Consider the following 121,896-nt stretch of genomic DNA (forward strand, 5'->3'; position numbering starts at 1 on the left):
TATAGAGATATGTTTTATTTCGAATGTTTAACTGCTGGATACAAGATGCCCATTCTCAGTGTATGTGTACTGGAGGTTTCACATCACATCTGTGTCAGTGGCATACTGGACCATGATTGGCTCCAAACTATTTGTGATGTCATAAATCATACTTGTATGTAAAAGGCTTAAAATCAGATTTAAGGCGAGCTCAAAGAAACTTTCCTCATTCAGCAGATGAATGTGAAAACAGCCTTTAGTGTAAAACTTCTGCACAGAGAAGCTCAATCATCCATCTGATATAACGAGAATGAAACCACATTTTTGAGTGGAAGGGGACTTTACGTTTCTTTAAATGTCCTCAGTACCACATGTATCTACCTCCTCCAACATCTACTGAAATGACATGATTCTAATTTATAGTTTTACTGCTCCAGAGACGTTTTGTGCGAGCATTTTGTAATATTGTGATTTTGAGCACACAAATAGCTATTATATTTATGATGGTGGATACTATTCTATTTTATTTATTTTTCTGTGCCATTTCACCAAAATAAATGCAAAATGTTCACAAAATACAGCCTTACATCTTTGGAAACTTTGGAACATTTTCATGTTTTATGAAATTATTGATTTATTTGTCAGAAAAGTCATTAGAGATTAGTTTCTATGAATTTTTTTACAGCTGAATCCGACTGACCTCAGCTGAACTGGAAGGACCTGAAGTCCCAGTGAGCTAAAGAGAAGCAGTGTTTCTTAGAGGGTGCTGTCGGAGAGTAGAAGTGGATGAAAACAGGAAAGAGAAAGACAGAATGAGGCTGCAGAGAGGTCAAGCAGACAAACAGAGGCAGCTGCTAAGCCAACAGCTGCTGCCGGTCACGCTTCTTTACTCTGAGAGGGCCTGTTCACTCCTGACTGTGTGAGTGTGTGTGCAAAGAAACAGCAGCGATGGAAAGTAGAGAGAAAACATTCACCCAGCTTTGTTAACATTCAGTGGACTGTCCTATTAACCTCCTAGCCCCCTGCTCTGCACAGGCCAACTGAGACTAAAACACACTGTAGCAAGTCCTGAGGATGTGACAGATCGAGGATTTCATTTTATTTTTGGCTGAAATGTTTCTTTTCTAGGATACTCTGCTTGTTCTAGTGTTAACACTATAAGAGCTGGATGAGAGCAGTAAATGAGTGCATATGTTTATAGTCATACAAGCAGCAAGGCTTTACAGGTGGAAATGTTGGTCGTCAATCGGTCAGCGTACCACTTCAGCCCAGAATCAAATATCTCAACAATTATTGGATGGATTGCTATGAAACATGAAACATTCACGATCTCCAGAGGATGAATACTAACGTTCTTAAACCTTTCTTCTATTTCCACCAGCAGATGAAAGTTTTCAATTATTCATTGACATCGATTTACATATATGGTCATTTATGGTTCCCTTATGGTGACTGTCTTTGTGATCCCTCACCTCTGTTTTACCAGCAGGTCGACACTTTTGATCCAAGAGCGAAATGGCTTCACAACTATTGGATAGATTGCCATTAAAATTTGGGACACGTGTTTATGATCTTTCACCAACAGGTCAAAATGTTAATATCTCTAATACTTGAATGTTAATGGCTAAATACCAACAAAACTATTGCTCTGTCTCAGCTGGATTTTGTGTTAAGTTCTAATTAACAAATGTTAGCACCCCAAAATGCTAAATCAAGGTGGATGCAACACATCAGCGTGTTAACACTGCCATTGTGAGCATGTTAACGTAGCATTTGGCTCAAAGCACTAAAATATAACCATAAAGAGCTGCTAGCGTGGCTCTAGTGTGAAATGCCTTTTATTGCATTACTTTTCATTCATCTGGCAGATGCTTTTGTCTTAAACATCTTAAGGTAATAGAAGTTAAATGCTTGTATTTTGACAGTTCTTAGATGGTTCTTAGATGGCACTAACATTCAAGATCTTCAGTGGATTAATACTTATGACTATGTTGATCCTCTACCGTTTTTTTATCTAGTCCAACCAGCTGGTTGACATTTTGCATTCAGATTTAAACTTTAATCTCTTAAGTGATCCCTTAATGCCATCATCAACATTTCAATGTGTCCCAAACGTTTCTCCAGGACTGATGCCAGCTCATGGAACTATGTTTAATTTAAGATTAATGTTGTCTGTCTTGTTCAGACTATTTTAATAAGGACAAACAATCAGACAAGCACTGATAGTCACTCAATCAACTGGATGAAATCAAGTTTCTGGGACCATTTTTGCATGCAAATTTTCTAGCTGGATCCAAAGTTTGTGTTATTGTCAGAAGTTTTTCATTATCATGTCCATAACATTTTAAAAATATTATATTTACCTTTCAGATTCCACTAAATAATATGTGTTTTGTGATCTTTCCCACCTTGTATCAGTGTTTGCTGTGCACACATATTCTCACTAATCAGTACAAACACATAGAAATGAACATCATTTGAGTGAAGGATACTGCAGTCCATAAATAGTTGATTCAAATGAACTTGAGCCTGATCTGATCCACACCCTGCCCAGGAAACCAACCTGTAATGTGAAGCTTTTCATCTGCAAATGTGTGGGCGACAAGCATTTCTGCAACACCCAAACTGTATGCAATGATTAGCCCAGCGTTGTGCTTTACACAAATTCCCTTCCAATAATAAAAGGAGTGAATGAGAGAGGTCACTGCAGGTAATAATTAGCCAAAATCAGAGTAGATAATTCATTATGAAAGTGAAGCGAGTTTCAATGTCAATGTGAAACTTGTGTGTGAACAATGCAGCAGCAGCTGTTTGCACAGCATCTGATTGTCACTATGAAGCAGCCGAAGCAATGCGTGTGAGACAATGTGCAGCCACTCGTGTCTCGAACACCACAAAAAAAAAAGTCTGAGCAAGTTTCAGGGTTTTTGAACTATGAGTCACATTTCCCCATGATGAAATAAACCAGCTGAATAAGAACAACAACAGGATGTGGGGTGAGGGGAAGGCTTAATGCACGGGCCAATAACTGGGAGGCCCGCTAGTTTAAAATAAAGGAAACTAAAGACAACATGCAGCGACCGAAATATCATATTGTTTGCTCTGCATACTCTGCAGGCGGAAATGTTAAAAAAACATCCTCAGCTTATTGTGAAATGATCTCCGCCTGCAGAGAGCAAAAACATGGTACTGAAAAACGACATCAGGTGTAAGTTAGATAAGTTTATCATCCTCAACATTAAAAAACCACAACCCCTGGCACCCACCCATCCTTGGAAACCACAATGTTATGCTCTGTGTTTCACCGCCCTTGTCGGAGTGTTGAGACCTTGTATTACAGGAGGTTTTGACAGTTTTCTGTGAGAGTCAACGGGTCAGAGCAAACACGGGTTTAAAAGGTGACACCCAGACTGGAGCTTTGTGTGAGGGCGGCTTTGATCGGACCAGAGCTGCCTGGAGGATCACAGGGCGGTGGGGTTGCAGGGTGTGGGGGTGAGGTGTTCACACAGGACAGGCTGGGGTGAAATAGTGAAGGGAAGGGTGAGGCAGGTTTTACACAAACTGCACAGTGTTGTTGCACTTTGACAAACAGTCAGAATAGATTTGTGAAGAACAGATTTACACTAAAGTAAAGTTGGATGACATGATAAATACTGTGAGAAGGTAGAAATGTGTCACAGATTTAGCCTAAATGTTTAATGCATGGTATCCTGGTTATATGAGGCTTTTGTGAGCAGTGTTGCAAATTAATCAACCTGACTATTTTATGGATAAACTGTATTTACAGGATTTCTTTGAACCAATCTGATGAAGTGATGATCAATCTAATGAAAACCTACTTATCATATATCACACTATACCACAATGAAAGATTGTTCTCTTTATCACCCACTCCTAATCTACACTGTATTCTTATATACTGTATATGTGCAAGAAATGTATTTCTTTATAAAGAAAAACAGGAGGGCAAATAGCTGAATGAACTAGAATAAACGATCACAAGTGTTTGCAAATTTCACAAAATCAAATTTAGTGTATTTTAAGAGCAAAAAAAGACTAATCCCCATTTTAAGTGCAAGAGACAAAACCAGACTGTCAGACTGGTCTGTCTAACTGGTTTGACATCTCACTGGAATACATGCAAAACTGCAACTGTAACCTTTTTTAAAGCAAGTATCTTTAAAGCTTATCAGATTTTCATTTCAGATGTAATGATGTGACCAGAAAACATATACCAGAGCAAGCAACTGAAATAAAAACACTATTTCAGTACTACATTTCTGGTAACTCAGACTCAGTTTTTGCTCAATTTCAAGTGTTTCACACTTTCTTTGCTGAATTGTTGAACCCTACAGCTCCTAATTGGATGAGTCCACTTGTAAAAACCCGGCTCATTATTCTTTTTGGAGACATGCCAAGAACTCATCTACATTTTAAAACCCGAAAAACTGTTAAAAGCGGAGAGGGAAGCTGGTCTTGAAAGGCTCTTGCAAGTGTTGCATTATGTATGCCTCGTCTAAAAGGTGCGAGGCCCCTCAGACCTCAGTAACTCTCTGTTGCTCAGAAGAGGTGCCAGCTTGATGTGGGCAATGCAGACCAATTGACAAGTACATGTAAAGATCACTGAAACAAAATGTGTCAGGGTTTTATTTATATCATTTTGCATGTTCTCCATCTCTGCAGCCTTTTCCTTTTTACTGTCTGTGGGTTTTTGTTAGCATCTGTATACTTTTGATCTTTACCGTCCTGGCTGCCAACATTTATTTCCAGGTTTTAGAAGTATCTTCAGTTAAGTCCTGGTTGCTCAAGACATGACACAGACACTTGTTTCTGCTCGAAACAGTTGGCTGTAAATTATGCAAACAAATGCTCGCCCTCCCTTTCCCATACCCTCATGGCCGCTGGGAAACTGCCTGATTTCAAACTTTGGTTAAGAGCCAGAGGGGAGGGAGTTGCGGTTCTATAACCTCCACTCCTCTCTATCCAAGTGTTCACGTGTTTTTACGGCACGCGGCTCAGATTTTTTTTCCCTCTGCCTGTCAGAGCATGTCAGGCAAACGGCAGGCTGCCAGGTGCTGCCCCTCAAACTGAGACCCTCCCACTGCAGAGAGGAATGTGTGTGTTAGCGTGTGACTGAATGAGTGTGTATGCATGGGCACGTGCTGCAGCAGAGAGGCCACTCCCAAAGCAGCGTGAGAGGGAAAATTTGAAAAAACAGGAACCGCTCTGTGTGTAGGAAAACCAGAGTCCCAGCCATGCACAGCAGACGACCAAACAATACTGTGTCTGTGATACTCTATTTAGTCTAGACCTACATGTGGTTCTTTATTTACCTTTTTGTGTGTGATTCCCTTTTGAGGAAGAAAATATTTACTTTAAGAGAGCATCTGTACTAAGTCGAAAGTTGGATATTAAACCCCAGAACACACAAATAACAAAGAGAACTGTGCTGGGAGTGCAAACAAAGCCCAGATAGACCTCTAACTAAATCACATACTTAGATAAAGATGAAAAAAAGACCAAACTCAGACAAAAGCCTTTTTTAAATATGCTCAGAAAGATTTTCAGGAAGAAAAAATCTGAACAAAACATGAAAAGTAGTTCTATAAGTTAACAGCTGTGTTATATGTGATTAAAAACTGACTATAGTGAAGATTTGATGATTGAAAATGTACTTCTAGTTCTGTTTGAGGAGCTGAAGATCAGATGACCATTTGGTTTGAGTAAAAGTGAATCAGAAAGTTAGTTTCAAAACAGGAAATGAAGAAATGATCTGGGAACATTTGTCCACGAGTTGAATCTGAGAACAATGAACAGCACAGATTGTTAGAAGCTGAGTTTCCTGACAAAGACTTTTTGAAGTTAAAAGTAAAGTAAGTTACTTTCATATTTCTTGTTTGTGGCTTTTCTTCTGAACTTTTGACTCTTGACAGATTTTTTCTCCCAAAAATCAGCGACATTACGGATCAGTCCAACTACACTGATGAAGATACTTTGTGCAATCAGGAGTCAGTGAGTTTATGTTCTGCCATCATGTAAGTATTTTAACCACTAATTTAGAAAGAAATAATTTTGGCGTGCTTATTTTTGTAGACTTATTTTAACACCTTGTCAAGCTTGCAGTTATTCTCAACTGTTTGCTGACAATGCCTTTAGAGGCCTGATGGCAAGTTTATGAAGAATAACTCTGAATAAAACCTGAAACATCGACCGATATAAATGACCTGTTTATGCTAGTGAATGGTAAAATTGAGACTTCAACCATTTATGAATCATTTAGTGCCATCACTGACTGGTGTAGAAGTATTTCCATTAACTCATGCAGACAAGGCTAAAGATCTCATTATAATATTTGAGCACAAAGCCTTTCGAAGGCATTTCTAAAAACATCACATGGTTAGAAAAGCCCAGGTTCTACTTTATCAAATTATCTAGGTGCTTCCTGCTGCTATACTGGAGATAAATCAATGCACAGGGCTGACAGATGTTCAAAAACCATCAAGCATTAAAAACATCTCTGGTCTCATCCGTCTCGCTTTTCTACTTTTTGGATCATATTGCATTTTAAAAATCCTGATTTTTCACCAATTTTTAGAATTTAATTTCATTAATATTCCTTAAAGTAAGGTACTGAAAAAACACTTTAGGTATCGTATCAATTGTCCAAGAAAACACAATATTAAAAGACAGGATATAAAAATCTACAGTCACATTTAAACGCACATCGGATCTTTATTTCAGTTCCCCCCACGAGCCTGTAGAAAAATGCATAACCACCCCGTTCATTATAAAACAGACATCATTAAGTTCTGTGGAGGGGGAAGACATTTTTATCTTTGAAAAAAATGAAGGGATTCAAAAGCAAAACAAAAGAAACAAGGTATTTTTTTATCCTTCAAAATGAAAAAAAAAAAAAATCCTCATTAGCTGACCTGCAGCATTAGAAAAAAATCTCACTGCAAAGTTGACAGGTAGTTTTGTTTGCTTTGGCATCTTCTGATCAAAAAAACAAAAACAAAAACAACAAAAGTATTGCAACTGATCAGGAAGAAGAAAAGAAAAAAAAAAAAAACTCACATCAATCCCACACTTTTACAAGATGTCTTTAAAATATCACATTTACAAATTTGGGCCGCCTGGATAAAGGCATGCTTTGAACAATTCACAACATCTAAACAGGGGTCAACTCAGTTAAAATCATACAAACGCAGTATTTAAAAAAAAAAAAAAGAAAAAAAAAAAGAAAAAAGAAAAAGCACCTCACTATTTCAATTCAAGGTATTTAAATTAAGTGCTGAAATAAAATAAAAAAACAAAATAATAAAAAATAAAAACAAAGCATCTAGTGAGGAGACTGAAAGACAAACTTCAGACATGGCAGTGTGGATTGACGATGATCTGTTGCAACATAGGCAGTGATTTGTGCCGCATAATAATAATAATAATAATAATAATTATAATAATAATAACAACAAAAAAAGGTCAAACAGGCAGTAGGTCCAAGTGGTTTTAAAAACGATCGTATTGCTTCAGATCTGTTCACTGCACGTCATCAATAGTCAAGGTTTCATCATTTCACGTCTTTCCCTCATTTTTAAAAAATTTGAATAAATAACCAACTTTGCTATAGTTAAATGAATGGTGGTGGGGGGGGGGGGGGGACTATTAAAAAAATACAAAAAGACAACCCTATTGCTGACAAAGTCCCAGAAAGTATTTCCTCGTTGGCGGGGCGAGGCCTCAGGCTCTGTGAGGAGGAGGCAGTGTGTGTGTCTGTGTGTTTTTAGAGGCAGATTGAGGGGGGAGTGGGGGGAAGAAGCTCACAGCTTCTTCAGACGGCTGTACATGTCTCTCTTGCTGCGCTCCCCGGCCCAGGTGCGACTCTTGAGGCGGAACTTCCTCAGATCCTCCTTGAAGTCCTCGTGGTGCATGGGCCGGTAGTCCTGAGGTTCACATTGTGCCTGCACGGAGGGGGGAGGGAGGGAGACCAGTTCAAAGTACTGAAGAGCCATATTCAAAAAAGTTTCCTTCAACTATTATTATGGAGGGAAAATTGTTAACTAAATGTCTGATAATGAAAGGTGACTTGAGGCCGAACTTTTTAGGTTTATCAGCTTTCGACAGCATGACATGTGACAGAAAGCTCTGAAAAAGCTGGTAAATAGACTTTGAGTTGAGATTTTGCCGTGCGTACTGATTCCAAAGTCAACTTCCATGTTTGTTTAACAGAGACGCTGAGCACTGAAACACGGTCAGAGAAATAACCGAAATGTAAACACACGGTTTTCCATGCACTCAAAAGAGGCGTCTCCCACCTGCCTCTAGCACCCAGACGACATTCTCCGTGACAGCAGCCACATCACGTGCATGTTTACAGGCAGGTGATACACAGAGCAGAGTGATTGGTTAACTATGTGCTCTGAGGAAAGCGGGGGGGGGGGGGCTCTATCAGTTTAACAACTAAAAACAGGAAGCGTTCATTTTCAGGTTGTGGTAGGCAACGCCTAGTGGGGTCTGCTTCTTGATAAGCACCAAAATGATTGTTAATTATATGTCTGTACAGGAATAACACTGCATGTGGTACAATGTCCTGTATTTTTTCATATCGCAGTATTTATCAGGATTAGGGTCAATGTCTGTATTTTCAAATGTGTTGCAGCTTTAAAAGAAATGAATGCCTTCTAAGCTGACACATAATTTTAATGGCCTTGAAGGTTTTAATGGAGATCAGTAGTTCACAGAAGAGAATCTATGATAGATAACCCTAACCCTATTAAACAATAGTATTTGAATTTACATACTTCATTTGTGCTGATTCTACATTAAAATATCCATTATTACAAGCTTCAGTCTTAAGAAAGAAAAAGCAATTAAATCAAAGCAAATTGCGCAATTAATTTGTTTGTTTTTTTTAAAATTGATTGACAGCTTTAATAATAACACTTTAATGAAATGTATTAGAATGCAAGTTTCAGGGGAAACAAGCAAAGGGAGAGAGCCAACTATTTAGTAATCTAAAAGCTAAACTTATGAGACAGATGTGTCTAATTTAGCTCAGCAGGTGACACCGACTGATCACAGCGTATATTAGTTTTATGAGCAGCAAATCGCAGTGACGTGGAGGAATACGAATTGAGCTTTTACAAGTGGGAACGTTTTACCCAACAGAGTTTGGAGAAGTTAATTAAAAGGCTAACGCGCTCCGTCACGGCACTGCAGTCAAAAAGATATATCTGGTGATTCTTTACATGTCTTTAAATATCAGCTAATGTGGAAAGTGGTGGGGAAAAACAAACCGACCTGGAAATGAGGAAAGAACTCTTTGTATCCGCCCTTCAGGATGTAGAGCTCGGGGTAGTGGAGCACGGGATACTCGTTCATGGCGCGGTCTCTCTCCCGAACAAAGCGGCACATTCGAGGGCCGCGCTCCGACGAGAACTCGCAGTGGAAGACGATGACGACCCGCTTCTCTGGGCAGGACGGCGTGATGGGGGTCTTGAGGAGGAAGTCCTGCACCTGATCCTCCTGGTGCAGGTTCAGAGCGCTCTGAGATGACAACAAGACAATATTAAATAAACGGTTTAGATGCTTGGATGTTACAATGACATTTAAAAAATATGGTGGAATAAAACTGCCTAAAGGAAATAATTTTAAAAAAAGCACTTTTAATGGTGCAAGCAGTGGCTTAAAATGTCAAAGAAAAGCTTCGTATCGTGCCATGTTATAATTATCATCACAGGAGGTGGCGGACATGTTGGCAGATGTTTGCTCACCTTGATGTGTCCTCCCTCAAACTCGTAGGGGTAGCGGCAGTCGATGACAATGACTCGCTCAACTAGATGATTAAACTGTCCAGTCAGAGCTGCCTGCATCTGAGGACCACAGAGAAAAAAATGTTACACACCGAATAAAAACTAATTACAGCCGTAAAAAACAACTGCTGATATTTTTGGGTAAATCTCACAAAAACAGCTAACAGCAGCAGAGAGTCTCTACTCACCACGTCTGGGGTAATGTACTTGAGGTCTTGATGTTTGCCTTCCACTGTTGGGAGTACAAAAGGCTAAAAAGAAGGAGAAAATAAAAGGAAATTGGGTTAGAATAGTTATTTCACATAATTGTGTAAGAAACAGCCATAACACTCTTCAGTCTTCCTCACCTTGGTGAAATCTCCTATTAGCTCACTAGAAGCGTCCTCGCCATCCAGCAGCTTCTCAATCTCAGTCTGACAGAAGGACTTGGACCTCTGGAGCAGCGAGCAGCTCTGCATGGAGACAAGCAAAAAAAGGACTTAGGAGGCAGCCAAGGAGAAAATGCAGTACAAAACGAGATGGTCTGTAAAGCCAGTGATAACAGCCAGTCGGCCTCAGCGGGCGTTTTTACACATGCCATTTCTCTCCACTTCCATCAAGGACGGGACAGATGGCCAGCATCTGTTTCTTTTTTTGTTCTTTTTTTTTTTTTTAAACCCTGCAGCTCTATTTTATTCTACCGACAGGTTTCTCACTGTGACCAAATTGATGACTTTCTGCGTTCTCAAAAAACAATCACATAACTCCAAACACCAGTCACATCCCAAGTATGGAACAGTTGCCAAAACTTAGAGAACATATGGGACCGCCGATTAAAATGAGCCATAATGTTAAATAATGTAAAAAGGCATTATGTTTAACACAGTACACGACCCCAATAAACAAATTACTACTTACTATCATATCAAGAGGTTCTTTTACCCAACTTAAAGCAATAGTATCACTATTGGTGAAATGGGTTTGCTTGCCTTCTTTTTGACAGAGAGGAGAGATTGGCACCATTTTCATGTCTGTATGACTAAAAGCAGGGGGACATTCAGCCTGGATCTGTCCAACGCTTTAAATATCCACCTACCGCACTACTACTTTTCTGATACCTATATTTCTAATTGTTTTGCACCACAGTATTAAGACAAATACTTGTATGTGCAAACCTACTTGGCTATAAACTTGCGTCAGAGTTTTCTCTCACCTCACCCAGCTAGGAATACATAGTGGGCTACAGTTACAAACACTGATTAACTCCTCTCTTCATACACTGAAAAAGTGTGAGAAAGATGAAAAGATGGCACTACTTTCTCTCTATTTGTAATATTGAACCTTTCCTACACTCCCGTTGGCCTCATTCATTAAAATTACACGAGGTAAGTCAGGTATGTCACTGCTCTGGTGTTCCAGGCCAGTAAAGGACTCACCGTCCGCGGGGATTCGGGATCTTGTTCCATGGTGGTGACCTGCGTCCCTGCCAGGCTGCGTCGTCTCTTCACCCTGATTGGCGTGTTTTCGTCTCCGGAGCGGTCGTGGCGCTTCACGGCGTGGCGGGACACGGGACTGGGCATGGAGGGCGAGCGGAACAGGTTCCGTGGCCGGCAGCGGATGACCGGCTGATGACGTGAGAGAAACATCCGTTTGAGCACCACATTCACTTTTTCGTTGGCGTTCAAGTTTAGTCATGAACAATCAGAATGTGATCGATGTCTGTGGAGAAACTTACAGAGTCTTCTCCTATGCTGTCGGACACCAGCGGGGCGTGGAGCAAGCTGGCCATTCCCATCGGCATCTCGGTGTCGTTCTGAAAGTGACAAATAATCCGTTATAGTACAGTATTTGGTGAGCTTATAGTAAATTTCATAAGTGATGGAATCAGTTTTAACAAAATACGCTTCATTAAAAAGGATGTCTCACCTCCATGTTGTCATCGAGTACCTCCAGGAAGCCGTCATCTTCGTCGTCTAGAGAGTTGGTGACAGAGGAGCGTCGTAGGAACACAGGGCTGGAGTCATAAAACTCGAACACTGGAGGAGGTGAAGACAGCTGTACAGGAGGGAAAAAATAAAAATATATGAGGGCTGTAATCAGGTCACAACCTTGTGTGCTTTACAACAGGGTTCTCTTCATAAATCAATCAGCGCTGACGAGACCTGCCTCAACCCATGTGGTCAAACTAGTCAATCTAATTTTGAATTTATACACCATGCTACAAAGCATGAAGCGTGGCTGCTTGTCTGTACCGTGCAGCCTTTAAAGACTGGTTAATCAATCAACAACTTTTGTATATTTACTGATTCCTCTGATGTTGACGTACCATGAGGGCTGGTGCAGAGCTGGGACGGCGGGCAAATGCGTCCTTTGACTGTCCACTGGTAAAGGAGCGCACACGAGTCCGCGACACCGGCTTGGTTGGTTTCTTGAATTCAAAACCCTCCTGAAAGAAAAAAAAAAAAAAAAAAAAAGTAAATCAATGCTCAATTTTGAGGAAGCATTTCATAAAACCCAATTATTTTGATTTAAAGCCATAAAAAAAGCCTTATATCATAAGTCAATGACAGAATTTTTATGCAAATGTTCATCACCATCATGACTTCAGAAAAAGATATTTTGTTGTGGTTTATCCCTTTTTAAAACCTGAAACACTGCAAAATAATACAATCTTAAGATTGACTGCCATTTAAGATGAAATGCCAAAAGATGCAATGCTGTCGCTATGGGAACAAATCAGCTCTCTAAGCCTGCATCACTACCAGGTTCTATAATAGCTTCTCCATCAAACCAAGTAACCTTCAGTCTTAATAATATAGGTTCAAATGAAAATGTGAGTCAAACACTTCCTAGTTGTTCTCATTGCTGTTTTCTACCAGAGACACAAACTGCATCACTGACCTCCGGCAGGTTCTCCTTGTTGTCACGCTGGGATGAGGAGGAGGCGCTCATTTGGGAGGGTGCCTGGCCAAATATTCCGTAACGATGAGTTTCTGATTCCTGTCCCTTGAGAGACGGGCTGACACAAAGGAGGTGGAGCTGTGGAGGAACAACAAGGAGTCGGTCAGCGGGGGCTCGGCAACTGTAAACAAGCTGTCCTATGTCGAGTTTTTTTTAACATTGGAGGTTTTGAACTGATATGAAAAACTGCAGGACAAACCATAATCTTATCACCCAACCCAGCTAGACATCTGAGGTTATTTTTACTTTATTTTGACACTTTCGAGAGACCCACACAGTCCTCCATTCTCCTGTCCCTTTGGGTGTTTTGATCTTTTAAAAAAAAGTGTTTGGATGCTTGACAGCCAAATTTAGGACTACACCAGGTCACATTATCTATCAGCTCTGAACATAAGTGCAAATTTAAAATAAGGAGCGCACAAGACAAATATAACAAATCTACTTACTGGTAATGAGTTGATTCTTCGGATTGGCAACTTCCTATAATTGGTAGAAAGGGAGAGGGAGGAATTGTTGTCAATACAAAATCCAATTAACAGGCAGACAGGGTGGTTTCAGTTTGATAAGTAGTATAGTCCCTGGAGAGCAATAACGTCCAAAGCAAAGGGGGTGGGGTGGGTAACAACCAGGCACCGGTTAATGATTTTAGGTTATTAACTGGGAAGCAACTTACTCGTTGACAACTCTGCTTGACTGTTGAATGGCCCTTTCGAATCTGTAAAGTGAAGAGAGAGAAAAAAATTCAACATTAGAGAGGAAAAAACTTGAAATAAACTGGCCAGTGAAAGAAAAGGAACGCGACTTTATAATAAAAATCTACTGTGGAGACAGGCTGGAAGGTTTCATAGTCAGGTCGTAACACTGTGCTCATAAACTACAAGACAAAGAACCTGTGGCTCTATTGAGAAAGCAGGAGGAACGGTTGGGACTGGAGGAAGTTGGGTGAATGCATACAGGCAAGAGGTAGTCTCTGCATTGGAGTAATGCCCACCTGTATGCTAAACAAGTGGAGTTGAGAGCTTTAGAGTGCAGCAGAGGAGGGGGGAAGGAGGGCAGGAGATGGGATGCAGAGATCAGCTAATCTACCATATGCCTGCTGGAGCCCGATGCCGCCAACCCCTTTTCTGCAAGGGACCCTTTGTCTGTAATGGGGGGGGAGCGTGTCCCATTCAATGCAGACCGCAGAAAGGGAGGGCGGTTGTCCTCTGTGGGTGCCCTCATTTCAATAACTCTGACGCAGAAAAAAACTCTACCCCCCCTTGTTCCTATTGAAATAACACTGCATAGGAAGAGTGTGCCAAAAAACCAGAGGGGGTGGGATATCATTAAAACCCCAAGCGCGGGTCACGTCCCCCGTCCCCCCCAACCTGGAAAACTCCTAGCAACCGAACAGCTGTAAAAAAAAAAAAAAAAAAAAAGGAGGTGAATGAAGTCTTGGTGACCAAATGCTGCTGTAAAGGAACTCGCACATCAGACAGCGGCAGATGTCTACAGAGGCTCACCCAAATGAGGATTACACAAAGGGCCACCCAAGATTAGGCAGCTGATGATATGCTGACAAACTGGTCGAGATAACACTGTTAAGCACAAATGACTACATCAGGTTTCCTTTTGACCTGCATTCGGGTTTCGAACAGATGTGAAACCTGTCATTGTACCCACAGGAACTGATACAAACAAATTTCCCCTGGGTGTTTTTATCTTATCCACGTGTCGAGGACTACTTTCTAGAAAAGTTATTAAAATTGCCGAAAAACTGTATAAATGGAGTAACGCCATTAAAAAAGGGAACCAGACCACCATGTCTTTTTCACTTAATAAAACAAAGAAAGTTAAGCTTACGTGGCATCTATCAGCTAATCTGATTAGTTTAAAGGAGAAGGGAAAAAAGAGTGAAGCTGTCATCTTAAAGCCAACGGTAGAAACCATAATCCTACATATGAGGAATGGTGCTTGGCTCAGCTGAGCTCAAGCTCAGGGTGGAGGGGTGGTGGTGGTGGGGTGGTGTGCTGTGGTGGTGGGGTAGGGGGGTGTAGGGGTAGACAGCAGGGGCACAGCTCACAGGCTGATTGATTAGAACAGACATGATGAAGACAGTGCAACTTACGTGTCCTCAATTTCAACGGCATCCATGGGGCTTGGGAGATCCATGCCGAGGCCTGAAGGAAGAAAGGTTTAATTACAGATCAATACAGGCACCAGGTGGTCCAGCACAAGGGAAACCGGCACAGACGACCAGCTGAACGCTTGGGTATTTGAGCGGTGGCTGGTGAATTTGCTCAACTGTAAAATTTAGATTTGATTACAGCTGTGACAATTAGATGCTCAATTGATTCTTTGCCAAACTATTAAATTGATCACCAACTATTTTGATAATCGTTTTGGATCAGTTTTATGAATAAAAATGTTCTCATAAAATAGATTTCAGCTTCTCAAATATGGTTATTGTCTGGTTTCTTTAGTTCTTTATGATAGTAAACTTGATATCTTTGGGTGGTGGCCTGTTGGTTGGGACAAAAGAAGAATTTTAAAGATGTCATGTCAGACTTTGGGAAACCTTGATCAATTTTCTGGACCAAACTACTATTTGATTAATTGAAAAGCAATCAATATATTAATCAATTGGTTGCACGCCTAGATTTGAGTTGTGCACAAGAGGCCACCTCAATATGTAAAAAGGAAAAAAGGATCATATGGTGTTGAGAAAATAAATAAATACATAACTTAGGGAATATCCATTCGGGTTTTAAGGAAGTGCAATTCCCTTAAACCCAAGGTGACATTTTCAAATTACTTATAATGTCCAAACAACAGTCAAAAACTCTCATATTCAAGTAGAAATCACATAAAGACAGAAACCCCCACAACTGAGAAGCTAAGACTTATGTTATGTTAATTTTTCCCCCAGGTATAAATACCAGATTAGTGGTTGATTAACAAACCAACAATTAACAGTACCCATAATCTCATGACTACACATGAGGTTAAGGTGCTTGACCATAAAATCAGGTGCCAGATGCAGTATTTATACACACTAGGCCCTCAGGCATCAATTATAATCAATTAGCACAAACAATAGCTTGTATGGATCCTCACCAGCATCAGATGAGACGTCAGAGGCAAAGGAGGGAATCTTCTCAAGGGGTGCATGCTTTCTCCTTTTTGGTGTATCACATTGGCTGAGTGGAGAAAAAGATAAACAGTGATGTAAACACTACAGCAGACTTTGCAATGCTAGATAAGAGTTGTGAGGTTTAGTCTGTGGTTTGAAAAAAACAACACACACACACACACACACACACACACACACAGCAGCAGCGACTTTCATATTAAGTAAAAGGAAAAAGAGGCACATTAAACTTATAACAATACCTTCCGAGTCCAGCTAAATTGTTCATGTCCAGAGCCAGGTTGGTGACAGGGGACAGCACAGTGGCGGGTCCAGGGGAGAACAGATCCCTGCAGTGCGGGGTCTTTGTGCTCAACTCGGGCAAGCAGAGCGAGGAAAGCCCGGGGATCCCATCGGGCCTCCTTTTCAAAACGCCAATATCAGGACTAGTGCTGCCAAAAACATCAACCGACTCCATTTTTCTTTATCTTTTTGTTTGTTTGTCCAAATGTGGTTAAATCCTGACGCAGAAGTTGTTGATTAGTGGAAGTTTTTTGGGGGTTGGAGGAGAAAGAGAGAGCTAATTAGCAAGACGGTCCAAACATCAAGCTAACCCAAAACATTTCCACACGTACGATCCCGAAACAACGTCTGGAAGTGTAAAAAAATAATAATTTTAAGATTGAGTCTTGCTACTAAAGCCACATAGTTGATGGTTGTTGGTTGTGTCAGAGAGCTGCAGCACAGCGTCCTCCCTCTCTGACAGCCCCCTGGTTTCTGAGAAATAGACACTGATGCTGCTAGTATTTATGTTCAAACTAGCTGCTCAGACGCGGCAATCTCTCAGCCAATCAGCGCCGTTGTTACATCCAGCCGACCAATCAGAGCGCGGAACGGGGCTACCCCTGTTGTTTTGTCACCGGATGGAGAGGACGTGACACGATCCTTTAAATTTTCATCTCTCTTCTTACATAGCTTTTTGTCCTCAGCTGTGGGGGGAAAATATATACTTTATTTGAGTGAAAAATACTGAATTAGAAAGTTAAAGTCGTTTAAAACACAAGTGCGGTAAAAGTGCATATATTTGCAGCTACTGGTACTTAAAGTGTTACATTTAAAGGGCTAGTTTTGCTCCAAATAAGGCTGTGAATGTGCTTCCTTGCATGCCACAGACAAAGAAACTGCTCATTTGTCTAAACTTAGGTCCAGATATAAAGTAACTTATAAGTAAAACTCCTTGCATTTAAAACACCAGTGCAGTAAAAGTGCATATATTTGCAGCAAAATGTACTTAAAGTATTCATTTAAAGGGCTAGTTTTGCTCAAAATAAGGCTGTGGTTTCCTTGCATGCCACAGACAAAGAAACTGCTCATTTGTCTTAACTAAGGTTCAGATATAAAGTACCTTATAACATTGTCCATATAATATGTATTCACCTTTCTACTCGCATATCTTTTGTCCTCAGCAGTGGTGGGAAAATATTACACTGTATGCTTAACTGTAATTATCTTATCCTTGTGTATCTTTCTGTTGATTGTTGTGTGTAAGTACATTGAGAGCCATTAGAAACCAGAGTGAAATTCCTCATTTACATGTGCCAACATACTTGGCCAATGAGGCTGATTTTAAGCTGATAGATAGATAGATAGATAGATAGATAGATAGATAGATAGATAGATAGATAGATAGATAGATAGATAGATAGATAGATAGATAGATAGATAGATAGATAGATAGATAGTTTCAGTGAGAATGTGCTGTCTCTCAGCTTTGATGAAGCACATTGTGACACGACTGTGTGTGAGTAAGAAATGGCAGCCCTGCTAAGATGCCTCCCACACAAAGTGACTCAGACAAAAGAAATCTTTTCTTTTCTTTAACTGATGTAATACGGGTGAATGAGTATGAAGAACAGCACTTCATTTTTGTCATTTCTTCATCTCTGTCTCACCAATTCACACACTCCTCTCCCTTCTGAAATCACATTTAATTCATAATTAGGCCTGTGTGTAAGCTGTGGATTACAGTGAGGACATTGACAGAAAATCTAACTTCGTGAACTGACGGGCAAACTCTAATGAATGCAGCTTGCTTTTCCTGTAGATACGTGTGGTTCGAGATGTGTGTGGTTTTGTTTGAGTTGGAGTGGGTTTTGAGGTGGTTTTAGTTATGTTTTCCTTGATGTCACTTCTTGTGTGGTTAAAAATATGTCTGTACATTTCAGAAATCAATGAAAGCAGAATTAAAACAATCCCTCGCCCATGTTTTTTCTTAAAAGAAGAAAGAAATACCTTCAAAACAGCTTCTTCTGACACCCATTCATTTGAAGCATGGGACATATGGTACTGGATTTTAAATAGTATACTTTGTATTTGTGAAACTAGGTTTTATATTGGTTCTTGTGCCTATTGGTCTCAACAAATACTTTTTATTTTGTTTGTGTCTAATGTCATTTGAATCTGTTAATTCTTTGATCATACATTTGGAAAATCTGAGTGATAATGTCTGCAGTTTCACATGGAAATTACTCAATGTGGCCCTGCTGTCTGGCAGAGTCACCTACATGCTATTATTTCAGGACTCCATTTTGGAAGTTTCTATCACTAGCTGACTCTACAAACATGGACCAAAACTCATGTTTTTACATTCAAACACAACATCAATAACAAACAGACACATACCTGCCTGTAACTAGTTCAACCACACTGCTGAGGCTGTCCAACTGACAAAACCAGACAGAAGTTACCCATAAATACACCTCAATATTCTGCCTGAGGTTTATTTGAGGTCTTTGTTTTTGGGCTCTGTAACGTTTCCTCAAGTCTCAGTTTGTTTAAGTTTTAAATTCTTCCACAAGAAGTTCAGGTTTTGGCAAAGACTCAGGATTGCATTCATCATGCTATGTGCACAAGTTATGTGTGACTAAGGATCTGTTTACTTATTAAGCAGGCAGCACCCATTTTAGCACAACAACAGTGCTTTAGTATTCCAACGATGGTGGCTGTAAGCTGGTGGGTTTGGGTGCTGGATGTGACCTTTGGGTTGCAGAATAACCACTGTTCATTGGAACAGTCTTTGTTCGGTTAAGTATCTGTGTGATTGGCATCACGAATGTAAATGAACTTTAATGAACTTCCCAGGAGAGGTACAAGCACAGGCCCGTGACTCCAGGTTCCCCACCCCACATCTGAAAAGAAGAGACAAAAGGAAGGAGAAAGACAGCGACTCACCCCAAATAAAACCACCTCAAACCTCCTGACACCTTCTGTTCCCACCAAAACCTGCGCTGGCTCCCCACTGCTAACCGATACGCTTACACAAGCTCACACTAACTGCCAAAAACTCACAAATGACAAGGGAGCAAGGTTTTCAATTTACTGATGTACTGAAGCTACTGATGCTGCCACACAAAACAAGAACGCAAGATTATTTAGTCACTTAAACAACACTATAACTCTCTTTAATGGCCTGGCTCTGGTATTTCTCCATTCACTCACTTATCTTGGTTGTATCATCATTGTTATATTGTAAATTTTAAACGCCTTATCATATCTTTGCAAACATTTTTCACAGAGGTCATTTTGGGATCATTATCTGAGATCATAACACCTACAGAATATCTTCTCTCTGTCCCTGTAAAGATAAATGTAAGGACAGAGAAATGTTTTGTGACCCAACTACTTAAAATAATCTGCAAAGGTTCATCAAATTGGGTAATTTTGTTGAAAATGCTGTAAATGATGTGGTAAATTAGTCCCTTTATACCTGTCTTTGCTCATAACTTATACTAGCCTATTGTTATCTGTTATTTTTAGTACGGTTTTATCTATTGCTTGATGTCCATTTTGCTTTGTCTCCGACTTTTTATGCTGCTGAATGTGTCTAAGAGTTATTCATCACTTGTAACGCCTGGTTTGACTAAACTAAGTGATCGTATCCACTGACAAATTGGCTAAACCAGTGGGCTTGAATGTTAAATCAAAGAAGAACATGTTCTGAAAGCGATCATAACTTTAAATAGATTTGTGGTTCAGAGTCGGTGTGTATGTGAAACTAATGGCTGCCTGGAACTTCAACAGAAAATGCACTCAACAATCAATCTAAAACTGTAAGGTATGCTTTTGAAGTATACGTAATCTGTTATTAAAGAGCTGAAACTTGCAAACATGCAGGTCTGGTCCTGTAAAATGAATGTGAACAATAGTTTTCCGAAACAGCACAATGGCTTTGAAACAGCTTCAGAAACAGGAACAGAATCAATGTCGACCTTTAAGCTTTTGTAAATGCTGCTATGGGTTAGGGTTAGGGTTGTGGATAAAGTTTTTTTATTGTATTGTACTGTATTATTCTCCCGCCAAATCTTATCACTATTTATTTCACAACGTGACTCACTTAAACATACAGTGAGTGGCTATCTGCAGAGTGTTAGTTATGCTGGACTGTGGTAACCGATAACTGGGATACCCATATATGATTCTTTCCCTCTAATGCCCTCAATACTCCACAATCTGCACCGTTTGCAAAACCTTTGTTTACAGCTATGGGTTGGGAGTGTAGCTACAAGGCAGGGAGGGTTTTACACACACAGTCACACACACACACACACACGCACGCACGCACACACACACACACACACACACACACACACACACACATACTATCCTAGTCATGTAGGTGTAAAGCTCCATTCACAAGGTGACCTTTGTTGAATGACAAATGCAGTTTTACTAAAGAAGCTTTGTGCAGATGTTTGGTGAAAAACTAGATCTGATCATTCACGTGAAGTCAGAAATGACGCATATTTAGGGTCCTTTGCATATTTTATTCTCGTGGTAAAACCTCTGAAGCTGCATTTAGACCCTCATGTGACCACCGACAGAAAACCGAAACCAAGACTAGTAGAATTCACCTCAGATAAGCAGACATTTAGAAAAACTACATTGACTTTATATTAAATACATTTAAAGTGTGAATAAAATGCGTTTTTCCATTGAAGTTTCTGCAGCTCCGCACAGCAAAGAGGTGGAATAAGTATTCAGATCCAGTACTTTTAAAAAATATATATAATCAATTACAAAAGTGCACCACATACAGTAGATGTGCAATTGTTTATACATAATAGTATTCATACATCTAACATTTACATAGTTTATTGTGAATGAGAAACCAAGGACATAAAAATGAATAAATGAAAATGGCAAGTGAAGAGAAGATGGTAATATATTAAGAAGGAAAAATACAGAAAGAAACAGACCTTAGCAATGGCACTTAAGTAAAACCACAATGTGAAAATACACAAGTAGAAGTCAAACATTAAAAATATTACTTCAGTAAAAGCACAAACAAGTATTATCAGCAAAATGTACTTAAAGTATCAGAACTAAAACACTACTTATAAAGGCATAATGGCTCATGTCAGTTATATGACTGTATGTTAAATGTTTGAACATTATTATGGACGAATTTGATCAGCATTTAAACATGTAGCTGATTGGAAGGGGGTGATTAAACTAGCCTTTATACTGTTGGGCCGCTCATACAATACATTACAGATCATAAAATGACTGCATGTTTTGAATGTAAAAATGTAATTTGTAAAGTAATGAGTATACCTTTCAGTGGGGTTAAAAGTATGATATTTTCCTCTGAAATGCAGTTGAGTAGAAGTAGCATAAAACTGTACTTCCCACTATTGTGTCAGTAAAGGGATCTTCTCATCGACACTGGACTGACAGGCAGGGTTTGCGGTTGCTGATGGGAGAATGATCGATGAGCGGTTAATTGGACACTTACTGGAGCATTTGCATTTGTGTTATCTGGAAATGTATTGTTGCAGCAGCATTAACATTGACGCTAGTTCAAACAGGTCATTAGCACAGTTTTTCAGTCAGTGGCAGCAACATTACTAAGCGCCCAGACTGTCACCTGGACAGAAGAGACACTGCCGCAAACTGTTGACACCACAGTTTGGCTAATTAACATCGGATGCCGCTGAAGAAGAAAAATGTCTCTGAACTTCATTCCTAAGATGCTTGTAATGATATGTTTTCCCTGTGGCATGGCAGCTATTTATGGTTTTGTTTCTGCCAGAGCTGCAAATGAACCATTTCAGCCCTGGACTAACAATTTTACTATCAAAAACAACGCTGACAGTCACATTTGCAGCAGTTTTTGCAAGAAAGCTAAACCTTATTTTCCCAACACAGATCCATCCCTGCATGTAATCACAAAATAAACACATAAAACCACAAACTTTCACATAATAATCAACCTTCAGGCCATAAAAGCAGCATTATTTCAGCTCTTTGACCTTTATGGTGTCACATAATCAAGTGAGTGAGTGAATATACTATTTTATGATTCATAAATCACCTTTCAACCCCAGATAAGTGCTTCAAGATGAAGACTAGCAAAAATAACAATGAGATATAGTGAGAAAAAATGGCTGATTTAGACAGTGAAGTTTCAAAATACCATTAAAATAGTGCTGCAGTGTATTCAGTTCGGACTTACTACTACGGCTGCATTCTTGTCACTGGTCGTTGGATTTTAAAGGAATAGTTTGACATTTTGGGAAACATGCTTATTTGCTTTCTTGTGGAGAGTTTGATGAGAAAGTGATACGACTCTCATATCTGTCTGTGCTACAGCTAGCAAAAGCTTAGCTTAGCTTAGGTTAGCATGAAGACTGGAAACAGGGGAAACATCTAGCCTGACTGTATCCAAAGTTAAAAGTACAAATGACCAAGTTGTGTCTTGTTTGTTTAACTCGTACACAAACAGAATTGGGAAGTTCTGGTTTTACAGGCAGGTTTTCTGCTGGAGCTGTTTCTCAATGTGATCATTTTCAGACCAGACATGAGAAGTATTCAGTGTCAGCTGGTTTTATCCTTCTTATCAACATAGAAAACCTCAGAAGCTGCATTGAAACACTCATGTGACTCCAGCTGTACGAAACCAAGACCAGTGAAATTCATCTCAGGCAAGCAGATGTTATCTTAAGACAGAGACCTCTGAGAAGTATTGGCTTTATATTAAATAGATTTAAAACTTTAATTGCACGTTTTTCAGATGGAGTTTCTGCAGCTCTGATTAGCACAGGGATGGAAGTATGTACATCCATTACTTTTTAAAATACTGCATAGCCTATGCTTAAATGAGTGCATAGCATATAGTTACACGCCTACATAAGATAGTAATCATACTTCTGGCATGTAAATATTTGACTATGAATGAAACTATGAAGCTGCATTTAAAGCTGCTTAGCATGTGACTCTCCATAAAAACTCAACTTGATAATAAACAAAACAAGATTTAACCTGTTGATTAGTGCAAAGTTAGAGGTGCTGATAGGCTTATTTCTTAACTTAGAACAAAGTCATGCGAGCTGCTTCCTCTTGTTTCCAGTCTTTATGCTAAGTTAAGATAAGCAGCAGTTGGCTGCTGAGAGCGAATAAGTGTATTTCACAAAATGTTGAATGTTTATATAATATACAGTGAAAAAAAGGGACCTTAAACGGATGCTTCATGCAGGATTTAGTTTTCTTATTAGCAGAAATTCCTTAAAACAAGATTACTGGTTTCCTGCTTGTAGACTTTTCAGATAAGATTTTTTTTTTTCAGATAAGCAGTTGCAAACTGATCCAATGCAGACATGTTGCCAAAACAAGGAGTTTCTTTCATTGATAGTAAACCGCAGGAAGATTTGGGCCACTGCTGCATAATAATGACAGTCTTTTATACTATACTTAAAAAAAAATCCAATTTAAGTATTGTAATTATCAGAGATTTAGTTCAGGATCTGTTTTTTTCAGTTTTGGGTCTAGACACCAGTTGTGATTGAGACTGGAGAAAAAACATACAAAAGAAACAGTGAGGATACTTATGGAGTAATGTGGCTTGACCGTACTTCACGTGGAGAAATGTTTAAATTTTAAAATGGAAGTAGTATTTGCTTTGCACATGACATACTCTGGCTAAACTCAACTTTTCACATTTGAAAACACAGAGAGAGTTTTATACAATTCACCCTCAAGTGATTACTGTTCATTTCATACACAACCACACTGACTCCACTACCAACACATCTTCACAGTCCTTTACTCCATAGAGGAACGGAGGGTATGTATGCATGGAGACGGTCAGTCATCCACTACTTAGCCCCTCCACCTCCCTGGTGTTCATCCATACTATTGTTCCCTCTGATTGTCTCTACTAGTGTCAATGCAAACTCTCCCTTGGTCAACTCTCCACCGGTCAACCAACCCCCTCACCTCCAGGCTCAGGTCGAGGAAGGAGTAAACATCTGCTCCTGCAAGGAGGCCCCCGGCAGCCGACAGATGGACAGCAACACAGAAGGAGAGAGCTCGAGCCTCTGGCCAGGAATTCTGGAGGGAAAGGCAGACAAAAGATGAGGAGGGGACGAAGACGGGAGGCTGTGGTGGCTGTATGTGGGGGGTTAAATAAAGGAAGGAGGAAGAGGAGGAGGGGAAGGATGTTTTATAGAGTGAAGTGACACGTCCTAACAAGGCTGTGAGCGTGCTTTAATATGATTCGGTGAGGAATAGAGAGAAGGTGAAGAGGAAGATGATCATTCAGAAGAATCAATAATTGGACAAGTTATCAAAAAAATGTTTTGGCACCAACCAAGTATCAAAAACGGAAAGTTGGCGATAAATGCTTTTTCTTCTTTACTTATTCTTAAATCAGACAATATATGACTTAAAACATAATTTTGCCACTTACAGGCTATTTTACTTAGACAAAGGTTTTGTGCTTGTGTGTAGACATTTGTCTCTTTTATCAAATGGAAAAAATGGATTTGCAGAGATACATATATAAATATTTCTCAAAGTAAGGACTCAAAAAAGCATATTTTCAGTATTAGTAAAACTCAATTGGCACAAGCATTGAAAAATTCCAGTATTTTCAGCCTTAAAAACATAAAATAATTGACAATTTGCACAAGATGTGTGTTACATGCTATAATCAATTAACAATCTATGGAAGTATGGAAGAGGAAATCCCTGAAACCAGAAAACAATAGCTATTATGTAAGCAGATGCATAGACTGAGATAAACAAAAGCCTATTTTAAACAATGAGTACAGTAAAAATGATGAAGCAATAAAAGTCAAATCAAATATAATGTAAACAAATATGGGCTCATGTGGCTGTGAGTGTTTCATCATTCTGAATGTGCAGAAGTGTGTAAATACAACCAAACAAAAAACAGTAAACTAATAACTAAGAAATCAAATATAGCTTTTAAATACACAATCAATTATATTTACTGTTTTAAAAAGCATTATAAAGCACTTGATCTGTTATAGAGCCAACATATTGATTTATACTCCACAAGAACTGATCACTTATTGCTGAAATCTACCTTCATTAGTGTGAGGAGGTGTCACTTTACAAACTGGTCAAACACCTCATCACCCTACATGTGTAAAGTAAAGTAAAACCTCCGCTCTGCTCACTGTGCCAACGTGAGTCAGATTTGGTGCATTTGTGTCGAGCAGCTTGTAAAAATGTCTGTCTGTTGAATCGCTACTCTGAATTGAGAAGAAAGAAAAGAAGAAGAAGAAAAAAAACAGCCTCATTGGGAATTTGTTTGTAAAAGCAGTCAGCTGTTTAAAGCCTTTAATTAGCAGATCTTAATCTATGCAGACTGTGTGCCGAGGGCTCAAACACTGAGAGATGAAGGAAGATCACCATCATCATCAACTGTAGTTACAGCTTTATTATAGGGAGTTCCTGTTTCTCACACATTCAGCAGTTTTTTCTGTGTAGATTTGAGTAGATATAGACAGGGAGGATGAATAGTTTGTCTTTCTAAATACTTTTAACAACTTTTATGTATATTTATGTAGATTTTCTGTTGTGTTGAGTTGAGTTTTCTCGCAGCATGTTACTGTGCCCAGCCTCTCACTCAGAGAAGGACAAATGAAAAGACAACCACCCCTGAAGGTACAGCTGCCGATTTGTATCGATCATTAGCTTGTGCAACACCCAATGCCTACTGCTCCACCCAGTGTGACTCTTTAACCAGCAAAGACTGAGAAAATACATGGAAACCTGCAATAAAATCCTATAAATGCATGAAAGGCAGCAGAAATCTCTCTTATTGAGGCTTTGTTTATTTGTCTGCTTGTCATATTTTGTCTTGTAAGTATAAAAATCTATAAACGTTTTTCAAGTAAAAGAAGTAAAGTAAGCAACACCAGAAAAAAAATCAGGTTCTAACGTTCACAGAAAAACAATTTACTGTCACTTTATAATATTTATCTTACAAAAACACATTTTTTCAGACAATACCATGAAAAATAAAGAAATACAAATAATAAAACTTTCACTTATTTTTTAGTGATTTAAAGTGAAAATGTTTCTGAAGCTCAGGGTCAGTTCTTTCACACTTTGTTTCTTGTCACTTAAAAAAAACAGACAAAAAATATATTTTGGTTACATTTTTCATTAATTTAAGACCTACAAAAAACCTGTGATTCATTTGTGAGAAAATGAAGCATTTTGTCCATGATGGGAAGTCTTTCAAACATGCTGACATCATATTTTACATTTTGACTGATGTATTTTCTTTAGGGATGTACTTAAATGTCTCACAAACTCACTTTTAATAGACTATTATACCTGCCAGCTTTTCTTATGTTAATGATATTTATGTCTGCATCTCGCTGATGAACTCAGAGAAAAGACTGATATCCTTTCCAGGAATAAAACCTCTGGCCTTATGTCAGAGAGACTGCCCCTTTGTGTGACTGTTAATGTGAGTGACGGGCACGTGTGTGTGTGTGCGTCTGTGTGTGTTTGTGTATGCACGCGTGTTATCTTGAATATTGCATAGAAAGCAGTTGGCAGCAGTTGGGCAGCCCATCTGTCAGCAGCAGTGTTGGGGCCTCATTTGAAAAGGATCAGACAGAGTTATTAATCATGGATGAGGTCAGGGATTAAAAGTTAATAAGTTCAACTATTATCAAAGGTGACGTTATTAAATGTTCATAAACTTAACACTTAGCAGCACCTGACTATAATGTCCCAACTGATGGGGAATGATTTATTTAATACTGTATTAATTGGGTGCAATGTAATTCTTGCCTGCAGGGGTTTAACTTCCTGTTCAAGGGACATTTAGGTAATGTGTTTTGATTTTCTAAGAGCTTTAGTCAATTTGTGCAAGAGTCTCAGAGCGAAGCGTTGTGAAGGTCAGAGAACGCCTCTTCATCTGAGTATTAAGACTCATTTATTACCGAGTTACTTAAAATAAAAATATGACCTCATCATTATGTTTTAAAGGATGGGGTTCACAATTTTTCAAGTCTGTCCTGAAACAACAATCTGGTGCCAAAATGAAGACTTGCTGTAATCATTCTTCCTGTTCATTCTGCCCATTAGAGGATCCCTTCATGATGCATTTTCATTCTTGTCACTGGTCCTTGGATTTTAAAGGAATAAAATGTGACATTTACAATCCTGTGTAAACATGTACTTAAAAGTTTATCTAAAGCTAATATGAGGCTTCAGCTGTCTGCGTTAGTCAAATTGAGTAGATATCTTCCACAGTTACAGTCTTTTCAGAAAAACAAACAAACAAAATCCCTCTTTGGTTAATATAAAACTTCATCTGTTCAAATTAGTTAAATCAAGTCAAAATCTTTCAAAGTTACACTCGGTTTAGTGCCAAGTTCTCTCTTTTTGTTTCAATCCTTCTTCTGCAGTTTAACAGGAAAACACTGTTTTTGGTGATATGTGATACAGTTGTGTGATAGCAGCAGCAGTCCAGAGCTCCGTTTATTTATTTAATTATAGTGTGGCGCCACCTGCTGAAAAACTGTGGGACTGCAGGTTGAGGAGACACAATTTTAAGACTACAACAAGTTGTGGACTACAAAAATGGAGGTAGCCCAAATACTTTGCCTTAACAAAATGAGATACTACCACCACCACTATTACTACTACTACTACTACTACTACTACTACTACTACTATCACTACTACTACTACTGCTATTACTATTACTACCACTACTACCACTACTACCACTACTACTATTACTACTAATACTACTACTACTACTACTACTACTACTACTTTATATAACCTTTCATACATGAAATGCAGCTCAAAATACTTCAAATGAATTGCATGAAAACATTAAAGGCCAAATCAAAGACTGCAAACAAGCAATAAAACAGAAGAAAATTAGGTAACAATGAATAAATAAATAAATAAATAAATAAATAAATAAATAAATAAATAAATAAATAAATAAATAAATAAATAAATAAATAAAACAAATTGAAATATTGAGATTCAATAAAGCAGGCAATACAAATTTAAGTCTCCTCAAAAGCAAGATTTAAAGGTACTGTAAGATGTTTTGGTCTGTAATAAGAGGCTCCAAATTTCCATGATCATAATCATAGTCAGTGATGGTAAAAATTTAAAAATAAAAATTTTAACATAAATTAGATTGGTGTACATAAAAGTAAATTCATTATAAGCAGAATAAATTGTTGTATAAGTGTAGTTTAATATCAGACCAAAGTGGCATCGATACAGTGATTTAATAAGCAAGTCTCTGTAGAAATGTAAGACTATAAAACTATATAACACGTTTTAAGATAAAGGTCTATAATATAATGTAATGTTCTGTTACATGCATTTTAAAGAAGATAAAGACACAGATTTAATTCAATTTTCAACACATTTCTCTGTCAACTATTTCAGGAGTGATGCAACATGACATGACAGGTTGACCAAAACAGGGCTGGATGGCGTTTTAATGTAATTATGTATTATGACCACATGGGTGCAGTGTTGGTGCTGTTCTGAGTGTTTACACCAGAGTGTCCAAACTATTCCATAAAGGGCTATACAGTATGTGGCTGCAGCTTTTCATTCCAACCAAGCAGGAGCACACCAGGCTTCACTCATTTAAAAGTGAAAATAGTACTCTTGATTGGTTGGAACAAAAATTGATCTTGTGTTATTAAAATGTGTTTTTCATAAACAATATAATTATCTCCAATGAAATAAAGTCAGATTAATCTAATGACCCATATAAAAAGGATACTTGCTGTATGCTGTTTACAGGGTTATATATTCCACTTATCCCCTTCTTGACAGTTCACATCCAGAGGGTGGATTTAATAACAGTTAAAATCAAATATCTGTTATTATAAATTCAGTGATTGGTCTCTTTTGCTTTGGTCTGTTTGTCACAGAAAAAAAGCACCTACTATAAGACCTCTAAGAAAACTTATATTATTATATAAATCTGGTAATGAGGAAATAACCAACATTTTCATTTTTCACAGACTGGATCAGTTTTCTGAGATTGTTTCTGTTTTCTACAAATGACTAAATCAAGCAGAACCATTTAAAATACTGATGAAGACAAATGGAGACAGAAAATGGGTTTCCAACAAAATAAAGAATGGTGGAATTTTAGAGAAAGTTAGAGCAGTGATTCTCAAACCTTTTCTGTCAGCTTATTTTAACCAGATAGGCTACCAATATTGGGGGAAATAGTAACAAAAAAGGCCCACGTGAAAAAAAGAACATTATCATGGACTGCATGTGTCTTTTCATGCATGTTTCTCATCAGTTTATGTCGTGCAAATGCAAAAATGAACGTTTAACTTTGCCCAAACTACCACAAAAGACACACAGCTCCATGTTATACTGACAGTGAACTTATAGGCAAGTGACAGCTTCTCATATTTTAGATCTGAGTGACATGTTTGCTTCATGAGTATCACTAGTATCACTACGTTTTTCTTCCCTGTCAAAAGTCTCTCCATCTTGTACCTCTCAATTAAAAATACATCTTTCTAACCTGAATTTATAGCATCAGATAGTAATCGTTTCTTTATTGTTCCTAAATCAATCAGCCACAGGTGTAATTAATAGCATTAATATTAGTTACAGCTGTGTTTGATAAGACCAAGAGTGTCTGCTGTAAAAGAGGTTTAAGAAAATTCTATTGATGTTTAGTTTATTAGTCCAACATCTTGCTGAATGTTGGTGTGTAGTTTGAGGTGTTTCTGTTTTGGTAAAGTGAAAAACAATTGAGCATCTCCAGATTAAAACATGTCTATATGAACGGGTGTTGGTGAGCTTTCTCGTCACCTGTCCTGCCTCTCCCTCTCTCCTCCACTAGATGTCAGCAGATGTTCAGCAGCTCTCTCTCTCTCTCTCTCTCTCTCTCTCTCTCTCTCTCTCTCTCTCTCTCTCTCTCTCTCTCTCTCTCTCTCTCTCTCTCTCTCTCTCTCTCTCTCTCTCTCTCTCTCTCTCTCTCTCTCTCTCTCTCTACCTGTCAGCCTGTGTGTGGTCTTGTTTGAAGTGCTCAGTCTGCTCTTGTAAAAACACTAAATTAGCTACTGTGTCCATCTCTCTTTGCATAAGTTAAAAGACAGGGAAGTGAGGTGTAATGTGCCTTTAGGTGGGCTGTCTGCGCTAATTATTGTCCATCACAGCCCACAAAGTCATATCTGTCTTTGTTAGGGCTTTCTCCAAGGAGACCGCTGCTTTGATCTGCTGCTGGAGGCTGGGATTGTCTTCTGCTCAGCTCAGAGTTACACGGACACAAACAAGAGATTACAGCTAAAGTGGGATGACTGTAAACCTCCGTCACTGGGGATACATCACTCAAAACAGTGAGCCTCTCAACCTCAGGTTTATCTATTCAAAAAAGAAAACTCTACATATAAAAACAATGCATTAGATTTAAATAGAAACTGGAAAACCATTAAGAGACAAGATCATTTGAGTTTAACTTGGTAAATCTGCATTTTCCCACAAATTTACAAGATAAACGTCATCTGGAAAGACTGCCTACATATCAGAGATTCAAGCATCACATTAAAAAAATGTTTCACAAGGAATTTAATTGTTTTAAAAAGTCAAATTAGATTTTTTTCATGTCTCTCAAGTCCTGTTTTGTTGTGTTAGTTGAGCCATTTTGGCCATGTCTCCCATGTTAAACAGAGATAATGTATCTCAGTACAATTTCTAGGTGTATTAAGGTGGAATTAATTAATCAAAGTAACAACTTAAAGGCACAATTTATATGAAAACAACAAAACTCTGAAAGGCGGGTGTGTTACGTATGTTTTCTAATGCTGTTAAAGGTTTGTCTGCAGTTGTAATGCCTCTATATTTTCAGCCATGGAGAAACACACAAAGTTCTTATTTCTCATATCTTCAGCTATACTGTATGTAATTAGTGTGATTAAAATAATTACACACTGGGTCTTTAAAGGTGTTACACAAAACAACTTGCAGACATGTTTTTGTATAATTTCTCTGATTTTGGAGCAGTGACTGTATGCATGAACAAGGTCTTCCAGGAAAGGAAGTTTCGTGTGAAAGTGTCAGAAACACTCGAGGTGATACAGAAACAGAGCAGAGAGTCTTTGAAGTCACAAGAAAATTAAATAGTTTGTCCACTTAAAGGACAGGTTCACAAAATCTGTCTTAAAAATACAGTCAGGAGCCCAAATGAAAACATTGAAACAGGTTTTTCTTGCTGTAATTATTCTCCTGTTCATACTGTGCATCATAAGATCCCTTCACAATACTTACAATGTAATTGACAGGGGTCAAAATGTATTTAAAGGTTTATCTGAAGATAATATGAAGTTGTGGAACTTGGCCCCCGTCACTTACATTGAAAGTGTATCTGAAGGTACCTGACTGTTGTCGAAAAAATCATAAAACTATCCTTTAAAATAAAAAAAAATATATATATTTTCAGTATAAATAATAGCCTGTGTCATTAGGGCAGTAAGTGAATCGGTAAATACCTGCCCCAAATTTAGTAGATGATAGTATAAAATATGAAAATTGTCCAGTGCTTCTTTCATGAAACGGCCCAGATGGATTTCCAAAACTGAGATTCGGAGGCTCCATATTTTTTGTAAACATGAGATCTTCCTGGTTACGGCAAAACCACACAGAGTGTGATGTAATGAGGCAAGAAATGGAGAGAGGGGCAGCTAGCAGGTGCTGGTGTCCTAATGGAGTCACTGAGGTTAAAAGAACAACAACTACAGATAATAAACCTCCTTGACACTTTCTGGTAACAAGTTTCAACATGACCATCGCCTCAGCTCTCTCTTCTCCGTTCCAGCTGACCAGAGAGAAGTCAACATATCATGGCCTTGAAATGGTGAATCCGAGCTGGTAAAACTGCATGCTGGGACACAAAGAGATGATCAGTGTTTGTAGGTCTGTGAATACCAACCTGTAACACAGATTAATAGTACAGCCTGGACTTTTCTACAAGTGTCACATCTCAATTTCAGTTTTGCCGATGAGGACAGAAATTGTTTTTTTTATCACCTGCAGATGAGAGCCGAGCACATGACCAGGACCAGGAAGGCCAAATTATCTTGTATATGATACTGTCAACCATTTTTTTTTAGCTTTGAACCCATAAGTCTATTCTGTTTTATGTTTTTGATGTTAAATGTCAGCTGGTGCTATTTTTTTTTTGTTCTCATGAGGGTTCATTGCTTGTTGCTGTACACAGGGCTGTGGTCATATTCTCTTATTATTTCTGTGAATTCAGGAGTTTTAGAATCTACAATTAAAAACATTACACATGGTTTGTATTTAATCAGCTGATTCCAGTGTTTTTAGACATTTCTCTACTCTCAAACCACTAAAATTACTATATGAAAGGATTTTCCCACCAGAATTGCAGCATTGGCAATGTAAAGAAAGTTTTGGAATAGCATTAAAATCTATATGTTGGAAAATAAAATTGAAAGAAAGTGTGAATGCACAGTTGAATGACTAAAACATGAAAAATCTAAATAATTCCAGACTTTTTTGGGGTATCTGCTGAGGATTTGCATGAGCTCAGCATCTGGCTCAACATCTGCTACGCCGATGTTAGGAAATAGAGCTAAAGGTAGTGTAGTCAGAAGGACACAACAAACGTTTCATATAATAAAATAATTAAAAACGACACTATAATAATTTGATGCCCTTTATCGTGAATGATGTAATGACATTTTAGGCTTTCCACTTCACTTTTTCTCTGTACTGTTGGTGTATTTGTGCTTTATGTTCAGACCAGTCTCTACATTTTGCTGTAGGGGGGTCAAGACACAAAAAGTGGGACGGAGGGTAAAATTTAGTGGGTAGATTCCACACAAACTGCAAGTGTACAACAGGTACAGAGACATATTTTCATTTTCTGTAATGTGACAACCCTCCTGTTGAAAATTACTCAGACTACAAGAGTCACAGTCATCCAGAAGAAACTACTACCTCCGTTCCTGACTTAAAAACATCCATTAAATCCTCATTATCAGCCAGACAGGGGCTGAGAACAACAGTCAGGTTGAATATGCAGGTTTGTCATCGTTTTCCTATAAAAGGCCTGAGGAGGTGTGTGGGGGGTCGAGGAAGTGTGGCAGTAATATAAGCAAACAGAGAATGTGAAGAGAGGAAATGGCCTGTCCTAATAATCACAGCCCAGGAGCAGCAGTGCATTCAGCTCGCAGCGCCGGGGTGCTCGGCCGCTTTCTCTGTCTCCTTTCAATGCAACGGAGCCCCGCAAGCAGCGGTTTATGGGCAAGCCCTGACACCCACAGGAAGTGTAAACAGAGGTCAAGTGTTAAAGTCCAACCCGCCAATTCTCACCTCCATTAAAGGGGGTGTCTCCACAGACTCCTCAAAGCACCTGGGAACCTCCCCCCCCCCCCCCCTTGTATAAAGCAGCTTCACTGACCAACAAAATCATGAAATGTCAACATCATATATGTAATTTCTGCATTTATCAAAAAACTGTTGCCCGATATACTTGAGTTTCTTTTCAAATCTGATATTTACCATGTAAAAAAACAGCTGAAAACTGATCATTGGCTTTTTCTGACCACATATTAACAGTTGGAGTATGACAATGACCATATTTTAGATAAAACTGCATTATGAACTCCTGCATAAGCTTCCCAATTAATTCATTAATACTTGTGAGCCAAAAATGTAAATGCATGTGCAAAAGAAAGACATAAAACAGTGAAAGAAAGCCAAAGTTTACAAGAACACTATCCTACATATTATATCCTATTATATTGCAACAACATGCACAAGTATTCTGTTATTTTTTGGTGTTCTTATGCACATAACAAACCATTGCGTTTGCACTATCCACACTCCCACTACTACCTAAGGGCTTTTTTGCACTACAAACTGCATCACATTTGTTTTCCACATATTGTGAAACCTTGCAGGTTTACATACAGTATATTCACTACTTGTGTGTAACTGTACAGTCCTTATAAACCAAAAATTGTCCTTTTTTATTTCTTCTTTAGTGCTACTTTTATATACTTTGTTCAATTTTGTAGCCACATTGATAGTTTATTCTATTCTAATTTAAAATATTACAGTATTTTTAAATACCTCTAACACAGATTGTGTGCACACTGAATTATGGCTTCTGAACTTTATTATTAAAGCAATATGTGACAGTTTTGGAAATATGTTTACAAGCTAGATTTAGATGAGAAGATTGCTACAACATTCATGTCTGTACAGTAAGCAGCTGGTTAGCTTAGCTTAGCATAAACACAGGAAGCAGGGGGATAAAGCTAGCATGAACCATCATCTCATCTAACTCTCAGCAGGAAAACTACATAAGTATATTCCCCAAAAGGTCAACCTGTATTTTGACCCCACTGGATCTGAATCAGGCAAAAGGGCTGAAATGTTGCTCGTTCCATCAAACAAAGTGTGGTTGGTATCATGCAGTATTTGGATACTCATTTCTTTTATTTAATTTGCTATCCTGCACTACCTTTCTGTATCTAAATGTCCAATAATCCATCATAGGAGAGACAGTCTATCAAAATCTGTCTCGAAAATGAAGCTAGCCTGTAAAGATTTTTAAATACTAGATTTTTGATGGCAGAAATCAGCTGATAAACTTGATTATATTCTGTAAAAATCCGGCCGTTACTGCTGGTCGTGGTGGTGTGGTGGTCTGTATTTAGTGTCAGACAGCTCGAATACACTCGTGCTCTGTTCCCAGGACGGGACAGTCAACAGATACTGTTCAGAGAGAAAGTTAATCCCTCATTAAGTTGGTAATGACCTGAACAGTCATTTCTATGAATGGATGCAGGACTTTCTGTGCCTAAGTAGTAACCTATTAGGCCAGAGGAGAGCAGCTCGTACAGTAGCAATTCACGGCACTGGTGTCGATGCTAATGGCTGCTTAGCTGGAGAATCGAACCACAGTGACTAGAGGTCCTCCCTTCTGCCACGTGCAAATGAAAAACACACAACATCTGCATAGTGACATGCAAAAGAGACAGTTTTAATGCTGGAATTAGTCATTTCATTTCACATTTTAACCATTTAGTTGACACTGTTAACTGATGACTTTCTACATCTTTCTTTAGCAACCAAAATAAAGGGGTAGTCCAGCGTTTAATCACAAATTATATACATATTAAAGCAGCACTTTGTCAATGCAACCAGATATAAATATACAAAAACCCAGAATAGGAAGAAAAATGCCACAGGTGGTTATTTAGAGTGAATTCATAAAGTATTCAGACCCTCTCACTTTCCAAATTTTGTTAAGTTGCAGACTGAAGCACACAATTTGCACTCAAAAGTCTTCTTGGCTATGAAGCAACAAGCTTTGCACAACTGGATTTTGGGGGTTTTCTGCCCTTCCCTACAGATCCTCTCATGATCTGTCAGTTTGGGTGAGAACCGTCAGTGGACAGTTGGTCAGGGCTTTGGCTGAACCACTGCAGGACATTCACAGTGTTGTCTTTGGCTTAGATTCATTGATCTGTTGGAAGGTGAACCGTCAGCCTTATCTGAGGTCCTTAGCACTCTGGAGCAGGTCTTCATTAAGGACATTTTTGCACTTTGCTCTTCTCAGATTTTCCTCAACCCTAATCATTCCCCCATCCCCCCCTAACCCCAACCCTAACCCTAACCCTAAACCCAACCCTAACCCACAGCACCACCATGCTTAACCGTTGGGATGCTACTAGGCAGGTGATGAGCAGTGCCTGGTTTTCTCCAGACATGACACTTAAAATTGAGGCCAAACAGTTCAAACTTGTTTTCATCAGAACAATGAATCTTGTTTTTCACAGTCTGGACCTTTAGGTGCTTTTTTAAATTCAAATTTCAAGAAGGCTTACAGTGCAGGAGTGTTGCAGTCATGGTTTTCCTTCTGGAAGTTTTCACCTGATTGCTCAGTTTGGCAGCCAGCTTTAGAAATTTAAAAATGATTAGGCCCAGTGATCTCTTGGTGACCTTTAATATGTGTTTTGTAGCCATCTCCTGATCTGTGCCTCCACACAATCTGAGCTCTGCAGGCAGTTCCTTCAAGCTTCTTTTTTTGCTTTGATGTGCACTGTCAGCTGTGAGGCCTTATATTGACAGGTGTGTGCTTTCCCAAATCATGTCCAATCAATTGAATTTACCACAGGTGGATTTCAATCAAGGTGTAGAAACACTTAAAAAATCATGAAATGAGAAATGAGAAGCACCTGAGCTAAATTTCAAGTGTCATAGCAAAGTGTCTGAATACTCAATTTTTGCTTTTTAATAAATTTGCAAAATAAATTCTAAAATCCAGTTTATTATCATTGGGGAGTAAACAATTGTTAAAACTATTATTATCTATCAAAATCATTGATGATTCATTTTCTGTTGATTGACTTTGTTGCAGCTCTGCTGGAGCAAAAGTCACCAAAAGTCAAACAATTTAAACCTGATGTGGCCTTCTTTAGTGGATGAATATGTTCAGTTGTCATGGAGATGGATGTCAAGCCTTCACAAAAATGAGGACCTGAGACTCGATGTAGACTTGAAAGGTTTCAAATCTTTTGTACATGAGACCCATTAAAGAGAGAAGTCTGTAGCTACAGTTTTGTTCTGGTCTCAGCTTTGTAAAAACACTGTAAATACAACTTTGAATGAGGAAAGGTTAGAATGCTGTCACATTGTAATGGTCAACATTCAAAGACGTGAAAGACTTGCAAATGGTTTGCAGTTTGCTCGCCTTAAGAATTTGAGACTTGTATCGGACATGTCTGGAAAAACATGACAGCATGATTTCTTTTTAAAATGACATGCTGTATTTTGTGTATCTGTGATATAAAAACAGTGTAACAAAGTAAAATGTTATCATAATATATCATATAATATAATATTATAGGGCCATGATGAAACGTTACAACTGGACATAAAGTGTACTGTACATTATTTGCATGTTAAGACATGTTTTTGGATTGTTTTAGTACATGTGTGTACATGCTGAGTGAGTTATCAAGCAGGGAATGCTCCATCACCCCTACATTTGATCTCAGCACCCCTAAAAATAAATACATTATAATTGTTTGGGTTTTTTTTCTAGAAATGATTGTATACAACTTTAATTATTTTGTGAGCCTGTCTGTTAGAGATGGGACAAACACTTATGCTACAGGTTCAAATGGTTTTATTTTAACAGGTTTAATGTACTTTAGATAATTCTGTCATTAATATATAATCTTTCCCTCAGGGTTCATTAACTATATTAGAGTCCTCTCTGTAGAAATCTGTGATTGTTTATTCTGAACCATTATTATTATTATACACTATAGTAGACCACTCTACTATGTATTAATATTTCTTGTTGTAATTTACGTTATCGAATGAAATGAGTAATTTAGCAGGGGGTTTGAACATTTGCAGGTTATTGTATGTCATATTCTCATTGGGAGCTGAGCCCCCCTAAAGGTCTGATCCTAGAATCGCCTCTGTTCAAGGTAGGAGGAAGTGGATTTATGGCAGAGCTGCTGAACTGGATTACATTAGATTGCACAGGTGTTCCTTATAAAGTGCTCGCTGACTGTATGCAGATAACATTTCATTTACAGTTAGTGCACCTTGCTTGCTTTCAATGTATATTTTTGAGTATAGTGGCTACCTAACCTGTTTCAAGAAAATCAAAGAAATATATAGTGAGAAGAGAAATGCTGAGGGTGTTTCAGGAGTAACTTCAGGTCCCATTGGGCTGATGATGCTGCTGAAATAAGACACATGTAGTGGCCCACAGCAGCACCTGGATGTGTATTGGAGCCAGACAGACCGTACCTGGCCTTTTTACTGGACTCCCATTCATAGTCAAGGTGAGGGCCAAGGCCCAGCAGGTCCCTGTAATGACCCCTCAGTCCCAGCAGCAAGGTGACAGAGGCAGGCCGTTCTGGATCGTTCTGTAAATGGCTTCATAAACTCATTAGCGATGTATGTGCGTGGACAGGAAAGGCTGAGATTACAGTGCCTGTTAAATGTGTCGGGCAGGTGAGAAAACTATCCCCTTTCACCTCAATAATAATAATGATGACAGTGTTTCTTCATGCTTTTGTTTCATTCAATCATGTGTGAACTGAGCTACAACAGTTTCTCCTCTGTGTCGCTCTCATTTCTCCTAGTTGTCACTTCTCTGTCATATGCAATAACTATGGGAATATTTGTAGCATGCACTGTTTGGTGATCATGACTTTTATCTTTATAATGTAACAATAAATTAGTTTTTAATCTACTTTCAACTGTTGGGGTGGCACCTTGCTCCTGAGAAGATCCACACATCTAACATTTCACATTTTAAATATGAGAATGTGAACAAAGCTTAATTGCAAAGAGCTTAGAAACTACATCCTGGGGAAAAATTAGACTGCATCATCGACAAACTGTGAAATTATAATAAAAAAGGTGGATTATTTTCTTATTTGATAGTTGCATTTCATCAAGACATTAAATTACATCTCTTAGAGCTGCTAAAAGCTCATCTTCTCTTTTCATCATTATACTTTTTAGGGTTTAACTGAGATGTTGAAATACGTCTGTATCCTTTAATATGAAAAAGGTATAAGATTGCTTTTGTTTAATACTACGGTGGGTAAAAGAACACAATCTTGAGTTAGTAAGAACGCACAAACTAGCAGTCAATTTAAGTTACAAAATTATCATTTATGTGGTTATATAACTGTACTTTGGTTTGTGCAGGAAGTTACTTTAGGAAAAGTCACTTTGGGATATTTGACACACTAAAATGTCAAAGTTATGCACAATAAATACCAAGAGGTGACAAACATAATGAGCTGGATGCATGCACCCCACCGCAGATACTGAATGAATTAAAGTGCTGCTGGAGAGTTTCAAGCTTTTTAGTGAGAGGCTCATTTAAGCACGATGGCCCATCGAGCTATTAGGGAGCAGCACTTTGGCCCCTTTCTCCTCTCAGGCTATGACTATGAAAAGAGGACACTCTCTGGGACAATGGTCCGTGTATTCCTTGTCTGGCTCCAATACACAAGGAGGACATGATGCCTTCTCTCCTGCAGCATCAGGGGGAAAAAGAGATGCAGCTATTGGAGGTTTCATTCCCAATATCATGAAAAAAGTGATTAAAGGAGAAAGGGTTGCAGGAAAAATGACTGATGGAGGCTGAAAATGTGCTTTTCATCTTCAACCTTTCAAATCTGATGTGAAAAATCACACAAGCTTTAAAAGTTTGAGATAATTTCTCTAGTTTTGATTATTTCTCCAATTTAAAATATTCAGAAACATGTAGAATATCTTGAAACACTCACACAGCAATGTTATTAAGTGAACATGTATTTGGATCAGAAACTCTCTCTCTGTTCAAAAGGCTTTCAAGACTCAGTGCGAATTAAATGACTTGTCAAGACAGAGATTTTCTGCAGTGCACGCCAGTAAACACCGGCCATGGGGTGGGTGGTCCGGTCGTAGAGGCATCACAAGAGTCGTCCTTATTGTTCAGGCCACGTCGAGAAAGTCTGTGTTTGCCCTCTTCATTAGACATTCTAGTGTCAGCTAAACAGAATAAATAAAACGCTCTGAGGTCAAAGGGAATGAGCGTTTCGCCTCGATGTTTAAATGTGTTTTAACAGTTACTTAAGGCTCGGGGAGACGCTCTCTGCCACTTCCAAATGATGGAAATGAGCCTGGAAAGTTTGCAGAGCTGGCAATAATCCAAGTTGAAAGAGATGATGCCTTTGTCTGCGGGTAGTGTAAGAAAGAAAATCACTTCCTTCAAAGGAGCCGCGCAGCGCTTCATCTTTCAACCTCTAATGAGAAGCCAATAAAAGGAGAGAAAAAAAAATAGTTTGAGGTTATTATTTCCTGTGCAAAATACATGTCAGATTTTCCAGTATCGATGAAAATATAATAGAAACTTCAGATGCATGACTGTTAACAGGTTACAACCAATGCGTAAATGTTTAAAGTTTAAATCAAGTGTCAGAGTTGGTGAGCTTTCCTAAAATGAGACTTTTCTTTCATTTCCATCACAACCCCCCTTTTTTATTTTTACACAATAAATGTATCCACAGTCAGATTTAAGGCTTTAGACTAACTAGTCCCTGCTTGTTTTTTAAGGAATCAACCAGAGGCCTTTCCCAGTCACAGCTACTACATTCAAAGGATGGCTAAACCTGTGGATTAACGCAGTGACTGAGATTAGTGGAGTTGCAGTTGGTAAAACCAGCAGCATCGCTCTGTCACAGCACCCAACCTGCTGAATTTGACGCCTCAATTAAGCAGGGCAGTTATTCAATTTTAAGAGCGACACCGCTGCTGTTAAAAGACACACTTTGGAAACAGAGCGCATTCATTTTATACAGGAAAAACATTATGGACTGTTTACATACAGGAGTGATTCTTTATTCACAAGTAGTTGAGATAAATGCAAATTAAAGCATTGGATATACCTAAATTGTACAAAATGTTTAGGGGAAAAAAGGATAAAAGCAGACACAAAGGAGTAAAGCTACATCTACACCTACACAGTAGAGTCTCTGTAAACTGTAGCTTGAAGTCGGCCTCCAATTGTGAAGCTACTTGTCACGCTGCTTAAAGCATCTGTCGACCAGCCAGGACTTAAAGGGTCCAAATAAGATGATTTGGTAACATCAAGGCTTTCCCAGCGGTAATGATTACATTTGGACTTAAGATCCATGCAAGAATTTGTAGCCCAGTAAATCTCCAAGTTCCCTGCCCCCACGACTCTTCAAAAGCCTTGTCATTCAAAGGGTTAGGATGTTTGACAATCCCAGCTTGTACTACTCCACCAATTAATTGGATACGTTGTCGGGATGTTCGTTTCTCTCATCTGCTACTTAGAAAGACAAAAGATCTATGGGGGGCTGTTGACACCTCTGTGTCCGACCGGAGTATAAATGAGGAGGCTCCGCAGAGGACCAGCATTCACGTCTCTGCTGCACTTGGAGCAACAACTTGATTTCCGCAAACCTTCGGCATTTTCTTCTTCTTCTTTTTTTAAAACCTTTGAGAGAATGCAGTTACCAAACAGACCAGTTGGAGCTTATGGATACTCTGTGCGCAATTACGCACCAGCGTCGCTGTATCCACAGTACCAGGGAAGCCCGTGCTCATCCTTAACGAAGCCTCCCAGTGGAAAATCTTTCACTATTGATGCTTTGCTCGCCAAGCCGGAGGACACAACCAGCGGCCGGACGAGTCCTATTCAGTGCGGAATGAAATATCAACCAGCAGCACAGGTCCTCCCTCTCACCGGGCACATGAGCTTACCGATAGCACCAGCACCTTACGTCTACTCACCAAACATGTTGCACTCAGCTGTCCACACACAACCTGGATACTCTGTCTACTGTTGCCCGCCTTTCACCTACCAGTCATCTTGCCGTGGAGCATTTTACGCACAAGGTAAATTGAGTTATGGTCTTTATTTGGTGGAACTATCGTTGCAAGATGTGTCCAAATGTCAGAAAGTATTCCGTAGTCATATGACAATGTGATTAAATGTTTTATTTTTTTCTTTGCAGCTTCAATGTCCAAAGTCAATGCAGGCCTGCATTCGTTCAAAACCAAAGGTGGCAAGTCTAAACGGATGCGCACCAGCTTCACCAGCGAGCAGCTGTCCCGGCTGGAGAAGGAGTTTGCACGGCAGCAGTACATGGTGGGATCAGAGAGGTTCCTCCTTGCATCTGCTCTACAGCTGACAGAAGCTCAGGTAAATAGTAACATATATAATGAAAACTTGAATTTTAAGCTTTTGAAATGTAGCTTCGAAAACCTGAAGCCTTGAAATATGCTGCAATATATCTAATGTGCATCTTATTCGCTTTCTCCAGGTCAAAGTCTGGTTCCAGAACCGACGCATCAAGTGGCGCAAACAGAGTCTGGAGCAGCAGCAGGCCAAGCTGGCCAAACTGGGCCTGGCTGCTCCTCCTAAAAGCCCCGGATCTCAAGGCAACAGAGATGAATGCGATGAGGATGAAGAGTTCTCCGACTCATCAGATGTGGATATCGACGTGTCTGATGACTCCACTGACCACTGTTGATCACAGCACCACTGGACTTTTTAAAAAGACATTTTGTACATACTGCTGAGAAAGGAGGCCTAATGTCTCCAACTATGAATATTTAATAGATGTATAGTTATATATTTAATTTCCTACATTTATTGCTCTTTGAAGAGTTCACTTCATGTGTTCAGTTTTTGTACAATTGAATGAAAATTTCAGAAATATATTTTATGACATTAATGGCAAACGTGTCCTGTTTCCTTTCTCTTCCGCCACTGAGTGTTAGAAATAAGAAGAAACATAAAAGTGTTAGTGGCAGGTGTGTAGGAACATCAACTAATTGGGAAAAGAACAAAACTAAAGAATCCTGCATCCTGTCCATCACTTGAAATCACCTTACATTAAAGTTTTAACGTGATAGAAAGTCTGTAAGGGATTCTTTGGGGTTTTTTTTCTAAACAGAAGAAATTCTGAATGTAAAATTTGCACAGCTGACCCAATAAAACATTTAAAAGAAAAACAGATATCACAGTTTTACATCCACACATCAGAAGCGCACACTTCTTATTTTGCCCATTGTTAGATAACTACATCTAAATTTCAAGAAAATGCTCAGAAATTAGGTGAAAAGTTAAATTCTCAAAACAAAAAACAACCCACTGAACATCCAAATGAGACTTTTACAACTGATTATAACTGAACATTAGCCTAATGATAAATGTGCACAAAGAAAACCTGCCTCCTCTCTACGAAATCGTCGTCATAATCATCATCATGCCCTTTGACCTCCGTTTAATGCTCCTCTCATCCCATTCTGTGCCCAGTCTGAAGATGATGGAGACACAGCAAAGACATTTCCTCCAGGGTTTGATCAGTTTATGCTTGAAGTCTCTGGTTCCCCTCTGATTAAGCTAAGCAAATAAATAACCAGCTCAGGGATTAGCTGGGATATCTGTAACCCAGGGTGGTAGGGGTCAGTCTGTCTCAGGGCTAGAGAGTTAGGTCTCACTGTTTAATCTGTTTAAATGGTCAATACGCCTGTTCTCACTGATTCTCAATGGACAGGGCTCCCATATGCCCACCCACCGCCAGCAGGTGTCCTGTCTCTGCTCTATTGAAAGTCCACGTCTTTCCTTCCAGGCGGAAAGGGACCCATGCTGTCTGCTGAACCTGCCTGGCAGACATGAGGGATAAAACAGGAGAGAGGACAACATGTATAAAGGATTGGGATGTAGCAAATGAGTCCATCAGAGCAGCTAATTGGGGTGGTCAACCTGAAAGTCCTGTCCTGCGGTTTACTCCATCAGGTTAAACAAAGAAGGGCTGATGGGAACACAGAGCGGAGGTTTCCATCTCTTTAAATCCTCAAATCTTTTTATATTCAGCTGCTTTACTAGAGTGTATAATATGAAATGTAAAAATACACCATTACAGGTAAAAGTCCTGCATTCAAAGTCTTATTTAAGTAGAAGTGCAAACGTATTACCAACAAAATATACTTCAGTAGTGTTAATCATGCAGAAGAAATGGTTGTGTGAGTGTTGAGCAGCAAAGTATCAGCTGTCACATTAATGTAGTACTTCTTTAGCAAAGTGGAGTAAAATATTATGTATAGAGAAAAAGGAAAGACTAAAAGTATACGTGGCTCAAAAACAGCACTTGAGTAAATGTACTTGTGTTTGATTTTCACTCCTTTTCGGACTCCATTAACTACTTTATCCATAATAAGATGTAACACAAGACTTGATAATGACTCAAGATGTAAATGCTGATAATCAGTGCTGACATGAGGGAGAAAATAGACCTTCTCAACAAATAACTGCAATACAGACAGGCGACAAATCAAATGAAAACATTAATAAATGAGTGGAAAACATAACAAATAATAAAACCTTCTATATTAAGTCCAACGGGTCACTGAATGAGTAGCTGAAACTGTTGTAAATCGTAGTGTGAGGCCTTCACAGCGACAAGATCTCAACACAAACCGCTCTCCACCATTATCATCAAAACAGCAAATGAGAGGAATATCTTTTGGATGAATGATATAAAGTAGGGGAGACTATGGTGAGGATGATTGAAGCTGTTGTGGAGGCTGGTGGTGCATCTTACTGAGACACTTTGCTGTTTTATCCTTCGATTTGTCATTCATATAAAGATTTAGAAATACATAAATATATATATTGCTCTGTCTCATGACAATCAGTGCTACATTAGATTCACTGAGAAGAGTTAAGAAGGTAAACAGACGTTATGAATAATACTGACAATCCATCTCATTCGGCCACACTTACAGGTGGATTTTAAATGTCAACACAAGCAACAAACGCTGTTAAAAGTCACAAGTTGAAATGGCAAACCAAGCTAACTTTTTTAAGTGTAAAGTGAAAAACTAAACCACACCAGAAAGGCCTGATCCACTCTTTCTCTTCCTATTTCTACACCTGTATGTTTTCCTAACTCATCACATCAAATGCACTCTGCATAGACTCTCATCATGTTGACTAAAATCAGATCAGAAACTGAGCAGTAAGATGTAAAGCAAGAGGTGATTGTGGTCATATCATATAAGATTTGATAAATTAATTCACTCTAACACTCTTTCCTCTTGCTGCTTCTCTGTTAGTGTGGATAGAAATGAACTTTCTTTGCTCACTGCTGCTAAAATGAACTCGTAAAAGTGTAAAGAAACTCCAAAGCATTGGTCAGAAGACAGCTGATGACAGAATCAAAGAGAAAAGTTTAATAAACAGTATCAGAGTTGATCTCTTTCTCTTGTCCGACACCCCCCGCCTGCTCTCCCCTGGTGCCTCTGCTCACTGCTGCTGAAGGAGCAGAATTTGTGTAAAAACCCCAGAGAGCCGTTTCTGATGTGATCAGCCGGGAATCAGAGCTCCCCCCTCCTCTCCTCTCTCCACAGCCCAACGTAATCCCATTGAGGGACAGAAGGCAGCGGCCAGAGGCCTGGGAAAACCTGGAGAGTCCTGGAGAGGGGAGGGGGGGCGGGGGTCACCGGGCTCATCGTCCCAATTAGCACAGGGCACCTTAACGGCTGGAAACAGGCCAACGCTGGCTGGGTTCCTTAAAGCTCTCCTCAGGGTCTGATGTGAAGCTCTTTATGAAAGGAAACTGTTACATCTTCATTTGCCTCTTGACTTGTTGCTCTTATTAACTCGTATTCCTCACGAATCTCATCAGTTTACACAACTTAAACACAGCAATGTGTTGTTGAAGCAGAGACCATAGGCGGATTGTAGTGTGTCTTTACTGTATTGTGCTCTATTTTCTCTTATCTTGATTCATTTTGTCACTAAAATGTGCTTTAATTGTGGCCAAACACTAAAATATAACTGACAAACTGATTTTTAGTGCAGGCACATTAACTCATTGCCAATGAGTCATCTGCCAAATGTGTGAAAATGGTGGTAAATGCATAATTATAATCTTCCCAAAATAAAGGTGCCATATTGAAAATGCTTGTTTTATCTGAACTAAACCAAATATATTCAGTTTATTGTCATATATGATGAATAAAAGCAACAAATCCTCATGTTTTGCTTGAAAAATGATAAATAATGAATTGATTACAGATAATAGATACATTTTCTGTTAATCGACTCATTATTTAATTTATAATAATAGTTTCAGCTCTAATGTGTGTGTGTAGATTACAATCAAGTCCAAGCTAATAAATGATCAATGGATGCTGAACACTCATTATCAATATCATCAGGCTTCTTATAAGTGTCTCTATTACAGAGTCGTGTCTTTAATTAAATACTAATAAACTTGCCTCAGCTCCAAGTCTCTGTTCCTCCTACATTTAAATGCTTGTTGGTCATATGACTGAGAGGAGAGGAGTCTCTGGTCCTCACCGTCAGATTGTAATGCAGTTCTGAGGAGGTGTGAAAGTTCTCATGGAGAGCAATGACCTCCTGCTCTCCAATAGCAGAGTGCACTTCATTTGACCAACGCTCGTTTTAGGGTCGGCGATTGTAAAAAAAATAAATAAATCCTCCCTTTGCATTTTATTTGCAGAGGCCAGAGCCCCTCTACTCCATCTAATAGTCATTAGCTTTCATTACAAGCGTTTGAAGTAGGAGCTGGCCTTTGTGCGGCCGTGAAAGAGCCGCATTTCAGATGCACAATGACTTCTGACACGGGCTCAGACAAGAAGAGCTCTCCCGAAGTGAAGTGCTCATCCTCATGTTTGGAGAACAGACTCGGTCTTTAAACAAGGAAAACGTAGGAAATAGCAGTTCCTGTTCACAAGGCTGGCTATTCAACGAGAGAGGACACCATGAAAGTCCGAATATAACGAGCTGACTCACCAGGAATGAACCGGTTCCCCAAATTTACGCGTAATTCATCCACGATGCGTCTTTTAGGCAAAACACCCTGTCCGAAATGACCATTTACCATCCTTACACTATTGTATCCCCAAAATAATCACTAAATTAAGGTAGTTCTTGCTTTATGCTATTTTAACAATATTTTCCTCTTTTTATAGAATGACGTATTTGGCTCATAATGGATATAATATGGCTGTAATAGTGGTATACACTTTAAATTCGATCTTTTATAAAGGTTTAGTACCATAAAATAGTTAAAAATCGATTTTTACTCATAAAAACTGCTTGTAACTGGTGTATTTTATTCTCTGGGCCTTGTTAAAATGTGGATGTTTGTTTATGCTGAGGAGCTGCAGCCGGTGGAGGAGCGCAGCCCGTACAGGTGTCTAAACGACCCCACTTCTCACGCAGGTGGCACAAACGCAGCGATGTGCTACTTTTCCCATCTCGTTATAATGGGGTGAAATTTTCCAAGTATTTAACTGGGATAGATTAGCTGAACACACAACGCTAATGCGAAACAAAATGGCCAATTAGTTTATTAATGAATGCAGGAGGCGAGAGAGAGAGAGAGAGAGAGAGAGAGAGAGAGAGAGAGAGAGAGAGAGAGAGAGAGAGAGAGAGAGAGAGAAGTTGCAGAGTCAGCGAGAGTGTGATTTCATCTGATGGTTTTTAATCAGCATTATGAAGACCAGGATTATATCTACAGGCCAATAAATCAATAATGTAGTGTTAGAGTAGAGTTAGTAATGTCCTGCTGATCTGTGTCAAAGGTTATAATGCACCTGGTAAAAAACGTGGTCTAATAATCCCTTTTAAATAACAAACGACTAAATCTTGTATAATTATTTCATGGTTAAAAAGTTTGTGTTAACTGATAAAAGCAGGAAAAAGAAAAACTAAAAGCAAGACAAACATGTTTTAGGTGTTTAATAAATTAAAGTGAATTTAGATGAACTGGTTTAATGAGGCCTCACTCCTTTAACAGCTAGTGGATAGCTTTTAATGCAGCCTTTATATTACTTCTTAATGATAATGAAGTTCACAACAACGTCTCAGTTTGTTGCAGATTTTACATAGTTAGGCACTGAGATTGATATCTGCAGGAAAACATGCAGGTTATGAAGATATTCTAAATTGACTGGCTTAATTTTGTATGGAAACTATAAATTGTGGTATCATATCTTAAGGCAAGAGACAGTTTAGTTGTTTTGCTTTAGTTTTTAAAGTTAGAATCAGGATATATTTTTGTCTTTTTAAGAAAAATAACATGACATGCATTTATTTTGGATTGTGCAAACTTAGTTTTTGTCTAATCAGAGTAATAATAACGATCCTTCTTTTTATTTAGACACAGCTGAGGCTCCTCGTGGTCCTACATGGCCCCAAACTGTAACCAGTGAGGTCAAAGGCTCCCAGTGATTTAAACATGCTGTACCTCAGTTCAACCACTAGATGGCAGCATTGATCTAAAAAAAACAAAAAAAACAATGAACATTGTGGCTGCAGGAGAAGATTTTCCTCCTATTTTCTGAACAAAAGCTACAAACCTCTGCTACTCTTTTCTTAAACAGCCAGCAATGAAACCAAAAGTCAACGTTTTAGCCAATTTTTAAGGTCATTGAGAACATTTCTATTACACAGAAAGGTTGTCATGTCTAAGCTGTACCATAAAATAAACAGATGGTATAAGACTGTAAACATCATTATACATATAAATATCCAGAGACTAAATAAAAGTACAATTTGGAGGTAATTTTACTTATTTTTCAGAGGTAAATGTATTTTTTTACATTTTTATTCATGCTAATAATACAAAAATATAATCAACAAATATATTATGTTGTATTATTATAAGACTGTATTGACCCCAAGAAGAAATTCACAAGCTCCGCAGAACGCGATGATCACTTTATAATGAAAGTGATGTAATGCACCAGAAATATATTATACTGATACATTATTCTGAATAAGTACTTTTACTATTTCACAGCTGAGCCTTTTGTACTTTTACATACATTTTTTTTTACTTGTAACAGTATTTGTGCACTGTATTTTCACAGTTACAGTGTTCATCATGAAGCAGAACATCTGCATAAATCATTGTATCTCAACCTTCAGTCACCTTTATTAGACAGTACCAGCAGAGGGCAGCACCTGTATTAAACTCAACCATCTGCCTTCTTTTCTTCTTGATTGCAGTTTTCCTTTTCTCCCCCAAAAACATTGTTGATATTTGAAGTGGACATATTGCAGAATGTCTCTGAAAATACTTATTACATTTATATGAATGTGCAAATACTGTGGGACAATTGTGTGGTTGAGGAGAAACTTAGATTATATCTCTAATTAACAATAATTGATAAGGAAGCTAAAATTAATTTAAGACTTTTTTACATTTGACTTCAATATGAGAAGATATAAGTCTGTAGAAAAATCATACTTTAAATCAGCTGATTAACAGACTGTGACTGTTTAAGTTGTCGTTTTTCTTTTTCTTTTGGTATTTGTTTTAAAATATGGACCCAAAACTCCCTCTCATGAACTACTGACTTAATTAATTTAATTCTTACAAATTACAACTACACCTCTTTTCTACAATGTGTGAAAATGAACAGTTTTACATGTCAACCATCTCCAAGGATCAAGTGAAACATTTAGGGAACATAATAACCCTGAAATGTGTAATATATGTCTATGCCAGTGTTCTCAGTGCTATTTCACATTAAACTAATCAAATTATTCTTAATTATTGGGTTAAATCAAATGGTTATAAGACTGAATTGAAATATTTTCCTCATTCTTTTCCATTAATTTCTAGTTTCCTCACACAAAGATGTTACAGTGTGTTTAAACATGCAGCAGTTTGGGAAGGTTGAGACTTCAGAGAAACTCAGTCAATACGTTTATTAATTACTTTATCATAAAACAGTGACTGTTATGTTTGAGTGAAAATAAAAAGGAAGGTAGATGTCACTTATACTTTGTCAAAAATGTATCTCTTTTGTAGTTGATTTAATTGTGTAACCTGTGTAACCTGCACTCTCCCTGCAGTAACCCAACAATTAATATATAATCTGAGGACATTATAACAACCAGTGTGCACCACATAGGTACAACATTAAATCATAATTACAACATATTATATTTCTTCTACAGGAATGTTCAAGGAAAGTCAATGATATCATTAATTATATAACACCAAAGGACGTGCACTGAGAGTCCACATGAATTTTTAAAGAGTATAAAACTGTATTAAATATAGAAGAAGTTAAATCTAGTAAAGAAGCTGCTTTGGTTCTTGGTGTAAGTGAGTCTCCCTCCGGAGCCTCGGGGGGATAAAATCAACCCCAGGTACGGAACAACGCTAGACTGCTCTGCTTTGTTTTTGTTAATGCGCAGCGATTTGGCCAACTATTAACCAGCAGCGATGAGGGTCAGTGCGTAAAAGGCCTGCAGGGTTTCATCATTAAACTCAACTGCGTTTTCAAGCGGCTCGGTCAGCCATCAAAGTTCCTGCTGCTGCTGCACTCTGAGTTACAGACGGTTTAAATAGAAAATCCTAGAGATTGGTCATTTTTTTTTATTATTCTCCACACACACACACACACACACACACACACACACACACACACACACACACACACACACACACACACACACACACACACACACACACACACACGTGATTTAACTAAACAAACAAACAAGTATTGTGAGGCAAATAACTGCAAAATGCAACAGTTCGTTTTTGGCTGTTTGGACACATGAACAAGCATTTTGAATGGATTACAAATGATTTATAGGCCTGCTATCAACCGTGGCTGCCATGAGTCACATTGTACAACTAAGGGAAACATTTCCAGGGAAACTGCACTAAACGGTTCAGGGATCAGAAACACTCTGACACAAATAAATGTAGATTTTTATCTGTCCGAACAATTCTTACAACAAGTGGTGACTGTGTTGGAAAGATAATTACAATCAGAGGAGGGGAAAAAATGTGCAGATTTTTTTTGGACATCGACCCATTTCCAGTACTGACTGCAGTGTTTAGAAGCCTTTAGCTCTAAACGCCTAATCAACAACTTGTTTTACTTCATAATTTCCATCGGTAATGATTTTCTAATGCAACCTTTCCGCAAACGAGCGCATTAAGAAGATAATTATTAACTTGGTTAGTGCACCAAGCTGGAAGCGCAGCGCCGAGGGAGAAAAGAAAAGGGGTCGTGGAGCTCCAATGACAATTATAAAGCTGCTTCTTAAGCTGCTGGGTTTCTCCTTAAGGACTGCATGCTGTGGGAAAGTGTTTTCATAGAGGACAAACTGAGAAAAAGTATAGGCATGGAGTGATGTGACTTATTTAGCTGATTACAAGATGACCACGTGTATTTAAATCCGAGTCAGCTGCCACCATTACTCCTTTATCCTCCACTTGATCGAAACTATAAATGTGGTGATAATAATAATTTCTTTAATAGCTAAATGGCATGTTGTGATGGAGAGTGAAAAGACAACAAGCATCCTGTGAACTTTGGACACGTTTCAAAAGAAGGATCTTCTGTTGCATTTAAGTTAATGATCATTTTCTCTATTTTTAAGGGTAACATAAATGCATTTTTATTATTATTTGATAACATACCTCCTTATTAGCAGTTTTCACATGAAGGTCAAAAGTTTCGTTATTTATTTTTTCTTTAAAGAAATAAAAGAAGTCAAACAAAAACACATGATGCACAATATGAAAGCGCCAAAAAACATCCATATCTGCACAATAAAGAAAAAAAAGGCAAAATTCAGAGGAAAAATTCCTGATGCGGATTTAGAAGAAACAATTATTATTATTATTGCCAAAATGTTAATGGTTTACATGATGATTTCTAACATTAACATGCAAATTATAACTGATAATAAAGAACTGAGCGCGCGCACAAATGAAGCGACTTTTACGCAAATCATCCTTCATTCTAGTTTTTTTTTTTTTGATGCGTTATCTATGATGTATTTAAAGGCAATTCCACCAAAAATGAGCCTTGTGATGATAATAATTTAAATCAATGTGATAGGAATGAAGGAGAAGGTATAAAGGGTTTTAAAACAGGCCATCAGGCAGCCAATTGCGTAAAAAAAAAATCCAATGTTTTCTATTGAGACACATTTTCATGAATTAGTGCAGTTAGTTGGAGATATTTTGACTCTTCCAGAGAATTCCTAAGACGACTGCACTGAAACAAGTTTCTCACCCCCACCGGCAGCTTGTTTTCTCTTTAGAAAAAATAAAAAAAAACCCTGAGATATTAAGGTTGAATACGACACACAATGACCCTTTAATTGGAGCACACATGGTTTCTCAGCGTGCTTCTGTAACTAAGCTGCCCGGTCGTGTGTGATCTATGGAGCAGGTACTTGAAGGAGACTAATTGGCAGGTGCTCTGGTCCAATCAGCTCTCTCCCTGCGCAGCGTCAAGCCACATGGAAGGTTGGAGACACTTTACTTGGCGCGCAGGAACCCTCCGAGTGCGCACAGACTCCATGGATCAGGGCAATTTGCAGCTCTGTTGAGTTTTGTATAGCAGCATCTCCACAGAGCAAGCTTGTGTATAGGCAACCCCCCTCCCCACCCCTTCCTCTCTCCATCCATACCCCTCCATATTTGATCACCATGCATCTCTAAAGGAGTTGATCTTCTCCAGCAAGTGGAAGGACAAAAAAAAGACTGATCCCTCTTTCTCTTCGTATTGACTTCTGTTTCAATTTGAAGAGATGATGTTTTCGTCTGCAGGGAAGCGGTGCTTCACGATAGAGTCTCTGGTCGCCAAAGAGAATCCTCTAAACGTGGAGGATCCCATCCGTCCGACGGCTTTAAGCTACTCCAACCCGGCGACAGATGCCTTAATGAACAGCTACCAGGTACCGCAGGCCAGGTCCCTCTACCAGAGCCCGGATCTAGTGTTCCCAGAGACGGTAAACCACCCTTCCCTCACCGTGGCTCCTCACCAGCTCGGAGGATCCCACCTTCAACATCCGCACTTCTTCGGGACGCAACACCGAGATCCGCTCAACTTCTACCCGTGGGTTCTCAGGAACAGGTTTTTCGGACACAGATTTCAAGGTGAGTGAAGAAGCAGTGATTATAGAGCATTAATATTTAATGAAACTGACTTTTAATTCACTTAAGATCTTCTCATAGAGACCTCAGAGCATTTGGATGTGTGCTCTTATTAAGACAAGAATAACCTGCGTAAAAATTAAGCGTATTTTGCACACATAATGATGAATAAACTAGATTTAAGTGCACTGATTTACTGCATAACCACATGCATAATGTGTGTGCATGATTCTAGATAATTAAAAAAGCATGCTCCAGTCTTTCCTCATTTTAATAACAACACTTCTCGTTCATATCATTTCTAAACAAAATGTGCACACTGATAATATATTTTTCAGCTTGAACAATACATTACAGCCACAGATAGCATGAACAACAAGGCCACCGACAGTTTGCAGCAGACTGCTCTCATATTTCCACTCTCATTCGCCCTGCAGCTACACTCTCAGAGCTACAGCCAGGAAAAGATAACCACTGCTTTCCTTTCCATACAACACAACTCGCCTTAGGTTAGACTACAGTCACCGTTCATTTCATTCAAAAGGAAAATCCTGCACAACAGCAACCAAGGCTTTAGATGCAAAACAGATCCAAATCCATGATAATCATTTCAGTATAATAGGAACAAAAAAAAAATCCAACACAGGTATTAACAGAGGAGGATTTGAACACAGCCTGCAGTGATTTATTTAGACAGGAAGAAAAGCTTAAATGGCCAAATCTCAGCGCTATTGTGCATGGACTAGTGGCCTATACATACATATCTAATACGTATTATTGCATATTTCTACTGTTTGAGACAAACTGTACGTTCATTTATATTTATTATTATTATTTATTGCATTACTAAAAGTCTGGATTTTTTTTTTTTTTACAATAATGTCAGAATGATGATAATTCACAAAATGCTCCTTAATTATTGCTTATTTTCACATTGTGCGTTTAATGTCTCCTAATTCCAATATAATGAATTAATATCCTACAATAACCTCTCATTAATGTTGTAGTATACTCTCTTACAGGAAACCAAAATACGAAATCAAATATAAAAATAAAAAGTCACTAAAAGAGAAAGTAAATAAGTTATATTAAAAAATAAAAACCACAGAAATCTTCAGGAATAATTTACCATTAAATATCTCTCTCCTCTCCACACAACACATATTCACATCCTCACCTTTAACACCTTCCTGACAAAATATTATGAAATTGATCTGGGTGAAAACGTATCTGTTTATTAAATTAATTCACTGTGGAATATATTTAAAAAAAATAAGTCGTTCAAACAATAAACAGTCAAATCACTTTGTCTTTATTTATTTGCAATATTCTCCAGCACTTACAGTTATTTATATTACTTTATAAATATAAGGAGTGTATTATAGTCTATTTGCATTTTCTCCACCGCTGGAAATCTATTTTACGCACGGAGGTCATAAATGAATATGGCTGAATTTATTTAAAGGCCCGGCCAATTTACACAAATAATAACCATATAAAAAAAATAAAGAATATTTTTGTTTTGTTACTCTGAACTATAGTTACAAAATGTTATCAGAATAATACTGTTAAAGGTTTTTTTTCTATTTAGCCTTATGTGCATTAAATTAAACATGAGAGCAGTAAAACATCTGAACGCCTTTATTTGTGCAGGAAATGAGCTGAAATGAGCCAAAATATACAAAATTTAAATCTTTTATTTTTGTGTAGTTTTATAGCCTATAAAGAGCGTACCGGATTAAATCTAACATGTAGGCTATTTATTAAAATTCAAAACTCACCATTTAGAAATGTCACATGCAATAACATTCACTTAAACAGATGTTGCCACGTTCACTTGTTTTATGAATAATATGACCATAATATAGTGTGATTATATTTGTTTTCCTCTCTATAGCCTAAAAACCTACAGAAAACAGTCTCAGCTCTCTAAAAGCGTCATTGTGGATCAATCACACTTATTAATGTCTGATGAGTTAGGCTATTTATGAATGACGACTAACTATTAGACGATAGTATAAAGGGTCAGAATATCAACAGTATAGGTTAAAATGCATGAATGCAAACTATTAATAAATAAATAAGAAAAGCAGCAGTAAAAATGAACTTTTAATGAGACCTTTTACTTTTGTTAACACCGCTGATAGAGCGTCAATTCAGCTGCTGATGAATTGCGTTTAACGTCACTTAACAGCTAAATTAAGACTAAAATTAAGGGCGAAGTGAAGCTAAATTATAAGATTATTATTCTTGTTGATGATGATGATTAATAATAATAATAATAATAATAATAATAATAATGGTAGTTAATTATGTTTTCTAACGATTATTATGAGTTTTGCTGGACATTACCACAGAAAACATCCTTTTGGTCTTTAAGCGCAGTTTCACACTTTACATTAGAAAAGGCCTTTTAACACTTTTCACACTTTTTCTGATTATTAATGAGTAATAACGCACTGACAGCCTTTATCCATACTGCACCACATACTGCAGATGTAGGCTTTAAAATAACATTACCTTGCAGTCCAAACTGACGGTCACTTTTTAAATCTTTTCATATATGCAGGTAACGATGTTTCCCAGGACAGTTTGCTCCTTCACGGTCCTTTCGCCAGGAAACCCAAACGCATCCGCACCGCTTTCTCTCCGTCTCAGCTGCTCCGGCTGGAAAGAGCCTTCGAGAAGAATCACTATGTGGTCGGAGCCGAGAGGAAGCAGCTGGCCAACAGCTTGAGTCTATCTGAAACACAGGTAGGTTGAGCTAACATTATACTTCACATGCTGTTTTTTTCCTCGTGGCTGTTTATTAATTGTTTAAAATAGAATCAAAATCATAATATCGCGATAACTCAAGCAAACGTATCAATTAGTGTTTGTAAGCTCAGTTAAAACCATAAACGGTGCCAATGTTTCAACTTAGAGGAAATCAGCCAAATCTCTCTTATCATTTCTCATCATAAAAACAACAAATATGGCTACTGTACATTTACAGAAAAAACAATCTTTATTTGACATAGGCTTATTCAGAGAAAGTGAAGTTAAATATATTCAAATAAAGTAGGCTATAGATAAACCCTGACTTCTCTAATGTCAATAATAATATGATCACAATGTTTATTTTATTTAAAATAGCAACATTAATTACAGCAGGCTTAACAATTTTTTACTATAAACACTGTTGACATCTGTTGGATTTTCAATTGTTTATGCAGTTGTTACAAAGACTACAGTTATTTGATTTACAGTTTAATTATTAAAACATCTTTTAGGGTGCATTGTAAAGTTACTGACAAAGAAAATAATAAACTAACAGTGTCAAATTATTATGCATACACTATACTAAAAATACTGCCAATACATGCTTTGAATGCAAATAAAATTCCATTAAATTGTGCACTTTTACAGATACATCTTTTATATAAATTAAATTAATCTGAAGAATCCCTTCCCTCCAAGCGCCACAGACATAGCTGCAGTTCAATCTGTCAAAACCTCTTTTAAAAAGGTGTTTAATTCATGCAAGCTATAGGATGAAGGAGTGTAAATATTATTGATGCTTAAGTTTAATGAGTCAACACTATCTGGGTGTCAATTAGGCCTAATAGGCAATATAAAGAGATATATTCTGAGTCAGCGGTTTATGGATAAATGCTACCTGCAGGTCAAAGTTTGTGCAAGGCAAAAGTAAAGGCTTGCAATTAAGCACCAATTGCAATATGCAAATTGTAACAGCAGTGAATTGAATATTAATGAACTTGCACAAAGTGACAGTACAGTAGGTGAAGGAGTGGTCAAACTAAATTTTGCACTAAAAAGCAGGGAAATTGGATTCAAATGGTCATCAAAATGTGAGATCAAACACTGCTGCAACCTTCTCTGTGGCTTGTAAATGAACTTTTGTTAAGTAACTAACAAACACAGATTTTAAAAACATGCTTTATCTCTGCTATTTGAGAGTGTAAACAAGTTTTTGTGATGTAAAATTAAGCCCCAAAGTTCCAAAGTGATGTGCGAGAGAGGCTAAAGGTGATATTATAAAGCAGAGTGCTCCTGTTACTATGTGAAAAATGCACCGTGGACACATATATAGGTTAGCCAGCCAAGCTCATATTCCAAGGTTATAACAGCAGCACTATAGCAAGCGAGGAAGCTATTTAAGCGCGTTGACATGCATTAATGTCACACACGGTCATGAACAGATGATGAAGAGATGTTTTGAACCATTTCTTTGCTATTTTAAGTTTTGAAATGATGATTTTGAGAGCATTTGATTTACTAAATGTGATGTAGATTCGAAGAAAGGGGATGATGCATCAATGGAGGGGTCAGAAAACGAGAGACTGGGGTTGTTAAATATTATGATGGCCATACTGATTGGGAGCTTATAATGCAATAGTAAAAAAATAAAGTTATGGAGTATATTGGACTATTTTGAGAGGAAATGTTACCAAAACAAACTACAGCATAAAGTGAGAATGTAAAAGTCATTTTTCAACATACTGTCACAATAAGCAGGGAAATCCCAGTTGTAAGAATAACATTAATTATGAGCCCATTCCATTTCGGTGAATCAGCACGTACACTTAGCCAAGCCCTGGCACTAAATCACATCCATTGTTTATGTTATTAGTTACACCTGTGTTTGACAAGTCAAAACGTCCACCTTAGAGCCAACTCCAGCTCTAAACAGGATGTTGTTCTCACTTGGATCTCAGACTTGAACCTTTAACTTCACTTTGAGCTTCTCAAGAAATGACACAGCAGTCTGATAAGTTGTCATTTATTAAACTGATTTATTCCCCCCCCCCTCAGGTGAAGGTGTGGTTCCAAAACAGACGGACCAAGTACAAGAGACAGAAGCTGGAGGAGGAAGGACCTGACAGCCAGCAGAAGAAGAAGGGCAACCACCACATCAACAGATGGCGCCTTGCCACCAAGCAGTCCAGCTCCGAGGACATTGACGTGACCTCAGAGGACTAAAAAAAACCTCCCGACAATGCTGATTCCCCCCCACCCCACCCATCCCCGCGTCCCCCTTCTGACGCATGAGAGGACCAACACTATTTATTATGTAATATTGTTAAGTATAATTAGACACATTAGAGGAAGACACAAGGACTAAACTATGTGATCACCACACATCTCTCTTCATCGAGGTGCTATACTCAGTGACACTGTGGGGAAAAAAAACAAAAACTAAAAATCTTATTTAATGACATCCATCCTGAATGTCTCTGGATGAGGAGAGAGATCCGTCCATCATTTATTGATCTTTGGTGTCTGACAACCAAAGATGAAGAGAAACAACGTCAACCTCTATCATAGTGTTTTTTTCTTTTCTTTTTTTAATTGTACATAAGCCATTTAAAAAGGTTGTTTTTGAAAGAGGCTATTTGTTTCATTAAAAGCTGTTTTTACCACCTGCTTAGGTCATTAACACTTCATTGCTCACCCCACCCACTCCGCCAACTGTGTGCCACGTTAATTTAAATTTCTCCTCGACGACGAGCATGTGTTGTTGCACACTTTCGAATCCGAACAGTGAATCAGAGAAAAACAGGCTGGTGAGTGCCCAGAAGAACAAAACAGGAAACTAACCATGTGTTAGAGGAGATCCAAATTTGTCACCCTCTGCATGATTTTTATTTTTATTTTTATTTTTACTCGGTGACTTGACAGCCATTACGGCGCCCCTGTTCTCTGTTTTGCTTCCCGACGAAGCTCCTCCACAGAAAGAGGATTCACGGCTAGCTGTGCATGACTGTGGGACAGATGAGAAGCTGCAGAGACCTCTGGTGTTAGGGGCGAGTTGTGCCACATAATGAAAGGAAGTTTGCAGCTATGTGCTTCTCCTGCTATGCCACATTTTTCATCGTGGGCTGATGGATGAAGTCAAGGCCTGATGTTCTTCTCCATTTGCTGAATGTTTGCAGATTTCATTAAAAGCACCGTGTGTAGTATAAAACATATATAAGAACATAATTTTCAAGCAGAACGTGTAATTACATAAAAAAAAAAGATGTTTTAGAAATAAAAAACAAAACTATTTCTCTGTGATGGGAAATGTTTTTGTGTATTTCGGGTTGTGCTTTGTACATCATGTCCACCGGGCTCGAGAATCTGCAGGATTTCATTCCAACGAGCTGTTACAGCAGCAGATTCTCCTCATTTGTTCCTCCTCTCCAGCTTGAGGTGCATGCACAAATCAGTGTGAAACATGCTGCTGTAGTGTTTGATTAGACTGAAAACCTGCAGACGCTGAGGCCCCCCCATTGCTCATGAACACTTAACACTTCAACCAAAGAAGGATTTTCCATTTTCAGGTTGCTTTATGTTACAGCTATATTTAAAAAAAAGAAAAATCCTCCTACAAAAAAGGAAAAAATACATGTCAAAATGAATTTGACCAGCACACACATGTATTTGAAAACCTCTCAGGGGGGTTTTGGCCCCCTGATCGGGAACCACTAAGGTGTCAGGAATGTTGCAGGACAGTCGCACAGGTGTCAGGTGTGTTACCTGTCGGCCGGTATTTCCTCTGAATTCCAGCAGAAGGGGGACACAGGAATAATTCCCCATCCAGGGGGTGCAACCTCTGAAAAAGAAAAAAGAAAAAAGAGAGAAAGTAGTTACTATTGTGCTGCAGTCCTTTCACCAACCGCCTCAGTAATCACCTGTCAAAAGAAACGGAAGGAATCTCCGCCTAATGACCCCGAGGCTTTAGAGATGAGCCCTGACGTCTGACCCTGATGTCTTGTTTTGTAAGCTAAGAGGCAGAGGGACTGCAAAGAATAGGAGGGGGGGAGGCGGAAAAGTCAAATACACTGCAGTATTCTCACCTTTTTACAAAGAGCACAGGCGCACAAAACGTCAGACATCTGCAGTTGTAAAAGGGGCCACATCGGCTTGTTTTGAATTTCAGGATATCCTACACTCACTGCAGGTGCAAATACATAGTAAAAAAAAAAAAAGGGATTCAGCATTCCTCATGATTTAAATAAACAACATCAAAAGGTGTATTTTTAACCAATACACTACCTCTACAGTCAACTCCTTGATGAGCAGGTGCGGTTTAGGCCAATCACATCTAGGTCAGGTGAAAGGTCAGCTCGATTAACCGGAGCTGCACCTCTTACTTGTCTGTTTAAAAAAATTGATCCCTGCTGCTGCAAAGGTGTCACAAAACTGAACCGAAACACAACGACTGGTTAAATCATTATTATTTGGTTACTTGTTTTCTGTGGTATGATTCTCTTTGTTTCCTCTAAGGCTAGCACTACACACTACACAGGCTTTATTGTTGGTTATAAAATAGCATGTTGAGCTGAGTGATAAATCATGCAGTGAAGTCACAGCTGTCACATTGCATCAGTTTCAGTCAAGCGGCAGAATTACAAATCACAACCTAATTAATGATATGAAAGATTGTCATTTAAAAACACTTTTGAATATGACTGTCACAACAATTTCTAAATAATTCAGCTCACTGTGGATCATTTGTAATATTTGAGCACAATTCAAAACTTCACATATATGTATATTATTGATTTATAGAGCACTAGATACCCGATTATATTTCTTCTACCAAAATATACAAAATATTGAAATCAATTGGTTTAAACTAAATTATTTGTTCAAAGCATAGGACAGAAAAGACAAATAAAGCATCCATCATTTAAAAACATGATACAACTGGTGTTTATTGGGATTAAAACTGGACTCATTATGCATACATATGTTATGAATAAGCTAATTATTGCCATTGTAAAGGGAAATGTCTCAAGTACATTTAAAAGTGATTCATTATTCCCACAGATGGAAACATTTCTGGTGTGCTTTATGCGATCGAGCATCATCGTGTTTTATGAATGAGCTTTTGTTTTTATTTGTTTCAGCCACAACTTTCACCCAACATCCTCCACTGAACCTGCGTGTGGCTTCTTGTCAAATCACACCAAATCGCAGCCTACCGTGCTGCGTTACCGCGGCGACCGTGCAAACATACTAATCACACAGATCACAACAAAAGATAATTCATGTGGATAAAAAAAAATGTGTATAAATCAAGTGCAAATACAAACAGAAAGACAGAGCAGGATTCTTTATGTAGTGCTTCCAGAAGATGAACAAAATACAACTTACTCCAGGTTAAAAGTATCCTTGCTAAATTTATTTATATTCTTTTTTCACAAATATATTTCATTTTTTTTGGGATTATATTGTAAACGATGAATCTTTTCATTTGGCACCAAACTTGAAAAAAACACATAACATCGACTCAACTTTGATTCCAACTAGAAGCAGCCAATAGCAGCATATACTGTACGGGGATTTGAAGCTAATCAATTATGGTAATTTTTAAAAAAAAAAGTCATAATACAACGCTGAATGGAATTTCTCATTTTATCAGGAAGTATAACAAAGTCAAGCAGTGTATCTTAAGTGCAAAGTTACTGTTAGTTTAAATATAAGGATTAGTTTAACAAGCTCTTAAAATATAGTAAAGTGATAATTCCTTCATTTGTTAAATTAGTGGTTCCAGTATAGGGGTTAGGACCCCTACAACCAGAGGTAAACTTAATGGGCTGCATGATGATTGCCCAGGTAGGAAATATTCAATTGTTGTAAAGAAAAAGATTTTTTTTTTAAAACAAAAACAAAAAAAAACTACAATCTTTGCTTCTTTTCTTGTGACATAACAAAGAGAGAGGAAATCACTCTTTCATGGAAATGCTCACAACCTACATTATAGACATGACATTAGGTAACAAGGAGATATTGCTTCATATTAATGTCACAAGCAAAACGGAAAACCCTGAATTAAAGGTGCAGTGTGTAGAATTTATATCATCAGGAGGAACAGATTTGGCAGAAATTGAATATAATATTCATAAATGTTTTAATTATTGTAGAAATCACCTGAAAATAAGAAAAATTAGACTTTATATCTACTTAAGGAGCAGATCCTCTTCCGCATACACCACCATGTTGCACCGCCATGTTTCTACTGTAGCCCTGAAGGGACAAAACAAACACCGATTCTAGAGAGGGGCCTTACGCATTTTTTCACAAGTTTCGCTGCTGCCATAGTTTCCCCTAAATGCTTGGAAGAGGAGGGGGATGGGAGGTGTTTTCAGTTGGTTGCAATCTGTTATCTCACCACTAGATGCCACTAAATCCTACACACTGCTCCTTTAAATTATCAACATTCACTAAAATATATGTTAGTAATTTATCCCAATTTCATTCACAGTATTTATACATGGAGTTCAGACAACAACTACAATCATTTAGACCTAAAAACACAGTTTAGGCCTTTTATTGGTCTCAAATGTTGGTCCTGATTTGAAATAGATCCCCAGAAATCCTACGTAAACTCACAGTGCATTAATTCATTTTTATAAAAAAAGTGAGAGAGGCTTGATCCGAGAGGGACAGATGCAATATGAATAGACCCGAGGATAATTAGCCCCAGTTCGAAATGTGTTTGACCTGGACAGACCAACACCACAGTCAAAGTCATAGAAAATTATTTTGTTCACATGCTTCAAAAATTAATTTAGAGAAATAATTGAAAGTCCTGTTTTCACCAAAAATAAAAGATTCTGCAGCCAACTGGATGACAGATTGAAGATAATCTAACCAATATTTAACATCATTGAATCAAACTCTAAAAAAGTAATTGTCATTTAACCTTTTCTAAAATATATTCTCCCGCGGTGATAATGACGTACCACATGATCAGAGCTAATGATGAGTACCTTCAGATCCATTCAACGTGTGTATTTACTACTACTACATTTACCATAATCCATTTTCTCTGGCAGCTTCACAGGGCTTGAACCGAGATGAGCAGCAGGTCACATCTTCATGTGTCGGGCAGTAGAGATCATTTAAAGCCCTTTATTGTATGTCACAATCTTACAATCTGTTGCCATGGCGATCTCCGGCTCTAGCTGATTCACGCTGATCTGTGAGAAATCAAAGCAGAACAAACAGGTCAATAATAGCAAATAGAAATATTGGCACCAGCTGACAGATATAGCACATTTACATACAGTACGTGCATGCCGAAGCCTACATGCATACATAATTAATTACATTAACCGACACTTAAAGATTTGAAGCTGTTTCATTTGTAACTAAATAATTGTTAAAGGCTGTAAATGTTCTGTATTTACCGCTAATGTGTAAAAAGAGCCAATTTGGCAGATTAAAGTCTAATTTGAGGTTTGCATCTCCTAATATTTGAACCAGAGACAGATGGCTGTCGGAGTTGGAGGCAGAATCCTAATCAGACATCTTGGTAGGTGTGAAATGGGGAAGTGGGACAAATTGCTCCAGGGGAGCGGGGCATTCATGTTTCTTTTTGGGGAGTTTTTTTTTTTTCATCTGCTATCCTTGCAAAAGTGCAAAAGGGAGATGTGAGAGAAAAACAGACCCCTCCATGGAACGGGAGGCAGCTTTTCACAGGACTGTTGGCGGCACATATGTCTGAAGTTTTCCGCCATATGGCTGTCTGAGCTATTTCCAGTGGTAATTAAATCCTAAACATTTTAAAGCCAGAACTGGTTGGCTTGTGTCAGAAAGTCACTTGGCAGAGAGGAGACAAAGAGAGCGAGAGAGAGAGATGGAGTGAAAAACAAAATCATGCCACAGACACTTAATGAGTAGAACGACAAATACCGAGGCGAGAAGGCTAAAGTTAGATCTCAGCCTGCTAGCCTGGATAGCAGCAATGAATGAAGGCGATAGAGGCTCTGGGCAGCTCCTAACAGGGCAGGTTAAGTCTCAGAGGGAAACGCCTCATTAAAGAGGGCGGCTCTGTGAAGCTCAATGGGTAACGTTAAAGAGGTCAGGAGCAGTCGGTCATCAGCATCAGTCATTGGAACTGAGTCATGGCAGGCCTGAGAGCAAAGCAGATATTCAATAGCTTCAGGAGCCGAAGAAGCAACAACAAACAATTCTCAGAAGTAGCTCTTTAACAACTTAAATTGTTATTTTAAGAACTGATTCTTCTCTGAGTGTCACCATTGTAATTATCACCATCACAGTGGGTGTCACAATTAATTTATTCCAAGATGGTAAACTAAGATGTAATATCGTTGTCATTATTGCTGCTCCTCATTCCAACTGATACAACACAACACTCATTTAATCGGCACCTCAAAGTTCAACCTCTACCAAGCTCATGAAAGCTTTTGCATTTGCTTTTTAGTGTCTGGCAACTTTATCAAAGACAAAAAAAAGCAACAGCTGTTTGTAATGAATCAGAAAATCGATTATAGCTGCACAAAAAGCAGGAAATGAGCGTTACTATAATATACAGCGTCGCTATAATGAACTTTCCTTCATCATCAACACGATTGACTGTCTACTGAATCGAAGGAGAACGTTTTTAAGAAGAATTACCTCTGACATCTGTGGAAAGAGGCTGATGGCGAGAGGCAGCGCCAGACCGAAGGCAGCGAGGCACACCAGGCTGTGGACGGGCAGGACGAGCCTCCGCCGTCTCTGCAGGAGAGGAAGTCTGGTGGGACGAGGAGGAGAAAGAAATACGGTCATTATTTATACTAAATTGAAAGCGTAGGTGACTGGCGGTGGCACTGGAGAAGAGATTTATCATCCACAACAGCATACATTAAATTTAGACATGATGAAGGGAACAGTGGGATCTCAAAGTTCAATTCACGGTGAGCTGCACATATAGGCAACGACTCACTAATTTTCAAGATCATTAATCAAGGCAGACAAACGGCTTAAAAAACAAAGGCTTTCAGGGGCTGCAGATTTTTTTTTTCAGTGTTAAGATGCCATTAATACAAGTGAACCCTGGTAATACGCTCAATTTGCCAAAAAATAGTTTTAGAAGTCAGGTGTGTGTGTCACTGGCAGAACATGTTGCATATGAGTAAAGTGTGTCCAGAAAAATAAAACACCCCAGAAGAGCCCCACAGATTTTTCGCTACTGGTGAGTTAAAAAAAATGTGATATCTATGTAGTGGCTGATAATTTTATATATTTACAGAATATATACATAAACACCTTTTTTTTTTGCAATGATCCATCAAATGTGCTTATCAAACACATGTGACAAAGATATGTAATGAATGCATGATATATTACCGTTTAACTATAAACTTTATTATATTAAATGACATCAGTTCACAGTAAATTTCACTGGGGATTTAATAATTATAAATAACTATGAATCTTTTTTAAAACAGGACAAAAAAAACAAAAAAACAATTCAAAAACATCCTAAGAAAAAGGATCAAACATACATAAAATGTTGCCTATAATTAAAAAATAACATATAGCCTGACATATTTGTTATATTTGGATTTGGTTGGCCTCTATATATATATAGTCAGTAAATTGTCATTGACACTTTAAAGTGAGGATTTCTCTAGCTTGAGGTGATTTTGCAGAAATAAATGTCATAGCAACATGATACGTCAGACATAAGCTAAGAATGTCTTCTCCACATTATTCACCGGTAATGTGAGAAAAAGTCATACGGTGCCCCGTGGTGTCGTGGAAATGGTACATTCCTCAGATGTGGAACAGCTCAAGGTTTGTTTTTAGAAAAGAATTTGAGAAGGTTGCAAAATAAAAAATAAAAAATATATATATATATATATAAATATATTGGAAAAGACAACTTCCAATGAAATGCACTATGACACTGTCTCAAAGCAAGTGAGCTCTCTTTAAAGACAAACTTTCACTCAATAAGCAACACTTGAATCAGCTGTAAAGGATTTAAAAACCATTTTAAACTATAAAAGTCCTTAAAATCCCAGTTTAGAGTTCAACATGTGTTTTTTCGCTTCATTACCTAAAAAGAAAGATCATGAAGTTTTGTTTTTCTTGTCATTTCTACTAAATGTTACACTATCATTTGTTGTGTATTGATTTAACCCTTTAGTCTGTATAATCCCTCATCACTGCATCAGTTTACAAAACACATCTCATCATTTCTATCTGAAGAGAGACATTTTAAAGAGGTTTTACAGATCTATATCTAGACATATATATTCTCGTCTCCAGCCCATATTTCTCCTCCCTCCTCGCTGCCCTCTGTAGGATAATCCCCTCTTCAGTGTGTGGGACAGCGAGCTCAGCGGGAGCTTGAGAAAGAGCCGCTCCTCCACCAGCGACGCCTCTCCCCCTAACGAGGAGAGCTACTGCCTAATGAGGGAGCTCATTAACACATATGGCTGCCATGGTTTAATTAGGCTACACACACACACACACATACACACACACACACACAATAAAAATGTGCAGATACACATCTTAGCGGGAACTGCATTACAAAGAGAAAAGTCAATGGGAGAAAGTTGTGAGGTATGTGATGTGTGAGCTGTGAGGTTTAAGCACATGCAAGTTTAAAAAAATCTAACATCAGGTGATATTATACAAAAGTAATAACACACTTGTGTGCACCTGTATTCACACACTGAACAACATGGCTGTTTAACTGTTCACATGAACCTCTGACAACGTGACTGAGCCGAATTGTCACCGTGAATAAATCTATTGATAGAATATAACTGCTGACTTGTGTTGAGCTGAACACAAATACAACAATATGCCAAAAGAAAACACTTCATTCTTCAAATTCAAAGAGCAATAGTGGTCATAATAGCTTGTGTGAGCCTCTGACAACAATAAAAGGTGGAAATCTATAGAATATCTGTATTGAATATGGTGATTTTTTAAGCTTTAGTTGAGCTTTCTTCTCCTTATACTTTACATACAGAGTTATGTAGATGATAACAGTTAAACTATCAACCAGGTAAATCATTTCTTTACCAACCCAACAGCTCCTGAAGGAGGTGATTCAAACATGAAGTGCAAAAATCAGAAGGTGTTTTTTTTAATAAAGGAATATCTTATCTTATCTTTTGTCAGATGGAGAAAAAAGACGTTATTCAAATGTTACGATTGTTTTAGATACGAGTTCTTTTTCAGTGGTTGAAGAGCGTGTTCGGAGCATCAACATTAAAGTTGACCCGCAGAGTTTATGGACTAATAGGAGTACGGAGCGATGTTGTTGAGTGAGTTACAGTTTTGTTTTTGCATGTTATGCATTTGCAAGAGGGCGACACGATACATGTTCCTGCTGAATGTGTACCACGAAGTTACGGGAAGTAAACCACCGACAGTAATGTGCCAGCAAAAGTGACGACGAAGAAAACTGAATGCTGGGAAACACGGATGTTAACAACTCAGGATTTAAAATGTGCTATGAGGAAGATAAACCATTCGACACATTTATTATTTGTTAGGCTTTAATTGATACACATTAAGTATTTGTTTGTTCACAGGAAAACTTGGAGTGTTTTGGGGTTTTTCTGATAAGACAAAAAAGGAAGAAATAGCAACTACAATCTAAACTGAGCTCATGGTTGATCAGCCTTTTGTCCCCTTACTCATCCAGTCATATTAGTTAGGCTTTACACACACACACACACACACACACACACACACACACACACACACACACACACACACACACACACACACACACACACACACACACACACACACACACACACACAGGTATACCTATCAGGCTACACGTGATAACAGCTCTACCTCTAAAGATTAAAATCCTAGATGCACACAGAAGTATTTGATTAGTGGGTGGAGTTTGGGAGCAACAGCTTGTACTTCCAGTAAAAGATAAATAGGACCCCACACTTTTCTGAATTTACAGTATTATACATGTTGTCTGGGGTCTGATTAAGGACTTAATTGTGATTATTGTAGTGTTGAATTTGCTGAATTTGACAAAAAAAAAACAAAAAAACAGACCTTTCCTAATTTTTCTCAATGTTCTATATCATGATATATATTCTAATACCTATAGATCTCTTGAATACAATTATGAGTTTATAACCTCTCACTTCCAACCAAAGCGCATGAAGGCTAGAAACCTGCTGTCACTGCCCTTAAACCAGCTCTCAGCAGTGTAATCCATCATTGAGGGGCCGACCAGGCAGCCATCTCTGTCCCCTTGTTCTCGCTCCATTGAGAGCCAGTGAAGGCGAGCTGACATCGAGGATAGTTGAGGACTACTCACCTGCAGCCACAAACTCACAACCCTCTTCTCTCTCCCTCTCACACACACACACACACACACACATTGCTTCTTTCTCCTCCTCCCTCCCTCCCCCCCTCCCCGCCCCCGTTCAGTCATTCAGCTGCCAGGAATCCCAAACACACCTGGGCAGCCGGCCTGCGCTGCCTGAGCCCGCCTGCTCGGAGCGGTCGGGACAAGTGCTGTCAAGGATTTACAAAGATGGCTGCATTCCTTGACGCACCGCAGGCACTGCCAGGCCATCGATCACAAGACGTCCATATAAACATGTTGCATCATTAAGACATCATTACAGTCATATCACACAACACTGAATCTCAGCGCTGGGAAAGGTTCATTGACTCTGTGAGCTTATTAAACAATAGAAATGGCAACGATGAAGGAAGCCGAGGTTCTTAAATACTATAAGTTTTATTATTCATGTATTAATTAGAAGTCATTTTCATTTTTTTTAATTACTCTAACTTGTTTTATACCACTTTTATTGCTGCCACGAAAGCAATAATTCATTTTTTATCTGAATGGATAAACAAAAAGGGCGCCACCTACAGAAACTCTATCAGCAGAAAACTCCACTGAAAAGTAGATGGCTTAACATTTCAGGAGGGAAACTAGACATCCTGCGTTGTCTTTGTATTTTGCAGTGACACCAAATCAAAGAAACAAAAAATATGTTAAAACCAGCTTTAAAATCTAGGCTGAACTATCAGGAAATAGTAGTAAAGGTTATTTCACTGAGGTTAAACTGGGGTTACCTTCCATCACTAAAGCTTTATCACCTCCAAAGAGCTCATCAAGAGTGTTAGTGTCAGATTTTGCTTATTGTTTATAGCCTGACCTATATTGGATTTTATATATCTCTATCTATTCATATTTCTGACAGTGTTAGAAGTTTTTTTTTAAAGTGATTTAGAGTTAGAAAATAATCTTGTTGATGCTCTGACTGTTTCTAAATGACTTCAAACATATGTTGTAGCATTTCTATTCTGGATTTTCAGCTGAAATATACATTGATAATCTAATAACAGTCAATATATGGCTCCAGCTAAATTATCAGTTTGACTCTAATATTGTTTCTATGTAAAAACTAAATAAGCTCATTCAGTTTGTGAGTATTTCTTACTTTTCCAGTGCAGCCATGATGATGGGAGGCAGCACCAGGATTGGCATGGGCAGCACCACTCTGGTCAGTGCCGTCTCCACAAGTGCCTGTCATAAAAAAAACAAAATAATTACATTTTCAAAAGATTTCTCTTTTCATGCAGGAATAAACTGACTAATTTCATCTTCATATTGAACTCATTATGTATAATTAAAGCTAAGCTGCATTTTCACACATTACAATTCTAACAGATTAACAACTAAACAGCACATGATGAATTTACACCAGACATTAAAGTGTTCAGAGCTAAGCGACATACATGCCTGGCAGCCACTTTGGACGTTCCCACCACGTTCCCGTTGTCGTCGAGCACGCTGATGCCCTCCGACAGCTCCGAGTGTCTCATGAGCACCACGTTGCAGACATTTGCACTCGCTGCGGAGAGGTGAGAATATGTATAAAGCTGAAAGTGAACTTTCTCACCTCTAGGAATTCAACATATTTTATTAATTCACAAATGGGCAAATTGTTTTCACCCTCTGGCCGGGGTGCGAGATCAGAGAGGGGGTTTAGTGCCTTGCTCAAGGGTGCTGTGGCAGTTATGGTGAGGATGTGGAATACGCAGTTAATTACTTTTCACAAAGTAATTACAGTATTTCATGATCTCGCCGTCACTTTTTTTTTTTTGCATTTGCGGTAATTGTGAAGTAATTATTCAAAACTCAAGACAAAACGTTCTGGCAATATTTTGATCTGATGAAATAATTATTCTTTAGCCAAGAGAAAATGGGCTCGACAGCTTACAGAACAACTATTTGTTATGCCGAGATCCCAAAAATAACAGGACAAGCTGTTTTCTTGTGATCACGAAATCATTATTTTGTGACTTCAAGTAAACAAACCTGCTATGATGGGATCAAATATTATTAGCCACACTAGCTTGCATGGCTTTATGAATATTCTGTTACGTCAACAACTACTGAATGGTTTCCAGTTAAATTCTGAGCCGACGTTCATGACTCCCAGAGGATGAATCCTAGAGGACTTTAGTGAAGCTTTAACTCTTCCTCTAGCGCTACCATGAGGTTGACTTTTGTAATATTTTTGTTGATCCCTTAACCTTTCATCTACCAGAATAATCAGGTCAGAATTGAACTTTGTCCTATACTTTGGTTTACGACCAAATAACCATAAAACAATTGAGTTTAGTGCTGATTAGTAAATGTCAGCATGTTTATATTGTCACTGTAAACATCTTAGCTTACTGACATTAGCTCGAAGCAGCACTATGCACACAAACAGACTCATAGAGCTGCTACCTAAAAACTCTCAGCTTTGTTTGACATATATTTGGATCACGAGGAAACTAAATTGTTAAAAAATCATCTTTGTTCTTGTCTTTGCCTCCCCTACACAATTATATCTTTTAAGACATTATTATAACATTAATAATGAAAAGTCGATTCCTTCCTCTTTTGATGCACCTCAGGTTTTTTGTTAAACCTGCTCATTTCCCCCCTGTGTGTATGTGTGTACCTTTGTGTGTGTCTTTGTGTGTGCCTTTGTGTGTACATGGACGTGTGAATGTGTGTTGAATGCTGGCAACCAACAGCGTACCTCCCCGGTGAGTGTGTGTGTGTTACTGTATTTGGGGGAGGGAGGGTGTTTGTTTTTTGTTTTTCCTCTTCTCCTCATCTTTGCTGAACATTTCATTTACTCAGTTATTATGATTCTTTGTGTATCTCCTTTTGTTGTGTCTGTTTATAAGTTGTTCTTCTGATTGTTCATCTTGTTTTTTTCAATACAAACATTTGGTCGCAAAAAATAATGAAAAGTGATTTAAGGCTTATATTTAAGGATTATTTTCAGTATTGATTAATCTGTGAATCATTTTCTCCATCAATTGATTCATTGTTTGGGCCATAAAATGTCAGAAAATGCTGAAAAATGTTGATCACTGTTTTCCCAAAGCTGTCCTTAAATATCTTCAGTTTACTGTCACAGAAAACTAAAGAAATCAGAAAATATTCACATTCTTTTCTTAAAAAATTACTCAAAATGATAAATAGATCATTAAAATAATTGCAATCGATTAATAGACTTACTGTTGCAAATGTAAAGTGATTTAAAGCATTTACACATATTTGACGGCCACTGAATGTCCTTCTGACAGATGTTTGCTTTACTCACTGATACCTGAACGTAGCACATCATCGCTGTGTCATTTGTGTCATAATCCACAAAACTGAAATCCACGCCGCTGACACGGGCAACACTCAAATCAGCAGCGGACAAGATGACTGATAGGTCGACTGGCAGCAGTGTTGTTACCCCGTGATTTATTCACGAAAGCCAAAATGAACACAAATGTATGTTAATATAGATAGACCTTTCTCCTTGACTCTAATAGGAATAAGAAAAACTCATTTTAGAGAGTTTAGTGGTGGTGCCGCGAGCCTTTTTAATTTAAGACAACAGCATACAGAGTTATCTTTATTAAGGGCTGCAGGGCTGGCAGGTCGCTTTGTGAGGGGAATTCAATTGACTGAGTAAATAGCTCTTTTTACCTACAAGGGATTTTTTTTCTCCAGACCAATTAATAGAGGGACAGATAGCAGAATTTTGGCAAGGAATAACAAAAACTACAGCAAACAGATCAAATTTTCAAAAAAAACCTGTTTAAAATGAAATTAATAAAGGCATCAAAGTAATTATAAATAGATGAATTTAATGTCTGTACAGCTAAATGCTAAAATATGTGATCATAATTTGTAATTATTGGAAATAATTACATTTATGTGCATTCTAATTGTCATCTAATAACTAGTGGTACAATCACGGAAATGCATCCAAGAACTTTTTTGCGTAATTAATTCCTAAATATGACGAATAATGATGAATATTTTCAAAAGACAACAAATTAATTATCCACACAAATTTCCTGGCGGCGTGGCTTTCTCCCTCCAGTTAAAGTCTTCATAATCTAATTGAATGACAGGCCGCTGCTTGATTAGGTTATTACAAATAAATCTAGCCTTAAGTAAGCAAACAGAATCAAGCGGGTGAAAATTCAAACAGCACTTTGCTTTTGCTCGCTTCAATTAGCCATTTTAATTACCTTTTATATGGGCTTACCAAAACAACAACAGCAACAACAATGAACAAACAGAAAATCAGGTAAATGAGGCCTTGACATAGACGCCACTTTAGGGGTAATTACCCAATTTGTTTGCGGCAGCAGAGTTCTAACGAGCAGCCAATTACCAGGCAAAGGCTGCGCTGTAGAAACCTGTTGATTTAATTAGAAGAACCGCCATGGTAAGGAAAGGGGGGGAAGGCAAACAATTTAATTATGAGCCAGCAGCCCGGGGCATTCTGGGACATGGGTCTATACCCCTGGGTGTGACTGTGTGTTTGCAGGGAGAGTGGCATGAAAACCGGCTTTGTGGCGACACGCACGTCTAACAAAGCGAGCTCATAACACATCTCTCACCCTGCAGAGAGGCAAACGGACTGAGAGGAGCAGCAGGAAGAGAGTCGCCAGGCTGCTTTTGGCTCTCGTACAGAGATTTACAACGATCACAGAGCGGATGTAAAAAGATAGACACAACATTTATCAGCATGAACAGACGAGGTTGAACTGTGTCTGCAGATTAATGCTCAGTTTCTTTGTTTTTGTAGGATTATGTTCTTACATTTTGTAAATCATGAAGAGAAAACAGTCATATTTGTTTAACTCTACTTGCTAATGTTTGTGAAATATAATGAAACTGTGATACTTGTCCAACCAACACTGTAGTTCATATTACTGATCAAAGTCTCACATAGTTTGATAATTTGATTGATAGTTCGATTGATGTAATATTAATATAGTCTGCTTAACATTATCATGTCCTACTAATAAGCTAATTGTAAGTGAAAGGTTAAAGGTTAATTAAAATGAGCGGGAAATTTCACTCCTGAATCTAGAAACGGTCTCACCAAATCATTTTAACTCAATCTAAACTTGGCTGAAAGATGGTGAATGAACTTTGAATTTAAATAGTTTTGACAAATATTATACAGACTATGAGCTTGTTATTGTATACTGCAAGCATGGTCATTTTAAATAATGCATTAAACATCAACATCTAATAGTTCACTTGCTATCTATAAGCATTCTTACTTTAGCTAATGCAGTTTGAGCTTTAGTATATCATTTCTTTGCAGGTTGATAACAACCTCAAAAACAGAGCCATGTAGTGTTTGTCGGAGCTTTTCAAACATACCCACTGCTGGGAAGGGGATGAACCTCTGCACCAAAAGCCTGGTGGTTGGGCTGAAGCTGCTGGCTTTCTGGATTAACACATTGAGCCCGACCTGAGGGGAAAACCAGACAAACAAAATAGTACAAACAAATCTGTCACTGAGTCTATTTCAAAATCTAGGTGATGCAAACAGTGAATATTTGGAATAAACATTTTAATAAACAGTTTTTTTCTGTCCTGCACAGTGCAGTGAAACATCCTTTTAAACTTCAAATGTCACAAATGGTTTGATTTGCAGAAGAGTGACATTTTTTTTTTTTTTTACAGCACTGTGCATAACCAATTAAATAATGTGACTTTGCTGTATTTTAATACACTTGAGAGCCAAAGTCAAAATGTGCTCTCCGATAACACGCCACCACTCTCCACTCCAGCCGCCGGCTCTCCTCAGCCCGGCAGGGGTTCGTCACCAGAGCGGGTCGTTTAATTGGAGAGCTCGTGCCCCCCTCCTGGCCTGTCGTTCCGCCCTCCAGACACCCCGCGATTTTTTTTTTCTGTGCTTGTTGTCGTTGTCAAGCCTGAGGGCAGCAGCCGGATGAGCGCCCAGCGGGACCAGTAATTGGCTCGGTTTGAGCCCCGTGTCCACACTAAGGCTGTGTCAGGCAGGTGTGCCAACTTGTATTATACCTCTTGACATTTAAGTCTTTGATGATATAAATTTAAGAAAAAAAAAGTTGAACTGATGCAGGTAATTTAACAAATGATATTAAAAGGTTCATGCTTGGATTCTACTTCTTTATATTTGACAACGTTCTTGTCAAATCAATTAAAAATAATTGGTGTTTCACCTAGAAATGGATTTCCCAAGCAATATTAAAACCTCCAAAATTGCCACTGAAGCCCAGATCAATAACATTTTTATTGGATTAACAGGGTGGCAACGAGTGAGTCTGCAAAATACTACAGCTTGATTGCAGGTTGTGCAGACTATTATGTGGGGAGAAACCTCCAGCTCTAATTGCAGTAGACAAAACTCCACTACCAGAGTGATATATTGTTAAATGCCCAGTTTTAAAGACATAACAGATCAATAAGTGGCTCAGTTATTGCACGTTGATAACATAAAATCTTTTAAATCTCAGGGCCTATAGTCAGTCAGAGACAAGAGGAAGCAGTTCAGTCGGCATTATGGGAACTCACCGCAATTGAGACTGCACTGGTCACCGCTCCGAGGTATCCCTGGAAGAATTTGGACACTGGAGCTGGCTAAAGTGCAAAAAATAAAGAAGTGTGGATTATAATACTAAAGGAGCTCATATGCATCTATTCAGCATTTGTCAGAATTGGATTGGATCATTTTATTTCAGATTAAGTACCTTGGAGGCGTTGCGGTTGCTGAAGTTAACACAAGCGTTGTGACTCTGGTTTAACCACTGAGAGAAGAGAGAGAGAGAGAGAGGAAAGTAGAGGGGCTCATTAATAAATGTGCTTATACGCCTGTAAAGAGGTTTATCAGTGTGTGATGGCAGGTGGCACATTTAGGATTTTATAGACTGTTATCTGTTTCTGACCCACAAATGAGACCATTAAGATTCATTCTTGACACACATCTGTAAATTCATTGATCACTTACTAGATTTTTAATGCATGGCTTTCTTCAACAAATGAAACAGTTGAAAGCTCCAGAAAAGTTAGTGAATAAAGTTTTGAGTGGAGTTTAGTTTCACATTTTAATCACAGAAATGAGCCTGTGATTCATAACATAACTGTATTAGTCTCCCACCAGTAGCATCTTTTTAATGAAAACTTAATTTTCTAATATCAATATACAGCATGTATTATAATTAGTGTGTTGAACATTGTTGTCAGGTGGATGAAAGTTGCTTTTTATTGCAGTTTCATTGCCACATTTGTCACTTTGGCATCTTTTTGTCATATGTTTTGGTTTCAGAACATCTTACCAAAGAATTGCTGTTAAAAAATGATCAGTCTGGCTAACGCTGGTACATTCACATAAGTATTGATTAATGTGTGTTGTCCTTAAAAAGAAATAAATTAGATGAAAATTGGTTATTTGATAGTATTACTGGTCAAAAAGTTGGTATGTACCTGCCAGAAGACAGTCGACATCAAGGTTTGATTTGGGAGAAGGAGACCAACAACCTACGAAAAGATAAAAAAAGTTTTGGTTTTTAAGTGAAATATTTATGTCATCGTACAGTTTATGTTGTGCAATATGACAACAAACATCTTTGTAGCTTTGATATGAATTTGGACTGATTAAATGAGTGACTTTGCATTGTTTAAATGTCCATAAATAAGTCTTACCACAGGTGTGCCAAATGGGATAAAACCTAAAAGAGACAAAAGTTGATCACCATCGTATGCTTTTAGGTTCATCTGATATTTGTAATAGTTCAACTTGTAATTGTTATTATTTCAAATCAGCGTTAAGTGATTTTCTTCTTCATTGCTTCTCCCGTCCAGATTTCTACAAGTCCCTCAGAAACCCATCAGCTCTGTTTGTCTTAACTTGTGTGTTACTCCGTCCAGGTTACAAAGAGCAGTAGGAATATGTTAGAAGTATGTTGGGCCTTACATATTAATGACTGCTGTCTTTTCCTCCCTCGTTCACTCTCTCTTTAACCCTCCCCCTGACACTTCAAAGTGAATTTGAAAAAAAAAGGTGCTTTGAGACTGGACCAAAATACTTATGTTTGCTTCTTCCGACGCCTCAAAAACCTCTCCGTCACTGTGGGAGCGAGCCTTTAATCAGCATCCAGCTGAGTGTGACCTTTTCCAGGCCTGAGACAACCCGAAGAGCCCCGTTGAGCCGTGACAGTTCCCAGGGTGAACGACGACGCCTCCATGTTGGACCATGTGACAAGCCCCGAGAACAACCCCCCCTCCCCCCGACCCCAAAGCTTCCACACCAAGACACTGTACCTGACATCCGAAAGGGCATGAAGATCTTCTCCCCCGTGTCAGGGTGGACGATGGCCTGTAATAAGAGCGTAATGATTAGAATCAGACTGTAATGAGTGCAGAGTGATCTGGGCTTGTTCAGTTTAAAGTTAATTAGTAGATTCAGTGCTATTAAAAATGTATTAACATCAACTTGAATAGAGTTAAACCTCTAAAAACAAGGTTAGATATTGACTAAACAGACTAAAACGACTATTAACAGAGTTGATTGCCTAATTGGTTGTACTCCCAAAACTCTCAATCTACTGTATAAGCACTGATGAAAGTCTGACAGGTTGTATAACTTATTTTAACCTCTTTTTTTATACAACAGAGCACTTTCATAGTCAAGTAAAGGTGCCTAAGTTTATGATTCTTTTAATATTAGCTAAACAAATGTCTTCTGTTACGTATGCACCAAAGACAACAGCTTTCTGTTAACGCAGTATCCTCTCCATGATGAGATAAGACAGATAGAAATCTGTTTCCCCTTCTGCGTCTGTGGTGATAAGATCTTCTATTTGGAGAAGAAGGGAAGGCATGTTGCTTCTACCTGACGCTCACGCAGCCACTCTTGAACTTGTGAAGGAACACGCATGAGGGCATTGTCAGCATACATGGAGTTTCCCTCATAGGATATACACAAGTCTTAGTAAAATAGTCGACAACTTTGAAGATCAATTAACATGTGTAGCAGTTGGTAGCTACCATTAGCCTCACTGAAAACCTAATGTGTTGAATCTGGATCTGGAGTACATTCAAGTTGTGTGTTGATCTATTTAAAAGACAGTCTGCACTGGCTGGATTTACCATTTTGATGTCAAACAATACATATCATAAACCTGATGATGGCGCTAGAGAAAACGTTACAGCATGAGAGGGACATAAATATCTGTAACTCATTTTAAGGCAATCCATCCAGATATGGTGGAGTCATTTCACTCAAAACCATAAATGTTAACATCACGGTGGCTCACAGGGTAACATTAGAGGATCACCAAAGTTATTGGATAACGGCTCGGGCAATATACTGATTTTATATGGATATCATGATATGAGATTAGATACTGTGGTTTTAAAGGCTGCATTATGGGAAAGTGAAGTCATTTTCAGAACCTAGCAGACTGTTCTAGCTGCTATATTATTTGCCTTTACCCACATTGTCATTATACCCACATTACTGATGATTATATATTTTGTAAAAGCACCAATAGTCATCCCTACTATACTGTTGCAATATCGATGTTGATCTCTATGTGATACATCGTCTGGGAAGCATGAATGAAACCAGCTGACAGACAGATCGACATCTCCACAGTCAGGGAGTCAATTTACTTCATGTATTGACTCCAAATTCTCAATGAAGTTGTTGATTAGACAGCATCCCAGACTAACCCTAAATGTGGTTTAAACAATCAGCTCACAATGCTTCTTCAATGTGTTTTTGGATGCATTTATATCTGTAATTATACAGAGCTTGTAATCAAATAATCATTTTATGGGTATGGGTGAGATGTGTTTAGGCTCATGCGTGTGTGTACTAGTGTTATGTGTATATTTTTCATTGTTATGCTGCAATAGGACTGCTCATACCAAATAAGTTTCATTGTATACTTGCAATGACAATAAAGATCTACCCATCTATCTCAGATGCATTTGAGTTTAGTGTTGGATGCAATCTGAACAAAACAGAGATTCTGAGTTTTTACAAAAAGTGGAAAAGTGGGAAAAAGTGAGCGATTACTCATTACATCATGTTACCTGAACATTTTCAATAAGTAGCTGATACATTTAAGAAAATATGAGATAACATTTGCACACAGAGAGCTAAATTTCACTCTGTTACGAGAGATTTCTCTCCTGAATAGATTCAAATTAATAAATTATTTAAAATAACTAAAAAGGTTTATTGAGACGAGTGATACACACCAGCCAAACAGAACTCTAAGGTGTGTCGTATTTATAGTCCACCGTGACAGAGATCCAACTCTATGGTTATTTTTGAAGCTGTAATTTGGAGCCATCTTGCAAACGTCCCCTTTAAGCGTCTGTTAGCGAGCACACAATTGTCAAAGTTGCTTTCTCTGTTTTTGCCAGATATCTTCACGATTTCACATATTACAGTAAATGATTTCTCTGTCGCTTTAACCGAGTGAACCTGCAGTTCATCGACTGTCAGCCACCTTTCCAAGCTGACACATGCTGCTAATTGGCACCGGGAGTTTATATCACTCACCTGCTTCGCTGTTTGTGTCATTTTAATACAGTTAATGTTGATGCTTTTTTAACTTAAACACATACTTTTGTCTTCTCAGCTGTATTTGCTGTGTAAACAGGTAAGTGTTGAGCTGAAGTGCAAAGAATGGTGTCAGTTTTGTTTGCTAATCCACGACACCATATGACAACAAACAGAGGTGATAAAGATAGTTTACGATTGCTATCTTTATGTGTTAGTGATTGAGAGAGTCAGAGAGAGTCAGAGAGTCAGAGAGAGTCAATGAAACAAAGAAAAATCTTACCTGCTTTATTTTCTGAGCCTTCCATAGCTGTAAAGATAAATAAAGCATATCTTCAATGAGAAAAACATTCATTTGTCAGTAGTGGAAAGTAGTCTAGTCAGCTGATTTCCTGTGTGTTATATTTGTAATATTGGAATTTAAGTGCAGCACACTGGACATCTAAAGTAGATCTGTCAAAAAGAGAGCATTTAAATGTGTATTTAAGCCTTTTTTGGCTATTTTTTAAACCTGTAGCTTGCTTTTCTGACTTGTAAATGCTTCACACACACCTGGTTCTGTCTAGCCAGAACACACCACAGTGTGCCTTCTTACAACACTCATCAAAAGCGACTTAAAGAAAACAATATTTTTACCCACTCCATTGCTCCTAAAAGAAGATGTTTTTGTGTCTTTACCTGAGCATGTGTGACTTCTGGAGGCAGAGTTCCTTGCTTGAAACGGTCAAGCAGCTCTACACACTCCTGGAGCCGTTTCTGATTTGAGAGGGGGGCAAAAAAAAAAAAGAGTGGGTACAATGTAATGTCAAGTCAAAGAAGTTTCCCAAGACTGCTATTTTTTTTCTGTATGTACGCCATATGTCTCGACGTGTGATAACTGTGTTTCACTCAAACTTTCATGCTGATTTTCGGTTGACAAATTAGTTTCCTAAAAGGTAATGAACAGCGTTTTCTGTGGTGTGATCAGTGTCTAATGCTGAGCAAAATACGAGGTCATGTGGCTCGATTTGTTCTAATTAGCTTGCCATCTGTGTGTGTGTGTGTGTGTGAGTGTGTGTGTGTGTGTGAGTGTGTGTGTGTGTGTGTGTGTGTGTGTGTGTGTGTGTGTGTGTGTGTGTGAGTGTGTGTGTGTGTGTGAGTGTGTGTGTGTGTGTGTGTGTGTGTGTGCGCTTGTTCCTTTATCTGCATTTATGTGGGTGTGCATATAAGCTCCTGTGTGTGTGTGTGTGTGTGTGTGTGTGTGTGTGTGTGTGTGTGTGTGTGTGTGTGTGTGTGTGTGTGTGTGTGTGTGTGTGTGTGTGTGTGTGATCGTACGCCAAATCCAGACCGTCCCCTGTTCCACTCATCATTAGGGGCAAGTTGAGGCTATGCCTGGCCCAGTAGGGTGCAAGTGTGTGTGTGTGTGTGTGTGCATGTGTGTGAGGCTGTGCACACTCTCCACACCTCACAGCTGCCCCACATGTCCACACCTCCTCACATCCCAGGAGCTACTGCCGCTATTACTGTCACCAAAGAGCTCGCTAACAGCTTCATTACCCAGAGCAGCAGAGCACTGATGACTCCATGAGCAGAATTACCACAACACACCAAAGACCTGGGAAATGTTAGGAGGAGCACGGCAGCCTAGCTTTTAAAGAAAATGGCATAAGGAACCCCCAAGTATGTTAATAAATGATCAATGTTAAATGGTTTTAAATGTTTGGGCTCTGTGTTGTTTCATGTGATGTGTGCTGCTCGGTGTGTAATTTTCTGCCACTAGGGGGTCTCGTAATCAGAACAAATAACAAAAGACGGAGTTTGATGATGTCGTTAAGTAGCGTGGGATCATGGGAGTTGTTGTCTTCATTGTTAGACAAACACTATTGTTGTCATGGCAATCAGCTTCTCCTGGTTAGGATTCCGTCAGGGTTCATCGTTCAGGAGGTTTTTTAAACGTTTTTAGCCGAATTATGAACAGAGCGGTCAAAACACTAAAAAAAGCAGTTTCATGTTATAAATCAGTGTTTCTCCTATTCGCTGTTCAGTGGACACAGGATGTTCAGAGGGGCTGTGAGTCGAGCTGCCGCTAACATTTCGCTCAGCTTGTTTCTCTGATAAGTTGAGATCCAGACATCCGATGACTAAACTCCTTCATCCTGTTACAAAGATATAGTGAAAAACAACCAAGATCTAAAAAGTGCACCATAAAAATGTTGCTTAAAGTTGATGACACCATTGATAAGCGATCAAATGAAACAGGTCGTTACCTTGATTAATATTATGGATTTTTCTGGGTTTGAACATGTTGAAAACATTTGGGATAATGGAAGTACACACCTCATCAACATACATAACACAGGTTTTAGACATTTTAATATGGAAAAGTTACATATTGCCCTTTTAAAAGTGTGACTCAGATGCAGCCGTGGCCTCTCACACTGTGAAGAGTCTTTCATCTGACATGAATGTGAGCTTTGTACACACATTTCCAAATCAACCAGATTGATCATAAGAACATCTGAAAACAGTTACTTTATCATTTTTCCAAACCTCATAATTACAGAGATAGTTTTAATGTCGATTCTTTACCAGCTCTGTATCTTTCATTGATACAGATTGCTCACTTCACACTCTGCTTGCAACTCTTTAAAAGCTGATTTGCAATAATTGTGTGTATTAAGCCTGAGCTTATAATTCATATATGGATAAATCCTGTTTTTCACCTTTTTCTCATACTTCTAGCACTGATACTTTATAGTTCTTGGCTGTAAATTGTAATTCTGCTTCTCTACTTTTTAATTCAAAAAAGATTGATTAACGTCATGAAGAACGTCATGTAAAAACTAAGCAACATCTTGGCTAAATATGTATTCGAGGTGTATTTTCAGTGTATTTTAATTGAGCTGAATCTATGCATTATTGTGTACCTCTGTCACGAAGAGGGTGCTGGGGTCAATCACATCCAGGAAGTGTCTGAACCGACCAAAAAAAGTGTTCTGAGAGAAAAAGAGAAACATTAACATAAAAGCCACATTGAACAAAAATGAGAGTCTTACTAAAACATTTCATTTGAAACATTTATTTCTCATCTAAACTTATTAATGAAGCATAAAGATCAGATATCAGATGCACCGCAGGTTCTGAAGAGCTTTTAATTTGCTTACGTGTAATCACTAGAAATAGATGTGCTCAGAAACTTTTAGAAAATGCTATTTTAATGGATGAATAAATTACATTTTTTGCTAAAATGTCAGCAGCCAAATCAGATTCTGGATTGTTTTCTTTGAGCGAGAGTCGGAGATATTCCAGCTGTCGCCCAGTAAACAGCGATATTACAGCGTGCCAGCTGTTTTAACACACCAGGTGGAGCCTCCTCATTAATACATCCTGCAAACTGTTTCCTATCTAGCGTCTTTTAGGGGCCCAAATCCACTCAAACCATTTGCAATTAACTTCTATAATGACTGTGCCAGAAATACCTTCTCGATCATTTATTCATAACTGAGCATAAGGTAGAGTTTCGGATACACAGCATGCCGGTTTGAAAACCACACATTCCTCCCCAACTCGGGTTTAATTACACTAACTGCTAATTTGGATGAAAATCTGGTATCTGACTCACTGCTGCACCGTGTGACTTCCTGAACATATGGATGGTGGGTAAAAACATAGAGTGGGCTAATAGTTTTTTTAAATCTAGAATTAATTATGTATTTATGAGTGCCACTCTCCAGTTTGACCAGTTTGAGCTGACACTGGTGAGAGTGGTCTTACCTCCTCTCTAAGAGCAGCTTCATATGTGTCACTCAAACTGCTGATATGACTCATTTTAAATGTGATATTGATGATAAATTGTACCTTTTGTGGTTTAAGTGCTGAAACTGTTCTCATATGTGTTATTTTTGGTCTAATACCTAATTAATTATTGACTCTATCCTCCCTAACTTTGTTCCATGTTTTGAAAATATGAGCCTAGTCTAAACACCACTATATTAACCTGATAATGTGTCTTGATAATCATCTAATTTACACATTGACAAGAATTATTCTGCAAAGTTAAAGGATAGTTTCACAATTGTTCAATTCTGTCTTAAAACATCAGTCAGGTGAACATATGAGCAGTGAAAGAGGTTTTCCTTGCTGTGATCATTCCTCCTGTTTATACTGACTATTAAAAGATCTCCTTCAAATGTGCTTTTACTGTATGTGACGGGGACCAAAATCCACAGTATGTTCACACAGTCATTTCATGCAAAAATGCATTTAAAAGAGTATGTGAAACTTGTATGAGTATGGACAAATGACTGTTGTTTTAAGACAGACTTGAAAAACTGTGAACCCATCCTTTAAGCTTTCAGATGTCAGCAGTGGTGAAAGTATTATTTAGATCCTTTTTTTTAAGCAGTGGTCGAAAATAACTAAGTAAAATTACTCAAGTACTGCACTTAAGTACGGTTTTGAGGTACTTATAGTTTAATTGAATATTTCTCATTGGTTTCCAAAAAGCAGTGCGTAGTCGGCTCACATTTCAGATGTCTATGAGTTGTTAACAGCTCCACCAAATAGTGAGGTTTCCCTCTAAACTTTTCACATGGTTTCATTTCAATAAATGTTCAAATGATCCTATATTTTAACACAAATAAGATAAAAATAAGACTTTCCTCTCCCATTAATCATCTAACCACCCCTCACATTTAACTGATGGCCCTTTGGAGGGGCCCCACCCCTAGGTTTAGAACCACTGGACTAAACTAGCTAACTGTATATAAAGTAGTGTAAACTAGCTCCACCTCCAGCAGCTACAACAGTAACATGCTGCTCTAACACTGATGCTTCACTATTAATAATCTAATGATGTCATAATAATAATATATCAGTCAGAGGACCAAACCACTACTTTTACTGTAATACTGCATACTACATCACTCATAATACTGCAGTACTTTTACTGTAATACTGCATACTACATCACTCATAATACTGCAGTACTTTTACTGTAATACTGCATACTGCATCACTCATAATACTGCAGTACTTTTACTGTAATACTACATCGCTCATAATACTGCAGTACTTTTACTGTAATACTGCATCGCTCATAATACTGCAGTACTTTTACTGTAATACTGCATACTACATCACTCATAATACTGCAGTACTTTTACTGTAATACTGCATACTACATCACTCATAATACTGCAGTACTTTTACTGTAATACTTTACAACAAGCTGCTAATCAGTTTGTACTTTCACTTCAGTAGTTTTTTTTTTTATCATGCAGGTTCTTTAATTCAGAGACAAACTCTTCCACTAAAAATGAGTTTAACTCTTATTCAGTGTCAGTATCTCAGCTGCAGCTTGTTGTGAACTAAAACAGACGGTAGCAGCCAACTTGTCACAACTTTATCAGCTTCACAGATAATTTGTCTACAGCTGCCTGTGCACATGTATGAAGAGAAGTTCCTGTTTTAGACTTGAGTCGTGTTAAAATGAAAAGTACCTGATCGAAACGTGACTTGCCATACTGGAAGGTCGGATACTCAGACATGCTGCTGCACAAACACACAAGTCCTGCAGATTGTATCGAGTATAAAACAATGTTTACAAACAGTTCACGACGCTGCAGCTGCAGAGCTGCGCGGTCAATACTCAGCTGTTTAGTAGCCGCGGTGCATCAAGGGTAATGTAGTTGTTCCAGGCTGCTTTGGACAAACAGGATGTGGCTTGAAGCATTGGAGAGTTGACTACATTTCCCAGGAAGACATGCATTGTTTGCATTTTATCAAAAAAAGGAGGTGAAGGTGCATCAGTTTGTTGTGTAACTATTAAAAAAAGAGACATTAAAGAGTCTTAATGTTAATGGTAGGAGCATTGAAGGAAGCTGTTTGAGTTTAGAGAGGATAACATAGCCCCCTAGTGGTGGTTTCCAATTAAAATCATTCACAGTAAAGTCTGCAGGAGGTGAACACTGTAGCTTCAACATTAAATCATGTTTCCAAACTACAGCCTATAAAATGACCACAGTACAATAAACACCTCTCCCCTCCAGTCTCATAACATAAATGTCAGATGATCATCACTCACTGCAGAGCTGTTGTGCTTTATTACACCGTAGGTCAAAAAATAAAAAATCAAATAGCAGCAGTGATGTAGTGACGCACTTGTAAACAGGGACAGTTTTCTGGTGATGGAGGGAAATATAAAATGAAACACTTACATTTGGAGGGAAGTTCTTTTAGACTGATTCCAGTAGTTATCATATTATGTCAAATGCATTTCACATATCACATGGAGAACCATTTCACATGTGGAACATATTTCAGTAAATAAAGGACTGTGTGTGGGTTTTTTTAGGAGTTTTTTTTTTAGAGAGTATGGGTGAGTCACACCTCAGCATTTCAGCCCTGCTTGTGATATTATTAGTTTCCTATCATAAGATTTAATCTTGATCTGTAGAAGGATATTAAACAATGATTTAAATTTCATGGAGTGTGAATTAAGTCAAAATATGGACTTGATTTTTATGGGCCTCCTCACTAAACTAATAAAAAGTCAGTCAGGTGTAATCACAGCACTTGTCAGTCACTGTCAGTATTGTGACAGATCTGCCTGTGAACACATCAAAAAACATCAAAGCTGTGGACACACATAGATCACTTTTGATATAATATTGCTTTTTTGTTAGTGATGAATGTCTTTATGAGTGATATTAACTGAAAGAAAACCAGCAATACAACATTGAGTAAAACCTTTTTTTTCCCAGCAAAACTGAGTTAAAGCTAAACAATGCATGAAATGGTTGAGGTTCTACAACATTTTATTATCTCTTATAATAATAATAATATCTTTGTTATTCTGCATAAAATGTGGCTTTTAAGGGTAAAAGGTATAAAATACTTTACATTTAAGACCTGAAACTCAAAGACAGAGGCTAAAATAACTACATTAGATGACTAATTTAGTAAAATTACCTAAATGTCTTGTATATTTTTCTATGCTAACATGAGAAACAATAAGACAATAGATTCATCTGAGCTCAACAAATATTAACTTGGAACAGGATGCACAATGGAGCCGAGGAAAACACACACAAACAGACCTCCAAAGAAAGATTTACAGACAAACATATGGTGAGCAAGAAACACAAAATATTCTTTATTAAATATACAAAATTTGTGAAACAGAATTGCATCACGAATTGTAAACTTTCCAATCTTACATACTACCTTTAAGCACGTTCCACCGGCTACAAAATCGAGGACGAAAAAAAAAACAAAAAAAACAAATCGGTTGAAACTTAAATAAAAACTATTTAAAATGGAAGACATGGAAGAGAGGACGTTTATTCTTGCGCTTCATTAAGTGCCGAGTCACATTTAATAACGTCTCTCGTCATCTATGCACTTGATATTGCGATCACACAGCAGAAACCGAGATGACAAGACAGGTTTTGTTGGGGGGGTTTTTTGTTGTTTTTTTTTGTGATGTTTTGTATGCTTCAAGCTCACTGGCTAATAATCATCGTCGTGGTGTCAAGAGGAGGCCAAGTGTTTAAATCACAGAGCGATTAGAAAGTGCAGTACGGTGTGAAAGTAAATCTAACTATACCGATATCAAACAGACAGGTACAGTATAGTTATGTTCTGACGATTAAGTAGTGCAAGAACATCCACAAATGCTGTAAAACGTGGCATCATATCAGAATACTTTACGGTGTATCGATCTGCTCCATTGAGAAAGTTTCAAGGCTTGGCTTCTTTTTTTTCTCTTTTCTTTTTTCTGTTTTTATTTCTTTTTTGTTAGGTTTTTTTATGTGTTTCTATTTTTTTGGCATTTCACAGGAAATCACTGTTAACGGCTAATTGTTCTATTGGTATGCATACAATTTATTATTGTGCAGTGATCTAAAAAACAACATTATAACAAAGCATCAGAAGAATTAAAGAAACCTTCAGTGAACACATGGCTTTTTTTTTCTTTTTCAAAACCTGCCTCTCCCTCTCTTCTCCTCTCCTCTCCTCCACCCCTCGCCCCCGCCAAGTAAGATGAAGTGCTAGATAACCAACCAACTTAATGAACGTCAAAAACAAAGACAAAAATAAGGCAGCATTTGGCATTTCAATACGGCATATATGCTGTAAAATGCGGTATATATCCCTTTGTAACACCTGAAAAGCGGTAGCAGTATGCGTGCTTGAGCCGAAGTGAGTTGTGACACACGGACAGCGAGGAGGAGGAGGAAGGAGGAGGAGGAGGAGAAGGGGAGTCAAGTACCAGAATGTGGAGTGCGTGTTGATAACGCACACACGTGTGAAACGGCATAAAGCGTGAGATCCGAGAGAAGCTGTGATGGCTGATCTTGATACTGAAGAGGATACTGAGTGATTCTGTCTTCACCTGATAACACCATGACCCACACGAGAATCAGTTAGCTTATGTGGCTGAGTATTATGGGGTAATTTCAAGACATGCCCATTGAACAGGAAGAAGGGAGAAGAAGAAAAAAGGAGAAAGGAAGAGGAGCAGGAGGAAGGGGGGGGGGGGTAAGAAAGGAAAGAACAAGCAAAAGTAAGAACCATTCACTTGCTGGCTGAATAAGAACACTTTTGAACATTCATGAGCTACAATCAAGTTCCCCAATAATGTGCACATGACGAGGCTGAAGTCTCACAGCGGTCATTTGGTTTATAGTTTTTAAAAAACAACAACTAGTCGAAGCACTCGATATTTACTCGGGAACATTTGTAGGGAGTCAATCCAAAACAGCACACACACACCATCTGTAATTATGGAGGGAGAATTTATCAGAGAGATGTTGTTTTATATGTTTTTAACCTCATTAAATAAACATTAGTGCCGACTATTTTCCAAAGCGTAAGAGCATATTTTAGATTTATTTGCATCTTTTGAGGCGGCCATTGGTTTCAGCTCATTTCAGTTAAGCATGAAAAGTTGACTTACGAATATAGAAACTTCACTTGAAAGCCACTGAAGTGAACATTTAGTCGCCTTTATTTATTTATGCAGCAATGATGCAGCAATTATGAACAGAAACTCCTAAATCCAAAGTCTGATAGTCAATAGTTTGGGAGTTTTCTGCTTTTTTTTGGCAACTGACTCACACATTAAATGTCATGCTCTCTCTCAGATTGCATTATCAACTTAATGACACCGCGATGACAAAAAACAGAAAATCAAAGCTGATAAAATTCCCACTGTGATACATAGATAATAGTCCTGCCATTTCATTTTCATGCTGCACAGAAACGACTGAAACCAACGGCTGCTTTGAAGGCAGAAAATCAGGCTCAAAGCTGGCGGCATACTTTGGATAATGGCCAACACTGATGTACAACACACATCATTTGGAGTAAATGGGCTGAAAAACACAAACCGCCAAGTGTAGCCTTTAAGTCGTGAGCTCTTCTTTAAGTGTTTATCTGGATATATGCTGTTATGGACTGAATCCCTACAATTTCTCTCTCTTGTGATAAGGTGATAGAAAGTGACAGGTGAGGTGAAAAGGAGGAATTGTTGTTTCTACAATCAGGATACCAAAAATGGAAGCATCTGGGGTTTTTTTCTTCTGTTTTTAAACCCACTGGGCTCACTCCCCCTGTGAGCTTAAAACCAACCGGCTGTGTGACCTGAAAACAACCTGAGGACCCGCTACATTCAGAACAGCCCGAACCGAACCCTTCGACGAGGACGTGTTTCAGTACAGTAAAGCATGCCGGCTGGAAAACATCGCCTCGACATCTTCTCAGTGCCTAAATATTTGTATCAAAAAGGACAGCATAGCAGTGAAAAGACTAAAGAGCTGTTGTGGAGGTTAGAGTGAAAAGATGTGGGCTGAACTGCAAACCCTCCCCCCAACCCCGCCCCCCCCTCTTTCGTCACTTCAACTTGGAGCGCACTTGCAGGAGAGTGGGTTTCTGCTCCATGATGCGAACCAGCAGCGTGTCAATGTAGTCCTCCAGATCTCTGACCTGCGGCTTCAGCTTCCTCAGCTCCACCTCCCGCTTGGCCAGCAGAGCTTTCTGATGCTTGAACTCCGCCTTCTGCCTCTCCATCTCCGACTCACGCTGCACCAGCAGGGCGACCAGTTCGTTGTGGTTGAGGTGGTAGTACGAGCCCGCTCCTTCTGTCAGAGACTGAGGGCAGAGAGAGAAAGAGATGGACGGGAGGGGAGAAGAATGAAAGCAATGATAAATTATAGGAAGGGTTTGATGTCTATTAAATCTCACTTGAGTCAACAAACAAACAAAGCAGCATCACATTCATCTTTTATCCTTTATGGTAATAATGGTTTTAACTATTGTCTTCAGCTGCTGCAGGAAAGCTTTTCAGATATTTGTCATTTATCAAACTCTGATTAGACGTCACAAAACAATCATTAAACTGGAAATTATGAGAATAGAGTCATTTAACAAAAGGGAACACATGAATTATTACATTTTCATGAAGATAAAACAGATTTTTGTTTACATTTATTGTAACTATAAATCACTGTTTTCATTTATCTGTTATTTGTCTTATTCACCACTTCTGATATTATATTTACCTCACTCTGATAATTAAAATATATATTTAATCAAGTGTGAGTGTGAGTAGTGAAACTGAGAGTGTGACTTAAACTCTTCCTGCCATTAATAAATGTCACATAAATCTAAAACGAGTTATGATTGCTGTCCATTAAAAGTACACAAACATACAGTAGTTACTCCCATTTGCCTCTGAAAAGCAGTATTACAGTATTTCAGGTTATTATTGTTTGATATACCTTCTTCCTTTCCGTCTCCTGCTCGCTGAGCTGGCTGCTCCTCCCCGGATGGATGGTGGACTTGAGCTTCTCGAGGCCGGTGGCCAGCACTGATCGGCCTTCAGTCCGCTTCTCGTCAGCCAGCATGGCAGTGGTCAGGGGCTTCACTGGGTGGGGGCTGGACGGGACGACAACAATAGGTACACACAGAAGGTCAGGTATCCCGCTTCAGGCAACGGCAACACCTCTGTTGCTTTAAGGTTTGTTATCAGGGACTTTGAGGAAAGGTACAGTAAAGGACCAGGTCTGGTTGCCATTCTGGAGGTCTCTCAGATATTCATAGCTCAAAACAGCCAAATACATTTCAGCACTGTATATTTTGGGCATCTCATTCTGTGTAAGATACTCTATGATACTCTCATATAAGATTCACTTGAGGAAGAGGATGATTGGATATGTGATAATTTTTTCCTTCCTCTGTTTTGTACAGTGTGTGACGTTCAGAGTAAAATTGGCCACTTACAGCAGTTTAAGACTAGTTTTAAGACTAAACATGCTTGTGACATTTGATGATACTTGAGGTTAATTTTAATAAACGTTTAATATTATATTTACTTCTATTTGATCCGATCAACATTTAACTTTCTTATGAACATTAATTTGCAGTACAAGCATGTTTCATTCCTATTTAGTCTCAACCTCAGAACCTCAGATGTTATTTAGTTATATTCATGTAGGGGCTGCTGGGACCCTCAGAGGGCCAAAACATAATAAAAGGATAAGAAGTCCGAAAACTATATTTTTACATTTCTTTTAAAATTAAAGTATCTGACAAGGTTTTATTATTTTTGTTGTTGTGGTTTTTTAAATCACTCTCTCAAAGTGACCTTGAGTCTTGTCCACACCGAGGCCAAAACATCACTGTGCATAAACATGACACAAACTAAAAAGCTAAAAATAGATATCTGGTGCTTTTGAGGCAGAAGGGAGTTTCTACTCTGAGTCACACAAATCACATCTCTACTTTCCTTTGGAACATTTTGATTTGAAGACAGTAAAAGGAAAACAAGTATCAACACATTTCCCTTCATCAAATTAATTTAGTTTTTTAAAAAATCTTCGATGGGTTCAAAAGACGCTGTTGCTTGCCGTTTATCTTAAAAAATGTACCTACTGGTCAGCTTAGAAACAATTATAAACCAGCTTTGTTTTTTCTAACTTGACTGAGTCTTCTGACTAAAACTGTACGAGCAACACAGGAAAGACAGTTTCCTGTGTCAGTGACCTACATTCACAAGGAAATATATCAGATCCAATCACTTTCATTGTAACGGCAATAACTTGCAACCTTAATCTTCATCACATTCTGTATGTCATTTTTAGCCCAGTTATATATTTTCTCATCTTTTGAGCACAATAGAGCTTGTCCTCTGGACCTCGAGGATGACACCAGACGTGGGCTCCAAAGATCAATCTTTTAAAATCCCAGAACATCATGTTAGACAGCTGTAAGACTCCCCATTAAAAAGGAAATACTGGTGAAAATTGAAATTAAATTAGCACAAAACTGTAAGACTTAATTGCATGCCTTTGTGCAATCAAACATGTAGAATTGTGTTGAATGTGTTATTACCCCGAGGTGAAAAGGAAATGCTATCAGTGGCACAACAACACCTTTTTTTTTTGTGCCTCGGATAAAGTCTGCTTTCTGGTTGAGATTTTGGCAAATAAGTGTGGCTGTGTGAGAACACTAGCTTGCCCTGTGGGGACGGGGAATGGTGTGTGTGTGTGTGTGTGTGAGCACATGTGTGTGTCTTACAGGGAGGGTGTGTGGTAGGAATCAGGGCAAAATAATAACTGCTAATTGGCCTGAGGCTCGGTTTCCCCTCCTGTTACCACAGAGCCAGGACACACACAAGACACCTGCAATGGAGTCCTGTTAACAACATATGTGTGTGTGTATATGTGTGTGTGTGTGTGTGTGTGTGTGTTGTGGGTTGGTGTATTTACAGCGTGATCAAAAGACAAGGTCACACCACAAAAGGAGAAACCTCTCGAGAGTCGGCGGCACAGAAGAAAAGCAGGTGGAAGCAAGAGTGGCGGAGGGAGACCAAGGAGACGAGAAGACAGGATAGAAGTGGGGAAAAAAAGTGCTTCCTCCACCATTTTCGCACTGAGCATGTGCAACCTCACCTGTTCTGCTGATTGGCTGCCTGCTGCTGCTGCTGCTGCTGCTGCTGCTGTTGCGTCTCCTGAGGCATTGGCTTTGCATTGGCGAGAGCTGGCGCGGCGGCTCTTACCACGCTGGGTGGTGACCCTGCCGAGGCATTGGCAAAGGAGGAAAGGGGGCAGAGCGCTAAAGGAGAGCTACTACGATCAGGAGTTAGAAAAGGAGCAAAGGAGGTCAGAGAGGGGAGGTCAGGGCGCAGCCGGGCTGAGGATAAATCCTTTAGTGCGCAGGGATCGCTCCCAAAGGAGGGCACTAGGAGTTCGTCAAAAGGAGTCACCAGCTTGCCCTCAGACTGGGAGCGGTGTAGTGTAGCACTTTGCGCCTGCGGGGATTTTGAGAACATATCATCTAAGACAGCAGGCTGGGGTTTTGGATTACAGCTCATGTAAGAGTCTATTGGTGCTGCAGGGTGTAGTTGTAAACTTAAATCTTCCCCTATTGTGAAACTCGGCTCGAGTGTTGTTGTCTTGTCCTCCGCCCCACAGAGGGATTCTTCAAACTGGTCAGTGTGGTTAATTTCTCCATTAGAGGAATCTTTTGGGCCTAAAGCGTCATCGGCAGGTGTCTGACTCTCGCTCAATTCACCGCAGAGAGTCCAGTACGCAGAGTTTAGCGTCTCCTCCGACTCGGAGACGTTGGAGCATTTGGAGGATGGTTGAGACTGGCAGCTTTGGTAATACTGCGAGTCGGGGCTCTCGTACAAGCTTTGTAGAAGGCTGCTGGCGTTTTGATCGGACGCTTTTATGTCACGGCCAGGACTGCTCTCGATGTGACTGGTGTCAAGGAAATCATCAAGAAGCCTGAATGGCACGAGAGAGTGCTGGTTGGCAGCCTGCCCTCCTAAACTAGTGCTCTCGAAGGGTGAGTCTGACAAACGCTGGCTGACACCGGGGGAGGAGGTTATGATGTACAGTGATGGATGAGTGGAGCAGAGTTCATCATCTGGAGTGGAAGAAATCATCTTATCTGTGTCGCTATTAGCAGTTACAGAGGAACCATTTAGCTCTTCTGAAAAATCCACTATAGCTTCATCTTTGGCTTTCTCTTCATTTTCATTGTCAGGCTGTAAAGAGACATCGGGCTTCGGCAGTAGCTCTGAGTCTGAAGAGAGTTTTGGCAGCAGGTCAGGATACATGACACTGGAAAAGTTTGGTGTCCAATTATCTCTGCTTTCACTTTCTGTCTCCTTTGCTGTGATCACAGGCTGCTGATATGTAAGGACTGGTGACTGAGGTGCCAAGGCCCCTTCTGAAGTGTTCAAATCTATCTTTTTGTCATCATCCCAGTGCTGAATAACAGTTTGCTCCCCTACATCAACTAAAGACAGCTCCTTAGACCTGTCGGCAACGTCATCTTCTGACTCTGACTGCTTTAGATTGTTTACCATGGTTGACTCGGTTGATATCTCAAAGCCGGAGAAGTTCTGTGCCTCGGCGTCGTCTGAAGAGGATGCTGAGAACTTCTCTGACGAAGAGAAGCAGGACAGGAAATCGTCTTCTGCTAAACTGCCGAGACCCGAAGAACCAGGATCTGGGGAGCTGCTGTTGAGTTTTAGAGCCATGGCGTGGAACGGGGATTGATGCGTGTTAGTGTCGGTTAAAACGTTTGTGTTAGTAGTGCTGTTAGCTTCAAAACTTTCAAAGCAAGCATCCAGTTTTGGTGGGTTAGCTGAAGTGTTAAACATTTTATTGTGATCCTCAAAGCTCCCATATTCTGGGATTGTGTCAAGACATTGCAGAAATGTGTCAAAGTGATGCGTGTTAGTGTCGGTCACCACACAAGTAGCTTTATGTGCTTCAAATGAGGATTCTGTGCTGCTACTTAAAGTGATACCTAAAGGTCGCTGATGTAGTGAGTCCTTCACATTTGTGATTTGATGAGCATCTGCTATGGGTGGTGAGGTTCCTTTATTATTGCAGTGCTCCAGTGGACAGCCACCGGGTGTGTTTTGCTGTGTTTTGCAATCTGTGGTCAGATCCTCGGGAGACTGCAGCCTGCCAGCTGCAAACGCTTCAAAGGATTCGTCCCACTCTGAATCCGGTTCCAGCTCCCCAGCAGACATAAAAGGGTTGGACAACTTCTTGCTTAAATGTTTCTCCTTTTCCACGGGAGTAGGAGGAAGGGGACGTTTCCTAACTTTGACCATCACGTCACTCTTTGTACCAGAGCCAGTGATGGAGTCCTTTGTAGTTGTGCTGTCGTGGGTCAGGGTGAGGTTAGGCTTACTCGCCTGCGGAAAGAGTAGAGCTATGGGGGGCCGGGAGCTGGAGAGATAGGGCAGAGGAGGCAGCGAAGGTTTTAGTGGCTGAGCAGTTAGCATGTCTTCATAGAAAGGGTTGTGCTGCACGAGAGAGAAGAAAGGGTTGCAGGGGGACATGGGAGGTGATGTGGTCTGTGAGTGACAGAAGGGGTTAGAGTGATGCAGAGAGGAAGGATCTACAGGGAGACCCGGCGGGTAGTGACTAGGTGGGAGAGGTGGAGGGTGGGGGTCAGTGCTGGGCTCTAGTTTAGGTGACACCACCAGGCTGTGAAAGGAAGGGCACACAGTCCTCTTGATTAGTGGGGACGCAGAAGGTTTTTCTGTCCCAAATATTCTTTTAAACCACAACTTAATTATACAGTACACAGACCGGCTTGTGTTTCATCTATTTTTAGTTTTTATTTTCTTCTATTTTTATGTGCAGCTCTTGTTATTATTTGAAACCCTGCTTTGTTGCCTAAAATAGAGCAAAACAGAGCTTCTGTTTACTGTAGCTTCATTATCTGTAAATCACCTCTACACCTGCATGTTTTTTTGCCCATTGGGGGTAACAAGCTATTAACACAATATCAACATTGTTATAATAACTATGATGCAAATACTTTCCAATTTACACATCCAGCAGACGCAGAGCAACATTAGCATTCATTTACAGTCATGTTCCTGCAGACCTGATGAAATAAAGTTGATTATTCTCTCTTCTTTAAACTCTGTTTTTGGTCTCCACCGATTCCTGAGGGAAAACTATGATCACCAGCTAGTGGCTAACTTTGGCTATTTCTTGCTTGGTACTTTAAGATTTATCAGATCTTTTGTTTTTTTATGGTGACAGCTGTCTGCGGTTGGAAACGAGGTTGATGAGAGCATTGAAACTGAGCCAAACAGTAAAGTTTTGGGCCATCTAACCAAAACAATAAGCTAAAAGACGCTAAGAGTGGCGGATAACACCACTAGCTTCTCCTTTCACATTACAGGTAGCGATTTAATGCATTGTATCCAAATTAAGCACTGATTAATCCAGCTTTAAAGCCTTTATGTATTACATTGGAACATATTAGATTTTGGCAGGAAGCAATGCTGCTAGCCTGCTGCCACCCACAGATCCAACCTGAGGATGCTGAGATGAACGGGCTGAGAACTTTAACCAGGATGGTTTTTTTTCCTAGAGACTAAAACTTAGTAATTGGGAAAATGTTATAATTAAATTGAAAACTCTACACAAATTGGCTTTATTCTTTAGCAGCTAGCCAAACACTAAACATTTCGAAACAATATTAACAGTTGGAATCAATCATGCGTGTTTTTATATCTTCCAGACACGGCACTAATTTGCATCCAAAACATGAATTTCTACGTCTCTTCTGTGTATTCGTTGGCCCTTGATGTAATATTTTGCAAGAAAAGTTGATGCAGCTGGGTGTAGTGATTACTTAGTGCTCCTGGTGCCAGCTTGGCATTCTTCCCCAAGGATCTAAGATTATGTGGGTGTGTAGGCTGTGAGAATGTATAGTTACAGAGCTGGCAGAAAAGTACTGAGTGTACTATGGTCCAGAATAGCTGACCTCGCTTCCATCAGCAGCGCTTATAAGTCCCAATATTCTGTTTTTGCTCAGTGTATGAAAATACTATGATGCTCTGCTTGGTTTTTGGTCATGGTCAAGTGTTGATAAAAAATAATAATTAAAAGCAACCATTGCAATATTTTTTTTTATAACCTTAATTAAAGATTCATTTTAAATAAGACTCCAACACAACGTGCAGGAGTGATGCACCCAAGTGGTACAAGAGAAAGTACAGTGCAGCATGTGACACCCACCCCCCAAATAAATTACCCTCTTAAGATTGTGCTTGTGTTAAAAGTGGAAATAAAATTAGATGGGATTTTCTTCCTTCCTTTATCTGCTCACACACACACACACACACACACACACACACACACACACTACAAATGCATACACACAAAACCTACACACGCACGCACGCACAAAACCTGTAAGAGACCATGGATTGTTCCAGCTCACATCATCATCTTTCCAATGAAAACAACATTATTACTGAACCATATTACAGCGTGCACACGGCTCCGGCTTGATAGAGCTAATTTCACAGGAGCAGCTCCCCCACCCCCATCTGCAATGCAGATACCTGCTGTAACCAGAGACAGAGACCGGGACGGATGTGTAGAGAGCTGGAAACAACTTCTAGTAGCCATGCTGGCACGCAGGAAGTGAAGAGTAGCTACTTACAACTACTCTGGTAACTGTTGATATGTAATGTTTAAAGTTTTTCTTAATTACAATGCTCAGATTTTGTTTTTAGTCCGATTTTTTCGAGTTAAGAACAGATAATCTGGACTTTCACCTCAGTTCTTTCTTAACCTGAAATAGTAGCCTGTCAAACTAATCATGACTTAAGGTCCCCTTACTAGGTTTTTCTATAGCTTTCAGTTGCATTTCACAGTATCCCTCATGTGCAATCAGTTCCTTTCTTCCTCAGTTATGATCTCCTCCTGCATACAACCACCTGTTATCCTGAGACGATGATAAGCTACTGTATCTCCATCCACTGAGGAATACTGTGAGATACGGTTGATAGCTCTGGAAGAAAGCTAGTAAGTGGAAATGAGTTAAGATTGTTTTTTTTGTCACATTAATGAAAAATACTAAAGCTTGATAATGGCTGTTCCTACAAGGAATCTACAAGGATGGATGAAATAAAAGAGATGGATGCAACTTTATGGCAAAAGTTTAACATTTTTGTTTGCATGGCTCATTCAAATTCAACCATGTTACTTTCACTAGTTTTAAATGATGAGCTGAAAAGTTTTAAGGCACATATAATATATTAAAATATTTTTTATTAAAAGTGATAAAACATCTCAGTTTTTTTAGTGAGCTACTCTGTTCATCAAAATGAATCTATTCAAGTAACACACCTCTGTCTTCTGCTCCAACTCTTGCTGCTCAAAACACATCAAAAACATTCTTTCACGCCCCTATTTATGCCAAATAAACCAAAGTATGCGGGTCTAATGCAATTAGAAACCTCAACCTATGACAGATGATGGAGAGAAAACTAAAACAGCCGGCACAAACTCACGAGCATGTCGGCTGCTGTTGACCTTCTTGATTCAATTCAAATTCATGCTGCAATGATAATTTATCTTCTGTTTGATGTAATAACAAATGAATCTGTCACTGAGTGTCAGAGAGATTAGTCATCTCTGTGATCACAGTGTGTATCTTACCTAGGTTTGCTGTGTGAGTCCTTTGATCCGAACCATCCCCTGTGTTTCTCCTCAGTGGCAGCGTGGGCCTGTTCAGACTCATCCTTGGACTGACTCGTCCTTTTCCCCGCAGAGTCACTCTTCCCATGGGAGAACAAGTTCCTCCTCTGCTTTTTCCCCTGACTCTCCGACTCCGCCGAAGAGGAGGAGGGAGGAGCAGGCTGTTCCAAGCACTCCTCTTCGTCACCCACCATGGGTCCGCTTTGCTCCAGGGCCGCCGCTATGGCAGCTTTCTCCTCCTCGCCGGGCTTGTCAAAAGACCAGCGGCGTCCGTCTCCGACCGTGCCTTTGGGGAGGTCCGTGTCGGCTCGCGGGCTGAGGTTCTGTAGAGACATGGAGAGAGGCAACGACTTCTGCAACAGTCCCACGCCTAAAGAATCTGCAGGTTTTCCTGAGCCTGGGTCCAGGTGTTGGACTTTGTAAGCATGGCTTCCGTTAACGCACACAGTGGGCTGAGGCACTGCGATGGTGATCTCACCGGTCTCATCACCGAACTCACATCTGAGAGAAGACGACCTGGGTGATGTGTTTGCTGTGTGCTCTGCAAAAAGCCGAGGAAATTCAAAGATTCATTAAAGATTCATTCAAAGAAGGGGGAGCGAGGAGAACTGGATGCAAGTTAATTGGGAGATAAAAGCTTGTAATGGTTTTAACTAGCACAGTTTTTCACAGCAGGACTGCTCAGTATCGCCTGTAGATGTGGGGGCAAGAATGATTCATTTACCTCTCTGTGAATGCTGAGTGCTTTCTAGTATAATGAGAAATGTTGCTCTTAGGGCCTGGCGATATGGGCAGAATCAAATATCATGATATTTTCTACCAAACACCTCGATATTGATATTTTGACAATATTGTAGGGATCGCTATCGGTGCTTTCACAAAATATTGACGCAATGACATTTTTTTTGTAATTCAGCCTTTAAAAGCAGGAAAACACTTATTCCATATAAAGATATTACGATATTCAAAATCTAAGATGATATCTATAAAATATCACAATATTAATATAATATTGATTTATTGCCCAGCCCTAGTTTCTCTACCCTTTGCTTTCTATGTGCACCTGTCAAAATAGAGTAGCTCCACATGTTGGACCTTCACTTAAAGTTAATTAATTATCCCCCATTATCACCTTTTTTCACATCAGGATGTGAACACATTACAGGACTTTACGTTCAAATTTAAGAGATTTTTCAACATTTCAGCTCATTATGGAAAACACTGGTGATAATATGGACAACATTTGTATTGTGATTAGTATTACAGTATATTTTCTGTATCAAAACAACACAATATTTACTTTTGACTTATCACTAAGCCCAGTGTGATGTTAGGGCTGTCCTTCAACCCCAGTATGAAGTTCTGGAAACATTTACAGGGTGATGATGTTCCCCTTAGTAATGAACGCAAAATGGCCCTATTTTTTTGTCAAGCTCAATAATGGAGAGTTTCTATCGGCCAGTAGAAAAGCAAAGTATTCATGAGACTTCCTCACCATGCATCCGCCTCCTATTTTAAGCCTTTAGGTGTGAAATAACCGTTTTTAGGTTATCTTCAAAGTAACAAACAAACACAGTGGGTTGAAAACACAAACCTCATTAAGTTTCACAGGCGGAGATAATTAACCCTCACATACTGCTCAGGGTCGAATCTGACCCATTTTTACATTTGAAAGAAGTTAATACACTCTAAATATTTGATGGCTTCTCTTTAAAACATTTGAGTGCAGCTTATAAATATTATTATTAGAGTTTCTGATCCATATTTATTCAAAAATTCAAAAAAACACTGTTGCATTCTTCACATTTAATATAATTTATGTTTTTTCTCCATAAACGACAAGTGTAAAAACTGAATAATAAACTCTCTAAGATGTCAGAAAGCTTCATTAAGCTTCATGAATGATTCATGAATGATCTGTTGTGCAGGAATAGAGACTAATTATAAGGGGATACTGTGAAAAGTGTGAATATGAACAGTATGTGAGGGTTAAAAGGAATATGCAGGAGGATTATTCCAGCTTTATACTCTTCACTCCTGCAGCACACACCAGATAGGTTTCAGTTTTACAGTCATCCATCCTTTTAGTAGTTGTGTCTATGTTCCTTTTTGAGTTACTAACATTTGACAACTTCTCGAGCTACTTCTGCAGTTCTCACACAGTCTGAGTGAGCCGCAGACGGGTGTGAAATAGTTTTAAGGAAGTCGTTTTTTGAGGATATATTTTACACACATTTGCATAATTGATGTGTGTTTGAGACTTGATAAGGACCTGCAACAGAAATATAAAGTGGTAGTAAGAAGATGTGTAGTAGGGTAGTAGTTGTGTTGTTTGGGAACCTGAAGCTGCTCTTACGCTCTGAACAAGAGGATGAATTGATGACTGGATTGAAATCCTACCTGGACTAAATGTGCAGTCTGAGTATAAAAAAAAGAAAGAGAGGACTTCACATCTTCTTTTATAAATGATAACATTACCGTCTACTGGTCATTCTCACCTGGACTGTTATCTGCTGTCAGGTTACTGCTGTTACTGGGCGAGTTGGAGAGGTCAGAGACCACCACGCTGATGCCAGCTGTGGGGCTGAGACTCCCTCCCCGAGACGACTCGCTGCTCTCTGAACCTAGCGATGTGCTGGAACGAGTGTCCGACGACTTCCTCAGCTTCCCTCTCAGGAAAAAGTTCCTCATCTTGCTCCGACGGGCCTCGCCCCCCTCGTCGTCCTCGTAATCCTCCTCCCCGCCTCCGTCGCTGGGCATCCGCTGGCGCATTCGGTACACGGACCCGTAGCCGCTCGGTACGACGGCCGACGAGGAGTCCTCTTCGCTGGCTCTCCTCTTCCCCTTTATGCGATCTTTCAGCTTGCGGAACGTGGATCCGGTCTTGTCCTTCATGACCAGGTCGTACATGCTGGCTGTCAGGTTGTTTCTGGTGAACTGGACGGTGACTTGAATGTCTCCTCGCTCCTTCTCCTTCTTCCCCGTCTTGGAGTTGAGTCTGTACCACCTGGAACAGAGATCCATCCGTTAACATCAGAGATATTTATAGATACACTGTGCATACATGTACTGAAACAGTTAATCAAGCAATATAAAAATGTATCTGCAGCAATTCTGGTCATTTTTCGAGTAGTTTACAAAAATTGAACTGAATTTTCAATCAGTGTAAATATAATATTTATGGGCTATGTGTTGTTGATTGGATAAAACAAGCAGCTTTAATACACCGCCTTTGGCTTTGTGATTATTTAATAGCATAAATGATTCATCACTACTCAATCCTCATTGTTTTGTCTGCTGTTAAACACATGAATACCTGTTTTGATCATTTTAAAACATTTCTGACCCTTGAGACAACAGGTGGGACGTCTTTAGGGCTTCAACTAACGATTATTTCATGATCAATTAATCTGCCCGTTATTTTCTTAGTTAATCCATTGTTTGGTCTGTGAAATGTAAAGGCCTGCCTTCCATTTGCTTGTTTTGTCCAATCAAGTCCAGAATCTGAATGTTTTCAATTGAGTGTTACATATGTCTCACATTTAAGAGGCTGGAAGTAGAGAATTAATAATTAATCAGTTATCAATGTTTTTACTGTTTAATTCTGTGTTGATCGACTAATCGTTGCAGTTCTGGCCATCTTTGTGTGATTATGAAAACATGAGCTGAGTTTAGGATTCATGGTGGAAACAAGTATCAAATTAATTTCATATTTTTACCATTTTAAATTACAAAACACACAAACACACTCACACAAGAAGCTGTACCTCTTTTAAGACAAAAACACTTAACGGAGCCATCAATTACTTCAACACCGAATTATTGTATTGTTACTATGAATGGGGCCAATCTGACCTCACACAGAGTAAGTGTGTGTGTGTGTGTGTGTGTGTGTGTGCGTGTGTGTGTGCGTGTGTGCATTAGGGGGTGTCTGTGTGTTACTGTGTGTGTTTGTGTGTTTGTGTGTTTGTGTGTGTGAGTGTGAGTGTGAGTGTGTGTGTGTGTGTGTGTGTGTGTGTGTGTGTGTGTTACTGTGTGTGTGTTACTGTGTGTGTGTGTGAGTTACTGTATGTATGTGTTTCTGTGTGCATTAGTGGGGTCTGTCCTACTAATACCACCAAGTTGTGTGTGTGTGTGTGTGTGTGTGTGTGTGTGTGTGTGTGTGTGTGTGTGTGTGTGCGTGTTACTGTGTGTCCTACTACTAATTCCACCAAGCTGTGTGTGTGTGTGTGCATGTGTTTGTGCATGTGTGTGTGTGTGTGTTACTGTGTGTATGTGTTACTGTGTATGTGTGTGTGTGTGTCTGTGTCCTACTACTAATACCACCAAGCTGTGTGTGGCCAGACATCCCACAATCCCTTGGGGAGGCCTCTTGTTTTAGTCGTCAGACCCGCTAAGCAAGAACAATGAAGTAGGACAATGATCATTTATGATTTCACAGTGAACGTCCTGAATAATTACAACGGATTCAGACTGAAAAACTAAAATGGGCCCAACTGTAAACTCCTTTACTGTACTGGCAGGAGCAGTTCTTCGAAACGCTACGAACCAGTGGGTGGAACTGCGCCAACAAGTTGACCTCAAAATGACTCATGGGAAAGTCTCATCTGGTCTGCTGTGACTGTGTGTGTTTTTTTAAAAATGGTACAACTGAAGAAAAATCCCCCCTTTAAACACGTGTTTGTGATACTTGGTGCTGCCAACGCGAAGTTATCAGATCAGGACCTGAAACTAAGATCTGCTTTTATTTTCTGACTTCCTGTGCTGTGAAGCCATTTTCACCTCACACCTCGACCACAGTGCCTTTCTCTATTGTTTAGCTCAACGTATTATGGGTGACACATACCTGCATAAATATTACAATTCTCATAAGAGTATCATATTCCAGAAGAGGCTGATTTCATATGAAGTAGCTTTACCAAAGAAATATGATGTAATTCTAAGAGAAAAACGGTTAAAATTCACACGTTAACCAAACACAGATCATTGTCGAAGATAAGCGTTTAAACTGTGCAGTTACATTATGACAGATTACAGAGCTCCAACTGTACTATATTCCGTCTGATTGCACAAATGCACAAATGAACAGGATGTCAGAGAGGTAGAAGGCTAGAGGTGAAGCGGCCTGAATGCAGCTTAATAAGCAACTACAAGCTCCTGCACTGCTGAATCAACAAGAAAAACTAAATGTCATACTGTGGAACGAAAAGAAGAAAAAAAAAATCGAGAACAGAGATTTAGACACTTAAAAAAAAAAAAGCGACTTGAAAGCACCGACATGAAAGAGAACAAAAACGGTAGCAAACCTTCTGATGTACGTCGGATATGTGAAACGAATCTCCCACATCAGCTGCACTGTTATCGTAGAAACCAGAAAGCTTTTTCTTTTTTTTTAAATTTCCCCCCACAAGAGTGTTTCCCTTTTTCAGTAAACCTACAGTATGACTGTGCAGAAGCTCAAGTTGGAAATGAACACAGATCACAAGCTATAAAAAACTTAAACTGGCTGCAGCTGGAATGTTAATTTAATTCACCAGTTAACTTGTCTGCTGATTTCTCTGCAGCTCACAATGTGATTTAAAAAAGTGATGCATGAATTTATATTGTGCATAAACTTACCCTTTATTCTGCACAGTGTGTGAGACCTCTGAGAACAATATTTGGACAATTATGGGAAACTAAAACTCTCCAAAGAAACCCAAATAATTGCACTTAGAAATTCTAAGGTTTGTAGTAGTAGCTAGGTATCATTTAAAAACTTAGGATACTAGTACCAATCCAAGTACTCTTAAAGTGATACAGAGTACTTCATTCCATACACATTACACATTTTGTGCTCTTGCTTTTATCCAGCGTAACAGGCGTATTTGGACAATTATGGGAAACTGAAACTCTCCAAAGAAACCTAAATAATTGCACTTCTACATTCTTGGTTTGTAGCTTCATAAGGCAAAAATGACCCTCCCTCCCTCCCTCCCTCCCTCGCCAGCTATTAAATGTTGCATGAACTTATCCCACGTTCACATCACACAGCAGCCGAGTGGGACTAAACATTCATGTCGGCCTCTCGGTTGTAATTCAGAGGGTGAAATATCAGGAATCTAGGAATCATGGATGTGTTAAGAGAACAGGAATAGCTCCAGGCTTTGAAGCTAATTTGACATAGTGGCCAAAATCGTGTAGCTGCAAACTGGCCTTAAAAGACTTTTTTCCCATAGACTTACAGTATGAAAGAGATGTCTGTAAATTAGCGGATTCATTTTTCTGAGCATCAAAACCCCCACAAAATGACTTAATCCAATCACATTTCAAAATACTCGAAGAGCCAGACGACTTAATTGTTTTATCCCCATTTAAGCATGCAGCCTACAAAGCATGCACAGTATGTTTGTATCCAGCTGTTTCTTTACAGCTGTAAGTGGCTTTTTTGGCTTCGTGCATCACTGAGCAACTTTCACAGGAATGAACGGGACCCCGCCTCTGACACTGTATCCAGTTCTCTCTATACATCCATGAAGGTTTCCCACTTGGAGACAAAAATCTACTGGAGAACCAACAAACCTGTGGTTGCAAACCCAAGTACCTAAAAGTGATACTGATACCAACTGAGTACTTCATTCGATACCCATTACACATTTGGTGCACTTGCTTTTATCCGGTGTAACAGGTGTGTGGTGTAGACAGAGCGTTTCAGTGGCATCTTGGCTGCTGAACTGCTAAGCACGCTAACTCAAATTCACCACAACTTCACCACCACAGACGGGTCGTAGCTGCTGTGGCTGTGGGCCAATCACATGTCGCATTAAATCGAAGAATGCTTGCGTTGATTGGCTGTTAGTAGTCTATATAAAATGTCCTATTTTCTAGCTCTGGGTGCAAAAAGGATTGATTGCAGGTATCGTTTGACGGGAGACGTTTTGATAATACTTGGTATCGATACCCAGCACTACTGAATAAAACAGGAGCTGAACACTGGTTGGAATAAAAATTCAGCAGACACACTCCCATCATTTTAGAGCACCCACACTGGCTTTGCATGAGAAAGCATCAAATGTGGGACAACAGTATTTGATTTAAAGCTGTAAACTTGGGATTCAAACACACAATTGAGTTCTGTGTGAACTTATTTCACCCACAAACAAACCCGGTACACCTCGCACCTTTGATTCAATTCTTCTTGCTTCTACCTCTTTGATTACAGAGGAAAAGAGGCATCCTGCCACCGACCTCAACCTCAGCCCTGAAAAACACGGGAACACCCAAGAAGAATGCCAGTGAAAACAATTAGCTAACGAACTCGCTCGGTACGACTCTGATAATCACAGAGCGAGTAGCAGGTGGAGCCCAGAGGACAGAGACAGGAATGCTGATGCTTTTTATAGCTCTATAGAGAAGCAACAAACATTACATCAGTGGAAAATGTGCCACACGATCAGGCATGAAAAATGTCTGCTATTGTTGTTTTTCTTATTACTTAGACACGCAAAATCTAGCACTGGAGAGAGTGACGCAAGCATTTAATATGTGGTATGACATGTTTTGTGCTTGCATAAAAAGTCAGGTGCAAAACTTGACAAAGGCAGGATTATTCTAATCCAGTAAAGTATTTGTATTGGAGCGTTTCATTCAATAAAGTTTGTGATAGACACGCACATGCAGAGACAGAAAAAGTAGGTGCTGGACAACATAACAAATGTGTAAAAGCAAGAAAAAAGTCAGTCAGCACACTGCAGCTCGGTAGATATAATAAGATACAACCAGTGACGTTTTGAGGTCAACGCTCTTCTTCAGACTAAAAATCAACCCGATAGTCGCCATCTTAAATCCACAAAAGGCCCAGGTCACCTGACAGTCACATGATGTGCCATTATAGGTACATATAGCACATATAGGTGCATATGCATATACAGTACTGTGCAAATGTCGTAGGACACCACTATCCATTTTTTTCCATTGGTCTCTGTATTAAGATACAAAACAGAAAATACAGGAAATATGTGCACAAAATGTAACATTCATTATTAATTAGGGTTCCATTTAGGTTTAAGAGAGCCAGGTTCCTGCTATTGCTAAGTGCAAGGGGAGGTCACACTAAAGTTGCCACTTTAGCCTATAGAAGCAGTTTTTTTGTTTTTTTAATACTGCATACTCATTTCCTGTATTTGGTTGTTTTCTAATAAAGAGACAATAATTACAAATGGTCATTATAGCATTGCAACATCAAATCTAATGGTGTCCTGAGACTTTTGCTCAGTACTGTATGTATAAATGAATAAATAAACAAATAAATGATAGTATTATGAACCTTATGTGATAAACAAAAATAGAAATATTTGGAAAATGTACAAATAGTTGTAAATACTGTATATACATATATGTACAAAAGATATAGAGCACAATAGCAATGCATGGGGCCATACAGCCGTCATAATATCAATATAGCTAGATTTTAGAAAAAGAGGCGCCTCTATATATTCTAAAAAAGATATCCCTCATTTAAATGTTTCACAATCATATATATATAAATCCACATGATGAATAGATGCATCACATATATGAAGACACTATAAATAAATTAGATTTAGTCTGAAGAAGAGTGTTTAGCTCGAAACGTCACTGTTGGTAATCTATTTAAATCTACCTGCATCGGGAGCTGCACTGTGCAGACTTTTTTCTTGTTTTTAAGTGTTCAATTCAATCAAATCCAAATGATCCAGATGCATGTAAACAAAATAAATATGCAAGATTTGTTTTTAATGACTCTCACTCAGGTGTCTGAAATTGTACAGGAGTGCTTCTACGTTAAATACCTGTTAGGTGTGGGCTCGAGTTTCACATCGACGCTCCAACAATAGTATCAGACCTCCTCCTGACACGACAGGCAACTCCCTGTAGCCAAGGTGGGGTTCACATTCCTAACGCAGCACCAGGGAGCTATGTGAGGCTTTTTTTCCTTTCTTTTTTTTTTTTCTCTGCAAAGCTCCAGCTACTACTACTGTCATCATGCAGTCAACCATCCAAGGATTGCAATTAAGGGCAGTGTTCTCAAAGGATCACTCAACCATTTCTGTTCTAGCTGCAACTACTTTTTTATTTTATAAGAACAACACAGAACAAAAAACCTGCAAATGTGTGACTTGTTTGCATTTGTGTGTGGTTAGATTTTCATAATAAGTTGAATGATGCATGAAACCACAGACAAAAAAAAGAAAAAATTCAGGAGCTATTCTCGTGACTTCTGTTTTTTAGAAGACGATGCAAAAGAGCTTCAGGCCTATTTACGTAGTACGTGCACCTGGGGCTTGTGGGTCATGTGATGCATGAACAACGCTGACAAAAACAAATGTGAACATAAGTTTAAAATAATGACATGAGGCCTAAATACAGAAACTGCTGCACAGACAAAAGCAGCAGCCTACACCTAAAGCCTACGTACTCTAGCAGAGCAGAGAGTCTGTTACCGAGGACGACCCCGTGTCCCAAAAGCATCGTCCCACACAGAAACCTGTACAGTCTAACAAGGTTCAGACTGTGACGCATTTTTGTCCTCTATAGACATCCACTGGATAGCTTATGAACATCTCCAAACCACAACAATCCTCATCATAAAAATGTTCTACCCATTTTTTAATTTTTTTTTTAGGATTTGTTGGGAGTCGAAGAATTCATCTTTTCATAAACAAACTCATTCCTGAGCTGCAGAGCGTGACGGCATATCTGCTTCCCTAATCTTGCAAAAACAGGAAATCACAACACTCCACCCCATCCCAGCATGACACCATGTCCTCAACCGCCCCCCCCCCCCCTCCTCCTCTTCCCTCTCCGATCCACTAAGGAGTAGACATGAACATTTACTCTTCTAGAAATCTTATTCTAGGTTTCGGCTTACAAAAGAATTTCGTCTTCTGTGGTACGAGTCGATCCCCAGAAACCTCCCCTTCAAGGCAGGACAGGGCTGAAATTACACAAGACAAGTAGGCTATCAACCTATTTTATCCAGCGCCGGTCTCTGCGGGGGATCTGTGAGCCTGTGTGGTATCAGTGCCAGACAGAAGAGACTCTCCGAAACAAAACTGGTGCCAAGGGCGCGGGATTTGTGTCAGCTGTGGAATTTAGTTTAGTCCACTTGACTCACCAGACATGATGGTATTTAAGGGTTGTTTTTTTCTGCATTGCTTTGAGATATATTTCAGTTGTTTTTCCCCCAAGAGGATTCAAAGGGGTTTTCCAGCAGCTCAAAGTAAACTGGACATGAGAGTGCAACTTAAAGCTGCTGTAGTAAATACTACCAGAAAATCTACCACACTTGTAAAAAATAACCTTTTCTCAGCAAAACCGCCTTAAAATCACCAAAAGCTGTGATTTTTCAAAGAATAGTCAGATTGGAAAGGAATAACGAACCCAAACAGAATTATCACCCAACTTTGAGGATCCTGTTATAGCCTCTTTCAGCTCCTGGTTTTGGTTTTATAGCCTCCATCTTTACTCTCATCGCTCTCATCAGCATCATTTCCAGCAGGCATCTCTAAAGCTCTAAAAGCTCTAAAAATTCACTGTATGCTACCTGCCACAAAATACAACAGACAGACAAAGTTAGCGACTAACGAGTGAACATAATGTATTTAGTAGCTAAATATCCAGATGTTTCCCTCAAGAGTTGATGAAGGTCTAAACAAAACTAAAAATAAAGGAAATATTGGACTTAAATTCATCAGCTGCAAAGTGCAGCTTATATAGTGCTTATATTGATCCGTATATGCTAAATGTGTAAATAGGCGAATATTTTGCTAACATGTTCACCAGATCAACTTGTTGTGTTTGCAGCTTGTTTTTGTGTATAAATTGCAACATTTCTATATTTGTTTTTGTTTCCTTTTTGCAGTCTGTATCTATGAGCAGTGAATGTCGTCAAACAGCTGAGTATGTTCTATTTTTACTTCACTTGCTTGAGTTTTGTCAGTTTGATTGATTGACTGACTGAACATACAATAGTGCAAAATGGGCAGGTAGCAGCAGGCAGGTTATATAAATCATACCAGAGAGCTAATTGTATAAATGCAGACATTGTGTGTTAAATGCCTGTATGATATAGGGAATAAAAGACTTCTTATATGTGGCCCTTAGGCAGCCAGAAAGAAGCAGACTGTGAGTGTAAAGGGCGTGTGATGTGAGGTGTCACTTTTGGAGAGTTTGTTTTTACTTTTTACACTCAAGTTACCGTACCAAGTTGTTATTTTAAATGATAAGACACTTTCAACCAGGTTCCTGCATGCCATGTCGAGTATGTGTTGGCTCACGCCAAAGCTCTTCAGCTTCCTGATTAAAAACAATGGTTGGCTGGCTCTCTTAACAATGCTCTCTCATTAAATCATGCCCAAGTATTTAAAGTGTTCGCCTTCCTCTGCAGGCTGGTTACTGACTGTGACGGTTAAGATGTTACTGGTTCATGTGTTTTCTTAATCTGCAGCATGTTCAGACATTATTGGACATACTGGAGACTGCGCGGACTGAAACTCTGACATTTTGTTGATCAAATTACATCATCATCGCCATTGCCATTTACAGGTAATACAGCTTTGTATTAAAAAACATCTTTATGAACTATCGGACATTAAATGTTGTTGCTGGCTATGGACATTGGGAGTAAGCATGATAACAAAAAAGAAATAAACATAAGCAAGTACAAAAACAGGGACTCAAGAGCATTAGATCTGTGATGAACATGCAAGTACTATGCAAAAGTCTAAGGCCACCATTAGATTTGTTGTTTTTAGCAATGCTACAATGACCATATATAATTATTTCTCAGTCGCTTAATTAGAATACAACCAGAAAATACAGGAAATGTATATTCAGTATTAAAAAAAGTGAAAAAAATAGAAAAGAAAACAGCTTGTGTAGGCTAAAGTGTGTAAAGTATTTAGTGCGACCTCTCCTTAGGAACATGGCTGTCTTAAATGGAACCTTAATTAATGATAATATTTAATACTTAATATTACATTTTGTGTAATATCCTGTATTTTCTGTTAGTATGATGGTGGTGGCCTAAGACTTTTGCACAGTACTGTACATGTGCTCTTCAAGGATTACATCTTGGACTCTTTAGGCTGATTTGGCAGAACAGTCACTAACAAGGTCTAAAATAACACCAACAGTGACGGACACGCTGCAGAAACTACTGAATGCAGCCAAAGACGCTCATCAGCAGCTCGATGTATGACTCTCCTTTGAGAAGATGCGAGGTTGGTTGGTAGGTGGAGGTATTTCATTTGAGTTACCAAGTGAACACTTCCTGTTACATCTACTGTAGGCCAGAAAACCCTCCAGGAGGAATTCTGCTGGTAATGCGGCCTCGAGAGTTCTGCCTCGTCAGCGAGACCCAAAAACCACATTCCACATCTGGATGCGATGAGCTGTAACCTCGCCACCAATTTTCCTCGTAATACTTTCACAGAACCGAGCATTTTATCTGACAACCGCACATTAACGGTCAGCGACAGAAAACCAGGAATGGTTGCTTCTTTTATAAACACAGGTCACAGTCGTACAGTAGATTAAAAATGTGAAAAACAAGTTCAGAGTCAGCTTTAAACAACTGCTAGAAGACGGAGGACAGTAAATGACTTGATCGAATGAGTAGCAACTAGAAAAGCTTGCATATGAAATTATTTGAGGAATTAATTGTATTTATTTGGTGTCATATATCACTAACTAATTAAGTATCTATGGGTCAATGACGTGATGCAATCCAGTGTCAATTGGTGTAACTAGTATTTTTTCATAAAAATCTGATTATATACAGGAAAATAGACGTGAACTAAAATGTGGAATAAATGTAATCCACATTTTAGAAGCACAACAATATGTTTTGGAACACATTTTAAATCATTAGTCACAAATTATTATTTAAAAAATGGTTGTTTTTAGGATACGTCCTGCTCAATATTGACAAAATGCTTTAAAAGTTAAATGTAGAAATACTCTAAAAATGTTTCTTTTCATTTGATCTTTTAACATGAAGTAATTATTTGTATAATTAAATCTAAATACACGGTAGATGGATTAAATATTTATTTATCTAATATTTATTTTGTGGTTACACCATTTGACATTTTCTTACTTTTGGTTTAAACAACATGGTGCAAATGTCCTCTCAAATGACATCAAACCAACATAAACACAAAATAAACAATATTAAGAAACCTGATGCTGCTTTTAAAACCATTTTTTAAGATATTTTTGAATTGCTCATCTTGCCAACCCTTATTTGTCACTGACCTTTGTGTTAGTTAAGTAAGTTTAAAGATAGAAAGTCATCTGAAAATTACATAAAGTCATGAGTGATGTTCTAACTTTTCTTTTCATGATAGCATCACACAACCTCACCCTCTTGTAAATATCTGACTAATCGCCTCTAAACTTTTTGCTGAGTAATGGTGTTGAAAAGCCACTGAAGCAGGGCTGTGAATTCAAAATGCATTAGACACGAGTATTAAGTAAAGGAACAACAGTCAATGAGCGAAAAGTAGATCACCTTAAAGGTGCTACAAAGCATCCTGAGAATAAGGCTATTACGGTCTGTTTGCTTCCACACACACACACACACACACACACACACACACACACACACACACACACACACACACACACACACACACACACACACACACACACACACACACACACACACACACACACACACACACACACACACACACACACTGCAGTAAAATAATGAAGTGTAATCAAGTTTGCAAATGAGTTTTCCTGGACTGTGCTCTTACAATACAAGGCCAAACTAATGTGAAGTTCAAGGCCAGTGTCTGGATTCCTGTAAACAATGTGTCCAAATGCTTCTGTCCTCAAAAGTGTCGAGCTATGTGGGAGTGTAGGTTTCTCTCTTTAAACAGATTTTACTCCTTTAACCACAGATTTATGCACCATAACCAATGCTGAATCTCTTACATAATGACTAAATCAGTCAAGAAAATGTCACAATTAAACTATTAAACTAAGTATAGCTTAAAAAAACACACACATAAAATGAGACGAGACTGATAACTTGTATATAAAACATGAAGTGAAACTATTTCAAGCATCTTTCCGACTCTACCAAGGATTTTTTTTAAAGTCTGGAGTCCATAAAGAAGGACGACTAAAGCACGACTTTGCTCACACAACACAATTCAATACACAGAAGTTCTGATATTGACTGAAATCTGGTTAATTCATCACTGATACTAAGTAAGCAAGACCGATAATCAGATATCTGAATGATTGAGTCTCACAAGAAAAACCAACTGACAATATTTTATCCCTCAAATGTCTTTAAATTCTCCATCACGTCAACAGTGATTAGCATATTCATAAAAAAACATGAAATATCTGTGTTGGTGTGTTTGAGGGACTTTATTAATGGTGTGACTCACCGATGCAGTGGGAGTAAAGGGGATTTTATTTAAGTTGTTTTCTGCATTATTAACAGATGTAACAGGATATTGGTTGTTTTTTTTCCCTCTAACTTTTAAAAGGTTAAGACCACAAACTTCTTAACACATCCTCTAAGTGTGAAATGAAGAGCTTTTGAGATTAGGATTAATTTTTAGAATTAGAAAATTAAGAATTAAAAAAATATTGTTACAGTGATTAAACAGTAAAATTAATTAAAAATGAATGTATCCTCATCCTTTTACCGTTATTAAATCCCTCAGTTAATTACCACAATAACTGGAGGACTGGCATCCATTTAGAAGAAAGTTGTTTTAATTAAGAAGTTGTTAGAATTTCCAATTTATTGCAGTTTTTCCTTTTACCTGACCAATACTTGGGAAGCTAAAAGTCACAGTCCTGTAGGTAACATCTCATCTGCAGACTTGCTAAATGTAGAAAAAGCTAATGGTGACTAGTACTACCATCATCTTATGTGATTTTCTTTTTTTTATATGTGGTTATAATGTTTGGTAACATTGTCAAACTTCCAAAACTTGGAGTGAATGTATGTTAAAAAAACACGCTGTTTGTAAAGTTACCGCTACTTCCCCATCGGAGTGATGTCAGATTGTTCATACATGCCCACAAATGGCCGTCTGTTCCTTAGCCTTCGTTGCTAAGGCTGCTCACGTTGTCCGAGCACATATAGAACAAGGGGAAAGGAGCTACATCCGACTAATATTGTTTGTTTATGTGTCCTCCTAACCAATCAGAGGGGGGTCCTTAAAGAGACAGGAGCTAAACGGCCTGTTTCAGACAGAGGCTGAACTGAGGGGCTGCATAAATTGGCCAGTATAAGATAAATAAAGAGGTTTTTTTAACTGTAAATTATGCAAAGATATTCCAGTTGAGCCCCAGAATATAAATATAGAGCTGGAAATATGCACATTATGTCCTCTTTAACAATAGCAGCTTTGCTTATATTAGTATTCTGGCTAATTAATTAGCAAACACAAGACAGAGAGAGTTTAGACTGCTGTGTCACAGTGACCTAGATCTGGAAACAACTCATCTGAACCTCATCTGGCTATTTTTGGTCTGCTAATAACACTGGTAGACTCTCTTTAACATAAACCACAGTCATAAATTTAGCGTGTCTTCTCTTATTTACTCCATTGTGCCTCCTTGATTATGCCTGACAGGCTGTCGGGGATTTGTGATGCAACTGCAGAGCCTCGACATGACTCAGGAATATAGGAGTAAAAAATGTGAGCTGCTGTACATCCTGCTGCCTATAAAACGTTAATCTGATAAATCCCCACAGTAAATTGTTTTATACAAAAAAAGCAGGAGGTAGATTTACATTATCTAGGATGACTTGTCGGGTTACACTGTTATGTAACCTATAATGTCCGTTAGAATATATTCTCTCTAGGCTGAAGCTACTGAAAATCTCTCAGCTCTTAGCAGAGGATTTTTCTGGATGTACATCACTCTCACACACAGAGAGAGAGAGAAACAGACACATACACACAATCTTTCTCCCTCACTCAGCAGATGGAGGTTTACTTCTCAGTAACACTCAGGCCTGAAACAACATGAGAGGTTTGCTTTCCATCGATGGGCAACACGGCAGCGAGACTGAGCAATGTGATAGAAAGAAGGAGAAGGAGTGGTTATAAAATACCAGATCTGACATCTAAATCATCACATCAGCACTGCAGGAACCAACCAACCAACACACCATGAAGCCCTGACCTGCAGGAAAAAGAGCTGAAATTTTAAAATTATCCTCTTGGGGAAGAATTTTGATTAAAAGGAGGGGGGGAAATATATAAGAGCATCATAAAAAAACTGATTTGTGTTCTGTTAATAACGTGGGTTGCTCGCTAGCTTTCATCCACTGTGTGTTAATCTGACAGTGTTTTTTTGTAGCTTCCTCCTGAAAGACCCTTTCGGGGAATTCACCCAACGCCCACCTTTCCTGGAAACTGGCCTGCACCGATACATCGACATGCAAATGTGTCACAGCCACGGCATCCTCCAGTGCCACCCGTTTGATGGCAGCTGGTAAATTGCTGAGTAAAGATCAGACTCATTGGGGACACAAACATGTGGTTGTTTGTGCTACCAACTGCTTCATCCAAAAATATACTCAGCACATTAGTCAATCATAGAGTATTTTGTCTCACCTTAAGACTCCAAATCTCCTACTGTTTTTCATTATTAATAAATAATTTAGAAAATCTCCTTCATAGTCTCCAAAATAGCTTGTTTTGCTCCTAATAGTCCCAATAATCCAAATATATTCTATCAAAACCCATTTCATAAAGGTGGACAGAGCAAATCTTTGGCACTTTTGTTTGACTAAGGACTCAAAATGTCATCAAAACAGTTTTTTTGATAAAACTAAGCATTTAATTTACTAATAATGTTATCAATACCCATAGGTGAGATATGCAAATCGCTATTAGATAACCGATTAATCATTTAAGACATGTTTAGCCATGTTAGCATCATGGCTCTTCGAAAGGCAATGTCAGCCATTTTGGTCCAGACTGAAATTCGTGGTGCCCAGATGATGACTTCTAATGATTTTGGTAGTCGTCCAAATCATTACATCATTAAATTTTTCTAATTTTTTGATTGAAATGTCTCCACCATTATCGGACAGCTTTTCATAAAATTTAGCACAGACATTTGTGGTTCCCTGAAGTTACATTAAGGCTGGGCGATATGAACAATCAAATATCACAATATTTTTGACCACATACCTCGATATCGATATTGCAACAATATTGTAGAAAACGACTGTTGGTGCTTTTTACAAAATATTTACACTATGAAACCTTTGATAAATAATCATCGGTAATGTGGATATAATTACAAAGTGGGTAAACAGTAAATAACAGAACAGATAGAACAGTCTGGTAAGTTCAGTTTATATACTTTACAGTAATGCAGCTTTTAAAAACACTGATCTCATATCACGATATCACAATAACTAAAATCTAAGACGATATCTATTCTCACATCACCATATCGATATAATACTGATATATTGCCTGGTTCTAGATTAAATCCCTCTGATTTTAGTGATCCTGTGACTTCTCCTGCAAAAGTACCACTGTGTCCTATAAATGCCCTAAAAATACAACCTCACAGAGCTGAGTTTAATTTTGTCAAGTCATATGATTCATGACTCCGGTCCAAGTCATGTTACTCCACTCCTCTGGTTTAATCATCACTGTTTCTTCAAAGATTTAACGTGCAGAATAAACCTATTTCCCCCCCGCCCCCTCCTCACCATCCAGAATAACCACATCCAGATTTAAGCTTCATCTTTCATCCCCACTGTGACTGTGACTGGAACATGCTGATTCAGAACAACATTGTACTGAAACTGATGAATTCTTCAGAGGATAAAACAAGTCTGAAGTTTTTTTTTGGGGGGGAGAAAAAAAAGAGACCGTTTCAACCTGACCTATCTTCATTAGATGAAAAATACGACCCCGAGCACTATATCACCATGAAGCCTCCACCTCCTGTAAAGAGCTTTATAAATATTAGAAATAGCAAAGTGAAATAGGTTTGGCACGGCCTTGGCCCACACACACCTCATTCCTCAACTTCTACAATAATAAATGTAACATTGAGTGTTTTTTATGTGTTTTTAATTGAAATATTACATATGTAGCACCTCAACTTATTATTTATTTGTGTTCAGGTGCATTATTTACATAAATAGCACATGTTTTTCTTTCTTCTCTCTCACCTGAGCAACTTATTGATGGCACTTATTCTTTCTGTGCGTTTTTATTATCAGATTTTACTGCCAGTATTTATCTTACCTTCTAGTTTTTTTATCGCCAGCTCGCCTTAAACAAACCGACAAACCTTGAAGAGCCTATTATTATTCTATCAAGACAGACCCGAGATAAAAACAAATCAAACAGCTTTACGTTTCAGGGTGTTGCTGGAACAGCCCCAACAAAAACTACACATCATACTAAACATACTGTAACAGTGCAACTCTGTGCAGCTATTCATTGTTTTACAGTTTTCAAAAAGGTGACAGAAAGTGAGATAAAACCAATAAAATTAGTAAAATTGGGTCTCATAGCTGCAGAAAATGTGTTTTTGTTGCTTTTAAATCCTTTTGGGTTCTTCCGATGTGCTACATAGCTTAATTTGAGGGTGAAATCTTTTACCTGATTGAATTTAAAATGCCATTCATCATTTTACAATCCCATTCCAGTCTAATTCTGATTTGTGCAGTATTTTGTGTTGTCCGTAACTCACTGCTGGTGCATCCTACCTTAGTCAATACACTCTTGTTAAATAAACTAATGACTGCTGTGTCATCACTATCACTTTACTGAGACTTTACTGAGATAGGTCTACAATGTGAGATCAGCAGTATTGCTTAAATCAATATTGCAATATCTATAAGAACGTATTCCTGCTATTGATATACATATATATTGATATATGAATTAATAATTGGGAGTCATTAGTTTGGACAAAAGCATTGATAACATAATGTGATCATATCATCACAATAAAGTAATAATGAATGATGGCCAATGCCGACAGAAAATGGGTTGATACAGAAAGCTAGCAGTCCCTGTTATTGGCTTATATTACTTGAAATAAAATCATAGTTTTTGTTGATTTTATTCTGTATTACATTACAGTATTGTTGAGCTATTTGTATTAAGACCATTTTAATTTTGTTTCCTTACTTCCTTTGTCTTCATTTCATTCATCAAGACAACTCTGGTGCATTAGCAGAAGTTGTGTGCAGCAAGCTAATACATTAAAGTAACATTATGTAAGTTTTAAAGAGCACATGAATAACATTATTGCGCAATCATAAGTTACACTAATGACCAATAAAAGACACTGTTGCTCACTTCAGCTCGAGGGGGGTTTTGTTGCTACAGCCATATTTGGTCTTTTAGGGCAGTAGCTTATAGTGGCTAATGCTAGCTATTTAGTATTGGTACCAAACCTCGGGCATCATGTTGGCATTGGTAACAAAACGATACCCATGCAGCCCACATCGTTACTGACTGACGTTTGGCCAAAGTGCACCAGGTTCAGCTGACAGACAGCAGCAGAATAGCAACTTTCTTAACTAATGTTAAACTTTAGTGATGGAATAACATTGTTCAGTATATCAGAGCCACACTGCTCATGTTTACAGCTCAAAAAACATGACATAGTGATATGATATAGTGCTGATTTTGCTCTTTTTGTCACACCTACAAACATTGATTAAGCTGACATTTCAGTCCATCGATCAACATAAAGCCAGGTTTAACCCTTATATACTGTTCAGGGTCAAATTTAACTGCTGTCAAAACACCATATACACATTTCTTTTAGCTGGACTTTTCCTAATATGACCCACCGTTTACAAAAATGGAAATAAAATGTTGTTTTTTATGTTTATGAAGCTGATGCACATTTTGTATAAATGCAAATGTAGAAATTTAACCTGTGTTTAAACAGATTAAAAGAACCAGCATTCACACGTGTTGTTGTATTCATCATATGCTATTAAATGTTCTCCTGGACCACCAAATAGTGATTGTGAATGTTTGCTCTCTTACAGCTTCATCCAGGATTAATCAAATATTAATTAATAACTGATGGGGAGTTCATGAATGTGAATTGGTGTAGAGACGAATTATGACTCAGAATATGAAGAGTATCAGTATGTAAGGGTTAAAAGCTTACTGACAAATTAAATAGTAAGGAGATTGTGACTGGGTTTGGTTTAACATCTAATAATGTGGCATTAGCTTAATGTAGCATGAGAACAACAGTCTTCATATTGTGTTGGACGTTCTTTGTTCGACTCAGGATGTTTTTTGAGAAGCATAAACATATGCAAGGCTGTGCTCGCCATGTGAGGCGTCGCTATTGACCAGCCCCAGATTCACTGAATACCACACGGAGACATTGAATGTACCAAGACGACAAACTGCTGACACATCACGATCCCTGAGCTGACTCTAACCTTCAAGTGACCAGCTCCAACAGGGGCCATCAGGAGGAGCCTGGTTCCCCTTTCATCTCATATTCAAGAGTCTCTCTGAGTGAAAGAACAGTCGATGTCAGCTGGTAGTCATTTCTATCAAACTTCCAAAAAAAAAGATGGGTGAGAGAGGTACATTTGTGTTCATCATCGAGTCATAATGTTCAATCTGTGCTCATTCAACAGGGTCATATGAGCAGGGACGTTTGAGATTATATAAATATTGGGGTTAATACTGGAGTGATGTCACTTTTAAGGACTTTGGTGATTAACTTTTCATTGACAGCTAATATCTCATGATTGGTGATGTAATTTTCCTTTCAGCAACAAATGTCTGGGAGTATGTAAACAAAGTTGAAGGAGAGTAATTATCCACAAAAATAGCTGTCACATGTCAGTGTCGTTTGAGAGCGGGAAATGCTTTAGCTGTTCAAGACATCAACTGGAAATGTCAGATTTTGCTGTAAATCTCTGAATCAAAAACATTTATGTAAGCTATCAAATGTGCTCATATAAATAATCATTGGGGGAGACGACAGGCATTGAGAGAAGTGTAGAATATCACCAAAAAAACTACGGTGTATACCCAGCTCATATTGTTCTGACAGCAACATCGTGTCCACGGCCAAAAACTGTCCCGGTCAGACGCCAAAAACAACAACTTGCATATGAAATGTAAATCATAAAACACTTTTTGGCAGACGTGTGCACACATTTAGAGTACAGCATATATAAGTGTCAGTTTCTCCTACAGAAAGAATATCATCTGGTCCAATTTTGGTTTTAAAATGGCTGTGAGGAGACGGTTAAAGGGTGGCGCCGTTCTGCCTGACTTCAAAAAATACTTTAAATGCTTTTCAAAGTTTCACTGCGCAACTATATATGGCTGTTTGGCTTTGTATCTTTCATACAAACTCCTTCTCTTAATTCTTTAATTGGTTGAGAGTAGACTGTTCCTTAAAAAGAACGTCATCAAAGTCAACATCATTGGGCATTGGGCAAGTTACAAGAAGGTTATTTTTGAGTCACATATCTTCATCATGGATGTATTATCTTCATACTTTTGATTATTCATGTTTGATATGGGCAAAGCATCGTCTCACGAGGATGCATTTAGTTCACCACAGGAGTTGAGAGCTGAAGATGTACTGCGCCTTCTCGAGTAGTTTGAAAAGCAACAGAAACAAGAGGACGGAAACGGAGAATAAATAACACTATTGAGTAAGTTTCCTTTTATGTTAGAGTGTATGTTCTGTGTGGATGAAGAGTTCGTGATTTAGAGCCTCTGTTTTCTTCCCCAGAGCTCTTACGAGGACCTTCAGCAGCTGTTTACATCCTGGAGTTTGTATTAACCTGCTTCAGCCTCACTGGAGACTAGAGCAATGTGCATCAGATGAAATTAAACAAGTTAAGAGTTCAAACTGTTGAAATGATGCATGTGTCTCATATTAACTAAGATACTTATTATCAGGAATATCTTGAAAGTGACATGTTGTTAAGCTGTATAACAGACGACCAGGTTGGACAGGACTTTGGTGGGACCATATCAGTACGTGTAGTATATTAAGTTAAGTATATAAAGCATATTAAGTTAAGTATATTAAGCATATTAAGTTAATCTCATCATAGAGGATGTATAAAGCTGCAGAATGCACACTGTACATAAACTTTAGGAGGATAGCTGATTAGGCCTGTTGATGATAGTAATGACATCATTTGACGTTGCTTGGACACCTAAAAAGGACGTCCAGCTGATGGTCAGAGAACATTGGCACAACTTTCATTTTGGGACAACGGTCATTCAATGTCTCAATGTTTGCTGGGTGGGTTAACATTAAGGGGAAAGTTGGTGCACCACAAAAACATTGCTATTGTTTACCACTCAGTAACTCCAACACAGGAAATCACATATTGGTCATAAATGAGCCTCATCTGAAGGGGGGAATTTTGTTGAATATTTGGCAAATGTTTAAGCTGAACCTATGAAACATGAAACTTCTGCATCACTTCTTTACAGCCAGGCCTGTGCTCCAGCTGGTGGGCTTTTGTAAAACAACATGTTATGCTAAAAATACCTTGAAGCTTTTGGATCATGATACTGTCAGATAATCCCTGGAATTGGGACAGGCTGTAATCCGCCTGCTCTACGTCAGGCCTTGGCTATTGGGCAATAACATTTAGAGAACCCTCAACAAAACAAACCTATCAAAACTCATGTGGTGGACACCCCATGGAGGAGGGGAGAGTGAGGTTTTTCTAGAAGGACAGATTTTAAGGGGGAAGCCTTCAGTCTCTCAGATGGGTCTGTAGTGGTCAGATGTGGCTCAGAGTTAGTTTCTATATCTGTGGGAGGAGGGAGGGTGTGTCTGCAGGGCCCTGATGCAGCACCACAGACTTGACAGCTGTGTTTGTACCTCAGAACAAAACTGTGCACCAACTATAAAAGAACAAAAACACCCCTGATGAGTTCAATGAACATGGGAAAAAACAGATGAAGCTTCTGCAGATGAGGCTACATGCATGAAGCTGGTCACACACAGTACCCTCATCTGCATGCTTACACCCCACACACACCCGTATAGAAAGTGAACTGGTTAACCTACTCGTTTTTCAGGCATCTACTCTCGTGAAACACCTTTTCCAGATGGATCACAGCCTGTCCGAGGAACACGTCGAGCCCGATCAGAGCCCGGTGCATCACGATGAGGATGAGCTCGTTGCTCCCGGCCGGGTATGCGCACCGCCCGCCTCTCTCCAGCACGCCGGGCTGCAGCTCGAAGCAGCACTCCTCCCTCCACTCCGGCTCGGTAGTCTTCTCCACCACGCAGGTCGAGTATTTCTCCTTCCCCAGCTGGATGATGGTGTACACATCGCTGGTGCCGTGCTTGCCCTTGCCCCGTAATCCCCTGCCTTTTAGCACCGTCACCTGAACGTGTGTCGGTACCCATCTCTGATCGTCGTCTACGCTTAACGTGTCCATGTCCTCCAGACAAACCGACCGACCTGCGAGGCAAACGCCGGGGAGGAGAGGCGGTGGTGGTGGTGGTAGTGACCGCCGCTTCCTCTCCTACTTTTTTGGGGTGTGAGCAGTCACATCAGCTCCGGGGTTGTTGGCGGGCTGTGCCGCATTATGGCTGTCGGTTGTTGTCTCTGCAAAGTTGCCGTGTGGTCGCCGGACGTTTCGTGCCCTGGCTGCTCTCTTGCGTCTCGCAGCAGTCTGCTCTGCGGCTGCAGCAGCGTCCGTCCTCCGCACGGCTCGTCCCTGCCTCTCTCCTCCTGCCGTGTGGGCCTCTCTGCGGGCAGCGACGTCACGCCTCTGTCCTCCTTCTTCTGCAGGACGAGGAAGTTAAACACAGACTACAGCACATGGGCTAAAGGTGCACAGACTACAACACATGTGCTAAAAGTGCACACAGACTACAACACATGGGCTAAAGGTACACACAGACTACAACACATGTGCTAAAAGTGCACACAGACTACAACACATGGGCTAAAGGTGCACAAAGACTACAACACATGGGCTAAAGGTGCACACAGACTACAACACATGTGCTAAAGTTACACACAGACTACAACACATGGGCTAAAGGTGCACAGACTACAACACATGTGCTAAAGGTACACACAGACTACAACACATGGGCTAAAGGTGCACAGACTACAACACATGTGCTAAAGGTACACACAGACTACAACACATGGGCTAAAGGTGCACAGACTACAACACATGTGCTAAAGGTACACACAGACTACAACACACAACTGTGCAGGAATGTAAGGTGTAATATCTCCACTTAATCTGCGTTTATATTCAAATTAACAGCACCCCATCCCCCAAAAAACAAGATATGTAAAACTAGTTCCTATTTGTGCTGACTGATAAAGGCCTCTGAATTATAATCTATTAAAAAAACATACAAATAAAATAAACACTTTACGCTGAAGGGTGTCATGTAGTTATAAATCAACTCCACACCCTCACAAACACCACTCCTGCAATGTGTTGATAAAAATGTGAAATCTGATAGGTATCAGTCACACAAGTGCTTGTGTGTGGAGGTATGTGTGTCTGTGTAATATATAAACACACACACACACACACACACACATTACAACACATGGGATAAAGGTACACACAGACTACAACACATGGGCTAAAGGTACACACAGACTACAACACACAACTGTGCAGGAATGTAAGGTGTAATATCTCCACTTAATCTGCGTTTATATTCAAATTAACAGTACCCCCTCCCCCAAAAAACAAGATATGTAAAACTAGTTCCTATTTGTGCTGACTGATAAAGGCCTCTGAATTATAATCTATTAAAAAAACATACAAATAAAATAAACACTTTAAGCTGAAGGGTGTCATGTAGTTATAAATCAACTCCACACCCTCACAAACACCACTCCTGCAATGTGTTGATAAAAATGTGAAATCTGATAGGTATCAGTCACACACGTGCTTGTGTGTGGAGGTGTGTGTGTCTGTGTAATATATAAACACACACACACACACATTACAACACATGGGATAAAGGTGCACAGACTACAACACATGTGCTAAAGGT

General features: G+C 38.8%; 5 protein-coding genes and 1 long non-coding RNA gene across 6 annotated transcripts; 2 read left to right on the plus strand and 4 right to left on the minus strand.

Moving 5' to 3' along the window:
• Positions 1–6,703: 6,703 nt before the first annotated feature.
• On the minus strand, positions 6,704–16,599 carry cdc25b (cell division cycle 25B). Its single transcript, XM_062439943.1, has 15 exons — positions 16,104–16,599; positions 15,828–15,910; positions 14,839–14,890; positions 13,405–13,446; positions 13,178–13,211; positions 12,672–12,809; positions 12,097–12,216; positions 11,697–11,825; positions 11,506–11,583; positions 11,207–11,395; positions 10,139–10,243; positions 9,980–10,042; positions 9,753–9,851; positions 9,280–9,525; positions 6,704–7,940 (listed from the first exon to the last, which is right to left on the minus strand). Exons 1-15 carry the CDS (start codon positions 16,316–16,318, stop codon positions 7,800–7,802), a joined length of 1,734 nt encoding a protein of 577 aa, XP_062295927.1. The 5' UTR covers positions 16,319–16,599; the 3' UTR covers positions 6,704–7,799.
• A 24,608-nt stretch (positions 16,600–41,207) lies between these two features.
• noto (notochord homeobox) lies at positions 41,208–42,236 on the plus strand. The gene is made up of 3 exons (XM_062440897.1): positions 41,208–41,598; positions 41,718–41,905; positions 42,027–42,236. Exons 1-3 carry the CDS (start codon positions 41,208–41,210, stop codon positions 42,234–42,236), a joined length of 789 nt encoding a protein of 262 aa, XP_062296881.1.
• Positions 42,237–52,315: 10,079 nt separating this feature from the next.
• emx1 (empty spiracles homeobox 1) lies at positions 52,316–57,644 on the plus strand. Its single transcript, XM_062439912.1, has 3 exons — positions 52,316–52,664; positions 55,231–55,415; positions 57,477–57,644. Exons 1-3 carry the CDS (start codon positions 52,316–52,318, stop codon positions 57,642–57,644), a joined length of 702 nt encoding a protein of 233 aa, XP_062295896.1.
• Positions 55,266–59,806, minus strand: LOC134000547 (uncharacterized). The gene is made up of 4 exons (XR_009927435.1): positions 59,703–59,806; positions 59,504–59,601; positions 59,184–59,259; positions 55,266–55,404 (listed from the first exon to the last, which is right to left on the minus strand). It is a non-coding gene; the product is annotated as an uncharacterized LOC134000547 (long non-coding RNA).
• Positions 59,807–61,601: 1,795 nt separating this feature from the next.
• On the minus strand, positions 61,602–83,951 carry sfxn5a (sideroflexin 5a). Its single transcript, XM_062439913.1, has 14 exons — positions 83,806–83,951; positions 81,232–81,300; positions 79,004–79,081; positions 78,609–78,635; positions 76,072–76,126; positions 75,454–75,479; positions 75,235–75,288; positions 74,502–74,558; positions 74,326–74,391; positions 73,147–73,237; positions 69,198–69,313; positions 68,900–68,985; positions 64,077–64,194; positions 61,602–62,635 (listed from the first exon to the last, which is right to left on the minus strand). The coding sequence occupies exons 1-14, from the start codon at positions 83,851–83,853 to the stop codon at positions 62,558–62,560; spliced, it is 969 nt and encodes a 322-aa protein (XP_062295897.1). The 5' UTR covers positions 83,854–83,951; the 3' UTR covers positions 61,602–62,557.
• A 1,488-nt stretch (positions 83,952–85,439) lies between these two features.
• On the minus strand, positions 85,440–120,584 carry rab11fip5a (RAB11 family interacting protein 5a (class I)). The gene is made up of 6 exons (XM_062440822.1): positions 119,923–120,584; positions 99,342–99,850; positions 96,805–97,384; positions 91,261–93,822; positions 89,089–89,245; positions 85,440–88,459 (listed from the first exon to the last, which is right to left on the minus strand). Exons 1-6 carry the CDS (start codon positions 120,297–120,299, stop codon positions 88,202–88,204), a joined length of 4,443 nt encoding a protein of 1,480 aa, XP_062296806.1. The 5' UTR covers positions 120,300–120,584; the 3' UTR covers positions 85,440–88,201.
• Between the last annotated feature and the right edge of the window lie 1,312 nt (positions 120,585–121,896).

This window comes from Scomber scombrus, chromosome 19 (assembly GCF_963691925.1).
Source record: "Scomber scombrus chromosome 19, fScoSco1.1, whole genome shotgun sequence".
NCBI classification, from domain to species: Eukaryota; Metazoa; Chordata; class Actinopteri; order Scombriformes; family Scombridae; genus Scomber; species Scomber scombrus.

What these genes read in the sequence shown, in the direction of transcription:
- cdc25b (XM_062439943.1), bottom strand. Translation starts at nt 16,318, where the DNA reads ATGGAGTCGGTTGATGTTTTTGGCAGCACTAGTCCTGATATTGGCGTT. An exon ending in ACAAGGAGAACCTGCCGGAG is followed by an intron (nt 12,217 to 12,671) that starts GTCAGTGATGCA and finishes TTTTTCTTTCAG; the next exon opens with GAGGGTTTTGAATTCAAGAA. An exon ending in TACTCGATGACAACATGGAG is followed by an intron (nt 11,584 to 11,696) that starts GTGAGACATCCT and finishes TGTCACTTTCAG; the next exon opens with AACGACACCGAGATGCCGAT.
- noto (XM_062440897.1), top strand. Translation starts at nt 41,208, where the DNA reads ATGCAGTTACCAAACAGACCAGTTGGAGCTTATGGATACTCTGTGCGC. An exon ending in TGGAGCATTTTACGCACAAG is followed by an intron (nt 41,599 to 41,717) that starts GTAAATTGAGTT and finishes TTTTCTTTGCAG; the next exon opens with CTTCAATGTCCAAAGTCAAT. An exon ending in TACAGCTGACAGAAGCTCAG is followed by an intron (nt 41,906 to 42,026) that starts GTAAATAGTAAC and finishes CGCTTTCTCCAG; the next exon opens with GTCAAAGTCTGGTTCCAGAA.
- emx1 (XM_062439912.1), top strand. Translation starts at nt 52,316, where the DNA reads ATGATGTTTTCGTCTGCAGGGAAGCGGTGCTTCACGATAGAGTCTCTG. An exon ending in TTTCGGACACAGATTTCAAG is followed by an intron (nt 52,665 to 55,230) that starts GTGAGTGAAGAA and finishes TCATATATGCAG; the next exon opens with GTAACGATGTTTCCCAGGAC. An exon ending in TGAGTCTATCTGAAACACAG is followed by an intron (nt 55,416 to 57,476) that starts GTAGGTTGAGCT and finishes CCCCCCCCTCAG; the next exon opens with GTGAAGGTGTGGTTCCAAAA.
- sfxn5a (XM_062439913.1), bottom strand. Translation starts at nt 83,853, where the DNA reads ATGTCTGAGTATCCGACCTTCCAGTATGGCAAGTCACGTTTCGATCAG. An exon ending in AGGCTCAGAAAATAAAGCAG is followed by an intron (nt 76,127 to 78,608) that starts GTAAGATTTTTC and finishes CTCTTATTACAG; the next exon opens with GCCATCGTCCACCCTGACAC. An exon ending in TCCCATTTGGCACACCTGTG is followed by an intron (nt 75,289 to 75,453) that starts GTAAGACTTATT and finishes ATCTTTTCGTAG; the next exon opens with GTTGTTGGTCTCCTTCTCCC.
- rab11fip5a (XM_062440822.1), bottom strand. Translation starts at nt 120,299, where the DNA reads ATGGACACGTTAAGCGTAGACGACGATCAGAGATGGGTACCGACACAC. An exon ending in GACTCACACAGCAAACCTAG is followed by an intron (nt 93,823 to 96,804) that starts GTAAGATACACA and finishes TTCCTTTCACAG; the next exon opens with CCTGGTGGTGTCACCTAAAC. An exon ending in GCAGCCAATCAGCAGAACAG is followed by an intron (nt 89,246 to 91,260) that starts GTGAGGTTGCAC and finishes CGTCCCGTCCAG; the next exon opens with CCCCCACCCAGTGAAGCCCC.